General features: G+C 41.8%; 10 protein-coding genes across 13 annotated transcripts; 2 read left to right on the top strand and 8 right to left on the bottom strand.

Annotated features, from left to right (window-relative positions):
- Window positions 1–16,642: 16,642 nt before the first annotated feature.
- On the bottom strand, window positions 16,643–39,910 carry mrc2 (mannose receptor, C type 2). Its single transcript, XM_034540498.1, has 29 exons — window positions 39,784–39,910; window positions 34,627–35,031; window positions 32,372–32,545; window positions 32,077–32,241; window positions 31,308–31,421; window positions 30,877–31,020; window positions 30,602–30,793; window positions 29,485–29,639; window positions 29,225–29,329; window positions 26,604–26,719; window positions 26,353–26,501; window positions 25,104–25,321; window positions 24,286–24,428; window positions 24,113–24,209; window positions 23,904–24,033; window positions 23,614–23,646; window positions 23,328–23,494; window positions 22,896–23,064; window positions 22,665–22,807; window positions 22,328–22,436; window positions 21,907–22,073; window positions 21,709–21,817; window positions 21,368–21,606; window positions 21,107–21,269; window positions 20,782–20,931; window positions 20,418–20,531; window positions 19,681–19,860; window positions 19,087–19,110; window positions 16,643–18,968 (listed from the first exon to the last, which is right to left on the bottom strand). Exons 1-29 carry the CDS (start codon window positions 39,908–39,910, stop codon window positions 18,748–18,750), a joined length of 4,422 nt encoding a protein of 1,473 aa, XP_034396389.1. The 3' UTR covers window positions 16,643–18,747.
- Window positions 39,911–42,904: 2,994 nt separating this feature from the next.
- Window positions 42,905–54,076, bottom strand: tlk2 (tousled-like kinase 2). 2 transcript variants are annotated; one of them, XM_034539156.1, is made up of 21 exons: window positions 53,291–54,076; window positions 52,157–52,239; window positions 49,964–50,041; window positions 49,796–49,865; window positions 49,669–49,712; window positions 49,415–49,513; window positions 49,120–49,221; window positions 48,768–48,860; window positions 48,450–48,560; window positions 48,166–48,302; window positions 47,717–47,869; window positions 47,559–47,625; window positions 47,352–47,449; window positions 47,181–47,262; window positions 46,624–46,715; window positions 46,399–46,488; window positions 46,056–46,225; window positions 45,679–45,817; window positions 44,621–44,732; window positions 44,300–44,407; window positions 42,905–44,137 (listed from the first exon to the last, which is right to left on the bottom strand). In XM_034539156.1, the coding sequence occupies exons 2-21, from the start codon at window positions 52,235–52,237 to the stop codon at window positions 43,964–43,966; spliced, it is 2,100 nt and encodes a 699-aa protein (XP_034395047.1). In that variant the 5' UTR covers window positions 52,238–52,239; window positions 53,291–54,076; the 3' UTR covers window positions 42,905–43,963. The 2 variants fall into 2 exon arrangements, with proteins under 2 accessions (XP_034395047.1, XP_034395048.1); XM_034539157.1 differs by lacking the exon at window positions 49,415–49,513 and having other exon boundaries at window positions 53,291–54,068.
- A 157-nt stretch (window positions 54,077–54,233) lies between these two features.
- mettl2a (methyltransferase like 2A) lies at window positions 54,234–57,663 on the bottom strand. The gene is made up of 9 exons (XM_034540425.1): window positions 57,464–57,663; window positions 56,892–56,980; window positions 56,424–56,692; window positions 56,063–56,112; window positions 55,886–55,946; window positions 55,648–55,787; window positions 55,435–55,541; window positions 54,944–55,009; window positions 54,234–54,846 (listed from the first exon to the last, which is right to left on the bottom strand). The coding sequence occupies exons 1-9, from the start codon at window positions 57,613–57,615 to the stop codon at window positions 54,641–54,643; spliced, it is 1,140 nt and encodes a 379-aa protein (XP_034396316.1). The 5' UTR covers window positions 57,616–57,663; the 3' UTR covers window positions 54,234–54,640.
- Window positions 57,664–58,857: 1,194 nt separating this feature from the next.
- LOC117734681 (integrin beta-3-like) lies at window positions 58,858–70,956 on the bottom strand. The gene is made up of 15 exons (XM_034538917.1): window positions 70,520–70,956; window positions 68,890–68,975; window positions 68,477–68,678; window positions 67,942–68,194; window positions 67,641–67,803; window positions 67,394–67,555; window positions 67,184–67,279; window positions 67,004–67,093; window positions 66,733–66,867; window positions 66,213–66,642; window positions 62,803–63,025; window positions 61,689–61,789; window positions 61,338–61,457; window positions 60,896–61,062; window positions 58,858–60,770 (listed from the first exon to the last, which is right to left on the bottom strand). The coding sequence occupies exons 1-15, from the start codon at window positions 70,584–70,586 to the stop codon at window positions 60,705–60,707; spliced, it is 2,361 nt and encodes a 786-aa protein (XP_034394808.1). The 5' UTR covers window positions 70,587–70,956; the 3' UTR covers window positions 58,858–60,704.
- A 5,821-nt stretch (window positions 70,957–76,777) lies between these two features.
- rprml (reprimo-like) lies at window positions 76,778–77,864 on the top strand. The gene has a single exon (XM_034538918.1). It carries the CDS (start codon window positions 77,142–77,144, stop codon window positions 77,568–77,570), a length of 429 nt encoding a protein of 142 aa, XP_034394809.1. The 5' UTR covers window positions 76,778–77,141; the 3' UTR covers window positions 77,571–77,864.
- A 14,935-nt stretch (window positions 77,865–92,799) lies between these two features.
- Window positions 92,800–98,590, top strand: LOC117734800 (uncharacterized protein C21orf58-like). Its single transcript, XM_034539067.1, has 5 exons — window positions 92,800–92,998; window positions 94,146–94,253; window positions 94,560–94,712; window positions 96,021–96,055; window positions 98,558–98,590. Exons 1-5 carry the CDS (start codon window positions 92,800–92,802, stop codon window positions 98,588–98,590), a joined length of 528 nt encoding a protein of 175 aa, XP_034394958.1.
- A 426-nt stretch (window positions 98,591–99,016) lies between these two features.
- Window positions 99,017–99,830, bottom strand: tcap (titin-cap (telethonin)). Its single transcript, XM_034540205.1, has 2 exons — window positions 99,679–99,830; window positions 99,017–99,410 (listed from the first exon to the last, which is right to left on the bottom strand). Exons 1-2 carry the CDS (start codon window positions 99,828–99,830, stop codon window positions 99,020–99,022), a joined length of 543 nt encoding a protein of 180 aa, XP_034396096.1. The 3' UTR covers window positions 99,017–99,019.
- Window positions 99,831–103,439: 3,609 nt separating this feature from the next.
- Window positions 103,440–105,383, bottom strand: mreg (melanoregulin). Its single transcript, XM_034540290.1, has 5 exons — window positions 105,298–105,383; window positions 104,923–105,085; window positions 104,369–104,459; window positions 104,127–104,290; window positions 103,440–103,625 (listed from the first exon to the last, which is right to left on the bottom strand). The coding sequence occupies exons 1-5, from the start codon at window positions 105,381–105,383 to the stop codon at window positions 103,440–103,442; spliced, it is 690 nt and encodes a 229-aa protein (XP_034396181.1).
- A 2,379-nt stretch (window positions 105,384–107,762) lies between these two features.
- On the bottom strand, window positions 107,763–117,656 carry stard3 (StAR-related lipid transfer (START) domain containing 3). 2 transcript variants are annotated; one of them, XM_034539746.1, is made up of 15 exons: window positions 117,159–117,655; window positions 115,952–116,193; window positions 115,768–115,845; window positions 115,361–115,438; window positions 114,805–114,858; window positions 114,536–114,653; window positions 114,316–114,417; window positions 114,111–114,166; window positions 113,935–114,027; window positions 112,711–112,773; window positions 111,100–111,195; window positions 110,931–111,010; window positions 110,683–110,787; window positions 110,493–110,586; window positions 107,763–109,678 (listed from the first exon to the last, which is right to left on the bottom strand). In XM_034539746.1, exons 2-15 carry the CDS (start codon window positions 116,162–116,164, stop codon window positions 109,556–109,558), a joined length of 1,353 nt encoding a protein of 450 aa, XP_034395637.1. In that variant the 5' UTR covers window positions 116,165–116,193; window positions 117,159–117,655; the 3' UTR covers window positions 107,763–109,555. The 2 variants fall into 2 exon arrangements, with proteins under 2 accessions (XP_034395637.1, XP_034395638.1); XM_034539747.1 differs by lacking the exon at window positions 114,805–114,858 and having other exon boundaries at window positions 117,159–117,656.
- Window positions 117,657–120,379: 2,723 nt separating this feature from the next.
- Window positions 120,380–138,396, bottom strand: ppp1r1b (protein phosphatase 1, regulatory (inhibitor) subunit 1B). 2 transcript variants are annotated; one of them, XM_034540112.1, is made up of 5 exons: window positions 137,946–138,396; window positions 126,800–126,883; window positions 126,000–126,075; window positions 124,508–124,645; window positions 120,380–122,670 (listed from the first exon to the last, which is right to left on the bottom strand). In XM_034540112.1, the coding sequence occupies exons 1-5, from the start codon at window positions 138,057–138,059 to the stop codon at window positions 122,498–122,500; spliced, it is 585 nt and encodes a 194-aa protein (XP_034396003.1). In that variant the 5' UTR covers window positions 138,060–138,396; the 3' UTR covers window positions 120,380–122,497. The 2 variants fall into 2 exon arrangements, with proteins under 2 accessions (XP_034396003.1, XP_034396002.1); XM_034540111.1 differs by having other exon boundaries at window positions 126,794–126,883; window positions 137,946–138,380.
- Window positions 138,397–142,966: the final 4,570 nt, after the last annotated feature.

Below are 142,966 nucleotides of genomic sequence, written 5' to 3'. Positions count from 1 at the left end.
CTATATTTTAAGCCAATGGGGCATATTTGTCTGAGCCAAATGTTAATATCACTTTTAGATTTAGTTGTTGACAGCTGGACTTTGTGTGCAGAGCACTGGACAACACTTGCAGCATTTGTTTCTACCTCATTCTCTTTGCCACACTCTTTTTTTTGTGTGTCTTCTCATCCTGGGGAAGCGGTGTCAGATTTAGAAAGACAGGCTGTGAAAACAGAGTTCAGTTTTTGCCTTCACAATGTACAGATGAGAGTTCAAACAGTAAGGAGAGGTACAAGAAAAACAGAGGCACAGCAAGACACTGCTCTTGTTTCTAGAGAGAGAGAGAGAGAGAGAATAAATGGAGAGAAAATGATGGCACTTGATGGGAAGTTAATCGTGATAAAGTAAGTCCCCTCAAATCCATATAGCTGTAGCTGCTCAACCGTCACCAAGAGATGGGATTCCAAAACTGTAATTTTGCCAGACTTGACAGACTTGCAGAGCTTTTGAAAAAAAAACCATGGCGAGTGAGTGTTTGGAGATATAAATGTACTGAGTCACGAACTCACACAAAGCTTTTTAAGACAATATGCCACCAATATGCCACATGCTTTGAATCCAGTCTCAATGTTTTCACGAGAGAGTGATTGAAACTATTCATAATTCTGAACATATATGAACATCCACACACTGCAGAGCATTTATGTATTAGTCAATAAAGGTTCCCTGATGTAATTAAGAGTGAAAAAAAAACAGTCAAGTCAATGTGAAATACTAAACAAAGCACTGAAACTCCAGTATATTAATTCCAGTGTAAAATGAATGTACGAAAAAGTTAAATTATAGCCAAAATACATGTGTAGCTTTATCCATAGCATAACAGTACCATAATGATGATGAAATAACATTTTAAATTAACTTTTCATTTTCAAAGTGGCAGACTATGTGCAACCAAATAGGAAATTGCAAACTAGAATTTTGTATTACATTTATATCCTCATTATAGCTAATTTACAGTGAGGTCAACCATCTGTAATTAATTCCAATTGGTTTTAATGAGACGACACGTTGCATGAATGCATGAATGCATGAATGCATGAATTTGGGCTTGTGTCTCTATGCAAATTTCAAATCCATTTAAAACTCAGTTTAACATTTCATCATTGACGGCATTGAGCTTGATTTGCAGTAATTCATATATTCTAATGAATTGAATTAAATCCAATATTATGAAATTGGTTTGTAAGTCCTTGGTTTACAGAGACAATCTAAATACTTTTCTTTCCATAGAGTTACCAAGCTGGTTCGGAAACTTATTTTATGCTTTAAATCATATTATTGTCATGGTTATTTTTGCTCCTGTAGCTTTAAAAAGACATTCATGTTCAAGGCCCTTTTCTTGTGGTGTGATGTGTAGCTGATTTTAGAGCTGAATTATCACACATTGTGCAGTGAGAGTATCACAAGTGTAGCGTAATTCTCAATGATAATCACACCTGTCACCGACACCATCTGGAGCTTCAACGTTCTGCTCTCAGATTCAGCGCTCGCTTTCATCCCTCTGCCTGCTTGCATCTCTCTGTGTCCACAACCCTTACCTAGACTGGGTGTGTGTGCTTTTGATAAATCATGTATCAACCCAGTCAAGCAGGTCATGCATCATAGCTTTCTCTGATGATGGAGACGCTGCATATTTCGCCTGCAAAATATCCAGCCGGTGTGTGCTGATCGAATGGCAATGGAGCAGATATGGAGTCGCTATGCAACTCTAAGGTAACTACGTTTATAAAGCAAAGCAGTCTAAAAATAGTGCCTGACAATTGTCATTTGCCTCAAATATAGCAGATTTACAACATTTTTTTTAAATTTAAACATATTACTAAAACATTAGAGACTGGCTGGAGAAAAGCAGGCCTTGTTGTGTGATTGAGCATTTCTGGAGGTTCTGCTGTGGATGTACACAGCTCATTAAAATGAGCAGCGATAATGGGAACAAGCTTGATTATCTAGCTAATGACATGGCTGTCTCATAAAGAAACCAGGGAGCTACAGCACAGGGATTAACTACTGTACAACACTGCACAGCCCATATTTCAGATCCCCTGTCAGATTGTAAGTGTTGCCCTGTGGGCTGATGACCTGTGGTAATAGTCTGTATTTTGTGTCAACAAAAGCCTGGGTCAGAGCTGGGTTAAAGTGTCACTTCACCTAAATTGCTAAAGAGACGTTTTTCTCACGAGTGGTATTTTGCCATGCAGATCGTCTCTGACATTTCTGCCTCCAATCCAGTATAATAGAGGTGAATAACATGTCATTTGTGGCGCTTACAGCATTGAAAACAACATTTAACTACAATTCAACCGCCATGTTAACAGCTTCATACGGCTGTACCTAGCCACAATAGTGCTATGGTGAATGCTAAGCTAGGCATGCTAACATGGTCATGCATACAATACCAATACCAAGCGGCAACCTACAATGCTGAAAAACGAAGCCAATGGGGAATTGCCAAAAGATGCAGTACATAGATCGGCCACTAGATGCTGGCCCCTAAAAGCGAGTCAATTCCCAGAGAATCCGATGTTAAAATGCCTAACTTTACAGCAGAAATAAACATGTTTGCAGCTTTTGGAATTATATTAAGGCTAAAAGGTATGCATAATTAAGGGCATGGCGGCTTTGAGTGACAGGTGGGTGTGTGGACACTGCTTCAGAAATCTCTGGGTGATGTCAGAATCAGAATCAAAATCAGCTTTATTGTATGTGCACATGGAATTTGACTCCGGTTACACGTACGCTCTCGTCGTTCATACATTTAAATTACAAATAACAAGATAAATATAAATAGAAAACATGTAGCAACATGTATGTACAATATAAAAACAGTGACAATGAATTGGGGATGTTAGTGCAGAAAATGGTGATAGTGCAAGTAGTGCAGATGGATGTGTCTGATTAATTGTTAATTGAGTGACGGCCAGTGGAAAGAAGCTGTTCCTGTGTCTGATGGTTACGTCCATGTTTTATAGAGTCTATGCAATAAACACTGAGTACAGCTGAGGCCGATGGGAATTAATAGGTTTTGCAGGGGTTTGGTCAAATTGATTAAATTAAAATGTTGACGGGATGATTTAGCTAGATGAAAAGTCAGGATATCTAACAATTCACATTGTGCCAAATTTCTAGTCAATCCAGAGTTGCAGAATTACAATCGCTAAAAAACAGCTTGTCTTTGCAAGACAATGTCCAAGTAACTTTGGATGAATCTCATCCCTAATAAAAGCTTTTTTTTTTGTGTGGATAAATCCTCAAATAAAAAATTAAATAATCACAAAAAATAAATAAATCACAGGTTTGTATGTCAGGCAATCTTTGGCTAATAGTTACATGTTGGTCTAGCCTGCACATGACGCAGTAACAGGTTTCTGCAGCAGGTTCCTGTTGGAGGAGGCACAATGCTCGTCTATTGACCGAGAGGCTGCACTGGACCCCAGTGGCTGTATGCCCAGGGAGCAGAGGGATGTGTGTGTGTGTGTGTGTGTGTGTGTGTGTGTGTGTGTGTGTGTGTGTCTGTACCCATTTCCCTCACACAGAACCTCTATTGTGATGTTTCTGGCACTCTGCAATAATATTTGTATGGGTCCTATCCCAGTTCCTCAAGGAAAGAAAGACAGGTGAAAACTTGCATCCTGAATTGTTTTTCCCATAAAGAGTGTCAAATTTGTATCATCGGGAGGGCAAAATATCAAATGTAAGGATTTACTTTTAGCATTTTCTGGGAAATCAGATACATTTTTCCCTCATTTTCACACCTTACATGCAAGACATACAAAATAGTCCTTTCCGATGTGATTATAGATAGCACTTTATAGCACTTTTTCTCCAAATGCCTTTTAAATGTCAGAATATTGTGCTTGCTTTTGAAGTATAGCATCAGTGGTAGAAGTGTAAGGTCTCATCATCATCATCATCATCATCACATCTCCGGTGCGATTGAGCTGCTGACATTTGGGTTTGTTTCAACAGTTTTGTTTGGAGAGCACTGAGCTGTGGGATCTATTGTCAGCCCAGGTGACTGCCTCCCTTTTCTTCACAGCAGTTTACACATCTCCTGCCCTACACAGGGGCCCAGCTCACCCGTCACTCAACCCTCTTCCTGCTGAGTGACAGCTCTGTCGGCTAGTGGGGAGAGAGGGGAGACCGAGCGAGTCCGGTCACATCTGTTGTTTTACAGGCAGCCTGCGTGCAGCCCCAGGGATCTCATTATAACACGGCCCGTCGAGTGAATCGCTCATGAAGCACTCAGCCACACAATCATACACACACGCAACAAGACTGCAAGCTTTTAGACAGAAACGCAGGCATATGTTGCTCGTCCACCATAGGTACGTTTGACCAACATACCAACCTGCCCACCCGCACATACATATAGAGACAAATGAGCCAAAAGCGTGACGATGGAAAGAAAAACTGCTGCTTTAGTGCAGAATAATCATTTCTAACAATAAGTGACGTCCTCTCAGTATTCACTGTTTGCATTCTGGCGATGGGTTTATGTTCACCTGCAAACGGGCACTAAAAGGTGAGCAAATGCAGCCTTCTAATTCAAAAAGGCAGCAGTCAGGAGGCAGTGAGATGTGGGTTTAGATGGCCCACTGGCGCAGCTCCACTTCTTGATTAGACATAGTAGGCTGGTTTGCTTCACAATGCTGATTCTCACTGGCATGAGCGGCACAGTGCTCCATGCAAATTGCCGTTGCCTGTATTAATGTGAGTGTGGTTTGTGAGTGAGAGAGGCAGGAGAATGAGTAAATGAGGAGAGAGTCCGGAAGGGAGATGGAGTGTGAGGGATAGCATGGGTAAAAACAGCATGCATGCTGGGATATCCATGTCGATGCAAGGCTTCTTGTCACTCTGGCTCACTCTGAAGACAGGTTGCCTATTTACCTCCCACTGTTAATTACGTCCTTGTACAAACACAGAAACATGCACACACGTATTGCAAAATACACTGATACACTATCAGTGTGTCCTTCATTTAAATAACTGTTATGCTGCTTTTCTATTTCACTAAATAACAAATAAAGACATGCTTTTAGTTTCTTACCATTTGGATCTAATCTATTGTGTATGACAACATTGTTCTCACCAAAGTAATTGTAAAACCAAAAGTGCCTTTCATAACCTTGGCATAAGCCTTCATTGCACATAAATGCATAAACAACAGCAGTATGAATTAGTTTTCTCTTTCAAAGAAGCTAACCTGACTTTTAGTAAACCAGAACTATCCTTATGTGAGAGGGCATGTGTACCTCCTAGTAAGCTAGCTCTGAAGCTCAATGTTGCATTTTATCAATAGACAAATCAGGCTATTAGTCTTGATGTACTCAAAACAAATCTCTATTATTCATCTTATATAGCCGGCAAACTCCCCACACATACAATCTCTACTTTCTTTCAATTCTGACTCTATCCTTATTCACCGCTCTCCCTCTCAATATCCATTAAATAATTCAGCCCACTCCTCGCTTTTAGTGACTACCACTGACCCATGCTCCCATGCGTCTGTTTTACTGACTATGCCCATTCTGGGAGAGGATTTTTTTTTTTAGAGTTTTGAGATTTTCAGTCTAGCTCGTGGGTCATGATCAGGAGCGGACATTAAAATTCATAACGGAGCGATCCAAATCCGAAGGCATGTCGGTCGCCGAGAGGAGATGAGGTGATAAACACGCGCGGCCTCGGGTCGACATGCACACACAACGAGCCCCAAGCCGAAGCAAGGCCACTGTCAGGTGGTAACTCACCTGGGCTCGCCGGGGGCATTGAAGTCCACAGACTAGTCGACCTGACTTTATGACTTAGAATGAGACGTTGCGTCTCACATTTAACCTTTCCTGGATATTTAGGATGACATGCACTGACAACACTAAGCTTGGTTTGGATGCTGTCCAACTCTGCTGGTCGAGCTACATCCTCCACTCGTAAACTTCCTGTTTGTCCAAGTGGAGAAGTAGAGGAACTTTGAACGGACTCAAATCCTGCTTATGCTCCTAGAATTTTAATCCGAGAACTATCTTAACAGCTTCCTATTTATAATACAATCTCTCGCCAAAGGCTACACACCAGCTTAGACAATCCTTCTTATCCAGCCTCTTGTCCACGCTGCAACTCTCACTTAAATGCTCTCTCGGAAGACATTTTCTGTATTAGTTTTGAATGATCATTGTTCCTTATAGGGACAGCATTACTCCCATTTATATGGGCAGAAATGAACACTATATGTATGCAGAGTGTCACACTTTGGGGCTGGACAAACAAATAGTTTAAGATGAAACATTATTGATGCCTGTTAGAATATAGAAAAGCTTGTAATCACACATCTAGCAATTCAAACATTGTGTATGTAAAAATGTGACTATGCTGTGTTTACGAACAATGTGACTATGCTGTGTATATATATGAGTAAAAAACAATAATTCAATCAATAATATACCGGATATCTGACATAAAAGAATCTACCCAATCAGCATGTATGCATGTTTCTCTTTGTATGAAAATAGAAAAACTCCAGATGAAGAAGACAGCTTTACATATGTGTATGCATACTGATGTGAGGTGTCATTATCTCAGGCGCAATCAACTGTGAGCAATAGTATATATAAAGTAAAGCAAATATTACAATAACATAGTGTTGTTTACACACTGTGGGCTGCACGGTGGTGTAGTGGCTAGCACTGTCGCCTCACAGCAAGAGGGCCGCGGGTTCAATTCCCGGTCGGAGCGGTCCTTCTGTGTGGAGTTTGCATGTTCTCCCCGTGGCAGCGTGGGTTCTCTCCGGGCTCTCCGGCTTCCTCCCACAGTCCAAAGACATGCTGCAGGTTAATTGATCTCTAAATTGCCCATAGGTGTGAATGTGAGAGTGAATGGTTGTATGTCCCTACATGTGCCCTCGATGGACTGGCGGCCTGTCCAGGGTGTCCCCTGCCTTCGCCCTATGTCAGCTGGGATAGGCTCCAGCGCCCCGCGACCCTAATGAGGATAAGCGGTATTGAAAATGGATGGATGGATGGATGTTTACACACTGATTAGTCAAATAGACAGCGCAGGCACAGATAATGCTTTAGTTAGGAGCATGGAATTATGGATATGGATGATACTCTTACTTATTAAATCGGATCCTTGGGCAGAAGCCGTTACTGTAAAGAGAGTAAATATTATCCATTCATATTACCCTTACATTTTTCCAAAAAGGGGACCAAGAGAGCTCATAAAAATGGCTGGTGCAGCACACTAAATCAGCCATTTGATTGGATATATCTGCTTCATTCAACTACTCAAATAAAGCCTTCTTCACCTTTCTCTTTCACAATCTACTTTTGAACGTTTTAATGGCTGAAGGAATCATTCCCTCCTGCGTTTTTGCAACAAATTGATTAGTGGAAAAGGATCAAATAAAATCGAGAAATGAGCCTGGTACTTTTGCGCCGCATGAGGCAGAGCCTTGGAGAAATTCCCTTGATTAATTCTACAACGACCATATTGATTTTCTGTGCTGTGTCTGCCATAATAATGAAGATGGCGGATGTCAATGCTGCCACAGTGTAATCAGCATATGCTCTGACAGCCTTTCTGATAAGATGAGAAAGGCCAGGCTGTGACATCGTTATCGGCCAATAGGCTATTGTTCTGAATAGTTTGATCTGTGGTCTCTATAAAAACCCATCAGAAGAGCGGATCAGATGACAAAGAGATTCTGAATTAAAACGTTTTCAATTCTCATTCTGCAGCACTTAAAACATGAAGGGATATGTCGATATATTAAGAAATGTCAGAAGATGCTGTTTACGTCACACGGCCTCTGGCATGCTCACGGCCAATTGTTTGCCTGCTGAAGTAAAAATGCAGGCCCGACAACAGCTGAGTAAGAATATTTTATTCTTCAGAATAAGAACCCGGAATATTTTGTGCATGCAAACGTAGTCACTGTCCAATGAAGAAGAAAATAAAACAGAATAAAAGAATTGTGAGGAAAGTAGCCATAGGATTGACTTCAACAACCACGCACGCATGCACGCACGCACGCACGCACACGCACACGCACACGCACACGCACACACTCAAGCTTAAGGCAGACACAGATACATGCTCACACAATCCAAAATTGTGGACTCTGATTGGATTTCTTGCACATTCATATCGAGAGCCATTTCTATGTAAATTTGCAGCTCTTCTGCATCCCTTGACATTGTCATTCACTGCTCCGGCAACACTATAGCCACAGGACACATTTTTCCAGCAGCCGAGGAGACTTTGATCCTGCTGAATACAAATGATGACACGGCTCAACAAAGAGGCCTTTCACGCAGGCTCCACTGTCACGCCAGGCCGATGCCTTGATGGCACGTTGGTGGTCAGATTAACTACACTTGAACCTGCTAAAGCAGCCCGACCATGCATCGATAGACACAGCAGCACTCTTTTAGTTACTTGCTTACGTTGATCAAACGATCAGACCACAAATCGATCAGTTGACAGACACAATCTTAATTGACACAAATGCTCACGATTGAATAATCATTTAGCTTCTTTATCAAGCACACACATGTGCTTGTTTCCACTTTCCCAGTTTGCGGATTTGCTGCTTTCACCCATTTAAATAATTAGCTACTTGAAAATATTCTGCTTTTGGGCATGTTTTCTGGGAAATTGCTCTTCTTTTTCTTTTCTTTTTTTACTATTTTCTGACGTGAAAATGTATTAGCGACATATTAATCAGTGACTGACAGATGGTTACTGATGGAAATAATGAAATTCAGAGACAGATGGAAGAGAGCTTATGTTTACAAGAAAGATATAACAAATAGTGGCCTGTTATTAGAAAGGGGAAATTTCTCATACATCATGTTTGAAGTCGATGCACTCTCTCCTTTTGTCTCCAAGTTGCCAGAAAGGGGTGATATATATTCACAGAGGTGTTGGCTCGGTGTGACTTACTGCTTCTCCAAAGCCTTTTTATCTTGTGAAACTTCATGTCTCCTGCCTTGATGTGCAGAGAGTGCCGGCGCTCTGGGAGATGACGGACATTCGAGTCTGTGAACAACAGACGGCCCTCTCTGTTCTGAGTCAGGTTCTTGGTTTTGTTATTCATCTCTACCACTCTCTGTTTTCTGCAAAAGGGAAGCAACGTTGCCTTTCATTGATACTTCATTCCCCGAATCCAGCTGAGCAGGCGTTTTAGGGGTTGCTCTCTATGTGTTCTGGGGTTGAGTGTCCAGAAAATCAGACCTGCTTGCTATGATTAAACATATATATATTCATATATATATATATATATATATATATATATATATATATATATATATATATATATATATATATATATATATATATATATGTATATAGTGGATACATCTTTTAGGTAGCTAGCTAGCTCAATGCGTGGCTGCATCTATTTAGATGATGCGGAATAGCTAGTCTACCTATTACGTCTATTCCTATAGTTTGGTCACCCGGAGTCATCAGAAATGGGCTGTTAACACAGCATTGACAACTATCACCTTTTAAATAAATAATAATAATATAAATATTGAACTTCAGCATATCTTTAGCTTTGTCAGCTGGGCTCTGACTTCATGCTGTCTGCCATTTGGCGCCGAGTAGCTGTGAAAAAGACTGCTTTATAAATAAAATGCATTATTATTATTATTATTGTTAATTAATTAATTTAGGTAATTTCATAATATAGAAGATGACACTCACTTTACTTACTGAGTACATGGCGAGTTCATCATTAATGAGAAGGATTATTACAGATGGATCTAAATGGTTCATATTTCTGTACATATTGAGGCAGCCTACTCCATTTTGCAATGCAATATCCTGCAGAGTGGTAGATTCTCATAAGGCATTGAATAGAAAAATAGTTCTCCTCATAAAAGAACATCACCTCATGAAGATAAACTGCTGTCAGATCAGAACTTGATAACTTTGTACCTCTGTATATATCTTTAATCACAACCAACTACCCCTCATTTCTCCAGCTCCTCCCGCTCCCTCGCCTCTCCACTTCATGGCCCACCACTCGCTCTCCGACAGAGAAACTCATTACAGCTCAGGATTAGATCGATCAGCAGCAGGCCTGGGCCGCGCAATTTATTCCAACAATGGAGCTCATCTCTGCATATCCTGACTTCTTCACAAAGGAAAACACTCAGCAGCAAACCACTGGCTGAAAACACACACACACACACACACACACACACACACACACACACACACACACACACACACACACACGCGCACACACAGTTGCATGTTCACGCATGCTACTACTACTTCTAAAGACTAATCCAAATAGCAAAAACCTGCAAATGGTTACTTGCCTAAAGGTAGATTAATAATGACATTAGGCCTAGAAAGGTCATAGTTAGAAAGTAGTGTCTCACGAGCAAAAACACCTCCTGCCTATCGCCCTGGAAACCAGTGAGAGTAAACACAAGTGGCTTGTTGCTCTCCAGCGTGTCTTCACAGTCGCCTCATCTCGCTCACCTCCTGCACCCTCGGCCTATCTTTATTTCCCAGATGGGTAATATTGGCTTCAATACCTGTTTCCCCTGACTCAGGATTCCTCATCTCTTCAAAGTGTGTGTGTGTGTGTGTGTGTGTGTGTGTGTGTGTGTGTGTGTGTGTGTGTGTGTGTGTGTGTGTAAGTGTGTTTGTGGAGGTAAATAACGGATTAAGAGTCAAAGCAGTGAGCATCGGAGCAGCTGAGCTTTCCATAAATTAACTTCACCTTTTGTCTATATTCATTCCTTAATTGTGCCTCCTTATTATTATTTTCGGGTGGAAAAACATTTGATAAAGGATCAACTAATCCTGTCCCTGGTTAGAGGTGATATTGTTTCCTCTAATTGTTTACAGTAAGGAATTATCATCGGCCAGGTGGAGGAGTGGGCACCTTGTGAAGTGAGCCTGTCACTACTATTTCACTTTACTTCAATATAAGGATTTGAAAGAGCCCAAGAATGTTCCAGTCCAAATTAGTTCAATAAATTGTGTCTCAGGGGCAGAAATGAAAAAAAAAAAAAGAGGGAAAAATGTTTGGTGCACAATAAGGGTTGCTCTTTGTCTCTGAGCAGCGAGTCTTCTTTTCCAGCTAAATCTCTGCTCCCTTATCGATTTATCATCGGTCCATAAAAGGGTTCACTTTTGAAATTAGCACAACCCTAATTAAACCCATTAAAGTAATTACATACCTGAAAAATGATCAACAAACAAGACAATCGTTATTGCCGGCTTCCCCACAAAGCAGCGACTGGGAACAGTGTGCCCATAATTCCTTTCACCACACGGATGCTGTCCTTGGCCGGAGAAAGAGCAGCATCCCGCAGGCAAAGACATGTTCTTCTCTGCACAGAGGAGATAACCACACCGGCCTCCAGTCCCCCCCTCCCCACCCACCCCCCCCCACCCCCCCCACCCCACCCCCACCCCCACCTCCTCCACCAACCGGCCTCTGCACAGCATCCATCCTCCTGGCCGTCAAAGTGTCTCTCTTACGACTGTCCATCGCAGCGCGCACACACTCAAGCTGAAACACGAGGAAAGCAGCAAAGCTTTTTCTTTCTTCTCCTTCCTCCTGCTGTGGCGTTGATGTTCAGCATGTATCGCTGATATCTTGCTGGTCCCGTCACTTAGAAGTGTGCAGCTTTTAGGTCATAGATTAGGGAATTTCATGGCCATTTTTTAAAAAGCTGGTACACATGGCGTTGTTTCCATGGCCCAAAAAAAACCCCACTTTGACTAGAAATCATTGGCCGATTCCAGATGGGGCCTTCGCTGTGCTGGGAGTGAAATGCATCATTTCTGAGTATGTCAGTGTGTCTGCCAAGTGTTTATCAGGTGACCCGCTGGCCAAGCAGATCATTGTATTGAACTCACAGTTCAGAGGGGCTGGGCAGTGACAAGCATCCAGCAGTCACAACAGGTGGACAGACAGCCGTCGTACCGCATGATGACGCACCAGAAGCCATCTCAGCCCAGAGCTCTCACCACTGCAGATACCAGGGACATCGTCCTCTCTGTGTTGCCTCGATATAAAATAAAGCATGTGCAGCGCCAATACGCTGTGACAACTTAAAAGCAGAGTTTCAGTGCAATAATAAATTCTCCCCCCTCTCTCACCATGCAAATAGTTTGGGTTTCATTGATGATTTTTTTTTACATATTGGTCACTGAGACTATTTGTTCAGTTGAAAGTAGCTCCAGTTGCAGCAAGGACCAGGACTTTGTTTCAAAAGGGAGTTTTTCCAAATGTCACGTTGCAATGCTTTGCATCAATTGCATCAATTACATTCAACTCCATAATATTGTATTGGATAGGAGGACTGAGCAATAACGAAATTAATTTGCCATCCTTCAGAGATTTTGCTATCACGTTTCTAATGAGGTAAATATCTCTTTAGTATATTCTTTTACATAATGTAATATTAGGTCATTGTGTGGGCAAGGTTGCAAATCAATGAGGAAGATTGACATATGGCAATAAAGGATTGTTGCATTAATGTGATTTTACTTTTAAGTGCTTTCTCAATAGGATTTCCACAAAACTGTACTCTACCAATATACATTATACACCGACAGGACTGGAAAGAATAATATAATATCATACTTGTTTAGTCTAACTGTTATTTGAAACATGTTTGTATTCAAGCTGTTATGTGCAGCTGCAGGTAACTGGACCCAAACGCCATCAACAAGGGAAAGGCTACTTTATTGCGCAACAGGCTTCAACGCAGATAAAACAAGCTCACACACAAGATCTTCAGCGATCAACACAAGACGAACCGACAAAGGGGAATGACACGAACAGGACTTAAATACAGAGGGCTGGTGCAGGTGATTGGACACAGGAGGAAACAATCAGGGACAGGGCAGACAATCACAGGGACAGGAAGTGCAGAGAAACAGAGGACACGAGAGACAAGGACTTCAAAATAAAACAGGAAACACGACACAACACTACAGATCCACTACAGATCCTGACACAAGCACCAGTAAAAATGTAGTCAGAAATGTAACTCAGTATGCCACTTAGAATACTATGAGTGAACTTCTTAAAATGGAAGCGGAGGGAGGATTTCTCTGCACGTTTATTCGCATTGCATATAACCCAACCAGTCGGACTCAGTCTCTGTCCCAGTATTGTCATAAACAGCAGGTAGTCCTCACTGGAGGTAAGACATTCCTCCATAAAAGCAGGAGGTGGGTGTGTTTGATTTGGGTCACTTAGGCGTCTCGCATTAAACCACTGCTTAATTACAGCTATACCGAGGCACACTGATGTTTACATTCAACCATAATGACGTACAGCTCTGCATTATATTGCATTGCTCTACTTGTTTTTACTATACACTATGGGCCCAGTTGTTTGTAAGTTCCTTGTGCACGCCCCACACCGCCTCTGACACCACAGTGAACATTGCCAGTGTCGCCTGTATGCACACCTTGTGTTTATTTCCCACTCTCCCACAACACCCAGAAATATCCTTGGTGCGTCTAATAGTTATGTTGATTTTCTCAAAATTTATTTTCTATTCCAGCAGCAGTAATTAACATTGCCAAAAAGGCCCCAAACTTCATCTAGTCCTTACAAAAGCATAGTTCGCTCTGCTTCCTGGCTCATACCAGGCCTTGTCTTACCTACTTGTCTATTCCTAGCTCTGGTCCTGTTTATTTATGTTGGCGATATTCAATTCAATTTATTTTGTAGAGCCGAAAAATCACAAATTACAAATTAGCCTCAGAGGGCTTTTACAATCTGCACACATACAGATACACGTACACCCCAGCACATTCACTCCGCTCGGCATCTACCAATCGACTTGTGACTCCGTCACTACGAGCTAATCACTCGACACAATCACGACTGTTTGCTGTGCTGGCTCCTCAGTGGTGGAACGAGCTCCCCATTGACATCAGGACAACAGAAAGTCTCTACACCTTCCGCCGGAAACTAAAAACACATCTTTTCCGACTATACCTTGAATAAAGACTGATTAGCACTTCAGTGGCACTTGAATGGCACTTACTTATGGTATTGTTGTAGTTTTGGCTTTCTTGAAGAAATTGTTTTTTTCTTGATTCTTGTTGTTCTGAGTTTGTACTCGTGGTTGAATGCACTTATTGCTTTGGATAAAAGCGTCAGCTACATGACATCTGATGTCATGTAACATACGACATCCAAACATAAACGGGGGCAAAAAAGGGAAGAAACCTTCGGGAGAGCAACAGAAGAGGATCCCTCTCCCTGGTTAGACATGGAGGTACATGGAGGTACACATACACATATATAACACCAGAGAAGTGGTGATGGGCCATTATAAGTACAAAGGGGAACGATCAATGCACTAGTTTCTTCTTTTTGAGAAAGAATGAATAAGACTTAACATTAGGTCAGACATTGTGTCAATAGCTCAAACTAAATGACAATTAAAGCACGGCAGGACAAGTGCACATCAAAAACAACACCTATTACATCTACGTCCACCTCCATAACTGTTTTCTAAACTGTATTACGCACCCCGGCCCTTAATCAGTACATATTGTTCTGTAAAAGGGAAGTAAATGAAAGAGCTGTGTGGTTATTAGCATGCGCGGCTTGTTGATCAGCTGCATCGTCAGCCTCACAGATCCCATTTTGGACAAGAAGCAATACAAGCAACTGATTTGATTGTATGAGCGAACAGCAACTCTGAGTTTTTATCAGGCGGCCTCTTTTTCAAAACATCCCATTCCACTGCTGGTGATCCTATTCCTTTCAAAAGCTTCTCTCTATTTTTCTTAACTTTCTCTCTCTCTCCCCCCCCCCCCCCCCCACCCCCCCCACCCCCACCCCACTACTTTCCATTGCCAGTCTAACAGCTGCTTCTTTTTTGGCCAGCCTCCAAATGGATGACTGAGGAAAGTGAATGGGTTTTTAATTTCACTTGTTAACGCCGCTTTCTCTCTAGTTCTCCTCCCTCAACCTGCAGTTCCAGCACGCCAGATAGGAAGAGAACTTGGAGTGGAAAGACAAAAAGCAGCCATTTGTGAAAAACACAAAGGCCTGATCTGAACATCAAACCTTCCAATTGAGAGGACATTGATTAGGAAAGAGCTGAGTGATTTATTCTGCTTTCCCTTTTTTTTTGTTGGTTAAGTAATCATGAAGGGCTTTACTTGAGAATCTCAGAGGAGGCAAGGAGGAATGTTCTGCTACTCACCGAGCAGACCTGTCTTTAAACTCTAAAACCACAGACAGCCAAGATGGCTGCTGTACATGTACAAAGAGATGTCCACAGGCCACCATGAAATCCTGCTCATGGTTTGACCATTTTCACCATATGACTCTATTACATTACCCGTGACCTCCCAGTGAGCCATTACTGCATCATCAAATGAGGAAATAAGGGGAGAGCAGCACTACTGATATACTCAAGTCAATAAAATAAAAAAGTAGGCGGGAGACCGGCTTCTGAGAAACAGCTCAGGTGCATAGATGTTCTTGTAAAAGAGATGATTATAACACACACATACACAATTAAAGTGTATACAACACCTATAAGCTGTTGCCAAGGAAACATTTCAATTACATGTGTTTCTCTGCTGAAATATTCAGGGAACATGCAAGCTTTGTGATAAACATTTAAGACAACAAAGTACTCCAACATCCAGGTACAATGCAGCCACAGATAAATACAACATGACAGAGTATTCAGACTACAGGTTGCAGCTATAGCTATAATGGCAGATGCTTAACAGAGCTCAAGCTGAGTCTGAAATTCAACAGACAGAAACATGTATCGTGTTTAAAGAGTAAGCAAAAGTTCCTAAAGGATAGCTTCCATACACCAGAGGTTGGTAAACTTATGAACAACTGCTGGAGTATAGCCTCTGGATGCTTTAAACTGAGTGCCTGCGGCATGCAGATGGATGGGCTGTGACATCCATCCTAAGTGAGACGGATTACAGAGAGCCAGTTTGATTTGAATAACAAACTATTTGCTGGCTCTGTTTTGCTGCAGAGGTCCAAGTCTCATGGCAAGAAGAGGCCAAAAGCTCCCAACACAACAGGTGATGACATCCCATTGTCTCTGTGTCGGTCCGCCTGTTCGAACAGTCACTGAGATAACTACACAGGTACAATCACACATTTAAAATCGTTCAACTGAAGACGTGAAATTCCGAAAATTGAACACAACCTGTAGATTGTCGATCAGTAGAGCGATGGAGGAAAACAAATAGTGATCTGGGCAGGGAGAGACAAAGGTCAGGCAAATCAAACGACAACGTGACGGGCGGGATGCGTCCCATACAGCGGGCAAGGTGTGCCCTCTTGTGGAGAAACAGCAGCATTGCAGCACACAGTTTACGCCTCATTTCTTAAGTTAATTTCCCAGCTCACTGACTTGTAAACTTCGAGAAAGCTTACCTCAAAGATACAAACAAATGGATTGTGTACAGTTTCTCTGTTTGTGACTGCATTCTACTAATACTTTGCTCCAAAATGTATGCTAATCCATAAATAACCGTGAATGAAGAAGCTTTGAGAACATAGACTTTATTCATTTTATATAAAAGTGACACAAAATCTTTAAAAAAAAAAAAAAAACACAGGTGCTTCAGCTCATCTTCACAGGGACAAGAGCCGGCCTGCATCGCAGAGTTGATCTCAGTGGGGAACACACTCGATTGCCGTCGCATCTTCACCTCAGCACCCCTCAATCAGTTGACATCATATTGTGTATTAAGACAAACGTTTACAGTGAACCCACCAGCAGAGGCCGGGGTAAGCCTGGGACAAACCACTGCACCCTTTACACTCCTCCTTCCCTGCATTCTTCCTCTCTTCCTACAACCCTGACTCCTCCTCATACTCCTCCTTTCCCCCCCTTTTCTCCTTCATCTAGTTTTCCTTTTTTTCTCACTTCTTTCTGACCCTTCATGTCCCTGAGCCCTCTTTCTCTGATTGGTTCCAGACGTGCCACTGAGCTCTTCTTGCCGACTCAACATTCCACAGCTGGAGACTACACACATTCACTCACACACTTCTCCTTACCCCTTTTCCTCCTCCCTTCCCCCTCTATCCTACTCCAACTCGCACAGTAAAACAAAAAACATTTTTTTCACAACAAGACACCAAAAGCCTCACACTGAAACAGCTCCAAGGAATTCCTGCAAGCAGAAAGACAGAAAAGCACTAAGAGGCAAGAGCTGAGGGGGAAATACAAATGTTGGGGAGGCAAATGAACTCGACAAAATGTGGTCATTACCCTGCGCAAATGTGAAATCTTAAAATGACGTAGAGAAAATAGGGAATTGACTTTTAAAACATTCTTTGGCTCTCATATATACCACAGAGTCATTCACTTGAGGGATGTTTTCCTTTGTGGGGCAATGAGAAGTTCAAGTGTTGGCGTTTATCCCTTCAAAGTAGGAATGTTTCCAAATGTCTTTACCAGTCGTATTTAAGTAAAAACCTGCAGCATTAAAAAGACAAATAGTGAAAAACATCCAAGTGATAAAACACACAAAGAAGTGAACTGTACCAATAAAAATGATGAATTAGACAAATATCAAATTCCAACTCCGTTTTCATGGTGCATACAAAGAGAATTACTGCCCTTAAGTATTGCTGAATCAGCACCAGATGGTACATTAGGAGCCAAAACAAACACAAGTTTGGAATGACTAAAGGCAAGTGGATGACCAAGAATGAATTTGATCAAGAATCTAAGAAGAAAGTGCTAAAATGTACACAGAGCCATGGGAGCTGAAAGTCTGATAATTTTATGACAACCTTCAGTCCTGCAGTACCAAAAAGACAATGGCGTCTACTTAAAGACCAGCTTTCAACACCAAGAACAGAACTCAGTATTAGTAATGTGCACAATAATGTACTGCCCTCAGACGCTCACCACTAATAATGGTCCCTGTCACCCTCCACACATTCACATTTGGACTTCTTCCTCCTCTGCTCTTCTGCCAGCTGGTGCTGACGTGTCAGATCAGAAAGGAGGAGAGAGGCGGACTCACAAAAAGCACACATGCATCATCAGTAACTGTTCTCTACAGCTGCGCAAATAATGACAAATCAATGAATGCAATAAAACAACAATAACACACCTCAAGTTCATGTAATTACTGTCATTGGCAAAAAAGGAAGAAAAAGGAAAAAGTGAATTTGGATCCAGAGAAGACTATGGCTATGTATTTAGAGGACAGAGACAGACGGTTTTAGTTAAGAGTCAATCTGTGGCTGTGATTGTACCTTTTTGCTTTGTAAGTCTTGCAATCAAAATGGGAACAAAAAAGGAAATTTACACTGAGCAAAAATGTACATTGGCACCAGAGGAGACAGTGAGGAGTCATTTTATAAAACCGATTTATGTTGAACTTTTCCAGCTGCTGCAATAAACCCAAACTCCCCAGTAGATCCGTTTGTGGGCTTCATGAATGCTTTTGGGGAAAAGCTGTACATATAGAAGGGACCTGATTTGACTGGAGAGAAATGTGTAGAACTGTTAAATCTTGGCAGAAGAGGATTGAGAAGGCAAGGATTCAATTTAAAACTAAACATCTGCTGCGCTCTACACAGCCCTTCAGCACTTCAAGAATCTTTTTGGGTTTCAAAAGAGACAACAACAACAACAACATGAATGCCACAATGTCTGTCTGAATCAGCCTCTCCCGTGTCAGGTTGGGTCGGTCCAGGTCGCTTCTCTGCTACTCTGCCTGCTCGTTCAGCTCCATGTCGGACACCAGGATGTTCTTCTCAACCTGCTCCGCCTGGCTGGAGTTGGTGCGGCTGTAGCGGGCCCCTTCATAGGACCCCCGGGACCCGACAGTTCGCCGGCGGTACAAGTAGATCACGCCGACGATGAGCACCACCAGCACCAGGCCCGTCACCATGACAATAATCAGAGTGGGCAGGTGGTTGACATCCACTAGGAAGAGGTAGAAGATGGATGTCAGGAGTAGTACAAACAAGTCACTTCCTGGTTAAGTCATTTATTTTAAGTATCAAGTGGACAGAGTGACGAGGCAGCAGATAACTTTGCTTACTTGTTACAGCTGAGGTCTCAGCAGCTGCTAATGAAAGAAAGGACAGTTAGGAAAGATGTATCATTGATTCGTAATATCATCCCCTAATGGAGTATTTCTCAGGTTGTTCCATTGTGTCTTCACAGTAATTTTCCCATTATTATTCTGCTTACTACTCTAAATATATGAATCATTTATGTCATATGCATTGAATGTGTTGTAACTCTGTTATGTTGATCATTCTGTACACATGACATCTGTTGTACTTCTGTCCATCCGGGGAGAGGGACGCTCCTCTGTTGCTCACCCATAGTTTTCTTCCTATTTTTCTCCACGTTAAAGTTTTTTGGGGGGGAGTTTTTCCTGAACCGATGTGAGGTCCCGGGACAGAGGATGTCGTATGTGTACAGATTGTAAAACCCTCTGAGGGAAATTTGGGATAAGTGATTTGCACAGGGATCATCACGCTCAAGTAACCTAATCAGCATTTATGAAACCTTGAAAATGATTGAATTTGCAAATTTGTCAATTAGTCAATGTTGACTAATTTAATCTCAAATGAGTTGGTTCTGAGAATGGCTTCCCTCTGGCTAAAGCGGTCTTGTGTTCGCTTACTGCGAGGCAGTTTGCAGATGACTCCATGTGTGCGATTTCTGCAGGAGCCCGGCTTCCACAGGCCACTGTTGCTCTGGATCCAGAAGCAGGAGTTTGGAGACAGAACCGAGAAGGCGACATCATGCACCTCCCAGTTGGTGTACGACATCTCTGTGTCCCCGCTCCACACTAGGCCTCTACCTGCAGCAGGAACAGACGCACACACACACACACACATCAGAGGAGCTTCAAACACAATCAAGTGTTTCTCTACTTTATTGTGAAGGAGAGCTAAATCATTATATCATGTTCTGGCACACATCTCTGTTTAGTCATAGCGGTTTACAATTTTGGATTCAGTTCTTCCCATTAATTTACCAATCATAATCCAGTACGTTTCACTTAAATTACCTAATTAAGATGATTAAATGAACAGGTCCATGATAATGCACCTTGATTTGACACAAGAATAACTAATTTAATTAGGTTTTCTCTACTTAATTAATTGTTTCATGGTTTCATATGTTCAAATCATAATCAGTCACGTAATACCTTCTTATATACAGTCTAAGAAGGGTAGGACTTATTGAATATTATTGGTAATATTGAATTAGGAAAGATATCTGCAAGCAGAGTGAGATCATTTCCTGACAAGCAGCCTACAATGAATACACTTGGATAACAAAATAATAAAAAGGTCAATGAGTTTGCTGCTGTAGAGAGAGCGTGGCGGACTGTCTGATGCAATGTGGCAGGACCTTTCACGCTGATGCCCAGCCAAGCTCCATGTGCCTGCTCTGCATAGCTCTGGATGTGTTCCCATACAAATCCATTCTCTGTCTCATCCAAGATAGAGAGAAGTTCTGCTCCCACTAGAAGAGACAAAATAAAGAAGAAGAAATACACAGAGATTGAACAAAGGGAAATGGTGCTTGATCACACAAAGAGATTTAACAATGGTGCAGCTAGCTCGATGAGCAACACTTCTAAATTTAGACATATTGATGCATTTTGTCAATTATGTTTGCAGTGGAGAAGGTCAGAAGTGTTGCACTTAGTCGGCTTTCAATTCAGTATCATAAGCTGTACGGGCAGCGCAGCAGGAGTCAGGAGGAGTGGTACCTTTTTTACAGGATGAACGTGCATCCTGCTGCAGTCTAAGACTTTGCAGGTTGAAGGCGTAACAGTGGTTTCTGAAAGGCACCCATGACCACTCCCCCAGAGAGTGGGGGCACTGGCCGGGGTAGAGCCACTCATGAAGCACAGGCTCATCTGGCAAGGAAAAAAAAACAGAGATGAATACATTTAAATTACAGTATCTGATCAGGGGGAATTACAATATATATGCACACACAACAGCACTGTGTATGGCATTCTGGTGATTTGTTTGTTTGCATTTGTGCCACATGTTAATTGATATTATTGCTGTTACATTACACACACATACCACTAATTTGACAGATAGCAGCCTCCAGTTTAGCATCACAGGGAGTCATGGTCCACTGCCCAGTAGTGGTCATGTGACCGCATCCAGCCATCTGATGGGGCTCCCCATCTTTCCAGTTCGAATACGACACTTCATCTTCACCCAGCCAGGTGAAGCTCCGTCCCTGAAAACGTTACAAAAAAGTAAGTTGCAATCCAATGCAGTTTCTTTCAGCCAGGGAACCACTGTTGCCTAAGACATACTGTAAGTTATTAGGCTCACTCCATAATTGTAGATACCGATCCAGGCAGGCCGGCGCAGGCTGTTGAGAAGCAGGGTGAGGTAACCCTGCTGGTAGGGATCCTTCACCGTGGCAAGGCTCCCATTCAAAGATTCACAGAGGTGCAGAGCGCCGGTCCAGTCCAGACGCTTCTCCACAACCCGGTAGGTCACTCCACCCAGCTCTACAGGCTTTGACAGGGAGGCAGGGATAAGAGCCGGGGCCGCAGGGAGACCTGAATCTGAAGGAACGACAAAGTCAAACAATTTGTCACACTTCCGTTTGATGTGCACATATTCGGCACTTTTAAAGCAGTCTATTGTTTCATAATTCAATATCACACCTTGTGACCTTTGACAGATGAAGCCATTGCTTTCCATCTCACAGGCGCGGGAGGCCCACATGCCCGTGTTCTTCTGCGGGTTCCCGTGAATCATCACCACACAGTTTCCCTGAGAGGGTGACAGTGATTTCGTCAGAACGGGAACAGATCGAGGACAGAACCATGACACGTGTACAGAAAGGGGAGTGTTGTGGATACCGGGTTCTTGTCGTGGTGTGGTCCACTGTTGTCCAGTGGCTCTCCGGGAGCCCAGTTGGTGTAGCTGAGCAGGCCAGTCTTGGCCCACTGGAAATGACCTTTAGAGTCAGAGGTCAGACCCACCCAAAGGTCAACGCTGGCATGTTGAAGCAGGGTTGTGACAATGGCTATTAGGAAGAGAATCAATTGCATCAGTGTGCATGTGTGTTAAGAACAGTGATAAATATAGGGACAGTTTAATATACCTATATATATATATAAACTACAACCATTTGATACGGCTGACAATGATGGATCATACAAATTTGCCATATAACAGTAATTATACCTGTGGAAGTAGGTCATCTATATTTGTGGAGAGGTAAGTTCAATAACTTTAGCTGCTTTTGACTTTACGCCAGCTGTATTCTGCTGTAATTACCTTGCTCCAAATGATTGGACACCACTGCGATTACACCTCCCTGCGTTTCACATTTCAGCTTGGCTGCAGACCATGTGACTCGGTTTGACTGATCGAAAACTCTGAAACACTACAGAAACACCAAATGTCATTGAACACATTAAAGAAGTAAGGCTCAGGTTATGTTGAGTACAGACAAAAACATGGTGCATGAAACATTAATAGTTACTTCATGTTTCCTTGCTACGATTCACTGCCTTTATGGTGTACTTAAATGATGCATTCTAGATACCCTGCATCCTTAATACAACTTTGCATAATTGCATTATGCTGGGCTACTGGTGTGTTGTAGCTCTACCTTGTGTTGATAGGAAGACCATCCCTCAGGACAGCCTGAAGGTGGGTGTGGGGTTGATGGAGTTGGAGGAATGGTGCCTGTGACATTCACTCTCTTACATATGTAGGGCAGGTCAGAGTGGCACTTTTGATCAGCCCACTCCGCTGTTTAGGAGTGAAAAATACAAGCTCAAGCATGTGTGCGCTGTATTTGATTTAGTCTAATGAGGTCTCATATTCGGGCTGCTCTTACCTTTGCTGGCCAACATGTGGACACATCTGCGATCGCGGCTCACCGGGTGCGGCCTCCCGAGGGCCCAGGACACATAGTTGAGCACAGAGTGGTCTGACCAGCGGAAACGTCCATCATTTTCATAGGTGTGAAGCCCCAGCCACCAGTCGTCCCCCTCCACCTTCACCATCTGAATGTGAGAGGTAAACTGTGAGAATGCCTGTCGAGGCCTCACAGACTTCTAAACAGGCAGGGATTGACTGAAGGAACGGCTTCCAGCAGAATAAAGACAATAATTAAATAGATCACACAGGTTGATGCTTGTTCAGAACTTCTGAGGGTGCTGCCTTCATAAAGCTGGATTGCCTTCTCAACCGCCAGTAATTAATTTCCTTTTTTCATTATATTAACTTGTGCAAAAAAAGATGAACTTTTTGATAAAGTGTGCAGTGCCTTGCTTAAAGTGTTTGCCAGGAAAGCTTCCTCCTCAGCTGAGTGGACGGAGGCCAGCGAGGAGTCAAACCAGGAGCAAATCCTCTGGGCCTGGTCCCAAGTGGTGCGGTGGTCAAAGAATTTATACTCAGCCTCCTGGAAGCCAATCCACTCCGGTGAAGTGGTGCCTGACAGATGAGGGATGAGAAAAGAAGGAAAGACATAATACATAATAGTAAGGTTTTGAAACAAGGCCTCAGGAGATCAGTTTAATTGTTAAGTTCAAAGCTAAGAAGATGAGACTGACCTTCAGAGATTTCTGGTTCCTTCTCAACACTACCTGAAAGCACACACACACACAAGATGAAAAGCGTTTTCATGACATACATACCAAAAATGTAATGAAAAAAAAAGGAAGGAATCTTCAGAGAATCAAATCAGAGAGTGACGCTGTCGGTGGAAAAGGGTATTTCTAAAGATGAGTAGAAAATGTGCAACATAAATTAAAGTATGATTTAAAGATGTCTGGTGCTCATGTACCAATAAAGTATAGGTCTTTCTAAATAAGCCCACATAAATAGGCCAGTGTTGTTGTACCTCTGGGGATCTTGCAGATCCAGTCTAACTCGGATTCACAGTGCATGGCCAGCCAGGTCATAGAGCCCAGGTCTGCTGCAGCGCATTGCCTCACGTTGTAGTAGTAGCGGCCGAAGTTCTGGTATGTGAACTGAGACACAAGCAAAGAGTAAACAGATTGTGCTGCTCAGTGCATGTCGAGAGTTAGGTTGCGTCTCGTCTTTACTCACAGCCAGTCCGTCACTCCACTTCCAGCTGCCATTGTCCAGTGGGTTTCTGCGGTTCAGTCCAATCCAAAACCAGTGCTGCTCGTGGTCCTCTGACTCCCTGTGGACCAGCTGATCATCAACATCGTTGTCAGTATATTGCATCACATGTCACCTGGTCAGAGGCTCACACTCACCCAAAGGCCTCATGGAGGACCTGCAGAACGAAGTGCTCCTCCTCGGGGCTGCTGATGCTCAGCAGGTTGGCCCTGTGTCTCCGGCAGGACAGGTGAGCTTGCAGCCAGCTCAGCTTCTTCTCCAGCTGGGAGGAATGAAACACCTGCACAAAGAAGGATATGGTGCCGTTAGCTTATTTTTGTTCCAGACTTTACCAATTTAAGGGATCATTTTTGGTAATTCTACACTTAATGGCTGTTTTTCCGTAAATATGGTCTCAACCTGTGCTGTGAATGCTGTGTGCTATATAAGCGTTTGCAAATAAATCTTTAGGTATGCCAAATGTTACAAAGATTGTTTTTCTCTGGAATAATGTATATGTAAAATATTAGATTTGTTTCAGTTTTTAAGCATCATAGAAGACGTGTTTCAGCTTTTCACAATCATCGAGTTCAGAGTTAGATATGGACCGATCTGAAACTATATGCATATCCATAATCTAGATGAAATATCATTTTAACTCATACAACTGGACATGACACGCAGAAAGTGAAGCTACATTTATTTTTCACTCTGAAGAAGTTAAACTAATGTTTCTAAATTGCCTTGAATTTGTCATCCTACTTTGTAAAGCATGATCATATCTACATGTACATATAATACACTCAGATGCTTACGTATTAAAATGAGGATTAATTAACTATTTAAATATTAGCCAAGGCCATTTTAGACCGAGGCTGAATTAATGAATGAATGAACCAAAGTGTGACAGGAGATTAAAAGGCACTTCCAGCAGAGTATGTATGGTGTGAGACGGTGAAACATTGCTGGGGTGAACCTTGTAACAGTAGTGCAGGTTGCTGTTGCTCTTCCAGCCGCTGGGACAGGAGCCACTGAGGCTCGGGGTCGGCTGAGGGACGGGGGGCTCGGGGCTCAGAGACGTGTCCTGGTTCTGACGGCAGATGAATTTCGCCTTTGATGACGCACACTCCCTCACCTCCCACAGACCTGCAGCAAAGCCCGTCGCCATGGAGACGCAGCCGCCGTGGACGTTGACTGAAATAGATGCAGGGAGAAGCGTCGGTGAGTGGAGAGAAAGAGACTGAGGCTGCACTGATGAAATGTGTGGAAATAGAGAAAAGGAAGAAGAAGAAAAAATCTGTGGAAAATGTGATGGCACATTTATGAGTGTCGGATGCTACAATAAACTTTTCTAAAATTAAAGGGCAACATTTGCTGTAAATCTATGTCTATCACTCCACTTCCAGCTGCCATTGTCCAGTGGGTTTCTGCGGTTGATGATCAGCATCGAAGTCTGTTCTCTATAGTATTACAATAAAAGTAGTCGTCTCCTACATGATATTGTTTTATTTTTTTGTTTTATGTTTTATTTTTATTATAGAGAGATAACTGTCTGTACATGTGTCTATGTGATGCTCTCTGAAGCGCATATAAATACAAAAGCTTTTCACCTAAAATGGCATGATACACACGCTTTGGAGCTTTAAAGAGAACAAATAGATAGTGTTTAGTTTGTATTGCCACTGCTCCTCCTTATCAGTGCAACTTTGGGGGTTCTGAATTTTATTCATAACAAATGTTCATACTAGAAATGTTGTCAATGATGTCACAACAATCTACAGATAAAGTTTTAAAAAAAGAGCAACAAAGTGCAGCTGTAATATCTGCAGAGGTCAGAACTTTCAATGACTCTAAAGCCAGAGAACTCGCCCACAACTCTTTTTTGCATCTCCAGGTCTGGTTAAGAAATTACTATTAATCCAAACTCCATGATTGCATGAATTTTTCAATAAGTATTCTCCTGTGTACTACATCATTCAAAATATTTGGGACCAATCCAGTTTCTTCTTTGTAGATTAAATCCAAAAAGGGCTCTGGTTCATAAGGGACCTCATGATGAAAGTCTCCAGCTAGACGTTAACTCATCACAGCAACAGGGATAAATAAATTCTTAGGAAGTGGGTTTTGGAATATACTGTAACAACCCCAATCTGATCATTTGTGCATCCTGTAACAAATTATCAGATCATTTATGCACTGCATGAACATGCTCATATGTGACCTACCCGGCTGGTCACGATTCCAGTTGGTGTAGGACACTTCATCCCCACTGAGCCAGTGGAAGGATCCAGGACTGCCCTGGTCAAGGAGCCCGATCCAGAAGGAATCAGCAGAGTGACCGAACATCAGGCTGTTTGTGAAGGCCTGCTCGAACCTTTAAAGATGTACGGGGGCTTTTAAAAAGGCCGCGCTGAAAAGACACTGTGACGTCTGTGTGTGTCGCTGCATGTGTGTGTGTGTGTGTTGCTGTTCGCACCTATTGTTAATGGTAACAAGGGCGGCTTCGTGGTCCTCACATGACTTTCTGGCTTCATCAAAGGTAAACAGATCTTCTCCCACCCAGTAACAAGCTGGACTGTGCCAGTTCCAGCCCTGAGAGGAGAGGAAAGGAGAGGAGATTGGCTTGACATGGAAAATAAAATTATGAAATCAAGAAAAGAAGAAAGCAAACATCTTCAAAAGACTGTGCAGAACTTAAAGTTTTCTAAATCAATCATTTAAAATCTAGATCTGGATGTGCACCAAAATACACATGAGACTAGTAAATGAATCATGTTTCAGTGGCGCTACCTAGCTCGGCCAGCTTCAGGAACAATGGCGATATATAACAAAGAATTGGAAAATAGAGACTCAACATTACACAAAACTTGTTGGGGGGTAGAGGAGGTGTTTGATCAAGGAATCAAGGAAGATCTCACACATAGAAAGACAATAAAACAACACCTAAAACATAGAGTAATCTCTCCTGCATTGGTTAAAAAAAAACAACACAATAAATGGTGTCTCTCAGAAAATAATTCAAATGTGGTTATAACAGTCAAAACTGAAGTGAGTCCACTTATACCAGTCGACTGCATCCCAAGCACAGAATACAAAGAACACGTCTAGACATGCAGAAATAGCTTTTCCCTGGCCTCAGTCCCTGCCGACAGATCATGTCGGCCTGCTAGAGTTGTCGACGTGTACAGATGCAGGGAGCAGCCAATACACAGGAAATCACAAAGGGGGAGGTTTTGCAACATAATGACAGTGAGACACAGTGCACATACAGTTTTGTGTGAATAAGCCCAGATTTCTGCACAGTCATATTTAGCAACTAGACAAATAAAACTCTAGTCTCTAATTGTGTCTGTCTGCTGTTTGGTACGGGGCAGATAGTGTGCGGTGTTTTTTTGTTTGCTTTCGGTAGAAAGTGACGCTGTGAGAGCAGTGACAGTGAACTGAAAGCCAGAAAAGCTAAATAACGAGCCGAAAGCTTTAAAGCGCTGTAAAGCCGAGGAGGGTTGTAGATTCAGGGGATGATTCTCTGTAGGTTCACCACTGAGAGCGAACTTTTTCATATTGTAATATTGTTTAGAATATCATTTTATACTTATGTTATTATACATAATATTGATTATCACTTTGAGATACACTTTCTGATTGTTTGTGGGTTTTTTCCTTGAGAATTTGATATTGTACCAAATCAGGACTGTTTCTTTAAACAGTTAACTAATCACAAAAAAAACTTTTTCAATTATTGTAGGGCCCCCGTGGTGACCGAGGGGCCCGAAGCAGCTGCTCACGCCCCGGGCAGCCTCTGACATTAGAGATCATTGTTGTCTCATCGCTCTGTTTATGAAGAAACTGAGTTATCCTGATCATAAAATCCCTATATTTGGAAGTATAAAGGAGAGATGCAACACTACAGTGTACCGAGTGGATGCTCCAATGAGTCAGATGAATGACAGCATTACAGTGATGAGCAATCCATACAATCTTTGGAGTAATGAGCCCAGCGCTGGATGGGGTCTGTCATGTTGCTGAGGCGGTCAGCGGGTTTTCTGTCATCCTTATTTCACACGTTGTGCCTCAGGGCACTGCAGCACGCCATGCCAAATGATCCCCGTCGCATTACCACCCGTGATGCCTCGCTCCCCATGGAGAGGGGTAAAGATTTATTACACCAAACAAATGGTTATACAAAGATCTTTGTTGAACGTAGCAGCTGAGAATCAGCATAAGTCTCAACTTCAGATCGTTTACATCACAAATCAATGCTTGGCAAAAATAAAATAAAACATTGCTGAAGAGTACAAAGATACACAAACACACACTTTCTTTTCATTCCTCACAATAAATATCTATTAAGTCGCACATTACTGGAAAAACCTTAACTGTTAACTTGGACGGTGACCATTAGCAGTAATGGTTAGGGAGGTTAGGTATGATCATCTCATATGGAGAGAATTATGGACTGAAACCAGAAACAGATGTAGACGGATTCTCCAGATGGGATTTGGTTCGCCATGTGGGCACAAGCAGTCAGGCGTGATGGTGCATTTCTGTTGTATGTACCGAATACAATTACAATTACAAACCATATGTCCCAATTTGAATACAATACAAATATGTGTTTTGTTTTGTTTCATTGGGTCATGAGAAAGTATAGTATGTGTTAAGCTGAATGCATGCTCGCAGTCTTAATGCAGCGATTTATGGAACAGTTACAGACTAGGGGCAGACCAGTAGACCACGTGGAAGGGTGAGAGATAAAGGAGAGTTCTGGGGAAAGGGGTCAAATTTGAAGAAATGGCTGAAATACTTAGGATAATAATTATGCCCCAAGCAACCCTAGAGATTGTCAGCAGCTAGAATAAGAGCACGGAAATGCTACAGGAGATCAGAATGGATGCTTTGTGGAATAAAACTGTGACATATAGAGAAGACAAAACACAAAAGAATTGTATCTAGTCCAATAATGGGAAAATAATGTTTAATCTAAACTAAAGCATATATGTATAGTATATGTATAAATATGTAATAAATATGTATCAGTATATGTCGAAAAATGAGGTATGTACCAATGAATACAAATTTAAAAAAAAAAAATAATACTTGTTTGCAGTCTTTGTGCTTTGGCTCCCCATCACTCTTTGTTCCCGATTTCTTACAGATGGAGGCAAGAGTCAGATTACAAGGGCTGTCATCCCAGCGGCCCTCCTGCACATGTAAAAGGCACAAAGAGAGAGAGAGAACACAGCTGTTAAATATATACAAACGGAGGAGACCCGCTGTCAGTGAGTCCATTAGTCCATTTGAGGTGATTAAAGCCCCAGACTCTGAGGGTCAGTGTGAGGGCGAAAGGGTTCACTCACAGCTCCCCAGATGGAGACGCAATCTTCTTGGGTGTTGCGGAAGTTGTTGGGTTCAAAGGGGTGCCAGTAGGTGAAGATGACGGGCGTGTGGTCGGTCCATTGGAAGTCCATTTGCATATCAGTGTCATGGAGCCCTATCCATAGCTGGTCAATATCTGACAGAGGCAGTGGTGAACAAAATATTCAGATCTTTTACTGAAGTAAAAGTAGCGACAAAACAGCATTAAAGAAGTTACTTGAGTAAACGCACAAATGTATTAGCATTACCCTTGATGCATTGCGCATGTGTCAGTGGAGCAACAAGCACAGTATTATACTCTGTATATCGTGGATTACAAATATAAAGTAGCATAAAACCACCACTGGGCAGAGGACACAGGTAGACAGTCAGGTTAGGAAGACAATAGAGGAGATCAGCTGTTTTTCAGCTCAGGGAAAGGAGTGCACTGGATGGTTTCCACTACATTTCAGCTTGCTAGAGAGATGCAGGCATAAAATGTAGGAAAACAGCTGGAAATATTTGACTTATTTTAAAAGAATTGTTTACTTTTTTGGACTGTGGGTCAGTAGTTAGCAGGTCCGTCTTTCAATCAGAGGATCGGCGGTTCGATCCCCGCTCACGGCCCTAGTCGATGTGTCCTTGAGCAAGACACTTAACCCTGAATTGCTCCCTGTAGCACGGTGCAGGATTGTAAGTCGCTTTAGATAAAAGCGTTAGCGAAATGTAATGTAATGTATTAATTATATATACAAATCTATCAGAAAGCGTTTTTCTGTCAGGCAAAAAGGCATACCCGAAACATCGGTGCATTTGCTACCATTTGCATAAAATACAAAACTGAGCATTCTGATAGATGTGAGTGTGTGAGCCTATTTGACTTTAGTAATATTAGTTACACGATCAACACTTTTTTCCTTGTTCCTTTCCTTTTTCTTCTTTCAGAAAAATATCAAAGTCCCCGTCCCTCCCCCGGTCTGGAACATAGTTTATCTTTCAAAATGTTTATTAAATTCCTTAAAGTCTACTACTAGTGGGTTTTATTGTGGTACAGAAATTGTACTAATATCATTACATTTATGGCTCCAAGTAGCAATGCAGTTCAAAAAAAGGACACACCATTCTTCACGTTGCGTATGATGAACTCCAGCTCAGGTAGGGTGTGGATGCTGACCAGGTTGGCCTCCATCCTCTGACAGGTTTTCTGAGCTGTATCCCAGTCAATCTTCTCTGAGGTCAACTTGTAGCAGCCAGCCTGGAAGGCTTGCCAGCCCACATCACACTTATATTTCTCATCATCTGCCCACGAGTCTGTGGGAGCAAAAAGATCAAAAGCATAGAGTTCTTAACTTTGGCACTGCGGCAAGTGCTGGATTAAATGTCTACACACTGACCGGTAGTGAAGGGGTCCAGAGTGGCATTGGGCCTCTTCTTACAGACGTACGGCAGAGCAACAGAACAATCGCGGTTTTGCCAACGGCCCGATGACTCAGTTCTTATCACAGCACAGTTCTCCTCCTCAGCATGGTTCGGCTGGTCTGAAGGATGAGAGTAAGAAAAGAAAACCTTCAAAACATCCCTATTGCCAAGGTACCCTTGTTCAAGGCACTTAACCCCCAAATATTCCAGTGCTCGGCAGTAAAAGACTGCAAATGCACTGGAAGGCCACCAAGGTTGTATTTGAACTCAGAGCAGTGTGTTGCTAAAAAATGAGCAAACATGCTCATTCAGCCTCATGTCAGAAAAAGATGTTTTAAAAAAGACCACGGAACCAACAAGCTTTTCAAATAAGCCAGAAAAGGTTGAGTTGTTTTTACAGTCTGACCTGACTCCCAGTTGAGATATTTGAGTGGTGAGGAGTCGGCCCACTGCCAACCTCCATTGATGTCCAGGTCATTGAGGCCAATCCACAAAGCAGCACTGTAGCCTGTCAGCAAACCTAAAACAGCAGAAAAACACATTTCTCAAATGTTATGAAATACAACAAAAACCCACGGGTTTCTCTGTGTACTTTTGTAAAGGAAGTAGTGTGTCAATAGTGTGCTTCCACTGAGGCTAAACAATCTCTCCAGTTTGTCATGATTGTCATGAACTGTCAACACTGTATTGGGCAGATTACATAATTGTTATATAATAATGGACTAATATTGGCTACAGGGTCACAGCATCCCAAAAATCAATTATTCCTGTTGGGATAGTGAATGTGCAAAGCAGAGAAGAGTAAACATGATGTTCCACAGCATATTTCATCAATGTTTTTCCACAAGCAAACTAAGAAACAAAGGCTTTCATTGAAATGTATGCCTCCTTGTTATATGTAATATATACATTTGCGTCACTGCCATTTTAATCAATGGGAAATTATACGCCTACAAGAAAATAACTAATCGTGAAATTATTAAAATTCCATATGATCTCAGACTCTTAATTTCATGTATTCCCGGTTGTATACCAATGATTAATTATCTAGCTGTTGGCTCAGTGTTGATTAATGTGTGCTTGCCGGCTGTTTCTGAGGTTTTGTTTGCTGATGTATTGTGTTCAGACAAAGATGCCTCTGCAGCTTAACGCACACATGTGCACATTGACTTTACCGTTGATGTACGTCTGCTCATGCAGCTTAGTGATGCTCAGCAAGTCCGCTCCCTGCTGCTGGCAACTGAGGCGAGCCTCGCTCCATGACAGCGTAGACTGGAAGTTAAACTGGTAACAGCTGTCTGTCAGCGGGTCAGTATCCCAGAACGTCTCACAGCCACTGCCTGAGTGGGAGAGGGAGATAAGACGTGGGGAGGAGGAAATAACAGTAAAGTTAACAGTTAGGTGAGAGGACACTGTGGAGAAGCTCGCTGAGGTGTCTGGACATTTCTCCAGTGCCAAGCGATAACTCACTCTTCACAGGACAGAAGCCCCAGCGCGTGTCTTTGCCGTAGTCGTAAGTGGTGGCGCACCAGAGGTGACCGTCCTCGCGGCCGATACTGGTGCAGTTGTGGAACCACTGTCCGTCGTACAGGAAGGGCAGGTAGCAGGGGCGGCCATGAGAGTTCCCCTGGATCGTGTAGACCTCTGGGGAGCAAAGAGGGGAGAGACTTTATACCATGCGTGTGTTGCCTGAAGTTATGACTGTGAACTGTGCTGAACTGAAATACCGTATCTGTTTTCCCAGTGACTTGTCTAATCAAACACATGGTGAAAAACAGAGGATGATGTTACAGTCAAAACAGTGAAGTCAAAAAGTGGTCAGCAGCAGGAAGAAGAAACAAACGCAAATAAGCAGCTTATCAGGAAGATGCTATTATGTACTTCATGTTAAAACTGAATCAACAGCTTTCATTTAAAAAAAAGAAAGAAAAAAAGATAAGATCTACATATTTATATTCCATAGCAAAGATCTTTTTGAACCAGGCTGGTTTGATTTATAAACTATATCTGTATCCATAGCAAAGATCTTTTTGAACCAGGCTGGTTTGATTTATAAACTATATCTGTATCTATGTTTTCGACAGTTTAACAAAACACCCTGAGGTTGCTGTTTTGGTCTCTGGATTCCAAGGCTGGATCTGTAGTGTTACCAGAACCAGTTAGGCCAATGGAAAGTAGGGCAGACGTGTTAAACGAGGGAGGAAAGATTCTGAAGCTCCCTCCCTGACTTCCCTCTCTGCTCCACCGCTGGCTGGCTGGCTGGCTGGCTGGCTGGCTGACTGACTGGCTGCAGTGGAGTTGCTACTCCGCTGACTAATGTCAGAGGCATTCCTCTCCAGCAGTGAAATGACTTCACAAAGAAACTTGTGAAGATCGCCACTTGAAAGTTCAAAATGTCTACGCGCCCCAATTCTCTTGCCGCAAAAGAGTAAAAGAGGCCGAGGAGAGGAGAGGAAGAATAAGGAAGAAAGTACGGGGAGATTTTCTGGTGTTACGTTTGTGGCAGATCTGGTTTTAATTGCAGTGAAGCAGAGCCTGTTAACCGTGGACTCGTATGACTGGCTGAGCCTCGCCGTCAGATTTGTAAGGGAGCAGCCATGACATTTGATATTGGAAAGAGTGGTAGTAATAGCGGAAATGAGGCTTAGCTGTGAACCACCATGGTTAGATTTAATCTGGACTGAAAACGATACAAAAATACAGATATACTTGAGGGCGAGGACAACTCTGCGTGTTTACTGCAGTTTACAAACAACAGTAATGTTTTCTTTGGCTGTCTGACTGGCAGTCGGGCCCCTTGTCCTCAAAGATGCCCAAAAAGCAACAACTTGCGATATCCATTTGATCAGATACAGCTGTGGCGTTCACAACAGTAAGTCTATCTGGCGCACTATGGCAGCACAACATGCAGTGAAGGAGCAGCTCACAGGGTCACTGTATCACCACAGCTGGGAAATGAAAGAACTTAGTCAGTAGAGAAGGCGTTGCATATTCCTCCAATGGGTGCAATTTGTGATTTCTTTTTTTTAATATATATATATATATATATATATAGATATATATTTTTGATGTGCTTTATGTGTATTATTTTATTTATTTTGTTATTACCATGGAGTTCTTTTTGTCTGCAGTCAGCATTGTACTGCTTCTCTCAACAAAAAAGTCAATGTTTTTTTTTTCTATTGGATTTTGGATTATTGCAGAGAATTTGCTGTGTGGCAAACAACCGTTTATGATACTTGCATACTCACCTTTTGTTCAGCGACAAATGAGCATCACTTTCATGGTTTTTGAGATGTGAATGCAAAAGCTTAGGCTATATATTTCACATCACCACCTAGTCGACGTGATTATGTTTTGTAGTCTCTTTTAGCCACTTGTAAGTAATCACCTTAATAAGACACATAAAAGCTTCAACATTCACATGAGGTACACTCCATTAATACTTTTTTAAATATGTATTGGTCATTCAGTTTTTGGATTAATACATTAGTAATCTCATCCATGTTTTCTTTCGATCAAATTTTAATCGAAATTATCACAAAAATAACTTTAATTAGCCAACTTGTCAATCAAATATGTTATGTTACTCAGGATGTGTGATATTAAAAATTAGGGTATTTTAAAGGGAATCCGGAAGTGTCGTTATCTTGTAAAGCTTGACTATCAATCTGAAGAGCCCTCGCTGTGCAAGTCTGATCTTGTTTGATTACAAGCATGCTTACCACGATATGTTTTAGAGCACAGGTCCTGCCCACCACCATGCAGGGTCCATTTGAGATTCGAAGGAGAGGAGGTTGAGGAGGTGTTCCAAAACATGGGCGTGGGAAGGTAGCTGTTGAGGTTGTCCAACACCTGGCCGCAGTTCCAGGTCCAGCGTACTCTGGGAGGCTCGTGGTCACAGGTGTACACGCCCAGAGGAGACCTGTCCCATTTGGAGCTGACATTCCCAGTGGTCACGCCCAGGCACAGAGAGGAGCCCAGGTTGAACAGACGACCCCGGGTCACCCACTTCCAGCGCTGGCTGTCTTCCTCACAGGAGGTTGACAATATGAGGGAGTGATCCCGCACTCCCAGGCACCCCTGGGGGCCCTCATTGAAGAACGCAAACTCGTCAGAGTCCAGCGGCGCTGTGCAGAGAGAGAGAGAGAGAGAGAGGGTAACAATGGCATCAGTCGATAATGCTGATTAAAACAGGATTACATGTTTGCAGCTAATGTGGCAAGAGAACGGGTCAACAGCTGGATCAATATCTCCAATAGCACATGCCGTGCTGGGTTAGAGCGAGTTGTGGCCGCTGATGTTCCTGAGTAATACACTTAATTTGTATTAAGAGTAATAATAACCCTGTAATAACCCTAAAATCATGCATAAACATTATATAAAAGAGCTCTCAGCAGGAAGTAATTGCAGAAAAGTTATGGAATAAACTGTGAAAAGTGGTTGCATGTTGCATGTGCTCTTTTAATTCATGGTTGAAGTATTTCAACATTCACCAGGTGTCAAGAACTCACCCCATTCTCGAGGTTCACTACATTTTGCGATGTCTATTTATACTGGGTTTTCCTATGGAGAGAGAGTAGCAGTTGGTAATTTTCAGGGATATATGTCAAGTCTTTATTATAAATTGTAGGGTGACAGATACAAATAGCTGAATGTTTTACTAGTCTGAATTTGATTAATTAGATGAAACTGTGATGATCCTAGGGGTGGGGGGAGCTGTTTTCATACTGCTGTACACGGATGCCTTTATTGGCATGATTTCAGTGCAATTCTCTGGGGAACTATAGCTGCCTGCAAGGTGTTGAACGAGAGAGCTTTGCAGTAAATGTTTGCAAAAATACTGAGAGTTCTGGTTATAAAAAACGGTTGAACTATAAACTCAGCCAGCCTCAGGGACTGGAATATCAGGAACAAAAATCCAACTCCCTTTCTCAAAAAAAAGATATGTGGTTTTCCTTTATTCCTTTTTCCCCTTCTGTGTTTTCTGGACTGATTTAGAGGTTGCTAACATAGAAGCAAGGACTGTGAATATGGTGTGCGGTTGTGAGTCTGTGTGAAGTTGGTAGAAAGAAAGACAAGTCGGGAGTGGAGGAGGGATTCTAAATTAAGGTCTTGCTGAAATACACATAAATCCCTTCTCTCAGACCCAAAGATAGAGGGGAGAAAAAGTGAGACCCTCAGCATTCCTACTCGACGGGCTCTTGAGAGTGGCCAGGAAGTGGGAAAGGTGGGAAAAGATCACTGGGCATTTGACTGAAAAACTCTCCTGCAGTATGTGGACACTTCACTCCGCTCAGTCTCGTTTTCCTAACTCTAAGCTTAAACACTCCAAACCCCTCCAGTGCTGCTTTTATAGACAGAGACAACAGTCTCATCAAGAGCCCCGTAAAACTCCCTGTAATCTGGAGGAGACGACAGACACGCCCTCTTCTTGCACTCAGCTCTGTGGTTGAGTTTCTCAGAAGTAGCGTTAGCTCATTTGCTGTGATCATGCTGTTTTTATAAACCTATCCTTCTTACCGTAAAACACCCAGCTGTTCGGCTTGTTTATTGCCAGGTCATTGTTTTAATCATGAAAGATGGGGATCAGTGGTGAGGGACACAAGAACTCGTACATGTTCTCAGGTTAACTGTGTAAACTCTGGTCCAGTTAACACAGGACATTCCAGTTGCTTTGGTTCGAGACTATATTTCTGTGAGGCTGTTATTGTAGTCACTCCTATTAATGCAACATAATCCAGAGCCAGATCGAATGTAAAAAAAAAAAATACAAAAAAAGACAGTAAAGACCTGTGGAAATTCCCTGCCTGGAATTGGAAGTGGAGGTGAAAACACAAAAACATCACTGCTTTCGGTCAGATTTTAATTTGCTGGTTATTTTCTTGATGCAATGATGAATCAGTTGGATTACAAATTGCATTAATGAGAATATAACTGGAGTTTTTTTTCTTTGGATAGGGGATTTTGCTTTACAAATGACTTAAATTATTATCAGGTTGACAGACCAATCATTTCAGCTCTAAAGATCGTACACATTATATTATGCATTAAACCCGCAGGATAGTTCATATAAACACTCTGTGACAGGCATGTCCTCGGTTCTCTGCTGTAATTCATCTCTACTTTTATTACGGTACAGTGGGGAGTCTTCCACAACAGACAATAAGATGTTGATCTGCTATAATCTTAGCTCAGGATTTAGTTACACCTCTCAATACAAGTAACAACCTTACATACTTGAATAGCCAGAGCTACACAATGCTGACTTGTTAACGAGACATGGCACACATGCCAATAAATTAGTCCTATGCCATTTTGTCACATTAGGAATTTAAACAAGACCACATTGTCTGCTCCAATGGTGCATGTGGGAAGATCTTCACACCAGAACAAGCCCAGTAAAAATCAGCATCACACTGAGTGTTCAGTTCACTTCAGTATGTGAATATAAGCTCAGTATTAATTTGGTGACTGTATGAGACGTTCCTGGCGAAAGCTTTTGAACCACTCGACAAACCTGAAGCTGCAGTTCCAGACAGCGAGAAGCAAATCCAAGTTTTAATTCCAGTCTGGAGGGGACACAACTGGATGTTTGATGTGAGAAAACTCCCGGGCAATCAGAGGGAGTGCAGGATTCCAGATTAACTTTAAGCCATTGAGCTCTGTGAAAGCTCAGCCACAACTACTCTCCTGCTGTGAGCTCAGCCTCTTCTTTGGCCTGTCACCCCTTTTTTTGAACACTGAAGACAGTTTCCTGCTGAAGAGAGAGGCTGGAACTCATGGCCAAAGACACTTGCCAAGAGAGGCAGATATTCCCAGAAACTCCACCTCCTCAATTCTGTTGGACCAGGTTCGATGATAATACTTGAACGTGGGTGTCGAATCCACAGTAAATCTCAGTTTTAGAAATCTGAGATTCTGTTGTTTGACAAAAAACACTAACCCTACTTCTCCATATCACATTGTTTGGTGAGGTGTCACTCAGTGCGGCTGCCACATAATTAAAACAAAGTGTCCATTTCTTATTCATTTATTTTATACACGTATATCTAATCTGGAGATCTAGACTGCCGTTGTCAGATTACAAAAAACAGGACTTTAACTGACCAGTGTGATAAAATGGCAACCAACAAATAGGCAGGAAATTCCAGCCCGCTGTGTTTGTTTATTTGGTGTTTTATGATGGTCCGGCCTCTGAAGCAACCCAAACTGTGGATGGGTTTAACCTCATCCAATAAAGTATGGGAGAGGAGAGAGAGAGAGAGAGAGAGAGAGCGGAGCATATTAGCATCTTACAGCATCACTCAGAGACTAAGTAACTGGAACTTCTATGAAAGGGCTTCTATTAAGCGTGGTATAATGGGGATAATGACTTCTTCCGGATTAGGTATAGATAAGAGTCATGTACAATTGCACTAAAAGGAGTTTCTTAAATTATTTCATTAGGTATTTTGTGTGAGAGATGAACAACTTTGCTCTGAACCTTGGCACTGGAGACCACCACAGAGTCGATGCTGTCTCCACAGATAGTGAATGGGAAACTTGTTTTAAAATTCCACGCGAGATGTTAGTCCTGCCCAAATAAACTCTGTTGCGTTGTCATAAATCAGGGAAAGAATATTCCCTCTAAATCATGCAGTGTCATCCCTGTCACAACATGCTGAGCTGTTCCCAATCAACTCTGGTGGTGTATAAAAACAATTCACAGAACAAATACAAAGATACAACATTTCATCAAACAAATCAACAATGATAAATCCCTCTGCAGCTCATCCATTTGGTCCAAAAGTGATGGAAAAAAATGGATTCTTAACTTTGGCAACGGGGCAATTTGATGGCAGATGGTCGCAAGTCATCTTAAAGTTAAGAAACTGAGCCTCGTCAAAAAGAGCTCAGGATTATTCCACTGGTATTTAGGATATTCTTAGGGATACGAGAGTAAACCTATATCTCATTATCTTAATCTGACTTCAAGATCACATTAAAATAGGTAAATTAAGGTAATAAGAAGCCGCATGATGCCTTGAGTCGATGATACCATACAATTGAATGAGGTTACTTTAAACTCTCTTTTTGTATCATTTCCTTATAGTAGCTGATTGTGTTAAGATGGCCAGAGATGCCCTGGTGTTCAGTGTTTACAATTACATTACTTGATACTGACATCTATATTCCTGCTCTTTGTATCCTCTTCTGTGCCAAAAATAAAAAATAAAACATTTTGTTATCTTATTGATATACTGCAGAAAGGTCACTGACAGTAGACATAGCTATGTTGGAAAACTGATTAACAAGATATAATTACGTGAACAATTATATGTATATCTAATCTAATATTTACTGAAGCACATTGCTTCGGTGGGTTTACCCTCCACAGCATCCCCATAACATGTTATGGTCTCTAGGACCAGACTGAATGTGTTAATTACAGCCTGTAACAGGATGTAAAGGTCACATCTGCCCGCAGGGTGTGAGCGTCACCGGGGTGAGGGTTAGCCTACAAACACCTTTGGGCACAAACATAGAACAACAGAAAGGAAAGAAAAAAAAAGGTACGTTGCTTTGTGGCTTGAAATAAACTTGCTACATAAATAGAAATCACAGTAGAGACACTAAGCCAGCAGCGCCTTCCTTACTCCCCCCCTGCTTTCCTCCACATCTGGTTCCACTCACTGCTCGGACTTTTGGTTCGTGGCATATAGAGGCACTGAAAATGGTCTTTCAGTGTCTGCTGAAAAAATGCATTTTCTAACTGGAAGTCATTCCACAGACAAAAAGCATGCACAAAAAGATCAACGTCGGCTCGGGTTTTTTTTTTCTTCTCCCACCCCCGACTTTTACATCAATGAAATTGAGCGAAAGTTGACATTGTTCCTCACCCGTAGCGCTCCTCTTCAGTTCCAGACTAAAGATGAATAAATATAAAGTGCATTTGTAAAATATAAGTTGACGATTTGTCCATGTTCTCCTTGATTCCTTGTTTCGGTGACGACCGTTGCCTTGCATGCTCACAACTAACTTACAACACGCACACACACGCACGCACACACACACGCGCTGCAAGAAAAAAAAAAAAAAAAAAAAACACCAAACCGAAAATACGCGAAGTCGGAGCAGCCACTGCCCCAGTGTTTGACTTTGAGGACGATGGTGCACAGTTGGTGTCGAGTTTGACCGCTAGAGCTCCGTCTGCCTCTCAGTCAGATGAGGGAGAAATGAATGGAGCGGCGTCAACAACGTGTGTGTTTGCGGTTCCCAACATGAGGTCCGGGGACCTCCAAGGCGCCTGTTGGAGGACCCCCCCCCCCCCCCCCCCCCAATACATCCGTGTGGTACAGGGAATGAATCAAAGGTGGCAGTAAAAAACAAATACTAAAAAAAAGTAGGCTATGATAATGGGGATAAAATCAAATATAAAATCCGACTTTCTAAGAAATATTAATTTATTTGAGAACTTCCTCTGTTCCTTCTTTGCGTCATCAATATGTATCGTTTAATGTATTCTTTTACTTTGAGAAAATGTGCCCTTTTTGCACAAAAATCCAAGAGGTTTTAATGCACCATGTTTACGTTCAAGCATTTCTTTGCGACAAAATCACACATCAGCATATTTTCTCCAATGCTTGATGCCAAGATTAACCTGCAAATAAATATTTAAAATCATTTTAGAGAGAGGTCGATTTTTCTGAGCTTTTGCCCCGTGAATAAAGGCATCAACCAATCCGGTTGTGTGGAATGGATATATTAAATAAGTACCCCATTGTGTACAACAACACAGAGGCTCTGTGGACTGAACCAAGGCCGCATATTTTGATGATCCTTGAAACATATCGGATCCACTTTTTTTGTCGATAAATGCCCGAGGCATGTACAGTACACTGCATATATAATATACAGGGCACTCAAATTCACTCATTTTGGTCGTTCCTCATCATGCAAATTCAAATGTTGTTCTTGCGTTGCAAATGGGCTACAGCTGCATGTTGTTGTGCAACTCTGTGTTGCATAAATGATAATAACTTACCCTGGAATTTTGCTAAAAGGAAACTTAATAAAATTTACAGTAGCTTAGGCTACAACAATTCATCTGCCACATTGCCAGACGCTGCTCTGGGTCAATAGGATCCTGGTAGTTGGTCCTCTGCCTACACAAATCGATTCAAACCTTTTGTTGATATGTTTATTTATCGCTGGCGGTATAAATCGTTTTGGTGTGAAATCATTCTTTCTTTCCATCTCCCAGGTTTAGATGCACCGGGCGGGAGTGGGGATAAACTCAGAAAGCTTGTGTCAGTGTGCTGGGAGGGAGGCTCCGACCGATTGTTGTACCTAACAGTGGAGCGTCACTTTGCCCCGACAGGATTACTAGAGGGATTGTGGAAGTTTGCCGGTCCCTGCTTTTATTGGATTTAAGACGACTTACAACTTGTCCCACGGGTAATCTTGTGTGGGTGACTACGGGAGTATGGGGTACTGCCAGGGCCGTTGCTACGAGCCAGCCGGTCCATATGTAACATGTGTGAAAGTTGGGTCTGTATTCTAATGTTTACAGTGGATGTTGGTCTCCATCATGGTTGTTCCAGGTCATTGATTCTGGTTTCACTTTCATGGACATAATCTCAAGGCGTAGACAGGGAAAGGACAGCGTCCGGTTTGGGGAGCCGGCACCTCTGAAGCCACGGTTCTCTGCCGAGTAAGCGGTGGTTTACTCCCTCTGGTTTGGGAGTGAGTTATTCCTCCAAGTGAAGTCTACAGTATCTCAGGCTCAACAGGTGGATCGGTGTGGTGTCGGCAGTGATGCGGCCATTGGTGAAGAAGGAGCGGAGCCAGAAGTCAACGCTTTTGATTGACCAGTCAATCGATAGTGCAACCCTCAGCTATGGTAGCGAGTTTAGGGTCGCGACTGAAAGAATGACATTGCAAGTGACTTAAAGGTGTTTCCTCCACAAAATGGCTGGGCTCACCCCTAGAGATAGGAAAAGGAGCTCAGACGTCCAGAGGGAGCCCTGAGCAGAGATTCTGCTCCTTTTCAAGTGTAGATTTATAAAAACGCTGGTTACTTTGTATCTGTGAGGACATGTTAAATGGAGTGTTTGGGAAACAATGACATAAAAGTTACTTTGTATGTGAGGACATGTTAAACGGAGTGTTTGGGAAACACTGACATAAAACAGATGGTTTCACTTTAAAAAACCAGCGAAGAGCAGTCAAACGGACCAAAAATAAACAGCATCGTTCCTTCATGACGACTCAAGAGCTGGAAGCCACACTCTGCTGCGTCCACGGCCACGCAGCACCTTCTCAGATTCTTCCATTTCAGGATACTGGACCTGAAAGGCCACTGAGCTGTTTGGATATTTCATATAACAAGACTCCCAATTAACGTTTTATTGGGCTTTTGTCGCCTTATATTGTAGTGATCCCGAAGCAGCAACTCCACCTCGTCTCCCGTCCATATTACATGTTTCGCCATTGCACCAAATATGTATAAAGAAATTAGCAGCTATTGCTTTACTATTTGTTATCCAGATAAGCTCAGCATGCTTCGAATGGTCCTCTCTGGTATTTGAGGTATCGTTTATCTAGCCTTTATCGCTGTTGTTTGTATTAATGTCGTGACAGAAGCATGGCGTCCGTACTCCATATATGAATGAGACCACGTTCATAATGATCATTTACTAAATTTGACTGCACTACACTAATATTTGCATTAAACCATCACATCAGGCCTTTCTAAATTAACATTAGTTTGTTTTCTGACAGTCAATTTTTATTTTTTGTTCCATGTACCCCACTTATCAGAGACTATATAACCCAAATTGAATATACCTGAATTTGAAGAATAAAAGCCAACACTAGCTAGATGCGAGTCTTCTCTAGAAAATATCTTTGATTTAGTCTGAAAAGCCAATTTTATTTTACACAATTTTAAAGTGTAAAATCAAAGTTATTCCTTCAAAGAAAGGTAAATCCAGTAAGACAGAGGCCCAGAACAACAAACACATTTTAACCAATAGTATTTAATGGTTTATGCAACTCTCTGCTAAGGCCCAATCTCCCCCAACAGTACTATTACGTAAACCAGCCCCTTGCATTTTATTGGCCAAAAATAAATTCAAACATTGCTAAATAAATATGTGTTTATGGTAGGGGGTCAATCAAACAATAACAGTACTAATTAAAGGCAACTTGAAAAACAACAGTTTTCTCCATAAAATTGTTTAAATTGAAAAGTAAAAAAGGGTAATTTCTCAACAGCTTCCTCTCCATATCAAGTAACTTTAAAACCAGTTGTTATAAAAAATGGAGGTGGAACACTGCCACCAGCTGGAAGTTATAAGCTTTGGTCATGGGAGTTTAAGGAGGAGACGGGAGAGGGTAAAGGGAATAGTAGCTTCTGTACCTCCTCGTCACAAACTATCCGGGTCTGGAATTTAAGCAGGGCAGGGGATCCCAGATCAGCGAGTTGGTTGGGTGACATGGTGCCATAGATATTTTGGGTTCAAATACAATAACTGGCCAGACTGGTTCTCTTAATTAGGTTCATTGAGATGAGAACAAACAAAACATTTGAGCTTGGGGAGTTCAGACTACCTTGGACCAGAATGGCTCATGCATGGGTGTGCCAGTGCGTATTGGGTCCCAGGCCTACCGCAGTCCTTTCCACCTGGCCAAGCTGAAGCAGCTCTACAGTTCTTTTTATTTTCTCTTTTTCTAAGCAGAAAAGAACAAACCCAAACACTGAAACCCACTTTTCACCAACACAGTTCCAAACCTCTCACGGTGCAAGTCGTCCAGGGCTTTGACCCCCAGAACAATGCCACCATTTTGAGAAAGGTGGACAGGGATGGGTGGCCATGAGATGGATGAAGGGTGCCGTGGGTCTCCCTTCCCAACCCGTCCATGACTTCTCACCCACCCCTTGTCGTCGTCTGAACCGTTTCTCTTTCTCTTCATGGCAAGGTGGGATGCTGTTGGGAGGAGGGACAGATTGGCGTCGCCCCCACCCCACCCCACTCTTTCAAATGGATCAGTCAATCAGTTGATGGGGGCGTGGGCTCAGTTTGAGGCGCTGCTGTTGGAGGAACTGGATGTGGAGGCCACGGCCATGCCCGAGGTGCCCGAGGAGGCCACCGACTTGCGGATGTGGGGCATGAGGAAGGGGTCACTGGCCAGCTGGTGCACATCGATGCGGTCCTCCTTACGGTAGACTAGACAGCGCCTTATAAAGGCCTGGAGAAATAGTGAGAGTGGAATGACTGAGCAAATAAAAAAATCTTTTTTTGGTAAAAAGATGAGTTTACAGAATTACAGAATGCGAGGAGGGCAAACATGTATAGATGTGATGCAATATTAGGGTGAAAAAATCAAAGCAGAAGTGACAGAGTCCAGTACCTTAGCTTCAGGTGTGACTACTGGTTTCGGGGGAAACTGCACATCTGTTGCCTTCAGGATGGTGTTCTCCTGCAGGATGTCCTGCTGGGACTGATTGTGGCCAAAGGGCTAAAGAGCAGAGAGATGGAGATGAAGTGTGGTTGAAACAAAACAAAACATGAACTTAGATCTTCTTGCGTCTAAAGACTCATTACTACATACTGTTAAAAAGTAAATTCCTGTCTCCAAGGGGAATTATACCCGTAATTATACCTGTACGATTGACTTTATAACCAACTAATTGCTTAAATATCTACTAGCAACATATTTTCAGTCTCTTACCTTGCGACCATACAGACACTGGTAGAAAATGACTCCTACAGACCACACATCCACCTTGTTGGAGATTTTGGGTGGTTCCTTCCCAACCACAAAGCACTCTGGGGGCAGGTACCTAAAAGAGGATTATATTAATCAGCATCGGTTTCAACGGAGGAAAGAGTCATCAACACAAAGACTTGTGTACGAATAATTGTTGTCCAACATGATTTCAGCTCTCTGTCCCCACATATGAAGTAGTAACATGAGAGTCATTTTACTGCGCTGAGATAAGTAGTACAACACTTTTTTGATTCAATATCAATTCCACCTTATTGAGCGTCTGCAACTTCTGATAATAAGAGCATTTGGTTGTTTACTTTTAATATCTATGTGTTAATAAGTCTGCAACTTGCCTGTTCTTTGCATTCTTGTGAAATGACAAACTCTACTCTTAGCCATGAACGTATCCGTTCCATTGCTGCTGGAATGAAACCCCTCGTGTGTAATCCATGAAAATGTCCAGTGTGCCGTCAGACAGAGTGACTGTATGGACAGCGCTTCATGTGCCGAGTGCAAAACTCAATGCTGCAGCATTTCCCCAAGCGATTCAAAGGGAATTCCAGATATATTAGTTATGGTAAATAACAATAGTTTGGATTTGATACCCAATAAAAGGAGGTTGGTCATTCAACACAATCCGTATTTTCTTTTTGCATTATAAGCTTTGTTCTATTGCTCTCTGGATTTATTTTCTCAAACTTCTTTATTGTTTCCAACAATGTATATTGCTTGCACAGTCATATTTATTTGCATGATGCTTCTAAAAGTGTTAAAGTCTAAGGTTCTAATTCCATCAAAAATACTAATGCTGTACAGAATATATTTTCCTTCTACAGCATAAAATGTCTCCACACAGAAGCTATTACTGTCAGTCAGAGAGAAGTATTTCAGACCTGACTACCCAACAGAAATTGGACCCTTGAGACTAATGGATAGTAAAAATAAAAAACGCACAATTTATTATATCACAGATGGTGGCACCCCTGCAGCAAAGTGGTACATTCCAGTGTAAATCTTACCAGTATGTCCCTGCTCCCTGCGATGTCAGCTCCATCCCGTCCACTGAGTTGTAGCTGTCGTCATCCATGATCTTCGACAGGCCAAAGTCTGTGATCTTGATCTCCCCACAGGCAGTGCCGTTCACTAAGAGGATGTTACCTGAGCAGGGCGAGGAAAGGATTTACAGGCATGAGAGAAAATGTCAGATGTCAGATTTATAGTCACATTGAGTTGTAAATGACTAAATTATCGCCATCATCACGAATGTAACTGCAGTGGTTAATTTAAATTACAGTTTTACTGCTAATTTAATTTGAAGTAGAACCGTGCCAAGAAAGCTGAAACAAGATCCTGCAAGCTCATAGAGTTTAAGAGCCATTGTGGGGTGGAGACTCACCAGGTTTAAGGTCATAGTGGATAATGGGCGGTCGGATCTCATTGAGGTACTTCAGGGCATTGACAATCTGCATGATGATGGAGCGGCCCTCTTTCTCCGACATAAGCTTGTGCTGCTTCAGGTAGAAGTCCAAGTCATTGCCCTCACAGTATTCCAGGACTGTGCAGAACCTGTTCCAAAATAAAAGTAAAAGTATTTATCCATATTTGCAGGGTTTGGAACAACAGATGAAAGACAAAGTTAATGCTCTACATATTGGCAAAAGAGCTCACAATGAACACAATCTGCATAAACATGTGTATATTGTGGAAGGCACACAACTGTTTTAAAGGAAATGACTTACGAGTCGGTGTCAAGCGAAAAGTAGTCGTAGAGTTTAACTATTCGTGGGTGGTCCAGTTCTTTATGGATTCTATATTCTCTGCATGCATGTCTGAAACAAAGAGCATTTCCAACATTCATTTGAAATGTGGATCTGATGGTTTCATAAATGATGAAAAGAACATATTTCATAGTCATTGTATTATACACATTATAGTATAGCGAATGAAAATTTCACACCACTCACTTGTGATAATTTTCTTTCTTCTCATCCCTCCAGTTCTTGTTCAACTGGTGGATTTTGACCGCAACATACCTTTGTTCTGTTAGGTCAAAGGCCTGGAAAATAAATGTCTCATATTAGCTATGACAGCAGATTCTAGGAACAAAGCTCACACTCTTGCACAGTCATTTACTTCGAAATGTTTCTGATGTCAAATTAGTGTAATGTAATGAAACGCACATCCGAAAATATGTGCAGCACAGCCACTCCTGCCATTTTGAGAATACGAGCATGTTAGTTTTCACCAGTGTAACACTGAAATCTCTGACCTCCAAAATGACCACAGAAAATCTCAAACACTCTTTTAAGAAGCACAGAACTGGTATTCATTGCAAGGCTATTGTATATGATTGCACCAAATCATGCATGTGAAATAATGCTGCTCTTTCTCCGTCTGACATACAGGATGTTTCTTCACTACACCAATTAAAAAACAGATACTGGAAGGTCTTTTAAGTGTATTAACCATTACAAAAAAGAATGGGTTCTGCCTTAATGGGGAAATATTAAGTTTCTCTTACCTTGTAAACTTCACTGAAACCTCCCCGTCCAAGTAGATAGAGTAGCAGGTACCGGTCATTTAGCGTAGGGTGATCTTTGAATCTGCACAGGGTGAATTTATGTAATTAAAAAAGGCAAAGGGACACGTCACCCGACAAACTAGGAAAGTACCATAAAAGAAGAACTCATACTGAGAATTATCCTCATTGTGGATCCTTTTCAGCTCGCGAATGTGGAGGTTTCGCACTCGTTCCAACCTCTCCAGCTCTGCCTGGATCTCTGCTTCCTCCTGCAAAGGAAAACAAAATATCTAAATCTGTGCAGTTAACAAAACAACTAAACAGAAGAGAGACCACAATAAGCAATGTCACCTACAAATAATAATAATCAGGCATTACCTTCTTAAGATGGCCTAGTCTTAGCTTAAATATTTCCTCTTGTTCGTGGTACTCTGCCTGCGATAACCTGGAAGGACACAGAACAAACCTCAGTTCAACTTTGAAATAGGCACGCAACAGAAAAATGGCTTGTATGAAAAAAATAACAAAACTCGTACGCTTCACTTTCTGTTCCATTGGTTTTGCTTTTGCGTTTGTTTTGCTCCAGGCTTGGAGGTGGCGTCTGGGCCATGGAGGGCGGCTTGCGTTTGGCCAGCAGCTTCCTCTGTCTTTCAATGTCCTCTCGCTGAGAATTGATCCTTTCTTGTTGCCTGAAAACAGATGACAACATACAATGACATGTAGATCTGACGTATTTCTCGCTTTTGTGTATGATGCTGCATTTACTTGTTATGGTAGCTCTCAGTTTCAGCAGTGTGGCCAAATTTGTGCATACTCTTGCCATGCTGTTAGTTGGCTTTTTGTTTGTTTAGTTTGTTTGAACCCAGTAGTGAATTGCCTATGCTTTTGGAGCATGTGGTTATGGGATTAAACAGTGCACCTTTAAAAATCACAATAGGGAGAAAGGGTGAAAGTAGAGGCTAAAGTTAAAATATCAAGTTCTCACTTGATAAGATTTTGGAAGGCATATCCATCAGTCCACTGCTCAGTGAAAGACGCTCCGTGTCTCACTGTGGTAAAGTGACCAAGTCGAAGCCTGTCCTGCATGCTTTTGTCCCGGCATGCCATTTTCTCCTGTTTGGACTGAAGAAAGAACAGAAATATAGGAATCAAAGCATTGCTTTTGACTATACGTGGCTTAAATAACATATTCTAAAAACAACCCACAATAACCCACACTTGCGAAACTAATAGTTTAAAATACGTCACTGTTCTATAGTAGAAAATTACTTTTTCAATCAGCAGCTTCTTGGACATGGTCACACACTTATTTAAGCGTTCCTTGTATCGTTCCAGCATCCTCTGCTGTTCATCAATTTGTCTCCTCAGATCACAGTTTGCCTGGAGCGGACCATAAAAATGAGCAGGAAAAAGGTCAGGTAAAAGGACTATACAAAATACTAACTTGTTTAAACTTTTACAAACAGAAGGAATGCATCAACTCTAACATGCCACGACTGAAAAACCAAGACAGAGAACATTATATTTTCAAAAACATAAAAAAATGGCAAGCAGAGTAGCAGGGATCAAATGTAATGAGATTAGTACCCGCAGCAAATCGTCTATTCGGCCCTCCTTCTTCTCCAGGTCAGAGTTCTTGTTGTTCTCCATTGCTGTTAGTTTCTCTACAGTAAGGTCAGACTACAGGGTACAGTGAACAGAAAAACAGTATTTATGTTAATGGTGGATCATTTTTGTATCAGTGAAAATGTAGTTCAACAAGTAGTCCCATCTCACAACATCTTTTTTCTTTTCTTTTTTTTTTTATCTAAAAGGCTTCCTATTGGTTTCCAGTTGCACGTGTGTTGGTTTATTAAGCAATTATACAACAACTGCTTTTGGAATTAGAATAAGAGGAATTGGATAACGGCCAGCCCGCAGCTGATGGCATGTCAAGTACCTGTGTGGCTTTGTGGAGCATGTGAAGAGATGCAGGCTTCAGCGAACACGTCGAGTGCTCTGTGTTGGCCGAGCTTATAGAAGAGGGGCTTCCCTGCTGCACCTGGGGAGGCAAAAACATTCATCTTTGAACAGAAGTGAGTTTGAATCTGTAATTGTTGATCAGATTCTTCCCACTTAAAAGCAAACATGGCCTTGTGCTGTGAAAAACAAGCGTGGAAGAGAGAATGGCAGGAAAAAGTGTTGACAGATTTTTTTTTTAAGCAGGAGACCGATCATAGAGCAAACATGCTCACCGTGACAGGGGGGTTGGAAAGCGAGTGTTGTGGGGAAGAGCGGACCACTGGTGGAATTCCCCTGGCAGGGCTGGTACCAGGACCGCTACCTCCCGCAAACTGGCAGACGAGTAAAGAGAGAAGAACTCAGTTCAATAGAAAGACCACGGCAAAAAAGGGGGTTAGAAAGTATGAAAAGTTTATAACTGAAGCAGGAGTGTTGCTGGATACACACTTAGTACATCAGAGAAACTGAAAACATTTCTGCCACTCACCTCAAAATAATCACTAATTTTATGTCCCCTTGCACCCGTCTTGCCTAGAGGAGAGACGCAGGGAGTTCAACAGAGAGAGAGGCTGATATTTGGGATACGTGATGAGAGGATCAAGGCAAAATCTTACCTTGGCTGCTGTCAAAATGGTCTGCTTTCCGTTTTCTTACCCTCTGGTCGCTTGCTTTTTTCTCAGGAGTCTGGCAGGAAAGTAGTGTGAATCAACCGCATGTACAATAGGGCAACACAGACAGATGGCTGGCATGAAAAACCTTGTTCATTTGTAACAGAGACTAACCTCAAGCTCTTTGTCACTGAGCGAGCCTACACTGCAAAGACTCTGGTTGGACGACTCATTTTGGTTCTGACCCGAGCCCTGTTTAAATGACATAAAGATACAAACAAAATAAAACACAAGGAGCAAATACACATGAAGATGCAAGAGATATATTCATAGAAGTATATTTTAAAATTTAATGTGTGCACATTAGTTGTGTAACAGACCGTTGTTGATCTGTACAGATCCTCCCTCGTGGTTCGGCACACATGTGAACCGCTGATTAATTACACAATTTGAGCATCATAGTGTGCAATAAAGTTTTACTGATGATCATTATCGGCCAATATTTAGTAAAAATATCCAATCCGGACATCTGCTTTATATATATATTTTAGAGCGAGAATCATGACATGTTTAATTTCCTAACATTAACTCAAAGCATTTTATAATACATCATTAAAACTATTAATGACAATTTGAATTGTGTTTGGTTTTTATGCAAACAACACGATAGATGACAATAACAAAGTAAAAAGGACAACATTTAGACTATTTGATGGTTTACACTGACTTCAGAGCAGCGTAAAAGGTTTTTGGAGTGGTGGCAAAAAAAAGTAGGAGCCTTGTAGACCAGCTGCTATAACTAAACAAAACAACAAAAACGATCTGTATCTGCCAATATGGATCATTAATAATCTGCAAAAAAAGGCACAATCGAGGCCATCTAAAAGTTAGTTGCTCCTTTTTACAATGTGTGTTGATCCGATCCATGAGCCCCGTCTCTGATCCGTGATACGTTCCAAACCTTGAGTTTTATGATCTGTTGCACCCCTAGTGCACACATGCACTTTGAGTATGCATGCACTCACTGTGAGAAACTGAGGGAAGGGATGTTGAGGTTTGGCTAAATACCATCACCATTAACTTCCCACTGAATCTAAACCTGCATCAGTCCTAATGCCGGTTCTCTAGGTGATGCCTGTCAGTCAAATGAATCACATCAAAATTCACCAGGCACTGTCCAATCAGGGAGCGACACTTAGTCATTCAGAGCACACTACAGCTCCCTCACTGAACCCTCCTAAAATGGCTGAACATTAGGCATGCTGCTGGGGATGTAATACTTCAGCTGTCTGTCAGCTTTAGATAATGTCATCCATTTTTCTCCTGTTCACCATGGTCTTAACTGTTCTTTTCTCTCACTCCAGAGAGGGAGGGAGAGAGAGAGAGAGAGAGAGAGAGAGAGAGAGAGAGAGAGAGAAGAGACAGAAGATGCTTTGCTTGTTTTTACCCCTTCCAGATATCTGGCCATTTGATCAGATCTGTTCAAAAGGAAATGCACTTTACAACAATTTTAGTAAGTCCTTTCTGTTCCATTACCAAAAGTGTGGTAGCCCTTTGTCCTCAAATGAGAACAATTCCCCTTTATTTATTTTTAACCAACTCAGTGATAACAGAGAGCAGCATTGCCACAGGGCTGTTCAAGGTCAAGAATAAAAACTATGCTGCTCTGTGACATTGAAGGGCTTTTAGACAACTAACCAATGTTTCTTCATAGCGATTTGTTGACACACTTTTACCACCCCCCTACACACATTGCATCTCTTGTTATACAGGGTGGCTGTGGCATGATGCCTTAGCGAGAGCCGCCATTTTCTCTGCGGCAGCAGCCATGCCATGCTCTGGGCTCAGCTCTGCCTATGGCTGGCACAGGGCCCACTCCTGGCGCTGACTCTCGCTCCCAAACTGTTCCAAGATCACCTTCCACAAAGACTGCTCCATCCATGTTGCAAGCAAGAGGATGGAAAGCTAAATGTTGCCTCCCCTCACACCTGGTCAAGAACTATTTCTGCATTCCTCCTTTGCCTTCACTCCTCCTCCCCCTACAACGCCCTGTCCTGTCTGTGGCCTTTTTGGCAGGCATCACCACTTGCATATGCAGCCTCTACATCATGAGCCAGTGAGAGATGCCATGTCACACCAGCCAAAAAACACAGACTCAGCTCAACCTTCTCCAGAGACAGACAAAGAAAAGGAGTGGGGCCAAGCTTGTCCAGGCCAAACAGCAGAATGATACTGAGGTGGAGTGAGACAAAGAAAGGAAGAGATATACAACAATGTGTAAATCAAGAACATCTGTGATTATAAGCACGTTGACAGGAGAAAGTTATCATGCTACAACCTCAGCGACACCTGCTGTAAAAAACAAACCTTAGCCACGCCGACCCCTGTGAATCGAGCCTCCAAAAGCTCTTGCCGTCGGGGGTCCAGGCTATGCAGTTCTTCCATCATGGCTGCAGAGACAAGAGCAAAGATTAAGGAAGGCGTTGTGAGGTCTGGTATATTCTAGTGGGTGTGACGGATCACTGTTTCAAAAGGCATTGGTTGTGATGAGTCATGGCTGTTTTTAGCTATATGGATGTGGAAAATTCCTGTTCTGAGTCATCAATAAGGCTGACAATAATGTTTTCTACTATCATGTGTGTTGTACCAGCCATACCACTTGAATACTCAGTAAAATACTCACAGCACTAAAATGCACACAAATACAGCCAACTAAGGGATACCAAATATGCATCATACATTTGGGCCAGATGTGTAGTCATCATGAGAGCAGGATAGCATCATGTAATAACACCGTGGCATTATAGACCTTAGTTACATGGCGCTGGAGTTATGAAAGGTCACTAATGGAGGGACTGCCAAGTATACTCACAGCAATGGAAAATGCCACAGCAGACAATAAGTGCCCAGCTTGCTACCCTATGCAAAGGTTAACGTTTAAGTTACACGCCCAACTGCTACGTCTGTCTATTATCTATAGCTGGCATTACATGAATAGTATAAACTAACGGTACATCATTCGTGTGAATTTAGAGATGCATACTAATGTTAATCCTTATTGTGTAACTTTACTTGGTATAGGGTTCTCTGCTTCAGCTATGCATAACTATTTTAAATAGCATGATGAGCGAGGTAGCTCGCTAACGTTGGACACCTTAGCTAGCAGGAGTCCCGATGTTGGCCGTCACTTAGCTAGCATTGCGATGTCAGAGCTAACGTTACCTGGTAACATTAAAGTTGGTTTTGTCAAGTAACGTTAAGTTACCCAAACAGGGCAAATTGTAATTAATGTTCGCCCAATGAGAGCTGTTTGGTTAGGTAACGACTCACCACAAGTACTGTCTGCAACAGTACATTAATTTACAAACTGAGCTAGCGTGTGGTAGCCACCAGGCTTCGAAAAGAAGCCTCTCTCGGTTGTGTTGTCGGCTGCTGGACTCAATGTGAAAAGACACATGTTCGGATACATTCTTCTGCTCGACAACCCAATGAGATACTTACTGATATTCAATATTTGTCTCAGTCCTCCGGGGGCCTGTTAACCCCGAAACCGTCCCCGTTGTTTCTCCGGTGCTCGGCAGTCCCTCCCAGAGTGAGTAGGCCGCATCCACAGCCGCGTCCCTCGCGTGCGGACTGTTAACGGTCGAGACGGGAGAGTGTGCGGTGCAGCTCAAGGTAGACGACGGTTGATTCCCTCGGAGGCCTCGACAACCCCGGGTAACCCGAGCCCGCCCTGTGTTCCTTAGGCGGGGACCTCCATCACATCTCTCCCGTCGAGGACCATACTGTGCCGATGTCGGGTTACTCGTTCCACACAATGGCGACCCTCGAGATTCTGCGTTTTTCACCAGGTATAGCTAAATGGTGTATTTAAACTAGCGTTAGTTACCCCTATATTTTTTTTCTCCCCCAGTGGTGAGATCAATTACGGGTACTGGCTTTCAGCTCGATCAAAACAAAGTTCGGCTCCAGTTGCTTTCCTCGCTGCAGGGAAGAAACCAAATCTGTTTCGGAAGTTGTGCTGTTGCAGGCGTTTCAGTTGAATCCGGATCGATTCGGTTCGGTTCTCATGTTTTCACAGTGTAAACAATAATCAGGAAAATCTCATATTTTCTCGTGAGATTGTTCAAGTATTTTCACCTTCGTTCGGTCCACGCCTGACACACATCTCTTCTCTGGACCAATGGCAAATTCCTCTGTACACAATACATTTTAACAGCGCCCACCCAGGCAATCACCAAGATGGTCACTTATCAGAAAGTTGCCATTCCCATGATGTTCACACCCACACTGAATTGATATATCAGAACATGGCAAAGTTAGGTCCCCCCCACTGAAGAAGCAATGTAATCATAAATTATTATAAATTCAAGACACTGATATAAAAAGTAGGCTAAGTACAATAAAAGGACCAACATCATGAAGAAAGTGAACAAAACACTTGTTTCACAAAGCATCTTGACATTAAAGTCAAAAGATTAACATTTTTATTGATTTTGCATGTACAAATATGTCATGAAGTTATCCTTAAAACCATGCCATTTATTTCAAACACCAGCTTGTTAAAAGAAGAATATAAACATTTTAACAGGGGTAACCAGCCCATACTCACATTACTGAAGTCATCAGCACAAAATGAGAGATTATCGCCCTTGTAGGTAGAATTGCAGCAGCCCCATGAGAAACACAAGGCCATAAAACAAGTCCATCAACATGACAGCTGAGATAGTGTAAGGCCATTACAGCATTTACCCATCTAGTTGCATCCTCTATCACAATAGAGCTTCTCAATTCCATACATCCTCAGATGCCAGCACCACCTTGATTTAAGGTCCTAGTGTCAGTTGTTGTTCAGGTGACAGTGAAACCAGGAGGGTCCTCCTCTCCCCTGTCTTGGCCCTGTGTCTCGAGTGGCTGAACTAGAGCCTTGCGGTACTTGCACTGGATCCACACCCTGTACATGGTAAGTTGTTTGCCTCTATTCACCTGTAACCTTCTGTCTACAAGGTTCTGCATTTTTTCAAGCCCAGCCTCGGTGAACATCTCATGTAGCTCATCTGAAACAGAAAGGACAGAAATATTTTCATATACATAATTAAAGAACAATTCTGCAAAGTAATCCCAATGAATCAGAATTAATGTCTTTATTTTTACCTTGAGTAAAGAAATACACCCTTGTTCCATCACCTCGGACATAAAAGTTTTCTGACAGACACCTTCCTAGAAGAAGTAAAAGGGACACAACATGCATATATTATTCTACAACACATTGCACACCTTAAATGTAGACTTAAAGTCTTCATTAATGCAGTGCTGTTTTAATCTGCAGTGTACCATTAGACATACTACAGGTATTGAGCCGCCAGACTTACTCTTACTCTCTACCTTAAGTATGGTCCATAATAATCTTAAACATAATTAGAAGCAGCATTTTTGTCATTTAAAAAGGGCCAAACAGATAGTTACTCTGTTGTGACCTAAGGCAGCAGTTAATTCTGAAATGGTGCCACCGGAAAAACAGACCGAAGTCGGCTAAACCCTTTATCAAGGATAAACACTAATAATCGGCCATGATTAATGGACCTTTCTAGATATTCTGAACTGCTATTTGGAATTGAGTCTTGCTGGACTTCAGTCTGACTAACCTTTCTTGAAGCGAAGCTGTGCCATATCATAGCGTCCATAGTCTCTGAGCAGCATCACTCCCCCAGGCTTCAGCAGCTGCGCTAATCTACTGATGGATTCCTGCATCCTGAGACAGGGTGAAACTTTAAGACGACCACTGCTATATTCAATGACTCACACTGACTGAAAACCAAAGAGACACAAAGTAGAAAAACATAGAAAGAAGTTCATACTTGTTGGGATGAAACGCTGATAACACAAAGATTAGCACTATAACATCAAGGGTTCCATCGGGGACGGGGTAATTGGCTTCCACATCACTCAAGTCATGAACAAAGGCAAAGCAGCGGCCAGGGTCGTACTCTGGATTAGTCTGAAGACAAGAAAGCAATGGTAATTCATCAGTTAGCCCACAACCCTCAAGATGAATACATCTATGAACATATCATTATTTCATTGATCCCATCTCACCTTGACTAGCTCCACAGCAGTGCTGGAGAAATCACAGCAGTAAACAAAGAGTCCCGGGTCACTGCAAAGAGCAGAGATGCAGTTATACCTTTAAGTGCACATCATAACACAGAGGGAGATAACATTGTTGGTCAAACATGGCCCGGAAAGACATGTCAATGCCTTGACTGCACTTACTTGTTTGTCTTCAGTATTGGAAAAAAGGTATTTCCGACACCGCAGCCGACCTACACAATAAACATAAATTAATATGGTGTTCATTTTGTTTACTCATTGTGAAACACCAACACATACAGTAGCAAAGTCTGTTTGACAAAAAAAGATTGATAACATCACTACAAAATGCATTTCTCCAAGGTTTCACAAATTAATTTAAATAGAACATGTTTTTAAATATTTAACTTGGAATTGGAATTGCACAATGCGATCCATGTGAGACTGCTCTCCAAACATTATGCACGACACAAAACAAATCTGCTTCTTAATGTTCTGTGTATGGTTCAAGTTTGGCTAATTTGCATTGTAATTAAACTCTCACCTCAAGAATGCGATACGTGGCAGAAGAGCCAGGGAAGTCTCCGTCGGTGTGAGACAAAGATGGAACTTCCTTTCTGTGTTCTTGATCCAGACTCTCCTGTCGACTGTGATCGGAGTCAGAGACCTCAAGATTTGACTCATGGTTAAGGCTACACTGGGGGGCCAACTCTGGGAACTCTGTGAACAGCCAGTGACGGTCTTTGAAGAAACGATTCTCATGGATTGTGTAAAAAACATTCCAAAACTCATTTGCCCGGCTGTCATATTCCTCTGCAAAAAACAAAAAGGCAAGGCATTAAAGAGCAAGAATAAACTCATAATCTAGAACATTTTACCATGATTACAAATCAACAGCGAGTGTCCATTTTTCCACACTGATCCCCTACAACTCAAATGAAAATGAAATGAATACGTATACAACATAAGAAGCAGCTATAGTTCTGTTAATGATCCCTAACAACAATGGTACCTTGTTTCTCTGCAGGTATTGGCTGATTGTTTTCTAAGACTTTCCTCTTAGCAGATGCTTCTTGTTCCTCAGTCCACTCCACATTGTCCCTGCAGACAACAGAGCACTATTATCCAGTGTGGTTGAAGTGGTGTGGCAAATAACATAACACGAAGGCGTGACAGTTAAAGGTTTGCATGTGCTCATCTAGTCATCCACATATGATTAATGCAATTAAATTATTATTATTATTAAATGTCCAGTTAACGTTGTGTGATCAGATGATACTGTATGACCTTAGACAATATTATATTAGCCTATAAACTGGTCAAAATACATCATTAACTTTGCATGACAACAATAAGACGTGTCCTTTGTTAACCCCCCCTATCAAAACAAACATTAAGTTATGGCTACTGAACAATAGCTTTTACATTTGCTTATTGTGAGATACAATCAATTCAGCACACAGTTAATGTATACAAATAATAATAGAAAGTGTAAAGGCCTCCGACACGGTACACTGGCTCCGACAGAGATGCACACCGAAAAATCTTTCCGCCCTTTGGGGGTTTCTAGAATAAATTACCCACCATGCGTTGTGCTGGAAGACCTGCCGCTGATCTGTGAGGAAACGTGACCCGAACTGAGGCCTCTTCACTTCCCCGGTGCTTGAATCTGACAGAATCAGTGGCGTTTCGCTGCTGCCTTCTTCCACACCGACCGCGGCATGGGGCGCCGCCATGTTTGAACATGACGTCACGGGAAAGGGGCCGTGCAACTAGGCGTGCTGCATTCAGGGACCATCAGACATATTGTAGGTGAGGCTAATAATACAAATGCAACTCAATATGTCGACGTTTTCAACCGTAGTCTGGTGACAACGTAATATTTAGAAGGCGGGGAGTGTGGTTCTGTAATTATGTGTTTTTTTGGCTCTAAATATTTACTACTTGCATGTTCCCACTATCGTCCATCAAGTCTAACGATGGACGATGAGAATAACTCACCTGATACATCACAGCCAGTCAGACTCAAATCCAGCTCTGAACACTGTTCTGTAGACTGCTTGACAATAAAATGATCTGCACAATACTTTCATACTGTATTCGTGTGTTGCAGCATCTGAACAGTGCATTGTTTATACAGTAGAGGGAGACATAGACCTGGGTTATCTTCGCTATGGGCCACTGTTGTCAGTATGACTTGTATGAATGTGGAGAATTCCTATACTGAGGTTGCAATGGTCAACAATGAACTTTGAGTTAATTTATCTATAATAGGTTGTTTTTTTTTTACCAGCAAAAGCAATTTATCATTTGTGCAGAGATGTTACCCATTACAATTTACATTTAAACTGGTAATTTGCACATTTGTGGATTGATTTTAGATGTTGACCTCCTACATATATCAGTGTTCACAAATACACAGGTTCCACCCTTCAACATGAGTCATGTTCTTGTACTCTGGAAGTCTTTGTACAACTAATTATTCATAACTGTATATCCTTAGTTTAGGAGTAGAGATTTGAGTGTGACTTCCAACAAGGCAATGACTTCAAGGTGTTATATTTATCTTCAGTAAAAGGAAATTACACTATTCTAGTCCGCGCACATATCTAATTATAGCATTTTCATGAACCGCAAGTGGATATTGTATTTGCTACATTGAGAACACTGGTTAGTTGGTTGTTGTGTTGAGTCAGGGGTTAGTCAACATCTGGACTGAGCTATTAATTTACAAAGAACCCCTCTTGGTACTGCATCCAGACACACCAATGACCAAACAAGTTAGATTACAGTATGCACAGTAAAATGCATTACAGCACGTATGGTAATTTCTATAACATGTCCATGACAAACAAAGTATGCACGTTCAAATACTAGTATGTGCGAATTTGGTGTACAGGAAATCAGGTAACAGGGAACACATTCTATTGTTTAATTTGTAACTTAATGTCAGCTATAAGAAAATATATTATAGACAATTGTGATGAATGTACACTTTTATTTCCAAGGGTAACTAAAGTACCACTTAACAGTGTAAAACACAACTGCATTCAGCACACATTGAGTGACATGGTGACGCAAATAGGTTGTGGCAAGTGACGGGAAGTGCAAAGTTTTGCGACAAACAATATCTATCAGATTACACAACAGAGCAGGGCCAAGCACAAGAAAAGACAAGTGAAATACCACTTTGACAACATTGGTAATGCCACAGGAAATATTTTGTGACTTGATACAGTTCAGTAGATAAGTTGTGACAGAATGTGGCCAAAGGAAATTTCCGCTTCTGCACACTGACATTAGTTTTAATACTATAACACATCATAGTGAAACTGTTTGAATTGAATGTAAATGCAAAATGTGCACATGTACACAGCACAGGACACAGTGAGATTTTGTCTTTGCACTAACCCATCCTAGTATGAGGAAAAGTGGGCTAGTATTATATAGCGCCCGCAGAGCAGTTTGGGGGGGTCCAGTGCCGTGCTCAAGGGCACCTCAGTAGGGCCCAGTAGGCAAACTTATTTGTTTCTGAAAGAAACTGTGATTCATCATTTTTCTATTTCGTTTTGCTCTGGATCTGAAATATGAATCTTAAGTAACCTTTGTAATGTACATCTGATCTTAATGAAGGCTAAAAGCAGCTTTGACATTTGTTAAAGAAACCCAGATATCAAGCATCACACAAACATGGTTGAAGTCAGGTATAATTAATCTTTATACATTCCCTTTGTGTAACAAACTGGAGTTAAACCCCAGGCCTTTTTAAAAACAGTGCAAAAAACCCAAAACAGACTTCTATGCAACAAGCTTGCAGGCCACGTCCTAAGAGAGGTTTCGAGTTGTACAACCAAAATACACCTCTTTTCTCCCAAATGGAGGTTATGAAAGAGCTAGAGTAAGTGTGTTTGTTATCAACAATTGTACAGCATCATTTGATGTGCAATAAAATCAGCGTAATCAGACTAACACAGTGGTGATCATCATTTAACAAATAAAACGAACAATAAGAAAAGCCCAGTTAAGAACAGTTAATTGTGCAGGTATAAAAACAAAAGAAACATGTGAAAGCATTTATTAACTTGACCATTGCTGACATGCATTTATGAAATAATAGACACCAGGAAGATCCCTGTTAACCAAGTCAACCTAGAGGCTGTAAGTGGATTTACTCCTTTTTACATTTCACCGTTACTCCACAGAGTGCTGTATTGTTGTCAAAATTATTACTACAAGCTTTATTGGTTATTAGAAAAGGGGAATTGGTCAAGTACATGAAAACCCTTTAGTGATGTATTCAATTTCTATAGTACACAACTTCCTGTGGTTTGTTTGGAATTGTCCTTTTCAATTGAGAGAAAAGTGAACATACAAACAGCTGCACTTTCAAAGAGGAAATAGCAACATAAAAAAACACAGCTGTGGTGTAAATAATACATCCCACATGGTGGAGGGCACTGAAGAGGACTTCAAAAAGTCCCTTCATAATTGTATTTTCTATACTGACTCATTACTATTAGGTCATGACGATTTCTATTCCTATTTTAATGTGACCCAAACTACAAATGTTGTTAATGAACTCGTATCAGCATGTACAGTACTAAAACTACACAACAGTAAAAAAACAGAAAGCCTAATAGCAGGCCACCATCTGAATTACACAAAGTTTTAGTTTTCTTTTTACTGTATGTGCAATCATTACAGCATGTTGTTGACAGCCTTACCTAGTTTTCAGCTCCATTGTAGGATCTTCCCATCCATTTAGCTGCTACTACATTCCATCTCTGTCATTAACCCCTGAGTTTTTCCTCATTGCATTTAGTTGTTAGGTGCCTCGATACGCAACATTGGTGAAGGTGGAGGTGGCTCCCTTGTACAAAGGATTGTTAGCCTAGGAAATGAAAACAGAGGCTATGCTGTTCAATTCAGTGCCACACAGATATCCAACATTTAGCAGTACTCCATTGATCCCTGAATAAGCAACAGTTTGTGTCTTAATTTGTATTCTTTTCTCACCGTATCCCATTTGGCTTTGGCTCTCTCCTCCTGAAACCTGGCGAACTCTCTGCGGTCATGGATGGTGACGAGCAGCTTCCAGATGAGCAGTCCAACAATGCCCAGCAGCAGAATGGCTCCGGCCACGGCCAAGAGCACCACCAAAATGTCTGGACCCTGAGGACACTCTGAGGGGCGAGAGACAGGAAGGGAGAGCTCATTTCCTCCTTGTTTCCATGATGTTCGTTAAGCAGGGGAGGTCACTCGTGGAATTTAGCAACGAACGCAGTCCATTCTCAAACACGCCATGACATCATGATTCAGTACATAATCACTTTCTAGTCGGGCTTTGTGGTGCGCAGCGGTGATTATTTAGCTTATGATGTGTTCTCCTTTAGAAAATTAGATTTCTGCTGCACACATGTATGTGTCTCAAACATGAACACAAACTCGTATACAGTACCTGGCTCTTTGACCACATACAGAATGGATTTTCCACTTTCATCTTCGTAATACTGGAAGTGCTCCACGCAGTCATTCTCATCTTTGTATGAGCAATTCACTGCATTTTTATCATGGAAAGCTGTAAGAGAAAGATGATAAGAAGACGCAGGGTGATACATTATTTAACAAAAAGGTGTAACAAGTGATATTTAAAAACATAGAATATGAATCAGTCCATTCTATCTCTTGACCACCTTGCATGTTTAAAGCCTTCAACTACTTTCACTGCCATTTTTCTCATGAGATTAGCGGCAGTAAAACAGCAGTAAGCATTAGCAGATTAAGATCAAAGTATGTAAAGAGTTCTCACCCAGTTCAGTCACTACTTTAATTTCATCCCTGCAGATTATACTGCAGCTGTTGTCTTCGGTGTACTGTCCTCTCTTGAAGTGTTGACACTCAACACACTGTCTGCAAGCAGAGTCCCATTTGGTTACCTTTATAGAATACACAGTGTGCATACTATTGGTGCTCTTTAAGAGCAGTGCATGGTTCAATTTGATTAAGGGGGATGGACAAACAACAAGGCCGAAGCTATATAGCATGAAGATTAATATCAAGATAAATGTAGAACATTTTAACATCTGCAGACTGTCTGGCCACGAGAGGAGTTTGATCTTTCTCTGCTATTCATGCAACCTGAATTTGTAAAACAATGTGTGTGGGAGAAGTTTGTTATCATCCTGGAATTTGGCAATATTGTGATAGAACTGATGTTCCACTGCATAGTGCTATCAGCAAACGTAGTTAGATTTTTCTCCTTGCTAGTGGCAACGCCTCAGGTCCAGAGCAGATATCTCAGTTACTGGTCACTTTTCCATGAAATTTGGTGTACATATTAATGGTCTAAAAGATTACTTCTAATAATGTTGGTGACCTCTTGACGTTTTGCCACCATCAGATCAAAATCGTCCCCTTGACCAGCACATGTCTTGTCAAGGTACAATTTCCATAAATGTATATCTGTGGCTATTCATGGTTCCCTGATAAATACTATTGTCCTATTGGTTTTGATGACCAGCTCTCCAGTTATTTTAGTGCCACTACACGGCCAAACGTTTCACGTAGGAAAATCTAGTGGATGTACTAAACATATTCTTGGTCCCCAGAAGATGAACCCTTTCCATTTTGGACACTCCCTGATCTTTGATCTTGAACCACATTCAGGTCAAAATGTTTATGATATCTCATATTCATGGTAGACGGCATGCCTGCTTAGCACATTCATGCTTCCAGTGAAATAAACCCCATAACCTTTCTTCGAGTGGCAAACAGCAAAAAAACGGCTTTAAAATACGTTTGCTTGCTAAAAAATGTATGTTAAAACATCTGTTTAATTGAGAATGAGTTGCTTCAATGTGTTTTAATGTGTTTTTGTCCATTCCCTCTCTCTCGTTTATTAAAACATTAATAAATATAATTACTTTTTTATAGTGCAGGAATCAGGGCAAGTGGGGCATTTATCACAGGTATCTCCGTAGGCACCAGGCTGAGTGCACTGACAAACCCCACACTGGCAGTTCCCCCGGCCGCTGCACAGCAGGCCGAGGCTGGACATGCAGGTGTCTGTGCGTGTGGTGCAGTTACAGGTTTCTCCTTTCCAACCAGCCTCACACTGACAGAGGCCACAGCTACACTTACCATGATCTGAAAGATACAGAAAACACAAGGTTAATGCTATTACATTCCTTTAAAATATTGTTCTTTTAATTCAAATCAAATGTGTTCAATTCCAATATGACCCCTTATTGCATATGAATTCAAATTTCAGTTACCCTAATCACATTGGTGTAGACGGGCAAACAAAGCTGCAAAATAAACATGTCAAACTGATTCACTGTGCGTGTGTATTTCATAGCTCTATTAGGTCTGTGAGTTGTCCTTTGTTGCCTATTAACCTGTGTGTTTTTAAAGCATGTTGCATGCTTGGGCAAGTGTACTTGTGGAGGTGTTTGTAAGTTCTGCAACAATGTAATTACGAGTGTAATGTGTTACTAATGTGTTATTGTTGTTACTTTCTAAAATAAAAATTATGCTTATTATTAAAAGAAATACTAATTTTAAAACAATCAACATCTGACAGCAGCAACCATAAACGGGTATGGTGTTTCAAGCGGTTAATGGTAATATTTCCATAATCTACACTTTCAAACAATGCTAAGCAACAAAATAACTTGGAAACTAATTGTTCTAGAATGTAATATTACTCAGCCAGGGACATTAATCATCCCAATACTGACAAAGGCAGGTTATGTTCTCTTGTGAATTAACACACTAATGATTCCCCATCTCCTTACAGGCAGGAACACACACACCCACACACACACACACACGCACACACACACACACGCACACACACGGTGCTTACTCAGACTCTACTGAAGTGAAGAAAGCACAAAAGCCAAGTCATTTGGGGAACAGTGTTACAGTGATGCAACCATTTGTCGACAGAATCTGGAGGTGAGATTTTCTCCCTGGATTACAGAGAGATTAAGCTTCAGAAACAAAGGCTGAGCCCAAGAGACGACAGTGTTCTCTGCAGGAAACCAAACAGGATTTGGCACTGGATGACTAAGAGCAAAGTGGGTGAGTCACAGCCCAGCTGGATCCGATTGGGGGAGTAACTGGTCACGAAATATCACGAAGAGTCCAAGGGTCCCTAATTCCAGAGCTCAAAACAAATCATCCGCTGTTGTAAACTCCAGGATACAATTCCCCAGTCAACTACGGCTCCTCTTTTAGATTGTGTTTGCCGCTGTGATGGGATCAGACGCGGCCACTGATTAATGGTTAACAGTCTGACATGTAATGCTTAGCAAAGCAACCGTTGAGTAATCACTCTTCCTCTGTCAACAAGATATATGCTGAAAATTGTTGAAATACTTTGAACTAGATCTGATATTTTTGATCAAAAACATTGGTCATTGTAACTATGCATATCTTTTTAAAGTGTAGAGCACTTCAACTTGACAAGAGTGCATAGTTGTGCTGTTCTTATTAGTCAAAGTGGATTCACCCACATAAAAGGGAATTTTTAGGGTCACGTCATCCTACCCTCTCAGTGAGACTTCCCAGTAATCCTGCCCATTAATCACATGCCTGGGCTTCAGTGAAGGTTAACACGGGGGCCACGATGAAGAGACAAAAAACAGGGATAAACAGAACAGATAGAACATAACAGTACACTGTTGGAAGAAGAGAGGGAACAGAATTAAGTGCAGTGGAGATAGACTGGTACTGGAGAGAAAAGGGGTTGGGCACATTGCCAGCAGAGGAATGCAAACGTTCCTGTTCTCTCTACCTTCATATTTATGGGCCCTGGGGCTGTGCTTGCTGTCTCCTGCTCCCTGGCCCTGCACCGGTCCCACAGCCTCTCAGCAGACGAAGAAATACTCAGCCACAGGGAATATCACAGCGATGGAGCTTTTCAGTGTGTTTAGATTATAGCTCCAATGGAGCTGGGGCTGAGGGATGCTGGCTCTTTAAAGACAACAGCAGCCTTACTCTACTGAGACACAACAACTTTAAGCTCTGCGGACGGTCTTACACCATCTTTGTGTGTATAAGTCTGTGGGTGGACAAGATGGGTGACTGTCTGCGCCAAAGCCCTGTGTGTCATCACTAAGTGCCATAATACACGTTCCTCAGAACAACAATCTACCCTGAGAAAGACTCCTCCTTGTTGATGTTAGTATGACATATTCCAGACAAATTCCAGCTTGCCAACACACATGAGCCTCCATCTTCCCCTTAGGCCATGGGGCGACTTCCTAAACTAAACATACTCTGGGTATGTTTAGTTTAGGAAGTCGAACATTAAACCTGTGTACTATGAGTCTGTGACGAGTATATATACATAATTTGAGATGTTATTGTGAGATTATATCCATTTCCGGATTTTTGCACTTTTAGTTCAGTTCACTGGAAACCCATTTCCCTTACACTAGAACTGTATAGAACTTTTAAGTCATGATTATGAATGTAGGAATGGATGGATATCCTGAAAACATAATGAGCCCAGCCACGGCTGTCGTCGACGTGGAGGCATTACAAAACAGTTTCCTGTTTCCTGCTCTTGCTCAGCCTCCTCTTTACAATCAAAGGCCCAAACTGCTGTTACATTAAATTGCTCAATGACAACGCCTATTAAAGTTGTATCACTGTGATTGAGTAACTGTGCACTGTGCTGTGTTGACTTGTAATTGGGAGAGATTGCACAGCATGAGGCACTGCTGTGAGTTGTAAGCACATGAATACAACTCAGTCCACACACGTTTACAGACATGGCAGAGGATTGGACTGGATTTGTAAGCATTACTGTTTATGCATAGCAGCTAAATTATGCAATTATGTACATGCCCTTTGCAAGCAAACAACAACTGTCATAATAATAATTGAAAATTAGTTTTGAAAAAGGCTGCAGAGTTCTGATTTGTCAAGCTAAGTATCAGAAAACTATGTAAACTGACCAAGGAGTGTTTACAGACTGAAATGGACTGAAAACAAATGAGGTCACACTGGACCTCGGAGCAGGAAAAGGAACAGAAGGGCAAGAAGTTGACTTGCATGTAAGTTTTCTGTGTGTTTATTTGGTGAGTTTGGAGAGGTGTTTTGAGGGAGTGTGAGATTGTTTGAACCCGGGGAGGATTGGTGTGCTGTGGACACAAATCGGTCTTGTTTCTAATGTCTTTTGTGTCACATCACTTTCAGATCCAGTAAGTGCTTCTTCATTGTTTTTGGTCATATTATATACATGTCATATTGGTGTTGGCAAAACTGCAAAGAGGAGGAACGGTTAACACAGATTAAGACAGAAAAAAGTGTGTCTACTCACCGGAGCACAGGGCTCCTTTGAAGCGCAAGCAGTTGAAGTCGTCACATTCGCAGTACTTGCCCCAAACCTGACCGAAGTCATTTGCATGGCAGGAGCACTGTCCGCACAAACACTCCCCTCTACCGCTGCAGATGGAGTTCCCTGGCTTCGGTATGCAGTTGACATCATCAGATGGATTGTAGTCCTCCACAGAGCACTCGCATTTTGGGCCCAGGCGACCCTCGTGACACTGACACACGCCACACTCGTAGGTCCCGTTGCCGTTGCTACAGAGAACACTGTCGGCGATGGCGTTTGACTCACAGTCGCAGCCACAGGCAAAGTCCACAGTGACCTCCAAGGAATCCTTGAAGCCTCGAGGTTTGATGGTAAAAGTGTGGCTCTTCTCTTTGGGGCAGCTACGTAACTGAGCCTCCACATTGAATGACACCTAAAAAAAAGGAGGAAAGGACTCTGTGACAATTTGTGCATGTGGATACCAGATGACATTGTGCATGTCAGCATCTCGATGGATACATACTGTGTCTCCAATCTTGAGGCCAGAGCAGGACTTGAGTCCAGGGATGACCTCTCCATTCAGGCAAGTGGCATTGAAGGAGAGATTCAACTCTTCTGGGACTCCCAGTAGCTCCAGCTCCACTTTTGAGCGGATTTTCTGCTCAACACAGAGTTATGTTAAACAGTTGCATTTATAAAGTAACATTGATAGTAGTATCATAATATTACAGATAAAATAGATTACATGACTTTTTCATGTTCCCCTTATTGTCCTAATTTTGGGAAATCCTTACAGCATAAGCATCCACAATGAGCTGAATAACATTCCCAGAGTCTTCGGACAGTAGTCCCACAGTTGTGCCTGGAATGAGCTTACTGTACTCCTGGAAAAGACAGACATGACAGCAAGATGATGACCCAGTTTTTGTGTTTTTCATATCAATAACGCGGCACAAGCAGTACCGTTTGTTTACCTGGTAAAGTGGCACCACATAGTTGGTCACAGCAAAAATTAGATTAATATTGTTTTCAGACATCTTCTCTGTCATGAGTGCCATGGACGGATAATCCTGGAAGACACAGGAAACAAATAGTCTTCAATGGAAGCAAGTTCAGTCCAACAACTCCACAAACTATTAAAAACCAAAGTGAATTACTGATGTACTTCAAATTCCTGCCTTTACCAGCATGTTGGATTTGTTGTAAACATTCTCATTATCCAGGTGACACTTTCCATCATTGGGTTGGACAATTCCAGCGATACGCCCATCCAGAGCAATGTGAGTTTTGGCATCAGTGGTGAATACCAAAAGGTGGGAGGCATCTGGACGCCAGCCAATCCTGTCCTAGTGATGAACATGAAATAAATATATTACGTGTAAGAAAGGCTGATGTATGCACACGCATGTGTATGTGATATCATTTGCATACCTTGCACACCACAGCCTGCATGATAGCATCAAAGCCACCCTCGGGAGCATCTCTATTTCTAGACACCCTCTGTTTCTCCACCTCCTCAGTGAAGCGAGCCACCCTCTCCGTCAGTGACAGCACATGCTTGAACCCGAATTGAGCCTGGCATGTCTTATGAATTCTGTATATATTGAATAGGTGAATGGGGAGAGGAAATCAGTGGAGGATAACTGGACAGACTCTCAGAATATTAGAAAATCTACCTCTTCAGATCCCTTTCCTCCTCAAATGTAACACCCACAATAACCTCCACACCTACCCAAAGCAAGGGTTTTCCACGGCCTCTGGAGGATAGGTGTACATGTAAGGGGAGGCGGTCTTGTCCACAAAGGCTCCAAATCCCATTTGTAGGTTGCTTGTGGTGCGGCCCATGGTCACGGCGAGCTCATTGCCCAAGGTACGAAGGCGAGCCAAGTCATCCTTCATTGAAAATGAAAGATCCATCAGATAGTAGAGGTCCACTGGGTAATCCTCCACTTGTTTCACTGAGACGGTGAAACGCTTTGAATCTCCTGAGAGGGACAGAGTAGAGGGCCGCAGAGTGAACGGTAGGTTGAATGAGATCCATAGTGTGTCCAAACATTTTGGAAGTGAACCGGATTAAATATTAGATAATAATAACATGTACAAATCTGTCTGTTAAAAATGTGCAACCAGCTTGGGCGTATCAGGCTATTAGTGCATGCACAACAATAATAACGTCATTGGTGTCTGGTTTCCAATAAGTATATCTGGTCTTGTAAATGTGTTAGCATCTGGTCTTATAGGTGATGTGTGGCTGGGTGTTAAAGTACCTGGTCTTAGTGTAATATGAAGTTTCTGAGGCCTTATCTGAGTGACATCATCTGTGCCCGAGGCCTTGTTGCTGAGCGGTGCGTCCTTCTGAATACTTAGGGTGCTGGATGGAAACTGCACAGCTGTCGGACTGCACCCTCCATCTATCAGATTCTGCTTCAGGTCACAGCGGGAGGCTCCTGATCCCCCCTTCCCATACTCCTGGAAAAAATGCCAATGCAATAAAGAAAATTCATGAACGATGAAAAAAACAAACAAGTTTTAGGTTTGCATTTATAAGATGCCAGAGAATGGCAACAAGAGGTATGCTGTTGAGAAATGAGGTTTCTGTTCTAACTTGTTGCACTGAGCAATGAATTGGAGAAGCAACTAGACACTGTGGTGTATGTGCATGTGCACATGGTGTTTTTACCTCGTGAAAGCACCACGCACATGTAGGGTGTACAGCCAAGCACTGTCGACAAGTGGTGACTCCTTGTGATGTGCAGATGTTGGAACCTTTGATAATCACAGAAATGCAACACAAAATCAGTGATGGAAGAAGCATTCAGATCTTTTCTATCAGTAAAAGTAGCAATACGCAATCTGAGCCTAACATAAATACATTATACACCACAACATGAATAAATAAAAGACATCAGATAGCAAACATACCTATACACTTAGCACCTTCCCAATGTTATTATACTATTTTGATGTGTACATCAATTTAATGTTGCAGCTTGTAAAGGTGGGGCTTTTGTACTAAATCAGCTATACTGCCAGGTAATTTAAGTCTTATCTCAATCCATAATAAGAAATCTGAATTTATTTGTTGATTTCTTTTTTAATTGTTGAACTAAATCTGCAACGTATAACTTGTTAATAAAGGTATCTAATACATGTAGTGGAGTTAAAAGTACAATATTTACAACTGACATTTATTGGAGTTTCGCATAAAATAGCAGAAAATGGAAATGGAAAAAATGGAAATATTAAAATAAATAATACATTTGAAATGTTACTCCAGGATAGTACTTGAGTAAATCTACTTAAATACATCCCATCATGGAGAAGAAAAAAATACATTTCCTTCCACTTGTTGAAGAAAAGTGACATAGATAGTAGCACTGTCGACCACACTTTTTATCTGAAGTACCATGCAGCTGTGTTCAACCACAAACAGATAGCACAGCCATCACATGCAGTAGACATCCTGTGCAAACATGTGTGCAGTTTACCCATTACATTAATGATGTCTTAATTGCTCGAGAATTGCACCAAACGTTTCAAGTCAACAGATATTTCCAAATGCTTTCTTTTTGTTATCTAGAAAGGCCTACAAGGGTGTGGAGTCACCAATGTGTATCTACCTATGTGTAGTGTTACATTTAAGATATGACAGAATAAAGGCTGTAAGAAGAAAATACGCAATTTGTCTCTTGAACTCTTTATTAACTATACCAAATGAACTGGCATAGTCAAAGGCCCCTGAAGCAGCCCAAATACCCACTGAATAAGCACCCCAAAGTATGCTGTTTCAGCTACAGCACTTGAGCTATTCCAAATAAGTCTGATGATGTGTAGACTTTAGAGAAAAGTCTGCCATCGTGTTTTGTTTATTTAGTGAGTTAGTTTTTTAATTAATTGAGGACAAATAAAGCCAACAAGCACACACGCACATAAGCATGCATATACACATTCCCTATTCGATCCTGAATGAAATCATGACATATAGACTTGTTTTTTTGCTGAGGAGACCCGGGGAGCCTGGTCCCCACGCACTGGGAAACCCATCCCGACTATTTTCAATCCCTTATAAGGAAAGGTGGCGAAAGCTCCAACGGAGGGACGCAATTACAACCCAACGGCGTGGCTAACACTGAATTATTGTGCGTTCCGCTGTATTTAATGTTCTAATCCTCAAACAATACAGTCTCCTGTAAATATGAACAGTATAGGTGGGACCCCTCAAAAGATGCCCTGCGCGAGTCGGGCGGAAACAACAGGCGAAAGTTTGTAAAAAGTTTAGCTCAAGTAATACAAAAATTAAAAAAACTTACCGAAAACGTTTGATGCCGATATAAAAAAGAGAAACAGTATCAATAGGCGGTCTGGATACGTTCCCATGGCTGGAGAGTAACGGAGCCGACTTGACAGGAGTCGTCTTGTGTTCCCTGTGGGCTCGTTCACTTATTTCGCAACTTGAACGCCTTTCCTCATTCTTGACATAAAGCGTCGCCTCATTCTCCAACAACTCTCCATCCAGTTCACGTTAAGGGGGAACTGCGCAGATCATGACGTGTTGACACTCGTTTCTTAATGCTTTTCATAAGAAGTGTTGTTGAGAGATTCAAAACGACCCTGAAAAGAACTCTTTACTTCGCCACAAATGGAGTAAGTGAGCGGAGTCTACATTTACTTTTAGACTGTTTTTAAGAGACAAATAATGATTTCGTTTCAAGGATCACCTGCAACTCCTGAAGCTACACATTCATATGGGAGAGGAGGCGTGGCGAACAAAATAATGTTTTGAACAAAATCAATCTTCGAACATGCAGCCCAGAAGTGTGTGGCAGTCCTATATTGTGGCACTAGTTACAACAACAAAAAACTATGTATTTAAATTATAAACAAACTTTTGAGCACAATCACGATAAAATAGATAGACATCAATTGATAAATTCCTTTTTCTTTTTCTTTATGTTTTCAAAAATGTTCACACTTCTGTTAACAACTCCTTTGTTGCTGTGTGCATGTTGCACAAAAGAAAGTCATCATCAATACTAATGGACATTCATGTGTATTATTTTAAGTGTGAACCTTCTAACAACTGAAATGATGCTACTTTTTTTCTGTTTGCTGTTGCTTTTAACACGATTCAAGGATATCAATCCATTTCTCAATCTCTCTACTGCATTTTATATCTTTAACTGCACAGCAACTTTTATTCTATTTCTTGCTTTTTCACTGTTTTAATATATTTTGTTTTGATGCTTTTAATGGTTTTATGTGAAGCACTTTGAATTGCCTTGTTGTTGAAATGTGCTATACAAATAAACTTGCCTTGCCCCTCACTGTATTTTCTGGAGAGCACTTTGGCCATGTCAGCGAACTGCAGCAAAGCCTTTTCTAATTGTTATGTAGCATAGGCTAAGGGTGTGGCTCACTAGCACATTAATGGAACAGGATGTGTAGAATATTAGTAGAATATTAAACTGGATTTAATTTGGTAGTGGTATAAATACTGGAAACCAGCAGCATTTTGGATACCTGTATAACATGTACAGATTTGTCAGTCTAGACAGAGCTGCTTTCAGCGCAGTTGGTGAAATATAAAAGTACTCCTCTCACAATATACACATTTTATTTCACAAAGAAGGTATAGAGGTATATTGTATATAGACATCCTATTAAATATAAAATGCTTTGCAAATCGCCTCGCCCTCGACTGGATTGAAAAGAGCCATACACCGTAAACTGCACAACATGTGTGCGTAATGCTGAGGCGAAACTACCAACCTGTCATGAAACCCTGACTAAGCATTTAGAGCTCAAAATGAATGAATCACCACAACCTGAGGCAGCCAACACTTAGTTGTGGTAGATGGACATCTAGTGGGAATAATAATATATTAAAAGTTTATATATACACACTAGAGTTATATGTTATTGTGATCGGCAGTGCTTTCTTACTTAATTTAGGGTTGAAAAGAACTGACTTCGCCCAAAGCTATTACTGTGTAATAGGCATTCCCTAAAAAAAAGTCCAGCCAAGCTCTCTCTCCTGCTCACCAAATTAATGAATCTGATAAGAGCCTGCCACAAGAACCCTCTTCCCATTCCACTGAATGATGGTGCCTGAAGAAATTTGCCAGCTTCTAAAACTAGAAAGAAAATGCAGCAGAAAATGGGATCAAATCTGAGATTGCTTTCCAGAAATTAACTTTGTGAAGTGTGTGGTCGTGGTGGTGGTCGTGGTGGTGTGTGTGGTGGGGCTTGCAGAAGCAGACAATGCTTCTTATCTCTGCTCTTGTCCATTTATTGAATCTTTATCTCTGTGCCCTGCTCTTATTCTCCAGCTTGTTGCTAAGTTACTGCCACCCGTGTCCAAGAATTGCAGTGAGAAGAAAAGACAAAAATAGAGAAATAAGTAGAAAAACTATAATAGTCATCTGTTCTGCTGGCATTCAGCTCTCCGTGTGGGTGGATGGTGCAGGTATATACACCGAAGGCAATCAAACCCCCTTCTCTGGTATTGACTGATTTGGATCTATTGGCACCAGAGCCTTCTGTGACGATCAGCCCCACAGATGAATGGCATTTTGGGAAGAGCACAGCGCCAGTCGTCCTGAGCGAAAAGCCAGACACTGGGTCAGGCGGCAGCCAATTAAGACTGAACAAGAAGCAAGGCTGGGGGCTGGAGGAGGAAAGGGGGATGGAAGGGTCCTGACCTGTGTTACACATCTATCTGGAGCCCTTTAAGCTTTTAACCAAGTCTGAGAACGCCATCACAGAGAGCCAATATCAAAACACAATTCCTCTCAGACAAAATCAGTGTTTGGGTAACCACAACCGGCTTACCCTTTCCTGCTCCGATGGGTTTAACTGGCAGCTGGGAGGGTCAAGTGAGGAGATTTCAGTTTTTCTCAGGTGAAGGGTTGGCAGGCTTATGAAATGTGCCGCTGAGTCGCTGACATGGGACAATATTTATTTGTGTCGTGATACTTATCTGATCTGCCTTTCCCTCCTCACTGGATCTCCAGCTTACATTTCGGCTTACATTTCTCTCTCGGAGGATGACAGCATATATCTGTGGAAAAAGAGGGAATAAACAAATAGCACAAATAAATAACGGGGGATACTTGAGGGATGAAGGAAAGGAAAGAGTGCATTTATGTTGTGTGTTTTAAGTGCATCCCGACTTAAGAACTGAAGGAAAGTCTACGGTTGAGGAGAAAGCTGGAAAGAAAGAAGTTGAAGGAGCAATGGCGACTGAATGTGGCAAATGAAAGGACAGAAAATCAAAGGCAGATGATGGTAGCCAGCATTACTGAGATGTGTCGAAATGGAAATGAGGTTAATGGGTAGCGGCTGGTGGAGTGCATGAGATGTCACCGAGGAAGAGAGAGGGAATTTCTTCAATTAGATTCACGAAATCTGTTTCTCAAACAAACAGATTTTTACCAGCCAGTCAAATGGACAGGATGCAATAGGTGTGCTAGGAACACACACACACACGCACGCACACACACGCACAAACACACACTCTAATATCCCCCCTGCAACATATGAAAGCAATGAAGTCATTATCTCCTTAAACTATCTTTAATGACTAATGGTTGCTTAGTGTGGGGTTGATGGGGCACCCCATCTGCTGCAGTGTATCAGCGTGTAAATAATGACTGTATTTACCTCTACGTGATTAAGAGTCCCGAAGGTGCTTTTTAAGATCAAAACCTGGCCTGTCACACTTTCCCTGCATCGTTACTCGGTCTTTCCATATTTAATGTCCAAAACACACTTTGTTAATGCACACTTTACTGACCTTGGTGTTTCATGGCATATACTTGCACACACAGGTTGCTTCCTCGGGGTGCTTTGGTCAGCTAATAAGGGCCGTCTCGGGGGAATCTGTAAATTGAAAAGAGGGAAGTTGTGAGGAAAGTTTGCTCCTTCCTTCCGCAATGGAGAGGTTTAAAGGGTTTGTCCATTTTGAGTCCTGAGTCATGTCGACCCTGTAGTAGCCCCACGAACAAAAGGGATGGAGGTGTAAAGAGGGGAGGTGGGTGTGGTCAAACATCACCTCCTTGTTGCTAGGGATGTCTTCACTTAGTTTGTGTTGCTAGGCTGCCAATTCCCTCATGTTAAGTGGAAATGTTTCCCCCCCTCTCCTGCGTCCAGGCACCTCATCGCTCCCTCCCTTTCTTTCTCCTCTAAACCAAAATAACTTCACCAACCATCTGCCACTGGGCTCACAGGTCTCCTGTTGCTTAGGAACAAGTCAGATACTCATTAATGTCTATATGCATCTTCATATGAATATACAGTATCTTCACATACAGTTATGCCAACAATAACCACTTGTTAGGTACAAATCTCTGCTTGTGATCGGTATATGAATTAAATGAGCAGCGTTCACAGCAAAATCCTTGTGTGAAGTTAAGTATCACCCACAGGGTCTTAAGTTTATGAAGCTATAGTGCAAAACCTACTGCAAGACATGTAATAATGACACACACCTTTTTCAAATGATATTTGGTAATTAGTTTAAAGGAGTAGCATGTTCATATAAGTGTTTCCTCCTCCTTGACTTTGCAACCACTTTCTACCTAAGTTTTGTAGTTTAAAGCCTCAAAGAAGCATTGTTGGGTGTTAAGTGTCGCAGAGGATTTACATATTGACAGAGAGCTGAGGTGTAAGTACAAGCTACTTACCATAATCACACTGCAATACATAATAGAACAGATTCAAATTGTGCAGCATGGATTTACATGCTGCCAATTAATTTGCAGCTACAAAATCCGAAGGCTAATGAGATTACTTGATCTTATTATACTCCAAAAATACTCCCTGTTCTTCTGTTTTCAGCCATTAATACATTATTTTAAAGTAAACCTTGACGCTTATGAAATGTATTTGTTTGTGCATGGAGCTAATCATTGTTTGTACACAAGCTTTTCAGTTGGCGGTGAAAAACTGCTTACAGACATCAGGAGGATCCCAAATGGAATTGCATTGCATTTGTTTTTAGACAAGCAGCAGATTAATTTGACACACTCTGCTAACGAGTTTTAAATGTTTGAGGCAATTTCTTTGTTAACATGTTGAAGTTCATCAGTACAGCTGTTCAATTTCACTTCAATATGAGTACAAGAGGGAGGTATTATGGTAGAATAGGAAAATATGCTTTCTCCTCGGTAGCCACAATATAATTCCATTATATTAGCATTATAGGAGAGTGAGCTTTAATCCTTTGCCAGTGTAATTAAATAATATATATTAAATTAATAATTTCTTGTTGGAAGTCCCACATTTTTGTGATTTTAGACACATCTGCAAATATTTTCAGAAATTAGAAAGTTATGAATTTATAAGATGGTCTCGGGTAACTTTCAAACTTAAGTATCCATCCAGTAACAATCTTGACGTCTAGATATCTTACTGTCAGAAAGAGAGTCCGACAGGATTTTCATATTATTTTCACGTATGGAAATCGCTAGTAATTGAATAATGAAATCACTGGAGTTATTTTAACTAATTCATGACTAAGTGTTGATCTAAAGAGAGATAACTATTTATTGGTTTATACTCTATTATTTAAAGGCTGATATTCAGTAATGTAGTCTGTTAAACCAAAGATAAATATCACAATATGGCATGCTAAGCATTCACACATAAAAAACACATTTTGTATACAGAAGGTCAGCAATAAGGGAGTATATAATTTTTATTGTAATAAAAATTAATAAAGATATTTCACTTATTTCCTAAAATGATTTATTTGAAGTGAAACACGCTTATATGTTCACATTTCTTTAGGTTGCAGGAGTTTCACTAGCACCCTAGTTAACTGATGTCCCAGAGAGCTGCAACAGTTATGCATAAAACAAAAGACATAGAGATATATGAATAACACATATCCAATAAAGATGGAGAGCTGTCTGTTGTTCATGGGTTTCATTAAAGATGCTGCCTTAAAGGAAACCGCAAGAGAAGTGGAAGCAGGGGAGCTAATATTTCTGATAAATATTTGCCATGGTTCAATCATAGATTATTAATTCATGTCTTTATTTCTAAATTATAGCTCGCTGTGCCCGTATTGGTCTTTCTCTATATGTCCCCGCAGGCAGAAAACATTACACTATAAATATCTTTCAACGTATAGCACATGACAATACCAGTCATTTTGATTCTAATTGAATGCTTTCAGGTTTTAAATGATTTTCAACTCTGTAGCCTTCAAAGTTAATGTATGTCTGAATCAATAGGGATGAGGCTTTCAGGCGTTATTGATGTGGATACATGAGTGCTGGGTTGGTTTCAGAAAGGACCCTTATAATATCCAGGTTTAAAAGTAATTTAGCGACATTCGTTAAATGTTTTCTTGAATTAAGAGACCAGCAGGAAGTGCCACTTGTTGGAGGATCTTGTTGGAGGATCTAATGGGTAAAATGTGCATTATTGAGATTCTAGTAGCCGTTTTTAAAAGGAAATAAGAGAGAAATGTAATAGCCTGAATGCCAGATTAAGATTGATTCAAATTATGTTTATCTACTTCACTTTCTTCAACAGAGGAGTCATCATCTGAGACGGTCTGACTACCTCCCCCGGTGGGGAGTGGTGATGTGGTCCACGGGGAACTCATCATCACTTTAAAACGCGCCACAGACTTGGCACAAGAAGCTCTCGCAGGCGAACACAGAAGCAAAGGCACCGTCTCTTATTTCAACGGAGGAAACACGTTTTGCTCCTTGCGCGCTGTCTACCGAGACTCACTTAAAGTCAGAACAACGTAGACTTTGAGTTGAAGAAACTTACTTTGTGCTGCACTTGATGCGACGCTGTTTGCCTGCCGCAACAGTCCGGTGATGTGGATGTTGTCAGTACGCACCAAGGCTGTGGGGGTTTGAGCTGGACTTTAAAAAGCGTATTATTTGGGTGTTTCTTACTCTTATTTTTTACATGACGCAAAGTTTTATTTGGAGACCAGATTTTAATGTGAGACTGTCTACTAAAGGAGTCGCGTGTATATTTGCTATCAACCCTCAAGGAAACATGAACGTCTCCTTCTTCAATGTGACCCAGGGCGCGCTGTTTAACGGGACTCAGACTCTCGCCGGGACTCTGGCGACATACTCCGGCAACGGCACCGACAACGTGGTGACCGGTGACGGCGGAGGTTCTCTGGTGCTGGTGCAAGACGAGCGGAAACTCTTCGTCATGCGTGTGGTTCAAATCGCGGTGCTGTGCGTGTTGTCGCTCACCGTCGTGTTCGGTATTTTTTTCCTAGGATGCAACCTGATGATCAAATCGGAGAGCATGATTAACTTCTTGGTGAAGGACCGGAGACCCTCCAAAGACGTGGAGACCGTCATGATCGGGCTCAGCTAGAGCATGGAGTGTTGGCACTGTGGAGAACTGGAGTGGAGATCCGGTATAAAGATCCGCATCTGCATGTACTTCTCAAAGACGCTCTTTCTGTGTCCTCCTGAGGAATGATATGCAAAACTTCTCATTTCCTCCTGAAAAAAATGACTACAGGACAGCAGCCAACGAGCAATGTTCATGCGTAAAGTTTGTGCGTAAAATACGGGAACTCGTTTACACGTGGGCCCGTTGAATCTTTTGAGTGAATATAATGTTGCCAACTTGAACAAAGTAACGAAATGTTTACAAGCTGTGACCTCTGTGACCTCATTATTAGTTTGCTTTTCATTTCTCTTTTTTTGTAAATTTTAAATGATTGTAAGTGAATGTTTTTAAAAAACTGTTCAACCGCATGATTGTGAATGCTTATAATTCCACGTCTGCCAGTGTAGTATGTGGACGTTGATGGACATGTATAGGTATTCTCCATACAAATATTTTTCTTGATATACACTCTGAATATTGAAATCTTGCACGTTCTTCAATGAACTTTGTCTCTTGAACAGGTTCTGGTCCTGTTCGGCATGCTCGCTTATTGATCTGTGAAGTGATTTTTGGACCTGTTTTGCACTTTTGAAATCACTTCTGCTGCATGAATTATTTTGTACCAAAAAAAGGAATATGAACTTGAAATTGCAGCATGCAATTAAAACACTGAAATGACCATTGTACGTGCTGTCATCTGTTGATAAACATGATACAGATCATGTTAATATTTAAAGCATTATTGTGTTTTTCTTCCAACATTGTGTCTTCTCTCTCAACTTAGAACTGCATTAGTACCAATCTCTAAAGAAACATGTACTAATTACTGTTTGGTTATAAACTAAAATCAAATCCGACTTATGAAATCATGTGATCTTTACTTATACGATGAAAGCATTAACTCAACACTTTCAAATTGAAAAGATTCATTTTTATGGATGTTAAAAAAGTTAAACAGAAAAGGATATTTTACATTTTTTTAAATGAAGACAAACTATCGGATTCAACAATCAGAACTCAGTAACATCATGGCGTTTATTGCAGCTTTATGGTGATGTGAAGCCAGGCTGAGTTATCCATCTTGAAGACAACCAGCCAAGCTCATATTGGCTTCACAGGATTTAATCTGATCTGTCTGAAGAGTGACGAGCTTCATTCAAGGAACATGCATGCTCACCCAGACCACCTGACATCCGGGCAGCCCCCTCTGCACCTTAAGAGTTTAAGTATGGCATCCAGAGCTCATGTTCTTCTTCTTTTGTGACATCAGAAAGTGTGCAGAGGAGAGCATGAATGTGAATAAGCGAACGGCGAGAGAACCTATATATGCAGCTTTAGAAGGATTTCTCACAAAAGGGACATCCACACACTCTTTTTCTCACCATTTTTATTTCAGACCCCCAGAAAAAAACCAGAAAGCATCATTCAGTTGTCAGATATTAGGTTTCCATTCTATCCAGCTCAGAATTGTGGTCCCCCCCCCACTCCTTCTCTCTTGTGCCCCACTCAGAAGAAACCAATATTCTCATTATTATTTCAGTACTTGTTAGGAGAGCTGGGGTAGATGCATCCTCACAGACACACCCATGCATCCAACATGCTCATTGGACACTAATGTGCAACAGACCAGCAAATTCAGACCTCCACAACGAGTATCTCAGAAAAACAACATGAATAAATACAACTCTTTAGATAATTAGACTTTAACTGCTGAGAACAACTTTACAATCTAGTTCAGACACAACACATATTATGCATGCATACAAAGACTACTGTACTTAAACATGTTGACGTGGTAACAATCCATGTGTGAAGTGCATTCTTATTGCTTTTGTACATTCGGAGAAATAGTCTGTGATTTCACTTAAATAGAATGACTGGCTTTTATACAGAGAGAAGGTTAAGAGGTCAAGCTCAATTATCTACTGAAATTTGCTTCCAAAGTCTATACCGTAGAAAAATAAATACAATTGTTATGGTATTAGATCCGGTGTTGTACTCATTGAGGCCTGCTTCCCATGTTGGAAAACAACTAAGTCAATCAGAGGCGTGATGTCAGGCATAAGAATTGGGACGTCGTCGTTCTGTGCCACAATCAAGTTGGCTCGCAGCATATTTCTTTGATTAACATGACAAAAATTAATACTCATATCAGCTGCGACCACTAACCATGTATCCATTAACCTGAAAACAAGGGTGGCGACAGACTGCAACCATAGAACCATAGAAGCTAAAGCATTCAGTATTAATTACTCTGCAGTGGAACAGTGACAATCTAACAAATCTGGTAAGATTGATATTTAGCCTTCAACTGATATACAAAACTACCACACCCTTACTTTATAGTGCACAAAACAAACACGACATGACAATTGATTCTTCTGTGCATTCACTTTTTTACTCGACAGTGTTTTCTCTTGACTTGGCTGAATATCAAATTAAAATGACTCACCATCTTGCCTAAGATCCACTTAAAGTCTTGTTTTCTCACTTTGAAGGCACCATGACTCGCCCACGACCACTGAGCATATGCTAAAGAGTTAGTATGTGGTGCCATCGATGTGTCCACAATCTGTTGTTGACACATGGACGGTGCTTGTTATGGTGCTTCTCTTCACCAGTTGAATGATCTGCAATAATCATGGGTTGTTGCTTTAAGAAGCAGGTCATGTACCACTCTTATGAGCCTGCACAAGTTGGCCTGCTTGACAAGGTCGAGATGTAGTTCATTATAATAAGTGCATGAAGGGGATATTAATAGGATAATGTTGAACTGGCAGTGCAGGCACAACAAGATAACATGTTAACCCTTCACCCCAATCAACATGTGTGCAGTTGCGCAGGTTTGGTGTATTTCAAGCTCTCTCTCTCTCTCCATAAGCTGATCTACATTTGCTTGTCAGGAAGCGTCACCACTGACCTTTTACAACAGAGACTGCACGGAAAAATAATGAACCGCACACTAGCCATGAAATCATGACAGATATAATGGTAATTAAACCCACAATGGCATAACCAGCTAACTGTAATAAAGATAGGTTTTCTAAGAGGTGTGGTTTTGGCTGAAATAGTATATCACTGTGAAGGTCTCCTATTGCGTTTCGCCAAAAAAGTTCAAACACGATACAGATTTGTTAGCGTAAGCGACACGGTGTGTGAGAGCCATTTTCAATTCCCTCAGTGTTTTTGAATCGAGGGCAAGATACACAAAAGATCTCAATGCTGACATATATATCCCACAAGGATGAAGTGCCCAGTCTCAGACCCTTTCTATTGGGATGCGTTGTATTCAAAGAAGGAAGCAATAACAAATCTGAGGAATGGACATATCTCACACAGGTTCCCCCCCCCCCCCCCCCCCCCCACACACACACACACACATACACCAGAATATGGCATGACTTGGCAATCATTTCAAAAGGTGTCACCGATCCCCTACCTGCCATCTACCCTTAAATTATCGTATATATATTTTGCATTCATTTTACTTGAACACAGCCTTTTTCAAGCTGCTTCACTCATTGCCACTAAAAAACAGTGGTCAAATTAATTGTTTTTTTAAAGCAATTCGATTCATTTTTATAGTTGTTGTGAGACCCCCTCACTGACTTCGGCATGTTGGAACTGGTAGAAATCCCCAAAACACTAAAAGTACTAACACACAAGCATTCATATACAAATACACTCACACACACACACACACACATATAGATACACATACACACCTTTCCTCCTCATCACTCCAGGCAAATTGTGCCGCATCCAATTCAGCTGGGGACCAACAGTCCTTGCATTCAAACTCATGAAATTTTAAATACATCTATTATGTGCAGGCAAATGAACAACAAACAACTAAATTGCCTCGTTCTTTCCATTACCTACAACACTGTGGCATTAGTGATTACCTACACACACACACACACACACACACAAATACTCAATTAACACATTTCAAACCATTTACAAAAATATACACCTACATCCTTTCGCACACACAAATGTGTTTCAATGCTGCACATATTCTCAGCGTGAATGTGAGCATTTTTCCAATGTGACTGTTGTTGATTTAATAATAAAACTGCGCTGTCAGCTGTAACCCCGAGGCATTCTTCATATTTTTGGTAATGTAATGCGTCACTGTGCTTTCTTACCTGCCTGTTCCTGAACCAGTGTGTGTGTGTATGTGTGTGTGTGTGTGTTCTCACTCCAGCAGCTCTGTTCCTTCCTCTATGTGTTACCTTGTATCTGTCTGCACTCCCAAAAATGTGTTCCTGAGACACTACGAACCAGTACGGCTGTGGAGTTCATACATACGTGTGTTGTCATGTAATAATAGATGGAATTGGGAGATGATAAAACGACAAAATGGTGGTAACAGGGGTATTATTACCTTTGTCAGGTTTATAATTAAATTAAGTGTAAATGTTACTATGAGACATGAAAGGAAAATACATTTGCCAGAAGTCTTGCATAGTCAGACATATCTCCACAGGCCCGTGGGAGCGCTGGAGAATGGTCTGGCTGCTACGAGGGAAAAATATGTAATGCCATTTTATTCAATATTAAATAAATAAGCCTATGAAATAAACAAATCTGCCTATAAAATAAATCCTAGTGAGGCACTATATATATTAAAAAATATGTAAACATTTGTAAATAAGTCAATAGTTAAATAAATAAATGAATAAGAACAAAACACTATTATCACCAAGGCCATTCTAGGCCGGTTACCCATGTACATATGTTTGTACATAAATACATATGCTATCTAAAAAATAAATAATTGACCTGGCTTAGAATATCCAGACTGAGATTTGAAAAAGGGGTTGTTGTGTTCAAAAAGCTTTGGGTAGACTCGAAGAAGGTCTGGAGACGAAAAGTTATAATCAAAAGTGCTTTATTAAAAAATAATAATAAGTTGTGATACAGAGCATGTTTCTCAGCTGAGGGAGCATACATTACAAAGGGCCACAGACTGCAAGCAGTTACAGTAACTGTCTTCAGGTAATTTATGCACACCGAGTCGGAACTAACATTCGTTTTTATAAACTTTAGTTCATCGGCCATATTCGCCTCTCATAGGTTTTAGCTTTACAGCATGAGGCTAAAGGTTTCACAGAAGTGGAGTCAGCATCGGTTGGTTTAAAGTTGGTGCACTTGACCTGAGTCACTACGCGCCATTCCTTCAAAGGAGTTGTTATTGACAGATAGTTCAAAGATAGGTCCAAGATGATTCCTGAGCTCGTGTCTGGTACGATGCTCTTCCTTTGTTCAACAGTGTGAGGATGTGCAACATTCCTAAGTGATGCAGCTGTGAGAGTCTGTCTTTTTACGAATACATATTGTCATAAGGCTCACTACTCCTTATTGTTCACATGCTTCTAAGTATCATATTTTACACATAAACATTCTTTAATCACAAGTGTGAGTTATAGTAAATTATTAAATTCTACAGGGTTTATTTTAGTAGGCCCTTTGGTCAATGAGTCATCTGCAGGGACTTAATCTAGACTCTGTCATCGCTTTATACAATTTTAAACAAAAGTTAAAATTTTTGTAAACCTTTCACCACAAACTGTTCCTTCAATGCATACAAATGTTGTACAATTTTGAGGACTTTTTATCTGTGCTTTTTATTTGTTTTTATAACTATACTGACATAAACACTGATATATTTTTTACATTTACATTTTTTTATTTATTTGCTCGTTCAGGATTTATTTCATAGCCATTTTTATTTATTTCATAGGAATATCTGGTGAGTCGGACCAATTTGCCAGTGAAAACAACACAATTATTATTATCTTCTTATCTTCTTAAAATAAACACCAACTTTTCACCTCCATATCTGATCTGAATAGGAATAACCATGCACACACATAACACTGGTGGGCAAAAGCATAATTCTTATGGCAAAGCAGTGCATGGTAATGGCGAGCTATCATGCTCCACAGATCAATGTAAAAAGCCAATAAATTATGGTGTGAGAGAAAGCTCCCTCCGTAATGCTGTAACAGTATATTTTGAAGGGAAAACATCCGACAGTTCACTGGTAGGCTACCGGGTCCCGATTAGTACCTATTCAGATTACTGTAAATTCCCATTTGAACATTAATATGATCCTGATCAGTGATTATATATTGGTACATTTCAAGTCATTGACACAAATACAGAGTAATCCGGTTCAGACAATAGTTTGATTTACGAGTATTTCCAGAAGCAGAATTCTTAGCAATTCAGATTTTCAGAGAAATTTGAGTTTGAAGTTATTATGTGTTATTGTGACTGTGTGCTTGTTATCAATTTAGATGAGGGAATTGTGTATCATGAAATCTCGATATATTATTTCATCACAATATGATTCCATTGAAGGACAAGAAATTATCATATTGAATTATTGCACAGCCCTATTACAAACTATATGCAAATTAATACTTAGTACTCAGAGCTAGGACGTCAGTGTGGGACTCACTGTTCATTGAGGAAATCATAAACTAGGCCTACTCTAAATGTAATTATCCAATGAGACTCCAACCTGAAAGAAAGTTTTAGATGAAGCACAATACTACGAAGGCTCATTGTCTGTGGAGGCCTTTGGCAGTACGGTTACATTTAACTCTCACGAGGAAGGGCGAGTCATACGCTGCACTAAACCACCTTTCATCTCGGTTTCTGTATCGAGGATCTGAAACTGACCTTGCTCAACACCCGCTCACTCAATAACAAAAGCCTCCTTCTGAATGAATTCATAATGCACAGTAATCTTGATTTCCTCTGCCTCACTGAAACATGGCATAAACCCCTGGACTATTTCTCACTCAACCAGACCACCCCCACAGGATTCACATACACAGATAAACCTCGTCCAGAGGGGCGGGGAGGTGGTGTTGCTGCTGTCCACCGGGAGGACATTAAAACAACCACCATTCCTGCCGTTCATTCTTTTGAACATATTGCCCTCAAACTCTCTGGTCCGACTCCTCTGGTAATTGCTGTTATTTACCGCCCCCCCCAAGCCAAACCCCTCCTTCCTCTCTGACTTCTCTGATTTTCTGACCCAGCTCTGTGCAATTTCACCTGCCGTTCTCCTCCTTGGTGATTTTAACATCCATATTGATGACACGGAATGTAAACCTGCCATAGAATTCCTAGAACTGCTACAATGCTTCAACTTCACACAACACATCAACTTCCCCACTCACAGCCAAGGTCACATCCTGGATTTGGTCTGCTCCACTGGTCTCACAATACTTCAGCTCTCCAGCCTCAACCTCAATATCTCCGACCACCTGGCTATCACCATGGACATCGGCATCCCTATCCCCATCCCAAGAACCAAGCGCAACATATCCTTCAGAAATCTCAAAACTATCCTCAAGAAACCTGGACTCGACCCTGAGACCATGAGCAATTTCCGGCCCATCTCAAATCTTCCCTTCCTGTCAAAAATACTGGAACGCGTCGTCGCTGCACAACTCAAAACCCACCTCATTTCCAACGATCTGTTCGAGCCATTTCAATCTGGTTTCCGCTCACAGCACAGCACCGAAACAGCCCTTCTCAAAGTCACCAATGACCTCCTCCTCTCCTCAGACTCTGGCCACCTCAACATTCTCCTTCTCCTGGATCTCACTGCAGCCTTCGACACCATCAACCACAACATCCTTCTCTCCCGCCTCGAATCGTCCCTCAACATCACCAGAACTGCTCTCTCCTGGCTCAAATCATATCTAACAAACAGACAACAATTTATCAGCATCAACAACTGCACCTCCTCCACTGCTCCTCTGTCTCAGGGCGTCCCCCAGGGTTCGGTGCTTGGTCCTCTTCTGTTCATCCTCTACCTGCTCCCTCTTGGAAACATCATACGTCATCACGGTCTCCTCTTCCACTGCTACCCTGATGATGTCCAGCTCTACATCTCCACAAAAGCCATTACCACTACTACTCACTCCACTCTGACCAACTGCCTCACTGACATTAAACCATGGATGCAAACCAACTTTCTCAAACTCAACTGTGATAAATCGGATATGATCATCATCGGCCCCAAATCTCTCACCAAAACCAGTCACAACTTCTGCCTCACCATTGACAACTCCACTCTGTCTCCCTCCCCTCACATCCGGAACCTCTGAGTCATGTTTGAAAGCAAACCTCTCATTTGAACATCACATCAAACAAATCACCAGAACCTCCTTCTTCCACCTAAAAAACATTGCCCGTCTCCGCCCATCACTTTCCTCATCTGCTGCTGAAACTTTAATCCACGCCGTCATCACCTCCAGAATTGACTATTGCAATAGTATTCTTTATGGCACATCTTCCAAAATCCTAAACAAACTCCAATACATCCAGAACTCTGCTGCTCGCCTGCTCACCCACTCCCGTTCCCGTGATCACATCACCCCTGTTCTCCAGAGCCTTCACTGGCTCCCCGTCCCACAACGGATCCAATACAAAATCCTTCTCCTCACTCACAAAGCCCTCCATAATCAGGCCCCCTCCTACCTCACCGACCTGCTCCACCACCACACTCCACCCCGTCAGCTCCGCTCCTCTGATGCCAACCTCCTGTCCATCCCACATAGGACCAAGCACCGGACGTGGGGTGACAGAGCCTTCTCCATATCTGCCCCCTCCCTCTGGAACTCTCTCCCCAAACTCATCCGAGACTGCACTGATCTTTCCTCATTCAAATCGCAAATCAAAACCCACCTGTTCAGAACTGCTTTTAATGTGTGATTGTTTTTTTTTTTGTTTTTGTTTTCTTATCAGGGTCCGAGCGACTCAAAGTCCCTATTTATTTGTTTTATTTGTTTTACCTGTATTTTAGCTATTCTTATTTATTTATTTTTAGCTTTTAGGATGTTTTAATTATGTGAAGTGTCTTTGAGTATTATGAAAAGCGCTATATAAATTAAATGCATTATTATTATTATTATTATTATTATTATTATTATTATCACGTCCAGGTCAATCCTGCATTTGGATACACACACAGATCCAGTCAGAGCAAGGAGACAGCTCGGCACTGGGGACGTCAGATCGAAACACAGAAGAAGGGAGCTTGGGACAGGTTGTGTCTGATTAAGTCAGCATTCAGAGAGGAGCACTGGAGAGAGGAAGTTGAGACACAATGCAGCTTGGCTGCCTTAGCTGGGGACAATCACCATGGGACTAATCAAGCGCACAATGAACAAAAAGCAAACACTAAACAGAATGGGAGCTCATTCTTTCAAATGATTGAATATGCATTTCTCTAATGGCCGCGTCCTCTCAAGGGGATGGTGGGTGTCTCATCTCATTGATTTACGCTGAAAATCACTTGTATTGACCATAAACTGGCAGACTATTGTGCAGCATCATTACAAATCCTTCCCATTGCCTACGATACGCCTCCCCCAACCACTTACATTTAAATGGCCGGCTGCAAGATAATTGGGGTCTGTGTCTAACTAGTTGATTATATATTAATAGTGTGCATGTGTTAATTGGCTCGAGTTGGTGGTATGCACTATACAAAGCTTGCCCACAGCCGAGGGACGAGGTGGTGGGAAGCGTCTGTCAGTCAGCACTCCTCCTGAGGGAGAGGAGAAAAAGAAGAGAGTGAAAGGAGATATATTCAAAGCCTTATCTCACATTGCTTCTCTGGCTCTCTTTCTACCTCATCCCTGCATCCCAGACAGTGGATAGACAAAGAGAGAATAACATCCACGCTCTCTCCTTCAGTCTACTCTGTCATGTCAATCTTGTTATTACGTCGTTACCAGAGATATCGTGTCATTTCATCTCTTCTTTGTTGTCATTATGTCATTCAACATTGCAGAACATTGCTACTGAGACAGCTACAAACTTCTGCTTTCCTAAAGGGGGGATAGAGGCATTGGACGGCCTCTGGTAAGAAGGAATTGAGACTTTCTGACTGTCAAGTCGTAATCAGAGATCTACTAATCATCTGCCGCAGGGATCAGTCAGAAATAATTACAACACAGCTGTAAACTTACTACAAACCCACAAACATTCACTGTGCTGCACCATGTGACCACTATTCAATATCGATTGTTGTATGGTGTCTTTCTTGAGGCTGTGAGCAGTGCATGTTTACCAGAGATAGAGAGGAAGAGCACATTAAAAAAGGAATCCTAAATATAATTGATTGTACTCTTTGCTGACATGATCTAAACAAACCTCGCGCCATGCCCATTCACACACACTCACACGTGATTGTGAACACACTGCCACCAACACATATGGGCTGCAGGGTGGTGTTGCCATAGAAACGGAGAAAGGTAATGGTCATGTTCTTGAGCTGATGTCGCAGGGGGTGAAGGGCAAAAGGGGGGGGGGGGGGGGGGGGGGGGGGAGATTTATGGACTAATGATAACAGCTTTAGCTTCAAATCTGCCATCTAACTGTCACCATCCCCCAACTGACGGCGGTGACAACTGTGACACCAGCGTATGAAAACGCTAACATTGGAAGAAGTTCTAGGCAACTGTGACGCCATGCTATTTGCTTTTAGTGCCTTCAGCAGAACATCCAACTAATGTGGTTACTGCTGTTAGCTTTGATGCAGAAAGAACTGCTGGGCATCTCCATGCATGGCCTCTTCCCTCTTCACCCATGGGGTATAAATAAATGATCTCTGATGCAATGAGCTCCCCCTTAAACCAACACTGACGACCATTTCAGTGTGTGTGTGTGTGTGTGTGTGTGTGTGTGTGTGTGTGTGTGTGTGTGTGCGTGTATGTGGGATTAAATATTACTGAGTGCAAATAATTTAATCATACCTCAGGAACCTGTGCCTGTTTAAAGTGTCAGAATGCTTCAGGGTCTCATTTGACATGTTATATTTGCATATATGGTTCCTGAAAATCTTCTAATAACAACCTGCAGATAATACTTCTGTGGCCTCACTTTACTTCATTGTAGGGCTTGGTGGTATGGTTTACTAAATATCATCATTTAAATCATTAGAATTATTACTAAATTAACCAAGTACATTTACTCAAGTACTGTACGACAGCACCATTTTGAGGTACTTGTACTGAACTTCTTTTTTTATATTTTTTTTAAACATTTATTTGGTAGCTGTAGATAGTAAATTACTTTTCAGGTTAGGATTTTACATGCAAAACATAAGGTTCATTTATTAAATTGATGCATCGATAGGTTACATTACCCGACAGTATATGAAGTAGTTTAAATTAGCTTAACCTCGACCAACTACTTTAAAGCACTGCTTCATATTAATACATCAACAACTAGAAAGGTACACTCAGTGGAGTGCCGCCACTGAGGGGGATGCATTCATTTGTTTAATCAAATGAATACATCTCACAAATTGGCTAAATTGTCTTGACTTCAAGACCTGTTGTTCACTCGCAAGAACAGATACGCTCTCATTTTATTCCATGCAGATGTCTTCAGCTCCATCTCACTGTCGTAAAAAGCAACTTGAAGACTTGAGCAGCGATGCAATCAGCTGTGGCCGTGTAAAACAGACAATAAAAGGTGTTTTGAGAAAGTGTGAGTCACCTTAACCACTAGTGGTCCTTAAGCATGCAGCCTGAACTGGCCACCCAAAATATTATAGTCTGTTGCAGTATAATGTGAGATTAGCCGTGGACAGAAACAGAGGTGCACACTCACTCACAGCCGCACGCAAGCTATTGCATGATTCTCCTGGTGAAGATAACAATAATGATATGTTAATAATATTTCAATCAGGTGAGACTTGTTTTTGGAGTTTAACAATAAGTTATTGCAATTGCGTATATTTGAATAGTGCAACGTCTTTGGCGATTGGACCTTATTCACATGGCGGAAATTGTAAACTCACACCTGAATTAGGATAAGCAAGGGGTAGTGACGCTGATATCTGCGAATGCAGAACCCCCCTGGAGTCCAGACACTGGTGGTGAAGAAGAAGAAGAAGAAGAAGAAGAAGAAAAAGAAGAAGAAGAAGAAGAAGAAGAGAGTTGCTGTAACCCGATGATGAAAGGTGAGCAGGACTGACTGCTGACTGGAGGAGTATGGGGTCGAGGAGGGTCGCATCGGTTTGAGCTGAAATGACAACTGACAGCAGCAGAGAGGAGAACATATTTTAAAAGTTTACCAACAACGCTGTGATTGGCTTACAGAACTGCGCCGCCTCCGATTGGTTCATTCATTGTACACGCCCCCAATCCGCTGATGGAGTAATCGTTGCAAGACTAAGAGGCTGCTTATGAATGAACAAGAGTGTAAAGAGTGTCTTCCCTACTGAACTTCCTCTTGAGCTTCATTAATACACTTATATTTTGCATCATGAGTGCTTTTACTGTTTTGTGGATAATACTAATGTACATCTAATCATGTTTAACATTGGATGCAGAACCTTTACTTGTCTAATGACTTTTATAACAGTTTGAACACTGCAATATAGCTGTTGTATGTAAAACCACATCAAATACTTGGTGTTGACAAACATCGGTAAACTTTTATACACTCCAGGAGACAAAACTATAGCAATAACCCATTCTACCAGCTTTTACCTGCAATGTCCAGAATTCTGCCATATGACCGCACAATCTATAATTTAAAGATGATACATTATGATATTGAAGTATTGTACAGCCTTACTTTAAAGAATGATTTTATTCGATTATCTCTTAAAATGTTCACAAGATGTGGATTGCATTTCTGTGTTGGTATGCAGGAAGCACATATCTCTCTTTTCTTTTTTTTCCTAAAAAAAACACTCTGTTATTAAAAAAAAAGTTGATATCAGGTGCGTGGGCTCCACTGGAGAGAAGGATGCAAATTATCTTTCGGCCACTCTGCCAATTAAACATAGTTTCTTAGTTTCCTCATCTCTGGCAGAGTTGGTCATCACCTGCGGTTGTTCCCATCTCCCCTTCCTCCTACTCGTCCTCCTCTTTCAGCGCTTGATGCTTCCCTTTGTGTCACTTTACCCACACAATGACAGAGGCTTTTAAAAATAGAGATGAACCACCCAGATTACAGCGTTTTAATTACAGAGCTGTAGATGTGATGGGGGTGTAGAGGCTCCTTCCACTGACAGGGGTGGGGAGAGTTGGAAGGCAGAGTGATACAGTAAATGTAAACGGTGTGCTAATTAGGGTCCTCTTCCATAGCGAAGCTCTCAGGCTGGAACCGGGTATTTTAGATTGTTGAAAGTGTTGCATTCTGATTTCTCCGTAAACACACACCAGTGGTCTCATTGTTGCTATCTTAAACTAGAAAATCACCTGTGGGGAGACGGGGAGCAAAAAGTACAAAAATTGCTAGATATAGTGGAGTAGAAGTATAAAGTGGCAAAAGATTAAAGTATTCAAGTAAAGTACAAGTACCACAAATGTGTACCTAAGTGCAGTACTTCAGTACATCTACTCAGTTATTTTCCACTACTGGTAACTGAGTTGAGAAATGCCATGAAGTTCGTTAATGCTAGCCAGTTGCTTTAAACATGCAGCAATATTGTTGAGCCTACATTGTGTGCGTTGATCTGTAGATCAGTGAGTACTGTGCAGTTAGTGGGATACCATTTTAATCAGGTAATCACACTTCACTCCATGCTGAGTACATTTATGGCCCAGTTCTGCCTCCTCCGGGTACTCTAACTCAACATGGTGTTCATTTCACAGCCTCAATCTCGAGTGCCAGGTTAAAAGGTTAGCTCAGTTATGTATTTTCCACTTATCTCTAGAGGTAGACGTGTTATTTAGTTTAATGATCTTTAAAAGAGGTATTCATGTAAATCTGACCCGAATGCTACTATGCTTCGACCGCTGTAATCAATATCCAATTTAGTATTCAGTGGAGGAGGTCAATAAATAGACAGTCTAAACACCTTTTACTTTAGTCTATGTATTTATTCTTTTGTTTATAGGCCTACATTTGAGCAAATTTGTTTTTAGGGCCTATTGCTGTATCAATCTTGTATTAACTGTTGGTATACTGCCATGAATGCTAAATAGTAGGGGGGATAAAATGAAGAGTCTAATCTAATCTAATCTAAACAACTATCTGTTTAATGTTTAAGTTATTGATTAAGGATGAAGTCTATGTTATCACCTGTTGTTATATTGTAGCCATTCGGCAGCATATCAATATTTTATTATGTAACTGAGCCACAGGCCATAATGTAAGCAGCACCATCTTTGTCTTCACATAATTAGAAGGACAGAAAATACCTCCTTCATTTAATTCTAAAGTAACAATAAATGAAAAGCAATATATAAACATGCCTAAGCATCACATTTGTACATTTTAGTGCTGTAAAATAAAATACTATACATAGCACACAGATTAAAATCACTCACAAAAATCACAAAAGGTCTCGTGCCAATCATAATTAATATGACTTTCCTCTTGGTTGTTGATTAGCCTTTGACTCATTTATTTGAGTAAGTAAAGTCTTACCTCATTCAGACTATTAACACCTAGCAAAGTTTTCATTTATATGTGTAGATATTTTTTTACATTGGCAATCAAGGGATGTTTTTTCTCATTTGATAAGTGTAATAAAAACTATTTACATCCACTGTGATTCACTGTTGGAAAAACAGTGAATAAAAGACCAGAGTGGGCGGATTCTTTTTTCGACGATGCATTTTAGTTGTAGTTCTTTGAGTTACCAGCTGCTCTGCTTTTGGCTTCTAAAGTGAGATTAATTACAGAAACAGCCTGTACTGCATACTGTAGGTCAATGCAGTGATCACAGGCGGGGGCGGGGGGGGGGGGGGGGGGGAGGGAGTGTGTGTGTGTGTTGTGTGTGTGTTGTGTAGGGGAGTGTGTTTGAATATGTGTGCAGACTGTTGCTCGTGTTTTGGCACCATAGCAACCTGCTACTGTGTTTCTCTGCATCTCAGCAAACAGGTTAGAATTACATACCAAAGATGTTGCACATAATATGAGCCGAGACTCTCACACACATGGAGCGGACGGAAGATGTTTTCCCACACAATGAGGCGTATGATTCACATGCTTTTCTGATATTTCTTGTAAGTGTGCTTTATTTTAACTTGTTAATTTCTGTGGTTATCAGGCTGACAGCAAAAACTCTTTATCTTAGCAACAACTAACCCGCTGCTCTCTGTGTAGCTCAAACACAAAACCCATCACTGAGTCTTATGTCATAATACAATCATTTCTAGTATTACAAGAAGTGATGTTTTTAATATTGTTTCCGTATGGGAAGATGGAGTTGAGCTTCACCTCTTGTGTAAATAGAGTTTATTCTCAGCCACTGTGCCTCCAGGCAGAGAGCCTCATTACAGCCCAATCTCTCCTCCCCAGGCTCCTCAAGCATCCCAGCACTATTCTGCAGGAGCTCCCAGTGCCCATGATGCCTCCTGGCTCTGCTCCTTCGATTAGGCCTGGTGGTCACGACAAGGAGGGTACGGCAGACTGGCACCCCACACACAAACTACATTTCAGGATGTCACACTCACGGCTGTTCTTGCCTGTCTCCCACATTATCAGCTTTGCTAGCAAGGACTCAGATATATTATTTATGTTATGCTCAGACTTACCTTGGACAATTGCATAAAATGTGTGAGATTGCGTGTAAGAGTGTGTGTTCAATTCATAATCTTAGTGCTCGAGCAGGTTTTAGAGCCCGGTTTACAACTTCTTAAAGGATAATCAAATGATTTTAAATGAAGTTTTGTAAGTTAGTCCAAAGGTTAAAACTCTTCCAGCAGTAAACATAATGTGTTCTAAAACGGTGAAAGAATTGTTACTGTGTATGGATTTGGGGTTATAACAGTTGAAATGTTTGTTAAAGGTTTGGAGAATTTCACAACACAAAAATCTAGTTATTTAATAAATTGTAAAATATTTTTGTTGCTACACTTGATGGCTGATATAATCATGTTATTTTTTACCTTTAACACACATTGACTGTGTCATTATTACCAGCACATGAGCTGCCACGTTACTGGATTTATTAAAGAGCTATCATTCGGAACATGGACACAACATTGAATTTCACACCACAAATAACTTTCAATTTAAAAATATGTAGACGAACAGTCGAAGGTGACAACAACTGTAAATTCCACCAGAGGATAGAGTAACTGGATGCCATTGGAAATGTTGTCAATGAGATAGATATGGGCCAGGCTAATGGGATTTAACGAGTCACATGTTCGTGACACATGATCAGTCCTCAGACTAACATTAGCCGACATTGCTATATTATTTATGAAATTGACATAACTCCTTCAATACCACAAAGTTTTTAGTTACTGAGCGTTGTATCCCTGAGCAACTAGTGGCCAGAGATATCATTTGTGGAAAGCATTTATAATGTATCAGGGTGACAAATATTTCTTTAAAACGTACATAGCGTGGAATAATGTTCGAGGTGAGTCATTGATGAACAAATTGCATTCACCCCCTCGGTTTGACTCAATGAGGATTAATCAACTAGTCGACCTCCGGGGAAAGAGGACAAAATAGCAGGCTAGCTGAGACAATCAGAGGACAGTCAGAGATGATTGTGCTGTGTGTGTGCGTGTGTGTAATATTCTCAATATGCAGACCTTGTAGAGCTGACGATGATCCAGAATGCCGAAATGCACCAAGTCAACATAAATCAAATAACCCTGTCGGCTCTCAGCTCAATCGGAGCCCATCGCCCTGCGGTGGGTATACCAGACAAGATCCAGGGTCAGTTCGGTCCATAAATTGTTTCCAATTTTATTAAAATGGGTTTTGACTTTTGAAATGAAAAAGAAAATACACAGAAAACCGATTTTGTCCTGTGAGTTGGAGAGTATCAACCACAAAATCAAATCTTTCCAATCCACATGTAGGCTACAAACAATGTCAAGTCAATCAATGTCAAGTCAATCTTTCAGTTCTAACACTAAAGACAGTGTCAGTTAAGCAGTGAAAACTTCGTAATGATTTTAGTCTTGTGCTCATAAAATATGTTGGGCTGTTCTCTTTCAGTATGTCAGGCTCCCAGAGATGTGGTCATAATTCAAGAGAATGACGCTGACCCAGAGATGTACCACCACTATTACCAGCTCGCCCAGTACCTGTACCCTGCATGGCTGCTGCCTCGGGCCACACTGGTCCACCAAGACCACCAAACCCACCCAGGTGATCAGAACTCTTGCATGTCATATATGACAACTCATTACTGGTGGTTTAGGCGTTGTAGGGGGACGAAATGGTTGGGCCACAACTGGAGAAACCAGAAAGATACTTTGACATAAATAAATGATCTATTTCACGTTTTACACACAGTTTAAAATCTGTGATAATCCGATAGGCACTATACCTGTTTTCCTCAACTTGCTGTTTTAGGTACTTTTTTCAATGCACTGTCAATGTGGGTAAAGTTAACTATATTTGACCAATTTTACCACGTTGTCCTGCTGCTGTCATGTTTGTTAATCCTCTCAGAAAAGATATTTGAGATGCTTGAAACTGCCAATCAAATATGGCAGAGGAGCACGGGGATCAGTACCACATGGCATCAAATTTGTGTTATTTGTTGTGGCTTCTGGTGCAAAGCTAAACACAGTTTTAAAAATATTGTATCCGCCACTGACAGCAGCAGCCACCAGTGATGTGTTATGTCATAAGTTTATCCAGAATTGTATTAATTTCTAGTTACTCAGTATAACTAAAACACTTCTGCAGCCAACAGGGCTTTTCCACTTGCACATATAGTGACATTTTGCCGACGTTTCGATTTCAAAGACAGGAGACATTTTCTCTTCAGAATCTGGCTGTGTCAGGCAGATTCAATTTACAATTTATTAGTCCATGAAAATCATTCCTAAAATAGCTCAAATGTACTTGTGCTTTGAAAACACATAGGTGTTAATTACTGCAGGTGTGGCAGGACCTTATTTTAAGTAAATTGGTGTTATATTTTTAATTTAATTATCTAAATTGCAAAAGGGAAGCAAAACTTGATAGAAATCTATTTTAAGGACATGTATGCATTTCAAGTCAGATTAGCTTCTCATTGTTAGAAGGTCCACTTCTACAGATGGTCTATGAGCCTTGTCATATCTTTAGTTGAGATTTCAACCCATGTACACATAGCAACACATCCATATACGGCTCAGCAAAACCTATGAGACAGGATGTTCAGGGGATGGGGTGATACTGGACTGTAGTTAGGCTTTTTAGTAACACTGTCAGAAAAGTAGAGAAACCAGATTTGTGCAAATAGCATTGAAAATAAAAAAAAAAAATAATTTCTCTCACTAAATGAGACTTGAATGAAGAGAACTGCTTTGCATGCTCTCTCAGCTCAAGTCATTACCCTCCAGAATGAACTCAAACTTCAAAATCTCAGTGTATCATTGTATCAGTTGTCATTGGGGCCTTTGATCCTACTCATTTATACACACTCATTACTATTTTTGCTTTTCACTTGTTTCCCTCACCCAGCAGGAGTGTCGGAGTCGACGTCACGCCTGCGGCAGGTAAAACCAACCACACAGCAACACCCAGCCAATAGCCAATTAACGCAGGCTGCTCCTGTGATGTCATGGGGCCCTTCACAGCTGGCTGACAAGGGGGGTGCAACAACAGGCTTTACCGTAATTGTGATGAGAAGTGGACTGATTGGGGATGCTGCAAGTGACTATAGTGCCGTTGATTGTGAATGAATGAAGATATGAGTTAATCAGATGCTTTCAAGAACAACAGTGCTGCTGACACAGAAGCAGAGAAAAGGATAATCAGATCACTCACCAAACATATATATATTTCTATGGGACCTGGAGGTGAAATAAAACAGCATTCATTTTTACTCACATTCATATTTGTTTACTTTTGAATATGTTTTTTTGCTAATTTACAATAGATGAAAAAGCCAAATAAATATAATATTGTGCAAATATAAATGTTAATTTGTATGTCTTTACTTTCTTCAACCTGCATTACCCAAATTATCCAGTAGGGAGCAGCAGCAGATGTTAAGTGGGGTGACAAAGAGATCACAAGCAACATGTATTTATGTATTGATAAGCATTCATAGTGACTCTGCATGCTATAGTCCTGATGTGGTCCATTACATGCCACTGTATGACATAGCAAGAGTGTGACAACACATACGATCTATTGCTGTGCAACACCGTGTGACCTTGTCTTTAAATGCACTGTGATGAGAACCTATAGAAGGATGAGAGCGCACATTACTCAACCTCTGCAGGTGACGACAATAAAAAAGCAACTAAATTGTGAAAAGTGCATAAAAACAGTATAATTCACGCATTGAATTGAATATGTTGAACATGTTTAAATAAGAAAGGTATTTATTTACGCATTTTCTTCTATCTGAGATGAAGGTGTTGAGAGCATGTTCAATGTGAGACAATTATTCAGGGATTCATTAACTGGCTTGCAGTGGCAGATTTGCCAAATGAGATAATACAGCCGGCACCATGTGAGGCATCGGAGGCCGAGGAAAGAATGTCGGTGTCTTTTTTAGGAGATTTGTCTGTGACAACACGGGACATTCGGAATTCTTGGCACCCGCTGAAAATAGTTTCAGGGTTCGAAGGTTCATTTGGAGTTCGACAACTGTATTGTTCTGTTACCGTGCAGGGTGGGGAGCACAGGATTTCAGCAGCAGTATCACAGGGTATAATTATAAAGATAGGGTGTGAAGGGTGAAGCACATCCAAATCTCTGATAGAACACTCGGATTAAGAGCTCAAATGGGAAGGACGTGCCAATGTGGATGCCTTTCTACAGTCTCCAGGGTAATGCTAATGTTTACTCAGCTATTAATATCAAACCACCACATGTTGCCTATCAAAGAGACATAAGTGAGAGTGACATGAACGAGAGAGAGAGAGAGAGAGAGAGAGTACATCAGGAGGAGTTAATGAGACAGATCAGAGAAGTGATAAGATTAAAGAATCTGCAAGTGGCAGAAGTAATAATTGATTTATTAGATTGAGCATATAGATTTAGAGAGTAAATGAAGAGGAGGTGGTGCAGTGCATCCGGTAAAGCACTGCACACCAACAGGGGAACAGTGCGCTCTGTGTTAGAAACAAACACAGGTGGTGGAACATGAGAGATAAATGAGGGCTGTAAAGTGGTGAAGTGGAGATTGTTCAGAGAGTGGAGGATACTCTCACATTGCCTATCCAAATTATGGGAGACAGATACCCAGCTATTTTTTTCCAGCCGGTTTGGCATCATGGCGCCTCCGGAAACGCATTTCTTATGTGTTACGGTTGCTGTTATTTGCATATTTGCTTTTATTCATATATATGTTAATTCATTTATTGTCACATCATATCATTGTCTGGTTGTAACCATTTTCTGGTTGAATCACATTTACTCCTGTCCAAAACCAAATACTCCAAGGGTTAAATAATGCATAATGCAATTTATGACACAGTGATGAACGTGCCTAAAGCTGCAAGATAGTGTTCTTAGAGTTACAACACTATCCTTACAGCTGTTACGGCCTGGCCAAAATACTTGCTAACCAAGTTACAATACGTGTTGATTACTTTTCACTCGGGATTATATTTTACCTTTTTAATTCACCATTACATTTAAAGAGAATATGTTTGTGCTGTATCCAAAAGAAGACAGTGACAGAAGAGTGAAGGGGCAGCTCGGCTTTTATTATAAAATATAAATATCCAGGGAATACATTGGACACATTACAAATTCATTCACGACACTATTCTCAGCGAATACAGTATCTGTTTTTCTATCATATACAGCATATACAATACAAATATGAGCTGCACTCAACTAACAAGGCAGATCACTTAACACATATGGTTATGAGTTTCAGCCAGCACACACACATTATGTACAACCGCTGTGTCTGATCACGCCAGAGCATTCTGTACTCTTCACAGAGATTAGAGGCTGATCAACTTCCAGGCAACTTCCAAAGACCCCCTCACCCCTCCCCTTCCCCTCTGACTCTCTCCGTCTCTTTTGTTTTGCAGGTCATTTTCCATCTGTCTTCTTACCTCACATAAGCTCAAAAACACTTATATTTGCACTATTTATTACGAAATAAAGGCAAAATAAATTGTATGCAACTTGGTTGGGTATTCCACCGAGAAATCAGCAGATATGGTGAGACCTGGCCAGCACAGGCAGAGATCAGCCCATGACGCAGCTGAGAACACGCACCCCTCCTCTCCATCACAATGCAAACGCCTTCATAGAACCGTTTCTCATACCACGGACCACCAAATGCCAACAATGACTGGTGCTGTGCTCACCAAGAAACACAGATAGTGCTAGAGATCTACAGTATTTAAGGTTTTTGATGAATGTCACTCGAGATAAATCTATATATACTTGTCATGCTCTTTCCTGACACACGTAGCTCACTAACTGATCTTTCACAATTGTCACCCGACTTGTCTCTCCCTAACATCCGCTCTTTCTCTTTTTATTTTTCACCCTCTCTGGGCCTCTTGAGACATTGAGCGCCCAAGGTCTCGGGGCGCTTTGAAAAACTCCATGAGCGTTGGCTTGACTGGGGGGAGGTCTCTTGTGATCTCGTCCACAGTCTTCTTGTTGGGACAGACTCCGTCTGGGGTGGGGAAGGGCTGCAGGTCCTGCTCGGTGTGCGGGGCTCCGCGTCCAAGCCTGACACCCAGCTCTGCAGGGGTGAAGATGGGCAAGGGGAGGGTTTTTCTCTTTGGCAGCAACTGGTGCTCCCTCACGCCTCGTTCCACGGTGCCCACTCTGAAGACACCAGAGGGGCAGGTCTGTTTCAGCGAACGGGCCTGCCACTGCCGGGACAGTGTCTCCCTACGAGAGTTGTCATTTATGTTTACTGTCTGCCTGCGGGGATCAGAGAAAAGTTGTGAGAAACTGTGGGAGCACTCATTGTGATTTACCTTCGTAATTAGACTATAACTGCCTTTCAAATATGAGAACAGTTTTACCAAGAATTGCAAGTAGATCTCAATCCATTCTGATGATGGTAAGACAGATTTGAAATCAGGATGTAATTAATTGATTTTTATCACTAATTCCCTGGTGACACATCCCACATTGAGGGGATGTTTGATTTGATGGAATGTTTTCTGTTTGGTCTGTGAGCTCTCACCTGTCCTGAGGTTGAGTCTTGAGACTGACACTATGCCAGTCAGCACTGTAGCTCTCCCTATTAGCCTTGTTCTCTTCCTGTACGCTGCAGGCCAGCTCAGCTCCCACCACCACACTGTTACGCTTCTCCAGGACGGTACACACTGGCATCATCTCTGCTGTGGGAAGATCTGTCTCGGGTGTATCGCCTCCAGTCGATCTTGTTGATTAGTCTTAAGGTGCGTTGTTGGATGAGGCTGTTTGTTCAAGGGAACAGGGATGCTTCAGCTGGCTGTATTTCCTGGCTCCCACCGTGTCTCTTTGTGCTGTCTGGGCTTGTGTCTGTACTTTTATAGACGTTCTGTTGCTATTCCTGATCCGTGTTGTCACTCTACAATCAGTCTGCACTGACATCCGACACCCAGTGCTTCGTGTCTCATTCCCTGTGAGCTGGAAGTCCACATTTTGAGGAGGGGTAAGGGGTAAGTAGATCCCCTAATTCTCAAACGGTTTGCCTGGTCTCCGTTGTAATCACTCAGCCCAATACTTTCCACTTCAGCTGGGATTGCGGTGTCTTTGAGGGGAAAGTATCATGGAGACACTGAGTTTAGAGGGTAATCATGTTGACAGAAACACACAACAGGTTTAGTAATCAGGGTTAGGTCTTGATGTACACGAAGCAGCAAGTGCCTCTGCGCTAATGTGGAAAGTTAACAGTGATGCAGCTGTTTTTCATCCACAAAGGATATGTCATGTGTGCATCAGAAACAACAGGTCTGCCCCTGGGAGATAAAGGATGAAAAGCTAGATAACTTTATGGAGTAGCTCATTTTTAAATCATAATACAGTTCACAGGGAGTTTCCACAACAGCTGTGCCTTGTGACAACATCAAGCCCCTTCATCAAATGCCACTGCAGTGTGCTGCCTCGCAGTAGCAGTGAGAGCTCCATCCCCAGTGATTCATTCCCTTAGTGACAGAGCGCCACGAGAGCCATAGTCAACTCAGGTTTCAGACTGTGAAACATGCACACACACATGCACGGACAGACACAGACACACACACACACCTACACACAAACACTAACCTCTGACAGTTGTCTGCTGGTGTGATGTTACTACCGGTCCCTGACTCATTCATCCATATCAGGCACTAATGTCGTCATATAACAGTAATCAGTTATCACACACAGACACATCAACATAACGAATGATGATCCTGATGACAAGATCACTCACACAGTCTTTCACATAGTAAAAAAAAGCATTCAATCTGCTATATCTGTGCCAAATTATGTGTTAGAGTGTGATTTATCATGAAAGCACCATCTATTATATATATTTGTTAAGACATTTTTATCTAAATGTTTGAAACCCACATATATGTCATGCGCATATTGAGAAATAGTGTGAATATAGTGTTGTCTGAATGGGTTAACATGTTTGCCTTAGTAAGGAGGATCAAAATCTCTTGTAGAAAAACGCAATTGGAGAGGTGTAACAGGTGCGTGGTGAAGCTGGCCTTACTACTAAAGAGGCATAGCAGGTATATGGTAAAGCTATCATGAAAAAAGGCAAGCGAAGGCCGCTCGGGCTGTGATAACAACCGCCAGGCTGTGATGAAAAGAGTCGCATTACGCTCTGCGGCATATGGAAAAGGCTTTAAAAACCCACTAAAAAGACAAAACTGACCATAACACATTAGTAGATGCAATACACACATTCAAAACCATACGGACATAACTCACACCCACAAGACACACCTGTGATTTCAAAGGAATACAGAGGACAAGCTTGAAAAGGCAAAAGCAATGTCAACCACACAATACAAGACTTTATAAGAACAGAATAAATCAGTCATTGTTCGGAGAATGACTCAGGTTGTGAACATTGAACTCTGTCTGATACCAGTGCGTTCTTCAAAGATCATCAGGATACCAATAGGTATAGGCTAAATGTCAAATGTCAAATGTGTCAATATTTCAATCTCCTCTGTCTACCCTTTCAGCAGGGTGACATCGCATATTTAAATTATTGCTCAGTGTCAGAGAGGGGAAAGAGCAAGAGCACCGTCGGCATTCTTGTGGTCATGCCTTCAGTCATGTTTTGACACCATGGCAACCATGAAATGAAACCTAAGTCACTATACAAGGTCCCTCAGAGTTATGATTGTAAACTTGAGTAGATAGACACAGAGTCTTTGTTATAATTGAGGTATTCACCTGCTAAAACTGCAAGAGGACATCATATGGCTGTCCCCTTCTTGCTGTTTTTGGGTGAGTCAATGCTAATGAAGCCCAGGGTGTGGAGGGTTTGTTTGTCCTCATCCCTCACTCTAATCGCACCACGCCACGCTGGGCTGAGAAGAACTTTGTGTTGCATAACAGCATTGCCACAGCTGCTGGGAAGTGACATTTAAATGAGCTGTCTCCGAGACGGAGATGGGGAGTGGGAGAGAGGGGAGGACGAGGAGGAGGAGGAGAAGGAAGAGGAGGAGAAGTAAGGTGCTTAAGGAGGTGGTACATAGGGCAAAATGTGGTGAAAGTGCAAGTTTGAGTAAGTCACATGTATTTAGTGACAGAAGAATACATTTGAGAGAATAAAGAGTCCTACACAGCTTAGCAGTTACAAGAACCTGAGGCCAAAGTGAACTTTCTTGACACTTGTGCTGGAGAGAAAGAGAGAAAAAGAGAGAGAGAGAGAGAGAGAGAGAGAGAGAGAGAGAGAGAGAGAGAGAGAGAGAGAGACAGAGAGAGAGACACATTGTGCCAGCAGGTTGCTCTCAGCGGTGTCTCTCTTACATAACCACAGCATCAACAACATCAACTCCAACTTGAAACCCAGCCTGGTCCCAGTGGTGTGGTCAGAGGCCGTACAGGCAGCACCAGGCCAGGAGTCGAGGTATCTCTGACAACAGGCCGCATGAGGGCACATAGGACCAGACTGAAGACCCCCACTTGTTTCCACTTCAAAATATTGTTGCTCTCATGCCAACGTTTCTGTGGGATCACTGCTCGGGTTGCAGAGAGTTATGCAAACTCTTTTTATGGAAGCTTGTAGCACTTCACATGAGCCGGCCCCAGGAAATCTACTACGTCATACTACTACGTCATACTAACGTGACACTCGACAGGCTTTAGAACTTTATTTCATCATTAACTGGACACCAGAAAAAATACACAAACTTACACATGAGCTTAGAAATCGTTCACATTTCACACAGGGGAAAAAACACCCACACGCTTCACCTAAAAGTCACTCAGTCACATACACCAACAATTTTAAGAGTTCAGCATTCTCTACTAACCATATTTGTCCATCTGCTATTTTCCAAAATGTCTAAAGCCAAATGCAGACTTCATCAAGTTAAAAGTATCATTTATAGAAACACACATTCTTGTGAGGAAAAATCGGACACACTGGACTATTTATTCAGTGTTGTTACCGGTCATGTGATTGAATAATATAAGTGCTGATAATCATATGACAAAACATAAAGAGGTTCTCCTCGAAGGAACATTGCTACCCTGAAGGTTCATAACAGCTAAACAATGAACAGGCTAAGAACTCATTAATTCTGTGAAAAAGGATGGCACGGTAACATTCACCAGAAGATTTGCAAAGCCCTTTTAGATTTTGACCAGAGAAAACTGAATAGGACAGGCACTAGAAGGTGAGAGCTATTCATTTCTGTCATCCAGGTCTCCAGGGTAGATAACTACTGCCCCCTGTCTCGTGTCTGTTATTATTGCAGCCAGAAGGTCTTAAGGCCTGTCACTCAAGTTTCAATCGTCTCTCTCGCTCTCATCTTCTTCAGTGGCTCTTCCGTTCATGGCCTCTACCCTGGCCATCAGCAGTGGCAGGTTTATGGCAAGGCCCGGCGCCTCCTCGTCGGAATCCTCATTTGGAGGATAGAAGCGCTTTGCCTTTGCCAAAAAATCTTCAGCTATATCGAGATACAGGAGACGATCCTATGAGGAGGGAGAGGAAGAAGTGGTTGAAGCAGAGGAACTGAATGTGTTTATCGACACAATTACGGCTGTTAAAGTGGCAGTGTCCTCTACTGCACCACACAGTATCTCAACATATGTCCTCCATTGGCTGTGATCTGAGAATTTTAATTCATTCTTTTTTCTTTTTCAAAATTACATCTGTAACTGCACAAAAATAATCAGAACACATTAATAAGGCAGATAAGCTAATGCCCTAAGCTTTAGAGATACATGACTCAATGGATTTTTGGATACTTAAGTTAGCTGCACATAGACTTTACATAACTAATGCTAAGGAAAGGACTTCTCATTGTGGCCTGGAGCGCAGGGATGGCTTATAAAAATTCCACATTTTGGTTACGGTCATTATTAGGATGAGTGATATGTCTCACACCACCCAGGATGCTTAAAAAAAAAAACTGCTCCAGATCACAGCGAGGGCACTCTCCCTTGAGGGATTGGTATGAGTTCAAAGTTCACCAGGATTAGTAGATATCTTTCTGGAGGTGGCTCTCTGCTGTAAAAGACTGACGTCTCAGTGTGGAGCGTATGCAGCAGGTCACGTGCTGCTGGGGCATTACGCATACGGTCATGTGAGGCTCCAGCAGACACATTCAGCAGTGAGTCTGCCTCTGCCATGAAACCTGAAAAAGAAAGCCATTTCTGATTACTCTGTATGAAGAAGTGAATATCTGTCCCAGTCCTTATCTGTCCGGCATTACCCAAGTTCTCCAGGATGGTCTTCCATTTCTCTCTGACTTCTCGACGGGTATCTCTCATGGCCTCAATGTCAACACTTAGCCGGCGATAGCCCTAAACAAGAAAAGGTCAACGCTTTAAAAGAACCCATTTATCTTAGCTTGGGGTCATTTCTCTCATAGGACAGGCTCACCATTGTACTACTGCCCCAACGCTGGTTTGAATAACTGATTATAATAACTGTTCACAGCTTTAGAAGACTCACCATTTATGTTTTCTGTCTCATGCACTCATTTGAGTCTTTTCCACCTCATATCAATGGAGTTTTGCACCAGTTGGAGTCACTTGGAGTTCTTTTATTACTACGGTGCAAATGGTTAATGGTTTGCCAATTATTATATATATATATATATATATATATATATATATATATATATATATATATATATATAGGCCTATTCTCTCTCTCCATATATAGGCCTATTCTCTCTCTCTCTATATATATAGGCCTATTCTCTCTCTCTCTCTATATATATATATATATAGGCCTATTCTCTCTACATCTTCCGTCACATACCGTGGATCCCATGCGGGTCTTGGTCCTGGCCTGCAGCAGGGTGTAAAGGACCCGGTCGTCTGGTCTCTCAGAGTGGCTCCGGTCGCCTGGCTCACTCCACAGGTTTGTCTCCTCATCACGACGCTTCTGGACTTCCTGGTTAAAATACTCCAACGGATCCTGGCTGTGTGGTCAGCAAATACACAGGCACACTTTCACACATACATAATCAGTTGTGATACACTTGGCAATCACTTATTGAAACTATAAAATAAATGTTTTGTATTCTTCTCTTCCCCCCCCCCAGGTGTGATGTTTAACTGATATGTGTATGGTAACAATACTTATGTATTAAAATGGTATGTGGTGTTTCTGGCCCGTCTAATGTCTTCTTACGGTAATAAAGGCTGTTTTTCATCATCATCATCGTCGTCGTCCCCAGCGCAGCAGCAGCAGCAGAGCTTCTTAAAGACCGAACCCATCTAGAGTCAGTGGGGAGTAGGTGTTCACAACGGTTGATAATCCAGGCGTAAATCTTTGTTTCAGTTCTTTGGATGGCAGAACAACTTCCTTGGTTCTTCAAGCAATAGTCAAGCAGATTACAGTGGTGAGTCTGATATGCATAAACTCCAAAACGTCTCTCTGTCCCTGAGGATGCTCTGAAGAGATTACTGAGAGGACGTTTTTCACAACCTATGTTTAAAAAAAAAAGAAAAGATATAGCTGTCACAACATGCGGTCCACGAGAATGAATCGTATTGATCTGAGCAACAGTTCTAAAAAGGGACACTGATCCCCAAACCCTACCTAATTTTCATCTTCCCACGTTCAGGGCCCAGCCACGGCTCCACATCCAGTAGAGGGTTGTCCTGCAGATCGTAAGCAAGAGTCCGGTTAGAGACGCTCAGGCAGATGGCAGCGCTGGGACCGGTTCTTCTCTTCAGCCTTACATGGAGAACAATGAGACCAGTGAGACGCTCCCTGGATCGATTATAAAAAAAACACATATTTACAGACCCACAGCCTCAGAAGACAGTCACAGCATAATCATGTGAGCTGCTCCACATCGGGTCCATTGTGTTTGGCCTGGAGGACAACACGTGTCCTCTTCAACATTAGCTCCGATTACACACTCTGCATTTGATATATATATGATGGCTGTATTGATTTAAAGGTTATGTATTGCAGAAGTCTGCATTGTGAACTCGTTGCAACAGTAAGCGTGTGACATACAATTTGATAAACAACCTCTATTTCGATGGGTTTTAATATCTTTTTTTCATTCAAAGATAATGTGAGTTAATTATTGAAAAGAAAATATATTTATACATGTTGATGTTATATTATTATTATTTAAGCCAACAATGTAACATGTAATGTAACTAAGTACAAGTATGTTATGCTACAAACTACTCCACTACATCTCAGAGGTAAGTGTTGCACTAAATCCACTGAATTTATCTGACAGCTTACTTTGGAGATTCAGATTATTAATACAAAATATACTCAATCAATAAATTAGGTTTTACTATAGATTAAACTACTCAGCAGTAGCTTTTCAATAAAATGAGCTCCACCACCACCACCAGCAACATTAAAGTGCTGAACATATTAATATTTAATTGTCACTAAATATTGTACACTGTACTTCTTCCATCACCGTAGTATGGTCACATAACTTTACTAGAATATACATTATGTGTATAGAAACAGGACCCATTGAAATCTGATGGGAAATGTAACTCAGCAACGGTGCGATTAAGTCGATCCATGGCTGGCTTAAAAGTGTATGCCTGTGTTGAGCAACCGGGTTCAACTTTATTTAGAAATGTACTTTATTGAAATACTTCTGCTAACAACGTTATGATTTTAGGCAGTTTTGAAAGGAACAAAAATGCAGTCTTTACTAAAAATTAGGCCTGTGACAACTATTGGCCCTGGCAGCTCGTGGCACCTATACCGACACCCAACTACATATAAGGAGAGGACACGTGGAGATATTATCCGACTTGTATTTAAAAATGGTTTTGATAAATGTTTTTAAATTATAATAAAAATGATGATTTATTTTCATTATTTTAGCCAATTGTTGTAATTGAGTATAAAAGTAATTATTTGGAAAGAGTATGTTTTGTCCCTGGATGCACGGTGGTGTACTCGTGCACTGTCGCCTCACAGCAAAATGCGGATCCCGGTCTGGGCCCCACCTTCTCCCCGTGGCAGCGTGGGTTCCCTCTGGCTTCTCCGGCTTCCTCCCCCAGTCTAAAGACGTGCAGCTTAGGTTAGTTGGACTTTAAATTGCCCGTAGGTGTGAATGTGAGTGTGACTGGTTGTCTGTATGCGCCCTGCGATGGACTGGTGACCTGTCCAGGGTGAACCCGGCCTTCGCCCCAATGTCAGCTGGGATCGGCTCCAGCGCCCCTAAAGGGGAATGAGTGGTTCGGATAATGGAATGGAACATTTTGTTCCCTTTTGTTTCAAAACCAGCAAAACCACAGATGAATAAAATTATTGAGAAACAAAAAAGTATGAGGTTGCTCGAAGGATTTATACAGAGAACAAGTCTGTTGGCTCAACTAAAAGAATAAATATGATTTACGGCAGCTGACCTGTCGTAACAACAATGGATGTTCCCAGGAAACGTGGATCCACATTTCAGCTTGGCAGCTTCTTTTATAAATTTGGATTTTTTATTTATTTTATTAGACATAAGACACTGGTTAAGACTTAAAAACAGTTGGTCAGTATTCCTGTGATGGATTTAAATTAACACGTGTGATGAATGCTCCATAGATACATTTAAAGTATTATAAAAAAATAGGATCAAAGAAAACTAGTACTCTATGCAGGCGGCATATACATACAGTATAATGGGATGTATTAAGCATTAATTTAACAGTATAACAAATGCAAAGAAAAGGCTCACATGTAATGTTACTGTGATAAAGGCACCAAATTGTTGATAACATTAATTTCATTCATTTTAAATTATCTCAATTCAGTATGTAGCTAAAAGGAATCCTCACAAGTTATCCAGTTACATTTCAATAGCCACTTGTTCTGGACTTCATAAGAAAGAATAATAATCAGACTGTGATCACAGCATTCAGAAATACCTGGGCTTAGATAGTAAAATGCCTCAAGGCCATGTTGCGATTGTGATTTGGTGAACTACGAGCACATAGTCAGAACCTCACAATTACACGCAAACAGATGCTCCTTTAGTGTGTGAACAGTTCCACAGAGTTGTTTTGTGTCAAGCTTGAAAAACCATAAGAAAGAACAAGGTTCAACTCTTAGTAGTTTGATCTAATAACAAGACGCCATGCTCCATCTGTTGCAATGTGGAATGTGAGAAATAAAGTGATCTGCCCTTTGAGTCGCATGCGCTCCAAGATGTAATGGATTCATCCTCAGCTTATGCTACCCTTCCACCGAGTTCCATGAAAAATCAAACATGACCTCCTTGGCAGATGCAATGACAAATCTTGATTTTCTGGAGATACAGACTTTAAAAATAAGCTAAAACTTAAGATAGAAGCGGCATTTCTAATTGTCTAAAAACAACATCATGATGCATGATGTAAGAAATTATAGAAAACAAAACTAATTCAGGGTCAAAAACCAGGGCCTGAGGGGAGGCCAGAATAAAGTCAATGTAAATCATATCAGGGCATGAATAACTTTTGATGAGTCATCTATTTTACCGGAAGGCCACGGAAGGTCATCAGCACCAAAGATAACAAAGTACACAGCGACCTAAATAAAGAACACCATCATTTTTCAGTCGTCGTCATGATAATTCATTTGCAACACAGATTAATTAACAGCTGCCTGATCTGCATCCTGGTTAGATTTACTGGCTGATCCCAAAGTGCAAAACAAAAGCAGTATTTAAAACCCTCAGTAAAACTTGGTGTTAACTGATTTGTTTGCACCCGAGCATCGTGTCAGTGGCGTCCCAATCTAGTGCCAATTAGACTGCAGGGGACTTCTTACCCCAGCAATCACAGTGGAGCAAAAAAGGAGAACAAAGTGTGGAAATAGCTTTACAAAGTCAAATGTAAATGTTAGTTGTCAATATGGCAGTGAGGTGTGGATCCGTTTTAGGGCTGGTGCACCAGAGAAACCTAATAAGATGGTGTAGTGAAAACATACACGCCAAAATAATCTCAACAATAAACAAAAAGGCAGCAAATCAATGTCTAACAGTGCAGTAAGATAAGGCCCAGAGCGATAGCTGCTTCATGCCATCGCAGCACTTCTTTTGGAACAACTGAGACCCAAACAGGGAGAATCTTTGACCCAAGTCTTGTCGTTTCTGAACGGCTCAGAGCCACAAGATGACTTGGCAGGTTCAGGAAACACGGTTCTCGTTGCACGGCAAAACAATTACAGGTCCACACAAAAATATGTACGTGATCACGACTAAAAAAAGGAAATGTCTTTACAGTCGGTGGAACTCCTCTCCTCTTGTGACTGAAATGTGGGTTTGCATGTCTCCCGTCTCCCGTCTCCCGTGATTAGAAGTCACGGTGGCACATCCCTTCAGCCTTCTATACTGCTACGCCCGTTTTTAGGGTCCACTTATAGAAAACAGTAGTGACGCCTCTCCACCTGCCACGGCGCGGCACAGTTGGACGTCTCTCCTGTATTAGGTGTGGTGGTGGGAGCGGAGAGAGGGCCGCAACTCAGTGATACGTTGTCGTAAATGGGACATGAATTCAAACATGGTGGCGGCCAGACTCTGATGGATGAGGTAGCGAGGCAGTCGGCCCTGACGAGACACAAAATGTGAGCGTTAATTCGGTACTTCGGTCACATTTCTTTATTTAATGTTCGCATTTTTGTCAATTTTCCACACACACACACACACACACACACACACACACACACACACACACACACACACACACACACACACACACACACACACACACACACACACACACACACACACACACACACACACACACACACACACACACACACACACACACACACACACACACACACACACACACACACACACACACACACACACACACACACACACACACACACACACACACACACACACACACACACACACACACACACACACACACACACACACACACACACACACACACACACACACCTTTTCAAGACTTTTTAAGACCATATTTGACATAATACAAATAGCTTGATTTGTATTATGTAAATAAATAATTTGTAAATGATTTTGTAGAACTTATGTCCATACATATATTATTGTCAGGTCAAAATTTCTGTTTGTTCAGTCAAGTTCTCATCAGCAGCTCAAAGATGCATTTGTCTCAGTGTGTACTAGAATTCAAATGTCCATACCGGTCTTTGATATAATTATGTTAACAGATTCTTCTTTACTTACTAATTGAGATGAGCGCAAATAAGGGGTTTAAAACATGACTCATTCTATTTGTCTGCATCCGGTCACTATTTTGTGATGCAACAACAACCCTTTTTTTTCTCTAAATATAGACAATTAGAATTTTACGAATCTTCAAGGCAAAAGTGATCTCTTCTTGCCTCGAGAGACAGAAAGTGTCAGACTGAATGCGACTTCTCACCTTTAAGTCTGTGTTCAGAACCCAGATGAAGGTGCAGACGGACGGGTTACTGCTGGATTTGAGGACCGCAAATCCTCCCGGACCGTTCTCTCCCCTGAGGCCGACAACACAAAAGGCAGCGGAGAAGAAAGAGAATTAAACTAACACAACTGCACGTTTGTCTAAATCAAGACGATGGTCATGGTCTGACCTGACGTAGCGGCCGATTGGAGGTTTGGCGTCGTGGTCGGTTGCCATGCCGGCAGACAGGTAGCAGTCTCGTTTGCGCTCCACTCGCCGAACATTAACAAAGTCCCTAAAGAAAGAAAAAAAATCCATCGGTCAATCAATTCCCTTCATTTCAGGCTTGCAGTCCCCGCATGAGAATAAGATAACAAGCCACAATAGACGGGACCGATAAGAAACAGCCACAGCTTGAAGCCTGTGGTGCCGATGTACCTCGCAGACACAACTCCTCCTGCTGCTCCAGATGAGACATCATATGACACCAGAGTGTTGTCGTCAACCCTCTGAAGGATCTGAGGAGACGGCAGAACGCACCGTTAGACTTCGACACAACACAACGAAACAATAAAAGGATATTCAGAAAGATGAGCAAAGTTGTCACCCGGCAGGCAGCGATAGTTCTGTTCCACTGGACCATCTTCTCTGGTTGCAGAATCACCTCCTGATACACAAGCTCAGCAGAACACTGCATGAAGGCCTGAACAAAAACAAGAATACACACAAAAGGTTTCAAAATGCCCCCTTCTAACTTATTTTACAGAGGGAAGTTTCCCCCAGTTACACTGTTATTGTAATTGCCTTTCTGAGCTAACTAGCTAGCTGCCGTTAGCTACCTTTACCAAAGAGAAGGACTGCCTGTGTATTTATGCTCTTTATAGTTTTTATCTCTGAGGAACATTTTTAGAATCAACACGCTGTTCTAGAGAATAAAAATTAAAAACACATTTTAACACAGCAGATGCGTGATAAGAGTAAAATAAATATGAAGCTGTGTTGGTTGTGACCAAGCCTCGTTTATCATTTACAATAATATCACAAGTTACAGTGGTAAACCCTTTGGAAAACAAAACCACTTAAATAGCCCTCAGCTAATTATCATGTTGTAAATAGCAATCTTACTCTGAAGTCCTCTCTGGGAAAATAGCCACGCTAAAAAACAGGAACACTTTTCCAGTGCATCTGAAGCACCAGAGCATTTCTTTAATATCAGTAGTCTCTATGATTTCATCACTATGCCCTCTAGAGGTTGTTTGAATACATTACATTACATGTCATTTAGCTGACGCTTTTATCCAAAGCGACTTACAATAAGTGCATAAAACCGTGAGTCCAAACTCAGAACAACAAGAATCAAGCAAGTACAATTTCTTCAATAAAGTTAAACTACAAAGTACTATCCGTAAGTGCCATTTAAGTGCTACTAAAGTGCTATCGGTAAGGGACATTTAAGTGCTACTACGGCATTTAAGTGCTACCTATTCAAGGTATAGTCGAAAAAGATGTGTTTTTAGTTTGCGCCGGAAGATGTAGAGACTTTCTGCTGTCCTGATGTCAATGGGAAGCTCGTTCCACCAATGAGGAGCCAGCACAGCAAACAGTCGTGATTTAGCTCGAAGTGAAGGAGCTACAAGCAGATTGGCAGAAGCCGAGCGAAGTGAACGGGCTGGGGTGTACGGTTTGACCATGTCCTGGATCTAGACTGGACCCGATCTGTTCGCAGCACGGTACGCAAGTACCAATGTTTTGAAGCGGATGCGGGCGGCCACCGGTAACCAGTGAAGGTCGCGGAGGAGCGGAGTAGTGTGGGTACATTTTGGTCGGTTGAAGACCAGTCGAGCAGCTGCATTCTGGATGAGCTGTAGAGGTCGAATGGCATTAGCAGGTAGACCTGCCAAGAGGGAGTTGCAATAGTCTAGCCTTGAGATGACCAGAGCCTGGACCAGAACCTGTGCCGCCTTCTGAGTGAGAAGGGGTCGTATTCTCCTGATGTTGTACAGCATGTACCTACAGGAGCGTGTTATTGCGGCAATGTTGGCAGTCAGACATGACATGACATGAACTACAAAGTGCACCTGATACGGTTTACGGCAGTGTGTTAGAAAGGATTGGGAGCGCTTCACTGCCATACAAACACAGTATTTATGGTCTAAATATGACTCATTTGGATCACTAATGGAGCATGTGGACACATCTTCACAAAGTGCTGATGTACCTTCAGAATGAAAGTCTTTCCATGGAAGGGGATCTCCAGAGAGTAGACGGAGTCTCCCATGTCCTGAAATGAAACAGAATACGGTGAGTATCGTGATGCTTTCTCTTTCATGCCGGTGTTTGTCAGGAAAACTAGAGTAAAATCATTTTTCTATGGGAAAATATAGATCCCCATTAAAAAAAAAATTAGAGTTGAAGTAGAAATTAACTGAAGCCAATCCTGCAGTGATTTAGGTTTTGATTAGTGTTTGAAATCTTTATCTCCTTCCAAGTTGCTCAAATATGGAGTCTCCCAAATAACTCACTGAATCTTCCATCTGCTTTCTTATTAGCAAAGAATTGTATGCAAAATATTTAATTAACTACATCGCAAATATATTTGTATATTTTAGTACTCTAAATGTACATCTTTGACTCTTATTTCTCTACCAGCAAGCTACTTAAAACTGGATCGATAAGGATTAATAACGTACATATTCAAAACATAGAATAGCCTGATCGAGGACGGTAGATTTGAGAAACTATAACTCGTATGAACAGCCCAGTGTCGCACTACATCCAACAAGTTGCTAAATCAATCAGTCGGCCCAGATGAAAATGATTGGACAGATGAATCACAATCCTGCGACAGCCACAAAAAAACCCATTGTTTTGTTTTTTGTAATGATGTATTGAGTGTTTTAACGAATATAACATTACCAAACCGAGCGCTACCATATGACCTAAAACTAGAATCTTGATGGAACCCTTGGAATTGTACATGTGTGTGTATGTGTATATATATATATATATATATATATATATATATATAAAAAAACAGGACATTTGGTAAACGACTACATAACAGTGACGCCATTATAAATGACCTATTTTGGCATTTTTGTACTGCATTGTCACTTATCGGTCAACATATACACCGGTACAAATATATCTGTAATATGCTAATATACTGCTCTAACTCACGTACACATATTAAATACAAAATTCTGATTCATGAAATTGTAATCAAACCCCAATCGTCCATATGGCTTTTTGTAAAACACTTATGTTTGTGATTTTGGTGGCCTAAACTATTTGGGAGTCAGACACTTTGACCAAGCAGCACGTCATTTAGCACTGTAGTTGTGTAGACGTGTAGTTGTGTGCGTGACCCAAACTAAAAGGGGAAGCGCACCCACTTCTCTATTGGAAAGTCACACTTGATGAAGCTAAATCCAACACTCACATTGTTCTTTTCAAACTTCCAGTTGTCCTCCTGGGCCAGGATCTGTTCTACCACCGACATGGCCTCCCGACCCCGACTCACATACTCCATCTCCTGGAACAAGAGTGAGAGGAGGAAACAGATGACCGTCATGATCCGGGGAGGAGTAAAACAACCCCTCAGTCTGATGCAGATACCTGTGAAGTGACAGCTCTGCGTCCAAGACCCTCCTCATCCAGATCTTCTTCTGAGCCTGCAGGCACAAGTTTGGAAAAAGCCCAAATTCAAATTGAGGCTCAAATGAGAACGGTTCAAAAGATATTGTAAAGAAGTGACCCACTGAGAGTCTGTACTTGAGTCGGATTTAACAAGAACCGATCGATGGAGACAAGCAACCATCACCTGCGATGGATTCAGGTGGAGAGTAAAACTGTCCGTCTGAAACAGCAGGGGGGTAGATCATCGGGACTCGTTCACAGGCTGCGTTCACCGCTGCCAGGTAGGCTGATGTCAAAGGAGAACATTTGTTTTAAAAAAAAAAAAATGTAAAAATTAAAAAAAAGATAAAAACGGAGAAACATATTTTTGTGGAGTCGTGCTTTAACTTGAATCTGTCTCTCACCTCTCTCATCATCGGCCTCCTGAGTGAGCACCTTGAAGTCAAGGAACCAGGTCTCCAGCCAGGCCACCACAAACGAAGTGATGGGTATCACATAGCCAAAGGCATTCTGGGAAAGGAGCTGTGAGGAGACAGAATATAAAGTAATACATTAGCTCATCGTCCGGAACAGATAGCATATAGTACTGGCATATATGCAGAAGTGAAACGGTCTTTGTGGTTTTGACTGATTTGCTTGCAACACACACACACATCTGGAGGGGGACACTCACGGTAGATACGATGACCTTAACAACGAGGAAGACGCTGGTCACTAGAGTGGTAAACTGAGGAGGAAGGAGGATTTACATTTGTGTTGTAATTCATGTCCACATTATTGTTGTGTGTGTGTGTGTGTGTGTGTGTGTGTGTGTGTGTGTGTGTGTGTGTGTGTGTGTGTGTGTGTGTGTGTGTGTGTGTGTGTGTGTGTGTGTGTGTGTGTGTGTGTGTGTGTGTGTGTGTGTGTGTGTGTGTGTGTGTGTGTGTGTGTGTGTGTGTGTGTGTGTGTGTGTGTGTGTGTGTGTGTGTGTGTGTGTGTGTGTGTGTGTGTGTGTGTGTGTGTGTGTGTGTGTGTGTGTGTGTGTGTGTGTGTGTGTGTGTGTGTGTGTGTGTGTGTGTGTGTGTGTGTGTGTGTGTGTGTGTGTGTGTGTGTGTGTGTGTGTGTGTGTGTGTGTGTGTGTGTGTGTGTGTGTGTGTGTGTGTGTGTGTGTGTGTGTGTGTGTGTGTGTGTGTGTGTGTGTGTGTGGTGTGTGTGTGTGTGTGTGTTTCACTGTGGCTGGTCTCGCTTACCGCAATAACCCACCAATGCTTCAACCGAAATGCAGCGTAGCCCACTTGTAGACACAGGAACCGAAACAAGGCGAGCAGCTGAGACGAGGAGGAAGCAACAGAAAAGTCAGACGACCTGCGGCACTTGACGCTATTGTGAGGTTCACGCATGTCGACTTATGTTAACGTTTGCTCCTCTCATGTCAATAAATGCAGACATGCGACCACCCTTGACAGCTCATTCAGATACTATAAATCATGCTAAACAATAATATCAGCCCATGAAGTTACACGAGCAGGTTTAACATTAGTATCTGCTCATTAATGTCAATATTTGGAAACATTATCAGGATTACACAATAACACAATGCCACTATTCTACATTGAAACTAAGTGAAATGTACACAGACTTGTATTGACCCACTTACAAAGATGTCAAAGAAGGAAGACCTGTAGTTATAAAGGACCACTTCATTTTTCAAGCTGTCCCAGATTGAGGTGGAGATCTGCAGGAGAACAGAGCAGAGTCCACATCAGAGTCTTACTGCCGTGGCAAACAGGGCAAAGCACATGTATAGAAAGCATGTCTGTTGAGCCCAAATGAAAACTCACATTCAGCTCAATAATCCAGAGAAGGGAGATGAAGAGCAGGTCGAACGTCACAAAGAGACAGAAGGTGCGTCGAACGTCAGAGATGGCCTTGCGCTCCGCGAGTGGTACCAACAGGTACGGGGAAGGGAAGGACAGCGACGTTGAGTAGGAGGCGTTCAGGGAGCCGATGCCAGGGAGGCTGCCCCCGAGCTCCCCGTAGTCTCCACCTGGCATTCCTGCGGCGAGACAGGAAACTCCCGCTGCTAAAAGATGAGACCGTGAATATGAAATGGGGAGAATGTGCATGAAAGAGGGTTATTACTTATACTTTGTTCACCCAATATGGATGTAAAATGTATATACTCAGCTACTGCTGAGTAAACATAAACACACGTGACATGTTTGAGGACTGCTCAAAACATGTATATTCTAAAGATTACACGAGTTCTCATCTCTCATCAGAGCATCTGCGAAGAAAATGTTGAGTTTGTTGTATTGTGATGCAGATTTTAAATATATGATGATGTAAAACTTTGCCGCTACATCATCTTTACATGTTAGTACTTTACTCAAGGCTGCTTGCGCATCAAGGCAAAATCATTTTGTGTAACAGGGAAGAGTGTTTTCTACCAACAAGTCATTGTCAACACAGTGAAACAAGATCAGTCGAGTGAGTTCCAATTGCCTATTGAACTATTTCTCTACGATGAACTTAAAGTTAACAGGCATCATGAAGGCATCTCCAGTTCATCGAGTCAACGTGGACGTTCACCAGCGTGTGGGTCAGAGGTTCATCTTTCCATTCAGATTGCATGTTGTTTCAGTGGTTTCGGACACAAACACTCTTCCCTCTTTCGCTTCTGTTGAATGAAACAAACAACTGGCTGTACTTCAGTAACTGTCCGACGAGCTAACAAGCTAACTCACTGCTGTCAGCCGGCGTTCGCCATTAAAACGACACAGACAGACAACGATAACCAAGGCCGCTGGTTCACTGTTGTAAACAAACACCGATCCAACAAATGTTAGCTAACTGGCCAAAGATGTTAGCTGTGACGGTTAGCTTCACGTCACACCGGCTAACTTACGTTCGTCTCAAGCAAGTTACACCGAGAAGAAAACAAGTGAACAGCTACATAAAGTTGAACTATGAAACAAGGAAATGTCGTTAACGCAAGTGCGCATTTAATGATTTAATTAGAAGCTCAATTTAAAGCATTAAACTTACTTGATTTAGCGCATGATCATCGCCTCGCGTTACCAGTCTTCCGGTGCTGATCTTTCAGAGAGTAAATGGGGTCGCAAGATGAACACGTCCTTCATTTCAACACGACAACAAAATAAAATCACGTGCAGAACTACATCTTTTTTTGTTGTTGCGCTGAATATAGAAAAGAAAACGTCAACATTTACTTCGACATTGCCTAAGAAGTAGCATGTCGGAGCGTGTGTGGAGGAGATAGCACGAAGAACAGCACATAAATCAGTGGTTCTCACCATATTAAGTCAATTACATTGTTGCAACATATTTCATACATATTTGTATACTTTTTTTCCCTTAATGAATAAGAAATACCATTAATACCAGTAATGCAGCTGTAGTGTATGACGCTTTTAGTGTTGTCAAGTGGATAGTAATGTGTCTTTTTTAGTACGTTGTATACTATCTACAACCTGTGTTGGTGATATTGCATTTAAATGTGGTCCTACAAATAAAGAAAGAAAAAAAGATGGAATAAGATGTTACTTCTGCCTTTGAGCCTGTATAGTTTTAATCATGAATACACACTGCCCTCTGTTGGACATAGTTCATAACTACGTGGCTATTGCAAGTTTTATTTTGTATATCTAATCGGAAGTAATACCATATTATTATGTCCAACTTGAGATAAATAGGCTGTCCTTACTCGATTTGACCGCTAGAGGGCAGAAAAACAAATTATTCGATCGTCAATTGAAGGCTGGAACAGTAGCTACTACTTTTTATACAGAAGAGTGGATGGTTCTCTTCAACCGTAACCACTAGAAAACAATGTAATCCGTCAATATAGTTTATTTGTTTCTTTGCAATTGCTTCAGTTTGGTCACTTACTCTGAAAGTATGTACTGCAAATGTAAGTATGCCCACCACGCTAAGTTCCTTGTAGGTGTAAACCTACTTGGCTAATAAAAAAGTTTCTGATTCTGATTCTGATTCTGATTAACGTGTATTTGATTTTATGTATTGCAGTTCTTCCCTGTGACCGCTGGAGGGCAGTGAACAATTCTAAGTAAATAAATCAACCGTAGTCTCCAAGAGCAGACTGCAGCCTATAATTCGCTCTGCTGATTGGTTGCAAACTGCCTTCCCTCCATGACTTGTTCGCCTCCAGGACCCTGAAGCGGGCAGGTAAGATTGTAGTCGACCGCTCTCACCCTGGAGACAAAGTGTTCGAGTCCCTTCCCTCTGGCAGGAGGCTGCAGTTAATCAGGACCAAGACCTCACGCCACATGAACAGTTTCTTTCCAGCTGCAGTCGGGTTCATCAACAAGCCCGAGACCCCACTGGCTCTGACTCTCACATCTACAGGACAATTTCCTTCAACATCCTTGCACACATGTTTCTACTATTTGGTTTATGTTGTTTTGTATGTATTATTTTGTTTATTATGTTTATAATGTATATCTTTTTTTAAATTATTTAACTGTTTTATTCTGTCTGTTTATTGTTGTGCACATTTCACCGAGTCAAATCCCTTGGATGTGCAACGTCCTTAGCTAATAAATGATTCTGATTCTGATTCTGATTTGACTCTAAACTGGACCATACATTGCTAAATGAACATCATGTTGTATCGAAGAAGACTTGAAACTAGAGATTGGGACCATACACTCGTGTTTACAATGTTTACTGAGGTAATAAGTCAAGAGAGAATTATGTTAATTTGCTCATGGAATTCTATAATATAGGACTTCTTTTTGCATCCGCAGGATACGCCCCCTGCTGGTCAGTCGAGAGAAAGCGGGTTTTAAGACACGCAAAGGCAGACACAATAAACAAAAGACACGCTTCCGGCGAGGACATTCAAAATAAAGCTTTTAGAACATCCACAAGTGTACCTAACGGTATGCACCGTTTTAACGGAATAGAGATGTTACACTCCAAAAAACAACAGCTCGAAACAGTATCGACGTTTGAAAGGAGAAGCGCAGAAGCAAGTTGGAAGTGTCAATACCTCAAAGCAACACGCCAAACATCATAAGACAGGAACAACAGTCAACAAACCTCCTTTTATCATCTCAAAAACATCTCCAAACTCTGCCCCACTTTAACCCTGTCAGATGCAGAGAAGCTCGTCCACGCATTCATCTCCTCTAGACTGGACTACTGTAATTCACTCTTCACTGGGATCACTGGCGAGAACATCCAGAAACTGCAATACATTCAAAACAGCGCGGCCAGGATCCTGATGAGAGTCCGGAAGTATGAGCACATAACACCCGTTCTCCACTCACTCCACTGGCTCCCTGTCTCAACCCGGATTGACTACAAAGTCCTACTCCTCACCCATAAATGCATAAATGGACACGCACCCCCCTACCTACAAGAACTCATTACTCCCCAAACCTCTACCCGCACCCTCAGATCTACAAACAGCTCGCTCCTCCGGGTCCCCAACACCAAGCTCCGCACCATGGGCGACCGGCCTTTTGCTCAGCAGCGCCCCGCTTATGGAACACTGACCACCTGGACTCTTTTAAGACTGGCCTAAAAACCTTTTTATTCAGGAAGGCGTTTTTGAGTTGAGTTTATGACTTGTCAACTATTCATTTTTTTAATTTTTTTATTATTGTTAGTTTTAACTATGTACTGGCTCTGTGGCACTCTGACATTCTTGGATGAAGAGTGCCTTACCAATATAATGCATTATTATTGTTATTACAAATGCAAGGCAATACCCCGCCCTGCACTTCCGGTTTCATAAAAAAACTGAATATGGTATTTTGTTTTTAAAAAGTTCTTAGCCGGATGTATTATATGTTGTTATATGTTGTACATCTGTGAACTTAAAAACTAATCATTGGAAAGCTTTTGAATGAATTAAAAGTGTTATAGGGGTCGATTTAATTTAGTAGAATGCAATAGTGACTATATATACTGTATGTGCATCAAAATAAAGAAAGAATAATAATATTGTAGTGGTAAAACACATATTTATTTTGATGATCTTTACACCTGACTGAGCTAACTAATAAATACGAGTTACGAGAGGGTAGAGTTATTAACTACCTTCTGGTTATTTTGCGCTTATATTGTTCCTTCCTATATTTTTGTTCAATGTAAAATGTGAAATAAACTTTTTTTTTCTTACAGTACGAATAGAGCTTCTATATCTTAATAAACAGTTTGGTTGTGTTTTATGGAGGACGATGTGTGCAGCAAACAAATGAATGAAAAGACATATTTCCTTACTTTCGGATCAGTTCAAAGGAGAAAGGAAATACGGTTTATTTTGATATCATATTGTTGCACACTTAAGTCAACCACATTACATTGAGAAACAAGAAAATAGAGAAAAATGAAATAAAAATAAAGACAGACTAAGCATTAGAGTTCATACATGTCTTCCCGTGATTGTTTCCTTCTGACCCAGGTGGAAAGGTGAGGTGAACAGAGAGCGGAGAAGGCAGGACGCCATCGACTGCACAGTCGCGTCCAGTCATCCCACTATTTGGGCAGGTCAGGGGTCAAAGTTTCACACAGTTTCTATATACAAACTGCAGCCCAAATGATACAAACAACAAGGTTGATTCATCCCGTGTCACAACTGGAAACCTTCTTCTACATCAAATCCTGTATCTTTAGTTAAACTTGAAATGTAATTAGCTAGATGCTGACTAAAAGCATTCATGAATTGCTGTTGACTCGAAGAAAAGAGAGAACAAGTGAGCATCTGTGGTAAAAAAAACAAAAAAAACGTCAGAAAGTTTTTGCAGTGACCATTTTGCTCAAATGTCAGTAACCGTATAGTAGAAACATTGCCAGCGCTCAGCTACTCACACATTAGATTAGAAAAATAGCTCTTACAACAGATCCATGTATACAATTAGAAAGATGACAATAGAAAATTGTTAACATACAAAAGGGAATGCGTGATCACGAACAAATCCGAAATAGGTCAACAATATTGGATTTTAAATCAAGTTTCTTGACTCCTTAACATGGTGTCAGTTCACAATGAATCCAGTTCAAATGTGTAATGCATGGAGGCAACGATTGGGTGCTGTATTTCAAACTAATTAGAGGTAGCTTTGCCCTTTAAAGATTTATTTATAAGCATACTGTGGAATGCTATATCCACATACAAACACTCACTTGCTCATGGATTTAACACAATAACAGACCAAAAAAAAAAAAGAAAGTCTTTCTTAAAGTGATACTCCAAATATATCTGGTATCTATCTTTTTATTATAGATTCACTTTTACAAAATGCAACTAACCGGCAGAATGGAAGCATATTATGATAAAGAAATGGTTTGACAAATCAATTAATACATTCATTAAAGTCAATCAATCCAGAGGTTAAAGTTATAATCCTTAAGACCTCAGTGTGTGGTAACTTACCACACAACTCTGATACAGTAATAGGAGAGTGAAAAGTAAACAGTTAGGCTGATACCAATCAAACATAATAATAAAAAAACAGTAATAAAGGATTACACGCCACAATATGTCCTGTGAGTTCTTTGTTTTTAGGTCATTTGCATCCCTCATGAGAGACGCAGACTCCGCCCCCCCCCCCCCCAATATGAACTGCTCTACAGAATCAAAATACATTGAAGAAATGTTGACCATAACAAACATAACACTGGGTTTCCCTTCATGAAACATATTAAGCATGTTATGTGCTTGATTGGTTTGGAGTATCACTTTAAAAATTTGGATCAAACTTCTACCACGAGATGGCAGTGCACGTACATTTTCATCTCAACATTGAATATGGTGCAGATCAGAACAGAGACGTTTCAAAATAAAGTGTAGAGTGTATCGCACACATTTAAAGACCTTCAAGTACTTTAGAAAAGGTTGTATAATGTGTCCAAGAGAGTTTATATGTGTGCGAGTATGATTATTGTGGAACTATTACACTCTTTTAAAAAAAGGAACATTTAGCCCTGTGCAGAAGCATCACGGTCGAGGGAGGACTTGTCTGACTGGTATTCGGTCATGTTGACCTCGTTGACCCCTCTTAGTCAAACTTTAGGGTCTGTAGATCATTCCTCACCTGCTCATACACAAACTGCCTCTCTGTGCTCTCTTTCATCCCCCGTTACCTTCAACCTTTAGAGGTGAAGTAGTACAGGGATCTCCGCTCGCTCTTATGTTGGAGTTTATGGAAGTATTTTCCTCATCCTCACTGGTCTTCACACGTCCACAAAGCAGCACAAACCCATTTGCTCACCTCTTCTGAGTTCTTCAGATTTTAACCACTTGACAAAACACCTTCACTCTCCCTAGTTTACCCAATCTCTCTCTCTCTCTCTCTCTCTCTCTCTGTCTGTCTGTCTCTCTCTCTCTCTCTCAGTTACTCCCGACTGTTCTCCTCTGTTGTTTCTTTAATTCTGTTCCCCTCTTCTTCCTCTTCTTCCTCCTCCTCCTCCTCCTCCTCTTCCTCCGGTGCTGCTTGGATCTGCTTGGCCGTCTCTCTCACGCTGGAGAACTTGACTGAGTGCTCAGTGGTCGCCGTGTCTTGGTGATCTGAGGAGAAAAAGAATGATGTCAAAGGAAGCCGTGAAGTTGTAGTTTTGGTAATCAAACCATTAATATCATATGGAGGGTCTCTATCGAGGTAACTCTGGTGACAGAGATGACTGGAGAGCAGGAACACATGTAATTACAGTGGAGCCGGAACAATTAGTTTATTCTTTGATTAGTTGCTCGACAAAAAAATGCAACTATTTGGATAATTTATTAGTTGTTTTAGTCATTCTTTAAAGCAAAAACACCTACATTTCCCTGCTCTTTTGGTCTTCTACGATAATAAGCAGAATATCTTTGAGTTTTGGACTGTGGGTCCACTGACACTATTTTATAGACTCAACGATTCATTGAATAATGGAGGACATTATTGGCAGATGATTGGTTTTGAAAATAATTGTTAATCGATAGATGTTCTCTCTCCAGGAAGATACGGGTTCTATAAGATTTATGTTTCTAATCATAACGGCTTATTTTGTGTTATTTAGAAAAATATGGATTGACACAAAATCCATTTAAGAATAGGGCTGTGATATATAAAACAAGTCACATTTCTAAGATGCAAACCCACTTCAGAAACCCACTGGCTGAGACTGAGAAGGAGACTGTGCTAGCTGATTCTTAAAGTGTGTACTTCTCATAAGATTACAATCTGACGTACAAATAAATAACTTGTTTTTCTTGTACGTCTTCTGCGTGTTATAACACTGATTGATTACAGATCAACTGGACCCCATCAGGATCTTTCTGCATCCTGTTTATGTACGTTGTGTTTCAGCAGGCTTCCACAAAGGAGTCCAGTGAGAGCCTGTCCGTCTAAGATGAAATGCAGCGGATCTCTTGTGATACAATAGAGATTAAAAAAACAATAATTATGCTGGCCTAAAAAATTCTAATAAAGTTTTTTATGCAAAAATAAAAGGTCCCTCCAACTTGAGATTTGTGTACTATTTCTATAGTTTTGATGGAGATGAAACTCCCACTGATGTTCTGTTGCCGCATACAACACAATCTCAGTCAAAAGGCTTTATGCTCTAAATGGAGGATAATGGAAGAAGAGTCGAGGCGGCAGAATACAGAACAGAAGGAGTGTGGACAGCTTGCTCTGGGGCCTTGTTAGTCCTGTCTGGCCTCTGCCTGCTCACTGTCCAGGCCTTTAGTCGGCTGCACTGTGCTCTCTGACAGATTTGGGGCGTGAGACAGAGAGTTATTTGACACTGGGGATGTCTTCCAACGCACAGAGCTTCATCTGTGCTGCTGCTCGGCCCTCAGAGGATCTTACCTTACCCTGAAAACTGCAGAAGCCTTTGAGAAGAGCAGAGGAATGCGTCTTCCTTAATAAAAACACTTAACTTGGGCAAAGGGTAAAAAAAATGTAAAAGAAAAAAACAAAACTTTGACTCGTTATCTAACCCAAAGGGTTTTTCCTCACTGAGGAAGATTATCATCAAAGGGAGAAAAATAACTCTTTACTTTACAACTAACCTGCAGCTAAAAGAATTAGATAGGCGCATCCTGCCTTTAACGAAAAGGAATCCTGGAATCTTAAACTATGTGAAGAGTTTGCAGACACTACGGTTAAATATAAAGGAAATGGGCAGATGGAAGAAAAAAATATATCTTTAGATGTTCGTACACTGCATGAACATTAACATAAAGATTATCACTTTCATATTTAGGCAACCAATTTCCACATATCTTTTCTTTTTTTGTTTGTTTGTGTTGAAGTGCGACAGCGAGATTTTCTTTAAAACAACAACAACAACAGTGTTGTCCTTGCTGCTTCGGTGTGCAGTGTGGCAGCTGCAGCCAGTTGACAGAGAGCCCTCTCTCTCACCAGCAGCGTTGGTGGGAGATGTGTCCTCTCCCTCCTCTCCCTGCCAGTGGTCCCAATCCTCCTCCCCTTCACAAGGCTCTTCCAAAGGGGGGTAGATACCTAGGTTCTGCATGTGTGCTTCGGCCATCTTCTGCACAGCTACACACAGGTAAAAACAGCACACACACACACACACACACACACACGCACACACACACACACACACACACACAGGGAGACAGACACACAAACACATGGACACAGGGATAGAGGGATCTATTGTTTTGGTTTTACCACGCTTCCACACTGTCAGTTTTCATCAAGCCTCACGGTGGTTTTTGATTACATGCCCTTCAGGCAGGAAGCCAATTAAACACAAGCACTGACGGGACAGACAGGCAGGCAACTGCATGCACGTTGTACGCCGCAGCTGATTCACTTCTTTGAGCTTGCGTTGTTTTCTCTCCCTCCTCTCACCTTGTTCTCCCATCTGTTTGTTGGCACCCTCGTCTTTCCTTGACTGCCTGCCCTCCTCAGCGCTCTCGCTTGGCAGTGCTGACTCACACTCTTCTCTCTCCCGTTACGCTCTCCTCTCATTTGTGACGTTACCTCAACTCGCCCTCTCACTTCCACTGGGTCACCTTGACTTCTCTCCCTCCCTCCCCCTCCCTCTCTCTCTCTCTCTCTCTCTCTCTCTCTCACACACACACACACACACACACACACACTCAGATACACAGTGCGGCTGGCTCTGAGGCAGGTCACTTATTCTAGTTTACGGGAGGTTATGCAATTAGAAATTATTCTGAATATAGCGCTCTCTCTTTTCCTCTCTCTGCGTAGGAGCTGATGAAGGACATATTTCTGATGCAGGAACAAGGCTTCCTGGCTCATTATATCATCCCTCCACATGCATCACATACCCATAAATCCCCATTAAATGAAGCTCTGCTGACAAGCACTGTAATGCAGATTTCTGCTCCTTTAACCAGCACATGCAACACGCAGGAAGCCGCAGGCATAAAGTCACGAAAGAAAGTATACATGTTTGTGTTCATGTATGTATTTCTATCCTGCCTATACGTGTGCGTTCCTGTGTGTGTGTGTGTGTGTCACAGCTGTATACACAACTGACTGTAATCCAGGATGATCCAGACTTTCCTAGACTCACACTCAGTGTCTCACAGCTGTCACACTCTAATCTCCCTCTTTCTCCCGTTCTCTGTCAGACACAAATATACAGATCCTGTTGTAGAGTGTACAGTAAGAGCAGAAACACACGGACACATGCCTATGCATATCACACATGCACAGGGAATAAAACACAGTCTTGTAGTGCATATTAACCCATCTGTCACATGCAGTTTGTGTTCCAGTTGTACGCTATCATGAAGCATGGAAAGCGAGGAGGAAATTGACTGCAGCGAAGCACGGTAAAACACAAAGCACTTAAACACAAGGATGAAGCACAACACACAACCACCACCTGTTGTAGCGAAACCGCTCACTATACCTTTGAGTGATGGAGGTTGATACACGTTTGGATTGACACGTTTTGGTTTCAGCACTCCGTTCTCTCCTACGACCCACTGCGAACAAAGAGAGAGCAACATGAAATGATTCATGGGTCAAAACAAACTCTGCACAAAACCTCATTCTGCTCATGTGGAGGTCAAGCATCCATGTGAAGTAACAATAAGCAGGCACCATTTAGGGTTTTGTTTTGTGTATTTCATACACGGTTGCATAAAAGATGATGATGCCGACATTAAGAGACATGTTCAAACCCAACATGCCAAGTTTTTCATGGCTGCGCACCTTTACATCATGTAAAAACCTTCTTTATTTCACAAATAAAGCCGTTATCTCTAAGGCAGACTCACTATGCTTGTCAGCCATGCGATGCAATATGTACACGATTTGGCAGAACAGCAGTCAGTACATATTGTATTTGCCAGGTTACTTATTTAGATGCAGCCTCCTTAGGAGTTAACATTTCCTTATCACAGGGTTAATTTACTTTCAGTGAGTTTCAACCACATCTTGTAGATAAGACTTGTTATCCAATTATTTCTAAAAAGGTGAAGAATGCACCTTCAGGCTCAGGGAATTTAAATGTTTCAAAGTTTGAAATAGGATTTCTTGGGTTTGAACACGGATGACCACACAGCATGAGTTTGTGATGATTGAGACATCGGAAGTGTGAAAAAATGTTATGACATTAGACTTTTTGGTTCCCGGGATAGAGTGGAGGAGGACAGATGAGAATGCACAGATACCCGTGAGAGAAATGTGTTGTGACTTCACCTTTACCTGATGGGTGGACTGATCATCATCAGGAGATGATTGGTCGGCTACTCTAAACAGTGTGGCAGGCGTTGGCCTCCTGCGGCGGATCTATAAACAAACACACACACACACACACACACACATAAACATCCATGAATAAATGACAAATGAAACTAGACATCCCTGTATTATTAATAAAAGTCCAGCAGAAAGCCTTATCAATCAGTGGAAATCATTGACAGCTCACACATGCCGGTGCCTCGCTGACTTCGATACTGGTCAGGTCAGAGCACATGCCTCGGTCCGTACAGCAGAGGAAGTCTTATTACATAACTTTATGATTGCAGGGACAGATACAGTCAAAGGGCATGTTGTGCCGAACAGAAGCTGAATTCATGCTCGTTGCTCACGTTTCAAATGATCCAGCATTTCAGGAGTGTGAACGTTTTTGAGACGAAGAGTGAATGACCTCTTCACACAATACACACGTGTGTGTGTGTGTGTGTATTGTGTATTGTGTGCCCCAGCAACCCTTCCCCTCCGCTGTCCAGGCTCCCTCTCAAACACACACTGTTCCCTGGAGGCTCAAGCCAGTTCGCCGTCGGTCTGAGAGACTGCCAGAGGGACTGCATGGTCTACTTCCCCTCTTGAAGAAGTCCCTGTGTACAGCACCCATGGCTGTGCCCTTCCAGCGCACCAATACCGCGCCCTGCCTATCAGACGGCACTCCTACAGTTTGGCATTTCTCTTGACAACACTTTTAAATACTGAAAGCAGTTTAAGTCAAACTCCACCAAAAGTCTTTTGAGTATTAAACACTCGCTCTCTGTAGAGTTGAAAGCGTATCGCACTAACATGCTAAACTGTGTTTGTGCATGAGCACTAGCATTCAAGTTGTGTATTTAGCTGTATTTTGGCAACAACAAAAAAAACATCCTAAAGGTTTGCTAACAACAGTTTTTATAATTGATCATTTAAGTCATTGGTCTGATAAATGTCATTGTACATTTTAAATGCCTTTTGGTTTGGGCTCCTTACAATTTCTGAATTCATTTTCTAACATTTTATAGACTAAATGAACCATAATAAGAGACAAAGTGTACAATTAGATGCTAATTGTTAGTTGCCACCCTTTACACCCTATGCAGGCTTGCAGCAGTGGTTTGAGACATTTCTCTGGATGTGGTGCTCTCTTTATCGAGTGAAAACGGCGTCTGTTCACCATAAATAAGCAAACTGAAAACGCTTTACAAGCCACCTTTCAAGCAAACGGGAAGTGACTGTTTGAGACTCAAAAGACACATTTGGGGAGGCATATCACTTTAATAACAATATTGAACACTCCTGAGCAGAATGCGTGAGGCTTTTGCTTCTTATAGAAAGATGTACATGCAGAAAGTTTTACCCAATTTCTAACAATTCTAAAGGATTAATAGCTGTAAAGAAATATCTCCTGGAAAAAATGTAGGATAAAATGAAGTGTGCTGAGAGTGAAAGCAGTGCAGCTAAGTGGACTTGGCAAGTCAGACAAGCAAGGTATTGAGAAGTGTCCTCTGTGCAGGAAGCCAACCTTGGCCATGGCATGAACCCCTGGCTGCTGTTTACGGCACAGAGTAAAGCAGCCTGGCTCTATTTTGCGTTAAACTGCTCCATACAGAGACGTGTTTGTGTTACTGTTTCCCTGTTTCTTGTTAAGAGGTGTGCGTCATTGCAATGAGGCACATGTTGCCAAAGCAGAGGCTTGCTGGGCCGCATGGTGGAAAGCTACCGCTTTCAAACGCGACAACACAGAGTAATCGAGCGTGGATTTCGTCCTTATTTATGGCACGAGACACACATTTTAATCTTGTCACGCAGCTTCCAGCTGTCCTGTCTCCCCTGGATCTCTCACACTATCTGTCTTTCTCCCATTCACCTCTCATTTCCATCTCCCTTGATCCTCTGCTTCCTCTACCCTGTTTACTTCCATATCATCCTTCATGCCTTGACAGTGACATTTCCCTCACTTCTCTCCCCCTCTCCTACCATCACCAGAATGCATCGCAACTGAAATCATGTTATTGTCCCTTTGTTTGCTGACTTGTCTGTCCTTTTCTTACCCCAATGAATCTCTCCCTTTCTGTCTGTACTGGCAGGGAGCATCCACAGGGCTCCCCATCTCTACCCCTGGCAAGGTGTGGCGGCCTGGGGCTCCATGCTGCTGTGAACCCTGCTGCCTCGGCCTGCCTGACACCTGCTACCAGCCTTGCAGGGAAGCCTGAGGTGTCTCATTCAGAGACCCACGAGAGAGAACAGACACCAGATGTTGCCGTGACAAAGCCTATGCCCAAGTCCTGTAGCATTACAGACATTAAACTGGGAAAACCACTGGACTGGTCCTCTAAAAGTCTCCCTCCCCCTCCCCCCATGCAGACACTTTGTTGCAGGTCCATTTTCTAAGGTTACAGTGATTAAGGCATAAGAGACCAACATATTATTAAAGGTCTACATTCATTGTTAGACCTGTAGACCAGTAATCTTTCAAGCAAAATGCCTCCCAAAAAAATCCAAGTTATAGGTTCTCAATTGGGAATATGTGTTGCTTTTTATTGTTTGTTCTCTCTGTAGTGAAAACTATGAACCAAAAGCAAACATTCCCATTTCTCATTCTGTCTAAAGTCCGTTTCATGACCCCTGACAATTAAATCTAGTGAGGTGTCATTCAAAGAGAATGCAGAATGAAATCAGGAAAAGATTCAGAACAACATTTGAATGTATTAATTCAAATGGAAATATAGAAAGATTAAAAATAGAAATGTGAGATAAATGGAAATTAAAATGATGTTTGGGATAATTGAGGTCACTGAGAAGCATAATCTGTAAATCTGATGATCTATTTACCTTAATGCGTGTGCTCACCTCCAGTATGTGTGTGTGTGTGTGTGTGTGTGTGTGTGTGTGCATGTGAGGATGCGTCTTCCTAATGTCATCATGTACTCATCCTATTGGTCTTGTGAAATGCCAAGTCATGGTCTCCCAAACCAGGAACAATAATTCAGTCCGCCTCCCGGGTAAGTTGTAAAACAGGTTGTAATGACAATAAAACTCTGAAGGCAATATACATAAATGCATTTGCATCAAGCATATAGAGGAGTCTTTCTTTTATGCACACACAACGTGCTGATGACAGTGATGGTGGCGGCGATGTGCTGCTGTATGACGTTGGCAATGTCAGATGACATGAACACACGTAGTGACCAGTACTTTTCCAGCCTTAAAACCAAGCCCACTCTCCCCCTGTTACGTAATATGTATGTGACTTCCTCATTTACGCCAAACCTAAGGGCACAGCGTGTGAGATTACTCCCACTACGCATTATCTCTCACCCCCTCCCTCCTCCACTTCTCTAAACCCCCTGCCCCCAATCCCCCAAACCCCCTCCTCTGCTGCCAGCCATTGTTTCTGTGGACTTAGCAGGCTGCTGCCGTGGCCTTTTAGCAGCTCCACAGGTGTACGCCTGCGGGCATCCCTGGGAGGCAGCCGCCCCTCGCTAGGCATCACACGGAGATTTGGTCTCAATAAAAACATTGGCCGATGGATCATACCATAGAACGGAAATGCATCAGTTCACTCAGAAGCTGATGAGTGAATTTCAATAATGCCAAACTCTGCATTGTGTGACAGAAACCTCTAGATTCATCGTGTTTGGCTGGACTGAATTTGTTGTTTTACCAAATCCCCTCTTAAAAGTTATTATCAAACAGCATGCTACTTTCATTGATGTGTTGAAGATTTCTTTAAACCTCCATAAAGTCATTAGGAGGTATGTTTTGAGACGTGCCATATTAATACAAATCTCATTCTCCAAGAGTATTGTAGTCAAGTTTAAGTGGGCACAAGTAGCAATGAAGAAACTCTAATACGGGACTCCAATACTCTGTGCTGTGTGGGCTACATGAGTCATTAGCTAATGTTGACTTTGCACATGTGCGTATCTGTGCACAGGCATGCGTGTGTTGGCTCAGCACAGTCTTGCGTAGCAGCCTGGGTGCAGATCTGCTGATGTGGGTCTGCTCCTCAGAGGCCGTCCTCTAAGCTGGTGCTCTCGTGGCCGGGCCTATAAAAAGCAGCAGCAGCAGCAGGACAGAATAAACTAGATCGGAGGGGTCCCTGGGGGGGAGACAGAATGGCTCTAAAACTCTGCCCCGCACCAGCGCTAACACTCGAGCATCTCGAAGGGAGTGCGTTGTGCAGACGGCCTCAACGCAAAGACAACACAGAGAGAAAAACACCTCAGATCTCCGTTCCCGACCAGCTTAAATCTCCCGTGTCCAACAGCACGGCATTAGATCGGGCCATCTTATTGAACAGTGTGCGCCAACTCTCGCTGATAAGAGTGGGAGCATCACTCAGATCCATTTGAAGCTTTTCTGAGTCTCTCCCTCCCAGTTGTAACCCAGGTCCAGATGCATATGGATTTGTACAAGATTGATTTGTAGTTATGGCATCTGCCCACAGGCACTTGGCCCTACATCACTCAGCAATAAGCACGTGTGTATGTGCATGGCATACAGTAAGTACACCAAGAGGAACATACTCATAAGCTTCAGCCAGAAAACAAAGGGGAGGCATATGGAATACATTTGTGAAAGGAATGTAGGTATTGTGTTGTGTCTGTTTTTGAGTGGTGTAGCTCTGCTGTTCTTTTTTCCCAATTTGTGTGTGTTTTATTTATTTTGCGTTTCTTTCATTGTAGAAAATAAATTCCATCATTTATACACATACATCATTCTTCCTGACTTTTTTGTCACCTACAGTATTTCCATCTAAAAACGTCTCCTCCTTACAACCCTTCAGGTACGTCTCCTAAATACAAAGTTCCCTCTTTTTCCTGTTGAGACCATCTCCGTCCACCTCTGCTGGAGTTTTATTCCCAGTCTCTGCTGTCATGAACTATAGCTGGTTTGACCTCTGAAGAGCAACTCAATTAAACCTCCAGCCTTTTAAAATGAAGAGGCCGAACCCCATGTGGTGCTCTAAGTGCAATCTCACAATGAGCTCAATAACACTATAGGGGGAAAAATGATCCCTCTCAGTATGAGCCGAGTGTGTTTTTCTGTATGTACATTTTGAATGCAGATACATATTTGACAAATAAAACACATGTAGTATGGACATGCTTGTTTTGTAAGTTGAATTACGAATAGTGGAAAAAATGACACCGACCTCAAGTTCTCAGATCTCTAAAAAACGTGAATGCATTTTTGCACATAATGTAAGAGGGGTGCAATAGGTAGTACTTAATTGGAAATTCAAAAACAAATAGGAAGAGAAATATGCTGCTTCCTGTATCTTCTACTTGATGTGATTAGCAGCATATCTATTTAGATTGTGTTGGTGGGAGGCTAAAAGATAACACAAAGAGTTTTGGAGCTCCAAGATGCAACATATCAGTCCGGTTATATATTATGATCATGCCTGATCTGCTTGCTCTTGTGTTTGTGGGCATATCCACAATTACATTTTAGGTAATAAATGTTTTTCTTTAGGTTTTTGACACTGTTGGCTGTTGTCAGGTTTGAACTCAATACTAGCCCACCATGCCCCTTCCTGTCAAAGCTGGCAGACAAAATGTTTACGTAACCATAACAAATACACCACCAAAGGCTCGTGATCAGATATATCATATATGACAAACAGCTCTGTCACACACATTCAGTTATCACTACCAGACAGTGCTGCCAGGCAGCTTCAACAAGGATTCACGGTGTAACGCGCTCTTGTCGAGTTTCAAGCTGTTCTAAAGAGGGTCAAGGACGCAAAATACAACCACAACTGCAGCTCAATGAGATCTGATGGTTGTCAAATATGCACAGCGGGCTTGTTCCTATTTAAATGAACAGCATCTTTAAATTCCCATAAGTCAGAGAGTCTGCTGCTGCATGTTGCTTCTCAAAATTTCCATAACACTCGAGCGGTGACCTTTGGCCCTACCACTCTAACTGAATAAACAGATGGGCTGGAGATAGCATCTGGAGGGGCTCTCCAATGACCCTAAAATATTAAATGTAATTACGTTGCACCCACTGGCAGAATATCACACTGAGACATCCATCTCCCTTTCTCTCCTTCTCCTCAGTCTCACTGTACCCTCAACCATTTATGAAATTAGCTGCTTTTTTGGTGTGTTGTTCCAGTGACTGTTGGAAGGAAGGTTTACCATCACAGCACAATGTCTGATGAGTGACAGGAAGCCACCTGCCAGGTCGCAGTGCACACTGGAGCAACACACAGGGCGAGGCGACAACAGGGGAGATGTCAATCAAAGATTTCACAGGCACAACGGCACCTCTAACTGCCTGCAAACACTGCAGGATAATTCTGCTTTCATCGTCCATGTAGTCAAATGCAGCGTTGTTGCATTGTGTAGCTGACAAAGATCAGTTCCAGGGGTCAACAGGCAGGGACAAACAAAGGACAGAGTAGCTATAGTTACTCATCTGCAACGTCACATTTACCCACAGGTGATAAATGAACAAAAGATTACTGTTGATGGTTGCTATGCAGCTCACATATCCCTGCTTGAATGCAAAAAGCATGAAACTCACCTAAGTGTAAAATGTCTACATCACTAAGATTGTAATCAAGATTGGTTAGCATTAATTCATCATCTGATTCCAAATATTAGTTGTACGTGTCGGGACAACACACCATGTGTGACTGGACTATTTGTGCATAACATTATTTCTGCTTTAGGCCATCCCCTTAATACATGGTATGCCCCTGTGTAAGCTCATTAAGTTGCAGGGAGATAAACACACAAAAAAATGTCTCAACCTCCGTGCCGAAAATCAGAGATTACAACAGGCACAGCAGCAATAACGTAATGCCATGTCTTCTCTGTGTTGATGAAACAGTGATCGAGACCAATCCCATTTGTTTTGAGTCACGCCTCATTGCTCCCCTCAATATGCTCACATCAGTCTGATCCTCCTGTGGCTCTTTGGCGAGAGAAAGGGACTCCAGTTCAGGGTCCAGATTCTGACGTAGTTGCAATGAACATACTGATGTCTGGCAACATTTGGTTACAAGTCAGATCCTGATCCTGTCCAGCTCCTATTCCCCACCCCCATGTGTCTCTCCCTGCTGTGCCACTGTTGCCTTTCTAATCCTCATCATAGATATGACTGCAGTTGTTGTTGCTAAAGCCAGGGTTAAAGAAAAAAATCAAGAGAATAGAGAAGGACGTATGTGGATGTGCAGTTAGAGATGAATGAATGCACATTAAGGAGCTGCATCTCTTCATATCCTGACTGCAGCCAGACTTGATTTACGATGAACCCTGAAGGGACAAGTGAGTGACTGAGTGGGATAATGACACCAACTGACAACAGAAGATTTGTTGACTATAACTTTAAATACTAAGGGGACTGTGTTGCAGCATTGGAGGCCTTCATCAGGTTCCAGACAGTGCCTATGCTTGTCTGTATTGCAGCGGGCATTAGGGTGCATTTTAAACTCACTGTGTACAGTGTCAGCAGGTCGTAAAATTACTCCACCCATGCTCAATATTTATGCTTTATTAACTGTTTACATATTACACACATCCATGCACATAGGAGCCCCGACATAAGATGATAGATCGTGGATAGATGAAGGATGTTGAGAATAGAATGTCAATTATTGCATGAAATAAACAGGCGTATGTGCACATGAGCTACAATGCTAAAACTGAGTGGAAAAGGAACAGGAAAGGAAACGTTGTGCTAAACTGCTGTCGACAGATACACAACGTGATGTAGAGTCATTAACTAATCAAAAGCCCTGGACTGTCAAAAAGCATCCAACTTTGAAAGAAAATGAATCATTAAAATCATCAATTTGACCGACCACTTCATTGTGAACTGCGTCACACCACTACAGTTACATACCTGTCCTCGTATACGGGAAAGATCACTGTACCGTCTTGCCCGTTCCTAGCATGCTTAGGGCCATCCAGCAAGATGTTCTTCCGGGCAGTGCATGTTGACAGTCCCTCAGACCGCTAATGTTTACCCACAAACACATGCTGCATCAAAGGTCGCTGTTTGACGTTTAACCCAGAGCCTGAACTGGGGAGGGTTGGAGAGTGGGGGGATAGGTGAGAATGGGTGGCTAAATCATGCCCTCCGTAACCTCGTAGGTTTACTATAAATGAATGTAGAGATGTTTGCCATTGGAAGGCTTTGGACTGATGACCTTCCCTGCCCTATGATATTCTCTTTGATATTCTTTGTTTCCTGTCAATTCAAAGGATCAACACGAGTCAAGAGAGGAGAAACATAGAGAGAAGTCTGCTTGTTGAGTCCAATGGGAGGCAGATTGATGGAAATCAGGGATGCAGTGACTGCACCATGACCCTAATCCCTGTCCATGGAGGATATTACCCTACATGCCCTAAGTTACTTATCCATGTGTTTTCCAGACATTGTTGCAAGCAATCACACCTTAGCTCATGATCTCTCAAAGATTACGGGAAAAAAAGGATTATTTTAAAATACTGTAGGATACAGGAGGATTTCAAGAAGATCATAGGAGGGGAGAACATGCAGATATATTCAGAGATGTCAGGAATGGAGTTGTGAAACAAGGAAGGACATTCCTGAAAAGCTCTGGTCAAGGTGCTTGAGAGCTTGTTAGAAGATCTTTAGTGGGGAGTGCTTTCTTATATCGCGTGTCAGTGAAGTGAGAAGATTTCACTTAACATTTAAATTGTATTCAAGTGACATCCAGGTTGTCTTGGACAAAGCAGATTATCCTGAGTAACCTGGACATCATTAATTATCTATTACCCTACAATAAGGTCTACTGCAGAAGAAGACGCAAGCAACATATGTCTCAAAACCTGGCTAAATAGAACCAAGACAATCTACATTGGCAAACACCAATAGGGATCTGTTTTTATAGAGAATATATTTCTTCTGAGTAAACATGTGAGGATTGCTCCATAAGAATATCTTACACCTTTGAGGCTGCTGTTTTCTCCCACAATGTGCAATATTTCACTGAGTGGGAGTTATGGAAGCGTCTCTCACATTAACACCGGACCCATCGAAGAGCATTCACACACACATATACACAAACGTGTAACAGCATTGATGTAAACAACCTATCAGAGCTGTCCATTAAAGTTGACCTTTTAGATGCAAAATGAGGGGGAGCTTTGGGGCGACATAGTCATGGAGCCTGTCTCCATAGTAACAAGGCCCCGGCAGTTTAGTCAATAGCGGTTTTGGGGGTTTAAATACCACCGGAAAGAACAGCAAGGAGTCACGGGTTGGAAGAATGGTATAGTCATTGCAACTCATTAGTAAAGATGGACTTGTGGGTGACCGTAATTGCTTTGGGAGGGGAAGGGAATTAAATGAGTGTCGTTAGCATACTCCTGCCCACCCACATGTCCCTGGAGACTCCCATCAGCTCTGGGTAGATGCTATCTGTTTTTAAGCACACATAAACACGCCCTACGGTTTCCTGCAATCCCCTTGGGCGCATTTGTTGCTTTGTTTTAACTATCAGCATTCATCCACCTGCAAACACACAATCACATACAAACAAACTCAAAATAGAGCATCATCATCAGCCATCCTGAGGTTTCATGTTTTTCATACAATTGAAAGATCTATTCTAGGTGAATAAACTAGTGTCCCAAACAGAAGTACCAAGTTGACACAGAAACACCGCACACACACACACACACACACACACACACACACACACACACACACACACACACACACTTGAAGGTAAAGGCCAGGGAGCAGAGCCAGCCAACAAGCCTATATATAGCAGATCACTGTTTGACCATAAGGTGATTGAGCAATAAGGTCCTCCACAAAACAGACGGGAGTGAGATAATTTTTTTTAATATATGAAGCTCACATATGGTACATTGATATCCTGTGGTTTCTTGGAAGCGACGATAATAATCAGATCGTGATGGCAGGGCATGAGAGATAGAGAAAATAAGAGGGGGAGGAGGAGAGCAAGTGTTTATGTGTAAATGTGAGTGGAAGTCTTGTGAAGTGTTGCAACACATTTCCATTTCAGCAAGTCGTTTAGTCTATATTATTTAGTATTACTTGTTTTGCGACTCTAATTTTCATAAAAGCTGGTAGCAAGAAAGTCACAAAGTGCAATTGCCATACTTTCTTGCAAACAAAATTTGAATTTATGATGATCAGTCTGGAGAATGCATGGTGGCAGGCCACTCGAGTTCCTCAAAAGTCCAATGCAAGCTGTGAAACAAGGACAGTTACTCTGGGAGCTGACCCCCGCTGACCCCCCGACCCAGAGATTAGGTTGTGTGTCTTTCTCTTTATGTTTTAATTCATATAGTAGCACGCTCTCTCTCTCTCTTGCTTTCCTGCCCCATCTCTCCTCGGGCTCTCAGGGGGAACGAGCCATTGGCCTCGATCTACCTCGGCACCAAGCAGTTCCTACTTTGGCCCACTTTACCCTCAGCTCTAAAATAAGAGCCACCGGCATTCGAGTCCTGTCACAAATGAGCAGAAACATTTCACAAAATGATACAGGCCGTGCTGAATCAAAGCAAGACAAAAGCATTCATTGTATTAACAAAACCTCAGATGACAGAGGTCACTAACATGCAGAGAGAGGGACAGCAGCGAAAGACAAAAAAAAGAAGTAATTATTAACACTAGCAGCTGCGCGATCAACCAAATGTCAAGGACTTGATGTTGCTGTTATGTTACAAAAGAGCTTCATATGCAAGATAATGACTTTTGTGTCAATGTCACATTTTAAACGGGTCAAGATGAGACAGCAAGGCACTAGTCTCATGAGGAAACCCGCAAGAGGGAAATGTCATCATAATTTCTCAAACGTGTGGCAGGCAGATCCAGCAAACTTGCATGAGCAACTTCAGAAATACAACGGAGGAGCGAGAAAGGTTGATGCAGAGTGAAGATATCTTAAAGTGGAGAAATGTGTCCATTAATGGCACATCACTGCATAGTTGCACTAAGAGGTGCTAAACGGGACATTCGACAATGAGACATTCAGCTAAACCCTTTAAACTAAAATCAAACACAAAAACAAGTCAGAGCCAACGCTAAAATAGAATGCTCAGGAACATAACATTATTTTTTTTTCCTTGGTCAAACACCAATCTGTCCACCGCCTACTCACCATCTCCACTTGCCGAGGGTCCAGATTGGTGGGCACAGAGGTCGGCATTGCAAAATGAATCTTCTTCCTATCCTTGGCCTCCCCCTCGACCTCGGTCGAAACAGAGGGCTCCATGGTTCTGTATCCTGGGTGTCTGACTCCCAGTGGAGGAGAGGAAGGGGTCGTGCTGAAGATGACTATAACCTCCCTGGAGGAACCTCCCACTGCTGGGTAGCCCCACTCCTGAAGACTTGTCTCCTCTCTCCTGCCTCACTCCTTCACACCCTGACGTCCTTCTCTTAGAAAAGCACTAAACTGAACACAATCTCTCTTTTTCACCTCCTGTCCTCGTTCCCTCTCCAGCATTTGCTAGTATTATCCTTTACCTCTCCCTCTTTCTCCCCTTCTTTACAACCTGTGAAGCTGAAGTGAATGAAGCACGTCCTTAGATGTGGCTTTGGGGGAGAAAAGTGGGTGGGGAGGGGGTGGAGGGGAGGTGCCAAGTTCCAAAGAAGGAGGAGATATCATGAGAGAGGGGATGGGCCAAAGCAAATAGGAGAGGAGAGGAAAGAGGATCTAACAGGAGGGTGGAGGGGAAGCGGCTGTATTTTTTTTTCTAACTATCTAAGCTGAGGTTGATTTGTAATCAGAAAAAAAACTAATCTCATCACATCAGCTGAGCCTCTTTTGGCCTCTATTTGTGAATGAGAGATTTATGCTGAGCTAGGGAGGGAGCATGGAGTGCAAGGAGGGATAAACAAGAAGAGAGATGTGTGGAGTGCAGGGGGGAAATGTACGAGGGGACCCAACAGCTACGAGCACGAGATTTATTAGACTGGGTGCTGTTAGAAATTATGTTATTACAGATGATTTTCAATGTAACAGTGAAATGCTTGGGCTGTCGATTTGTCTTCCATCCTCTAGAGAAACATCAATAACTGAGACAACCCCTATGAAATTGTTTTGTTTTTTTAACCTGAAAACAGCTGTTTTGATCTAATGAGAGATTTAATAATAATAAAACAACAGAGGAAATAGGAAATTAAGACCTTTTGAATGGGACAATACAGACAATGATGGATGTGGAGAGGGAAGGAAAGAGAGAGCAGATTGGCAATGTAAAGGGTATAGAGAGAGAGCGAAGGGCATGTTCCAGTGTTATTATCAGGGCCTTGCTGTTATTTCACTCACACGGCAGAGGGATTTGCACAGTGAAGAGCGGTGGATTTGGCCTCAGGGCCGAGTTGAGGTTTGGCATATAGGCTGGAATGAAGGAGATAGCTGGAGTGGAGGAGGAGAAGTGAGGTGGCTAGGGGGGGCTTAGTGGGCAGAACAGAGAGGAAGGTCAAGGTGGATATGGTGCCCTGGGAATGTAACTGGTGTTTATGGAGTCCAGAAGCAGATTCAGACAACTGAGTGTTTATCCCGCCGGTTACAGCAAGCCAAACATGACAGCATGTTATTTATTCACTCTTTAAGTGTGGGGAAGGACGGGGGGGATGTGGGGTTTGGATTTTTATAGGGTTTGGATTTTTATAGGGTTTGTCTGCGTGTTTTACTGCTATACAAAGCCACTCCTGTTTGAAGGCAAAGCACCACCTCTGCATGCCTGCAGGTGGCCGCTCATTATTATGTCTCTGAAAGGTTTTGGCTTATGACAAGCTAGACAAAATACAGATTGTAAGTAGCTGCTGAATGTTTTTGAAGAAACCTTTCAGCTGGCACCTGCAGAGTGGTTGCATAACTTCAGCAAGAATTGTGCAACAAACCATGAGGAATGTGTAATAGGCTCTGTTCACCAGCTCACTACAAGTCCAGTATTCAATTAAACCAGCGATTGAGTCATTTTCAAATAATTATCTAATAAATTGATTATTTTTTATTGAAATGCCAATCAGAAGGGAGTAGGATTATAATAGCAGGATATTACAATCACAGGAGCACCCCAGTTCTGTTGTTGTCCATCTAAACAAATTAGATACATATACAGGACTGAATCTGATCTGTGCAATGCTGAACACTTTGGTTTGAAGGCACCACACATAGAGAGCTGAGATATTAACATCATGGGAATGAACTGGTCAGCTGGTCAGGTCCACAGTGTGGTCATTCATGCCAGCAAGACAGAAGGATGAATATCAGGAGAGATCCCCCTCCTCTCTGTTCTCCATGCAATTGCTTTGAGCCTGCAAGTGGAATTTACAGCCATGGTATTAAAAAACATTAAGAACTGACTTACAAAAAGGGCAATATTGGCAGCAATTGCAAAGAAATCCGATTTAGGCCACAACTGCAAATATGTTATGTACTAGCCAAAAACTAAACCCACATCCCTGATGGGTCTGCTCAGAAGTGCTCTGTTGCACCAAAACACTGCAAAGTCACAATGTTCTCCGGTGCACTTGTACGTAATTGCAGGAAGGTGATAGGTTAAGCATGGTATACAGCTGGTCACTCTTTAAATTAATCCATGCGTCATCTTTATTCCTGCCGAATTCCTTTTCCAAATATTAACACATATTTTATTGGCATACGCTGGACTGTATATGGGTTCTGCACTTTCTGCATCCGGCTCACAGAAAACATTTCTGTATTTGTAAATGAAGTTACTTTTCTATTCTGTATTGAACGAGTTTGCTGCGCAACCCAAATGAGTAAACCTGGGCGAACAAGCCAAGGCAAAACTGGAAAGAGCAAGACAATAGTTAAACACAGACTAAACAAGCAAGTTCAAGTCTGGCACAGGAGGACCAGCTTTGATCTGAGACTGCAATATAAGATGAAGCATTTAATCTCCGAAAATAATCACAATTCTCTGGCAAAATATAATGTGTCTCTCAGCCTCGGTTAGCGGATTTATTGAGGAAAGTAACTGCAAATAAATACAAAGATGTTTAGAAAAAGGGAGAAACCAAAAGAATATGATTACAGAAAAGAAAATGAGGATAAAATCACACAACGTAATTGGTCAGAAAATGTCATGCTATACTATAAACATGACTATAATACTGTTGTTGGCAGATAATAAAATACTTAAACCGTTTGATGCACATAAAATTGTAGCTCATGTGGAGACTCTGGATTAGAGCACGAGGAAATCAGATTTCTTCATTTTATTATTCAGACGACACTCTTCTTGTTGGATTCTTGGACAAATCCAACAATATGTAGTCCTGGTGGCTCTGCCCTCTCAGCTCATCATCTAGAGCTACACAAGAGCAGTTGGGGTTAGGTTGGATTATCATGTGACGCTGTTTGGCTTTGTGTTGTATGTTACATCAAAGCAATATGAAAATAATAAGTGTTGCACCACAAACAGGAGCAGCCTCCCCCTCTGCTGTATGGATTAGAGAAGGGACAAATGGTCAGGTACATTTGTAAATATATGAACACAAGAGTGTCAAAGCAGCCAGGCATTTTAAATTCCTCAGGCCGTCTGTCATAATAAAATTATTCCACATTGCTGACACACTGACAAGTTGAACAAATTGCTCTAATTGGAAAAACAAAATGGATATTCTTTGTGAACTCATTTGTGCCTAAATGGATTAACGAAGAGAATCACTTCAAAGAAACCACTTTCATGTTCTGTGTTTACCTCAGCTGATGTCCTGAAGCTGCCACTTCATATTCATTTGTTAATGTTTGATCTGGTATTTGTTTTGTGTTATGTAACCAGCGCGAGCCTCTCTAGAATGTTTGTGGGTTTGAATACCCATGGGGGAGTCTGTATTTGTTTGTACCTCTAATTAAGCCTGATATGTCACTTACTCTTCTTTGTGTATTCAGATATTGATTAAACCCATTTATATATGAACAGGCCCAAATGTGTCAGCTTCTATTTTTATTAGGCTTCCGTGTTTATACATATTGTGTCAGGCATGCATTAAATGACTGTGCTGGCAGAACCAGGGGAAAAGCCTCAGAAGGATGGATCACACTTGCAGCCGGAGAACTTCAAGCGTGATAATAACTCCAGCAGCAAGCAAGGACATGCTGTACAAAACGTGTGCCACACACACACACACACACACACACACACACACACACACACTACACTGGAGACACTCCAAACCAGCTCCAAAGACAGATTAGGAAAAAGTGTGTAATTCTATCTACTCCTAAAAGCGCCATCTTCTGCCATGTGACAGTCGGTGGAGCGAAGCTAACAAAAACCTCCCTGTTATGAAACTGATTCACAGGCCTTTTTAGACGCCTTCTGATACCTGACCTGCTATAAAGACCAAATGCATTCTGGGTATGCATTATGAATGTATTATAGCAACAATAAAAAAAAGAGAGGAGAAGGAACACGCATCAGAAATAACAGAGGAAGATAATAATATGAGAAACATTGTTACTCAGGTCCACTCCCGATCCCCTCTCGTGCGATCTAATTCTCTCTATATGCCAGGTGCTCCAGCAGTAATAAGCTGATTCATTCACAGGGGATTTTAGGGACAAACATCACCCTAAAAGGTAAAAATATTCAATTAATCAGGATCACAGGACGGCTTTGTACCATCGTAGCAGGTGTCCTGGTAATTCTGTTGAGGGGCAAAGAGGGGCCCTGCCAGTCATTCAACACTTGACTCTTCACTCATCCGCCTCAATCCAGTTATGTAACATATCATATCACAATAATCAGATACTGCTCGCATGAACAGTCACAGTCATATACACCTGCGCTGTTGGGCAGTTTCAAATACCAGCTTTAGTTGCGTTGCACTGTGTTGGTGATGAAGGATGCATGTACACCCTCTGCTGTCCTGTTGGTGTAATTACAACTTACAATGGCACGTGAGATTCCGATGTTATATTATATGTGGTTCTCTGTGTGCCCATCTAGAGGTCAGACACAGAGACAGATATTTTGTTATTTTATACAATTTGCATTTTATTGATCCTCCTGATGATTTGTTCCCAGGGTTTTTATTTCACAGTGTTTGATTGACAATGAAGGAGGGTCTCTTTATCCACGAGTCACTTCTGTGGAAGTCCTGGCCCAAAATGATGTGCTGAGCAGTGTACATGAAAATATG

Source organism: Cyclopterus lumpus, chromosome 8 (genome assembly GCF_009769545.1).
Source record: "Cyclopterus lumpus isolate fCycLum1 chromosome 8, fCycLum1.pri, whole genome shotgun sequence".
In the NCBI taxonomy this organism is placed as follows: domain Eukaryota; kingdom Metazoa; phylum Chordata; class Actinopteri; order Perciformes; family Cyclopteridae; genus Cyclopterus; species Cyclopterus lumpus.
The sequence above is the reverse complement of the archived record's forward strand: the minus strand, read 5'-3'. Positions and strand labels throughout refer to the sequence as shown.

Excerpts from the sequence above, each read along its gene's own strand:
- mrc2 (XM_034540498.1), bottom strand. The coding sequence starts at position 39,910 with ATGCAAGGCAACGGTCGTCACCGAAACAAGGAATCAAGGAGAACATGG. Across the intron at positions 23,065-23,327 it reads TGGCAAACACTTTAAGCAAG|ATGGTGAAGGTGGAGGGGGA; the intron begins GCACTGCACACT and ends TCTCACATTCAG. Across the intron at positions 21,607-21,708 it reads CATCTGTCAAAGGTCACAAG|ATTCAGGTCTCCCTGCGGCC; the intron begins GTGTGATATTGA and ends TCGTTCCTTCAG.
- tlk2 (XM_034539156.1), bottom strand. The coding sequence starts at position 52,237 with ATGATGGAAGAACTGCATAGCCTGGACCCCCGACGGCAAGAGCTTTTG. Across the intron at positions 47,626-47,716 it reads AATGGAACAGAAAGTGAAGC|GTTATCGCAGGCAGAGTACC; the intron begins GTACGAGTTTTG and ends GTGTCCTTCCAG. Across the intron at positions 47,450-47,558 it reads GACTAGGCCATCTTAAGAAG|GAGGAAGCAGAGATCCAGGC; the intron begins GTAATGCCTGAT and ends TTTCCTTTGCAG.
- mettl2a (XM_034540425.1), bottom strand. The coding sequence starts at position 57,615 with ATGGCGGCGCCCCATGCCGCGGTCGGTGTGGAAGAAGGCAGCAGCGAA. Across the intron at positions 56,693-56,891 it reads AATACCTGCAGAGAAACAAG|AGGAATATGACAGCCGGGCA; the intron begins GTACCATTGTTG and ends TGTTTTTTGCAG. Across the intron at positions 55,947-56,062 it reads CCAATACTGAAGACAAACAA|TGACCCGGGACTCTTTGTTT; the intron begins GTAAGTGCAGTC and ends TGCTCTTTGCAG.
- LOC117734681 (XM_034538917.1), bottom strand. The coding sequence starts at position 70,586 with ATGGGAACGTATCCAGACCGCCTATTGATACTGTTTCTCTTTTTTATA. Across the intron at positions 66,868-67,003 it reads TCATTGTGGATGCTTATGCT|AAAATCCGCTCAAAAGTGGA; the intron begins GTAAGGATTTCC and ends TGTGTTGAGCAG. Across the intron at positions 61,458-61,688 it reads TAAAGTAGTGACTGAACTGG|CTTTCCATGATAAAAATGCA; the intron begins GTGAGAACTCTT and ends TTTCTCTTACAG.
- rprml (XM_034538918.1), top strand. The coding sequence starts at position 77,142 with ATGACGCAAAGTTTTATTTGGAGACCAGATTTTAATGTGAGACTGTCT.
- LOC117734800 (XM_034539067.1), top strand. The coding sequence starts at position 92,800 with ATGGAGTTGAGCTTCACCTCTTGTGTAAATAGAGTTTATTCTCAGCCA. Across the intron at positions 94,713-96,020 it reads AGACCACCAAACCCACCCAG|CAGGAGTGTCGGAGTCGACG; the intron begins GTGATCAGAACT and ends TCCCTCACCCAG. Across the intron at positions 96,056-98,557 it reads CGACGTCACGCCTGCGGCAG|GTCATTTTCCATCTGTCTTC; the intron begins GTAAAACCAACC and ends TTTGTTTTGCAG.
- tcap (XM_034540205.1), bottom strand. The coding sequence starts at position 99,830 with ATGATGCCAGTGTGTACCGTCCTGGAGAAGCGTAACAGTGTGGTGGTG. Across the intron at positions 99,411-99,678 it reads AAGACTCAACCTCAGGACAG|GCAGACAGTAAACATAAATG; the intron begins GTGAGAGCTCAC and ends TGATCCCCGCAG.
- mreg (XM_034540290.1), bottom strand. The coding sequence starts at position 105,383 with ATGGGTTCGGTCTTTAAGAAGCTCTGCTGCTGCTGCTGCGCTGGGGAC. Across the intron at positions 105,086-105,297 it reads GAAAAACAGCCTTTATTACC|CCAGGATCCGTTGGAGTATT; the intron begins GTAAGAAGACAT and ends CTGACCACACAG. Across the intron at positions 104,460-104,922 it reads AGACCCGCATGGGATCCACG|GGCTATCGCCGGCTAAGTGT; the intron begins GTATGTGACGGA and ends TTTCTTGTTTAG.
- stard3 (XM_034539746.1), bottom strand. The coding sequence starts at position 116,164 with ATGCCAGGTGGAGACTACGGGGAGCTCGGGGGCAGCCTCCCTGGCATC. Across the intron at positions 115,439-115,767 it reads CTTCCTTCTTTGACATCTTT|CTGCTCGCCTTGTTTCGGTT; the intron begins GTAAGTGGGTCA and ends TCCTCGTCTCAG. Across the intron at positions 111,011-111,099 it reads GAACTATCGCTGCCTGCCGG|ATCCTTCAGAGGGTTGACGA; the intron begins GTGACAACTTTG and ends CCGTCTCCTCAG.
- ppp1r1b (XM_034540111.1), bottom strand. The coding sequence starts at position 138,059 with ATGGAGCCCTCTGTTTCGACCGAGGTCGAGGGGGAGGCCAAGGATAGG. Across the intron at positions 126,076-126,793 it reads AGTCCACCCATCAGGTAAAG|TGGGTCGTAGGAGAGAACGG; the intron begins GTGAAGTCACAA and ends CTTTGTTCGCAG. Across the intron at positions 122,671-124,507 it reads ATCTCCCACCAACGCTGCTG|ATCACCAAGACACGGCGACC; the intron begins GTGAGAGAGAGG and ends TTTTCTCCTCAG.